Genomic DNA, 144,179 nt, shown 5'->3' with positions numbered 1-144,179 from the left:
ACCCTCAAACAGAGTGGTCATTCATCAGGAGTCCTGTGCAGTGAGTCTTTGCCACAAAATGCATCATGGGACTGGACAGACTCTGGATTTGTCTCAGTCTGAGCTGCAGCTCTCTCTCTATGAGGACAGCTGTCAAGGTCTTAAATAAAGGAGAAGGATGGGATGATAGGGAAGAGAGGAAAGGATGATAAGGAAGGAATGAGGAGAAAGTCAAGGATGAGTGGCCGACGTCCAATTTCTCTCTTGCTGAACCATTTGCCAATCTATATACAGCACCTGAAAAGGGGAGGTAGGAGGAGACGATGAGGAAAAATAAAAATAAAGGAGGTGACAGGGACCATGACAGAGAGGGAGTCGGTTTAATTGCTTCGACTACCTCACCAGCCAGGTTTAAAACAGGAGCTGGGAGAGGAGGAGGAGGAGAAACTGAGAGGCTGATGGGGACAGAACAAGGCCCGGTAATCTTCCAGAGAAGCTCCTATCTGCCATGCTGTCTCAGAGCTGAGAGCCTGATCCCTGGGGTACAGCCTGTGCCTCACTTCAGGCACACACATGCACACGGGTAAACCCACAGCTACACACAGGACAAGAGACAGACAGGTAATCTGACAAGCAGAGAGACACACATGCAATCATGCAGACAGACGGGTAGACGTGCAGACAGCCAGTTAGAGGCGGGCAGGCAGACAGGCAGGAGGGCAGGCCGGCTATGCTCAGGCACCCAATGTCCCCAAGCAGCTAGAGATATTGCTGCTCCACTGAACAGCATAATGACAGTCTCTTCTACTTCACATGGGCCGGCCGATGTGAAAATCTACCCATAGTCGTTCTTTGCTTCAATTTCATCAGGAGAATACACTGTGGCGGTGCACTAACAGAGCAAATATGGGAGTAAATGACTGCAGGGCTTGAGGAGGGGACGGTTTTTTTTGGCTAAGTAAACTGAATTGAGGGCAGGTTACTTCGGATTGTATCTACATGAAAGTAAATGAACAGAAATGTTCAGTGCCTCTGTTTGAGCAGTAATGTCGGCTGCAGTGGAGATAGCCTAAGTTTGCGTGCGAGGGTTTGTACAGTGTGGATCTCTCCTCAGATGAGCTCAGGAGCTCCACTACACGGGGAGCTGAGAAGAGAGAGAGAGGTCCTCTGGTGAGGTCCTAACAGGCACGCAGAAAACACAACCCGTCCTCGATTAAGACAGACGAGCACTTCTCAATAGCCGTTGCTATGGCTACTTTGTCAAAGCAGCTCAAAAGTTTGAATTATAGCTCTGGATTTCTGCTGCAGTCCATCTTACACATGCACATCCACACACACACACACTGACATTAAGTCCCCCGCTCAGTCAGTCACTCTCCTCCTTTCGTTACCCAGATGATTCACAAGGAAATTATATCATCTGGCGCAATGATGCAGACTCCGGAGTGTGATAGCGTGTTTTATTTGGTCTGATAGGATGGCAATTAGCCACGTAATGGATGGGCAGCCTATCATACAAGGCTAATTAAACAAGCATTCACGCTACAGTAATTGGGTTTTTAGTTCAGAGAGCCATCCACCCAGTTTGGCTCAAGGTGCAGAAAACCACCTTTCACTGTAAAGGCGGATTCATGTGTTTCTCGTATTCATTTTTTAAATCGCGTTTTTACTATTTATTTATTGTACCTGGATCCCCACCGCAGCCCCATTTGGTTTGAATTATTTTTGTCAAGCCTCTCCTCCTCATCGTAATCTCCGTGTTTACCTGAATGTATATTTGCTTATATGGTGCATTTCTCGGAGAGGAAGTGTGTACTTGTGAAATAACTGAAGAACTGTGGAATGAATCAATTAGGCTGTAACAACAGATAGGTGAATGTTACTTTCTCTTTGCTTTGTTTGAATAAAAAGAAATTTTGTGCACAGAGCCTGAAGACCTTTATTTTTCATTTTCAAGATTGCATAGTGGCTATTGTGGTTTTTAAATTACAGTAGTTGCAGGATAGCGTTTTTTTTTTTTTTTTGCAGCACAGACTCAAACTTTTAATGCACTATTCATTAATGTGCTTCTTCAGCAGATAGTGTGGTGAAGATAACCCCAGTCACTCACAGCTATGCCTCCTCCTTTTGGGAGGGAACCGAAAAAGACAAGAAAGCAATTATATCTCAACCACCACACTCATTTTCAGGTACTCTCTCTCTCTCTCTCCCTCCCTCTCTCTCTCTCTCTCTGTTCTCCCAAGCTGATGACAAATGGAGGAAGAGGAGCAGGGCTGCAGGTGCTGATGGTGTGTGTGTGTGTGTGTGTGTGTGTGTGTGTGTGTGTGTGTGTGTGATGGTGGGTGGGGGGAGCAAAATCATGCTTCATTTCAGCTCATGTTATGGTGGGGGAGCAGCACTGACCACAGGCACTGACAGTTTTTAGGGCTTTTAGCTTCCACTCTTCACTCCTAAAATCAGACTTAATGGCTACATTTCAGAGCGACGCAGCGAGCGGCCACACTCTGCCCCCTAAGCGAGATCTTTTTTTCTGGTTGAGCTGTGCACCTTTCCTACCCTGCAACTGACCCTGTAAGCATGTTCCTCTGTCCCCACGAATAACCCAGTTAAAGGGTTTGTTCACCCAAAACGTGACAAAACCACCACTGCACATGTGTGGCACTGGAGGTGCCGAAAAGGGGAACACCGTCATTGAAACAGTCGTACTGGTTAAGTTATAACAGCACTGAAACAAGATAAAATAAAATGATAATAATACATTTCAAGGCCAGTGCTTTATTTCTCAGGGGAACTTGTTTCAGTGCCTGCACAACAATATGATTACATGATTCAATGCCAATGTTTCCTTTTTCATTTCATGTTTTGTCTTTAATGCCTAGTTTTATGTTCATTTCCAAAATATAAAGTCACTGTCCTGTTTCCTTTAAAAAAAAAAGGCTACCGTATGATGATATTTTCATACAATGAAAGTTGATAATGTCATGACAGTCAGATATCAATGTTTGCCATGGGAAACACCCACCTAGCTGTTTAAAGCTTAAGGGCTATTAAACTAAATATGCCACTGAACGATTTTATTGTATTTTTTTAAAAGTTGTCAACATGGAAATTAGTTTGAATAAAAAGTGTTCACACTGAGGTCTGTGGATTATATAAATGTAGTTCTCCTTTTCCATTCATCACCTCTGTATTGGAGTTGAGGCACATGTATTTCTCTGAGGCAGGATCAGAAACTGGACAAATTAAAAACTTCAAACTCTCTCAATCTGAATGGCTGAAGTTTGGGTGAATTTAACCAAATACTGCCGTCAACATGTAGGGCTGTGATTTCAGATATAATGTGAAAAAAGTATGAGCAATGTCAAGCTTTCTGCTCTATTTGATTTAATCATTTCTATTCAATCACTTCTGCTATGTGGAAAGCAGCTATGCTTCCATTGATAATGGCAACAGAGTTTGTAATTGTGGTACATGGTAAGAGTGTCTTACAACAGCAATCATAAATATAATGATATTACTTTTCAAGGTCACGTTTCCTGGTTCCTCTATGAGAGTTTGCATAAAGGTTTCTAAGGGCTCTAGTGTGTGCTTATGGTTTGTCATTACGTCTCCACGGCAGCTCGTTGTCGGTGTCCACTAAGGATGTATTGTTATGGACTGAATGCTGCTCTCAGACAGCGGCAGGCTATATGACCGTCATACTGCTGTTCCTCACGACACATTCACAGCCTTGAGAGAGCGTGCCAGACATTCAAAGCAAAGGTGTGGTTGCACAGAGGACCTCAGCCTGGTGGTAAAAACAAAAACACTTCTGGCTTAGTAATAAAAGTAAAAGGGATCCTGGCTGTAAAGGGCCAACAGACAGTACATAAAGCACGAGTGTCAGGTCATTAAAGAAATTCTCATATATGCCTTTCTGTCTCCTTTCATCTACATATGTAGGACATATGTGTTGATGGACTGATGTACAAACCTTGAATAGCAGGAAACGCACACCTGATACTTTATTCAAACTAGTCAATAGTGAAAAATCCAATCAACTAAAATGTCTCCTGAAAGCACCACACTGCTGTAGGTATGATGATTATGAGTAATTGTGATACTTTATTAATTCTTTGTGTCTTCTGATTGTTGTTATAGAGCAGGTTTACAGCAACTCATGCAGGTTCTGTAGCTGCTTAATCAGGTTTGTCGTGATAAAATGCTTTTCCCAACCTCATTCACAGTCTGAAGGATCTGTTCCAAATCGTCTGGTTCCTTACAGATGAGAGAAAAACTGAAAGCTGATGTGTTGACACTTGACAGGAGTAACGTTCGTGCAGCTTTTTCAGTTCACAACAAAAGTTTTTCTCTTTTTCGTTTTTGCACTGATGTGATTTCCCAGAGGAATTTTTTGCAGCTCTCACTAGTGTTTTCTTTGTCTCATCAGAAAAATAAATCATCTTCTTATTTGGAGATTTGGAATTCTGACCTGTTTATCCTACAAAATATTTCAACTTTTATCAAGCTGCGGAAACAGTTCTTAGATCTTTAAACAGAATCAACTGTCAAAAGAGTCAAAGTTTTACTTTATCTGTAAGATGGTCTAGTTAATGAATTCGAGGGTGCAGATGTACGTGTGGTGCAGGACACTGTGACAAATGGCACACGTTCTGATATCACATCCCATCTGGAAACCTGCTAGGATGGTTCCTACATCACTGCAGTGTTTGCTGGGAAAAGTTGTTCTTCTCAGTGTGTCTTTCATGCCTGGTCTTGTCCTTGTTGGACATTTCCCTAATATGCTTGAGAGAGATTGAAGGATCAGGAAACAACACATGGCACCAATAACTCATGGTTAAGAGCATTTCACATCTACGTAACTAAAGGGACGGCTAAAGTGGCCTAATTTCCCTCCTCTTTGCACAAATCTGTCAAAATGTCAAAAAGCACATATGATAATATTGAAAAAATTTGGCAATTGCAATCAAATTGATGTTTATGTTGTTAATGTTAACAGTGAATAAATGTGATTAAAGTGATTTCAGCCTCTTCTTCTAGTTTTGCAGGGCCTTGACGTGAAAGATCTGTCTGTCTGTCAGCAGCAAGGGAAATATATTTGTTGGGTCGCTGTGAAATCTTGTGACAACATTCATGTTGGCATGAGACCTGGCAGTTTTGGTGACCCTATGACCCTCCCTCCGATGGCACCAGCAGGCCCAGCTGGGAATCTGCTCTACAAATAGTCATTTGAAATTTATTTGTGACAAATCAATGAGGAGCTGAACTTTATGTGTAGATCTTGTTTTGATAGAAGTGAGACAACTCTGAGAACAGATCAAATACAGAGCTGAGACCTCAATTTGATCAGTGGATCTTACAATTATCTCAAGAGCTGATTATTTCAGACAAATAACAATCAGCGCAGTGAGAAAAAAAGCAGCATTTGAAGATTTTAAAGGATTGAGCTGAGACAAGAGCAAGGCTCTATTTCCTCTTAATGTGACAAAATGGTCAAAATCTCATACTGATGTTGTCAGGGAGGAATAGGGTGGGCAAACAGGAGATCTTATTCTGAATTTTGTTTTTATCTGAGTTTCCTTGTGACTTTGATTGCAGCAGCAAATTCATGCAATGTTGTACTTGCCAAGCAGGATCCATCACATTCTTTTTTATGAGGAACACTTGGTAAACCCTGAAGTATCATGTTTTTGTGTCTGCTTCCCTCTTTTCACCCAGTGCTATTATGCTTGCGAACAAGAACAAGAAGCCACGTGAACCTGTTAACACAATGTTACAGATTATCCAAAGGAGTGAAGAACAAACAATGTGATACAAGATCTGTCACATCATAAAATATGAATGTGCACTCAGCCTGGGGTTTGTGCAGACGCTGAAACCCAAAAGTGGATTAATAGAATTGTTTGAATGCCACAATTAGTAATTTAAGGTCACTGTACCTAGCATTAATATTTCAAATAACTGCCACAGGCGAGGGACCCATATCCTGATTTTCCCTTTTCTTTTTATTATTTAGTATTTTTCTTGAGTTTTTCCTTGTTTTGATCATCAAGGGATAAACCAGTGATTTTCTGTTATATATAGGCTATATATAATTAACCTTCCCGGACAGGAGTTCTTAAGAGTAAAGATAATTTTAATTGAAAGCTGAAAACCTTTTTGGTCTTTTTATTCATTCTAGACACACAAGTACCTACTATAATAAGCTAACATCATTTCCAAGGGTTAGGGGTATGTCATTAGCCAACTATATTGTTATGCAGGATAACTGGTTATTTTTAATCTCTGTATTTTAGCATTATATCATGTATGTAGCTACCATGCTTTTTGTATTTAAACAAATCAGCTGGAAGCATTGAAAAGTCAACCTAAGATAAAGTTTTCAACCAAGCCCCAGAGTTTTAGCATTGGTTTCTTTCAGCTAGCTCAAAAAAATGTGTTAGCGGCATTTTTCAGTTTAGCTGACAAATTCCACAGTTGTCAGCCAGAAAATGAGGGGAATGCCTTTGATAACTTCGAAAGTGAAATCAAAGACCCATTGTTTAAAAAAGTGACTGTGAATTTTGAGAGGTAAATCTGCCACCATTTGTGTTGTAAATTGGTGATGTTAGTTCATTGGATCTCTCATCATCAAACTATAAAATTCTTGTTCTTGCACACATGTACACAGATTCACAAATGCATCCAACTAGTGAGGCTTTGATCCGCCTCAGTTCAGAAGCTCAATAATGTGACTTTGTTGGTGAGTAATGTTTTCTGGCAGGGCTGCAAACATGAGAAGATGCTCATTGAGCTGCTTTTGGTCCCGTCTGTATCTGAGCTCAGCATCTCCAGAGAAGAATCAGCTCATTAGATGCTGAATTTGCAATTCATCTTCTTTAAACAGATGCTTTACACAAATACTGTAAAGTAAAGCATCTAACCGACAGCAGGCCTGCGTTACTGGGAACACTAAAAAGATACAAGATATCATACACTCGTACATGTAACTGAAGCCGACTGCTTTTCATATCTGCTGTGACAGTGCAATGATTTTCTGGTGCTCTTAGCTCAGAGAGAGGCGGCTGGAAAACTGGCTTGCTTCTCGAAAGGATTTAGGAAAGCTGAAACAATGACTAAATTAAAGCTTTATTGTCTCTTTTCCCCCCTTTCTGGCTCTTCTACTCGCTCCTTCTCTCTCATCTCTCGCTTTCCCTCTATCATCTTTCAATCTCTGTCTCTCTGTTTTTCTGATTGATACACCCATTTCACGAAGATTTCACGCTTGAGGAATCCCAAATGGGTCTCCTCTCATGACAAACAGATCAATTTTTATAGACTTGAAAGTTGCTGGTCTTGAAAATTGTTTGACTATCTCCAAGACACCACAGAGTTTTGTGGCAGCGCTCTCCCCTCTCTCGCGCCCTCTCTCTCTCTCTCTCTCTCTCTCTTTCCGGGTTTCTTCTGAGTCATGGGCTTCATATACTGTTGTTGTGTCGGTGTCATAAACCATTTATGAAATTGCTAATATCCGTCACCGCCCAGATAAATTTCACACAACCTTTCACACTCAAATGAATTTGCAAAGGTGAACTACAAAATATGTCAAAGGCACAGAAATGCAGCACTTTGAGGAGACTGAAACATTGTTAAATATGCTGACACAAAAACCTGCATGATGTGCTTTATGGTCTGAAGGCCTGTAATGTAAACAGCAGGTAGCTGAGCCTCTGGGCACTGTGGCTGCTGCTTCTGCTGCTTCTGCTGCTGCTGCACAAAGATGCTTGTAAGAGATCCACCTGCCTCTTTGAGATACTATTGGCTGCCGGGAGTCACACTTTAGCCTGCTAACTTTTGCACTCAAACACATATAGACGCACTCACAGAGCCAAACCCTCGTGTACTATAGAGAAACACACAAAAATATGCTAGATTATATGAAAAAATACATGCAGAAACACATTCATATGACTTCATGCACACACACACACACACACACACACGCACACAAACAATGTAATTAAAATGCCCTTGTCTCCACCTGCAGTGATATTCTTCTGAGTAAATTTTCACAGTGAGCAGAGCAGTCATTTCTCTAAAAACACTTTGATCACAGCGGGATCCTGCAGGGGAAAGGTGAGCGGCACATTTGCATTTCATTCACAGAGTACACAGCAAGGTAAGCCTGCCTGCACCACTGCTCCTGTCTGGTGTGTGTGTGTGTGTGTGTGTGTGTGTGTGTGTGTGTGTGTGTGTGTGTGTGTGTGTGTGTGTGTGTGTGTGTGTGTGTGTGTGTGTGTGTGTGTGTGTGTGTGTGTGTGCGCGCGCAAATTAATGCTTTTCATTCTCTATGTTACATCAACTCAATCAACTGGTTTGTGTGTGCACAATATGCATTAGTGTCACCACCACCACCATCACCACCACCAAAAGCCAACAGGTTCTACACAGGCATTTTATTTAGAGTTTGATTTAATAAATGTATGCGTTGCCTGTAGGCAGGTAAAAGTTCCTCCCCCTCATAGGATGCGATGGTGTTTGTCTCTGTGTCACCAAGTATCTTCTTTTAGTTTTAGAATCATATTGGGTGGATATTTTTTGCTGGCAGAGTGGTTTGTGTGGAGTTGGCACTTTCTTCTACAGCACTGGTGCCAGAACTTTCTACCACTTCATACTGCACACTCAGTTGTTTTCTGATCAAAAAAGTACTCACCCTGTAGAAAGAGGCCCCCGGATCATATAGGCTCAAATGAATTACCTGATGGAAATACTGACATCTTAATGAATAAAATATGAACGAGATGTGATGGAAGAAAGACTAATATTAACATGGAATTCTCACAGTATCTTTCACTCCACGGAGAAAAAACCCCATCTTATTCAGACTCCCCCTGCTTGCTCTGGTCCAAGCCAACGCAGAAGTGTGTTTCCGTTCGAGTGATTGTTTGCAGAATGTGAGCAAACCACAATTTTCAGGGCTGTAATTCTCCATCTGTCTGACTAACAGGACTTTTTGACACGAGAAATGACACAAGAGGCCTTGAGCGTGTATGTGTGTCTGCTATGGATGACATCATTTACAAGTCTACTAAATCCTGAGCAGGCAGCCACATAAGCAGCTAGAATGGTGGATTGTGCTCTGGAGAGCAATGACTCGTAACACTGATGGGGGGACAGTAGGTGGAAGGACAAGATGAGCTTGATTTACTTCTCAGCCAGCAGCGGAGCCGCTCTGCTGAGATGTTAACATCAGTCTTCAGGCCGTGCTTTGGTCTTGTTTGCATTTAAGAGCCCAAATTTGGATAAAGAAGTGAATTTAAGAATGAAGATTCAAAGAGAGGAAGAAAGACGGAGAGAACAATCAGCTAACTAGCTAAATGAAGGAGCATCAGGGAGTTATGATGCAGTTCTACCTGGCAGAGGAAGCAGGTGCAGAGCCCCGTGGTGGCTGTCTGCAGCCATCCAGGTCTAATCAGACCAGGTAATGACGCGCTGCCCGGTTTGTCCAGTCCCAGACGGGGCTGAAAACAGGTGAGTCTGATTAATCGGGAAGCATCTACACAGCTCTGGTAAACACCAAGCAGACACAATTCATATATCACTGCATGATTGTTCTCAGCTGGACAGGATGGAGCTTATTCACCCTTAATCATTTCTGAAATATGTTCCTGTCAGCATGCAAAGATGAAACTCTCTTTTCAGTGAGAGTTTTGTGGCTGTGTAGAGCGATTTTGTCTTTTGTTTTGAAGTGTTGCTTTTGTAAGCGTAACTCCAGCCACTTTGGAACATTTCAGATAATATTTTCCCATCATGCAAGCTGATTCCGACAAAAATCTCATCAACTGCTTCACAAGCCACTGACATCCAATACTGTCCTTCAAGGCCAATGGCACTGAAAAAGTCACACAAAAAAGTCAGCACATTTCTCCTCATATTGTAATGAAATACTTGCAGAATCAAGCCGAGGTTATTTTTATATTAATCATGTCTCCAAGGGCGACAGCCTACATGGCATACCAACAGTATTTCATTTTTAAAACATTTCTCAGTTTCTCCGTGAGCTGTCAAGAGCCGAGGCAGTGGTCAATGGTCAAAAGCGTATCTCGTTACAGAGCTAACATCAATATGTTTAGGAGATGTTCTTTCTGATTGATTTTGTATTGGAAAGATGTGAAGAAAGGATTAACAGGCTATAGTCAGGCAAATGATAATGTTTGGGCCAGAATCGATTTGTCAGACGGAGAAAGGTGGAAAGATAGGGAACAGGTCGACAATAACTGGAGTTCGCAGTGAGAGATTTTTCTCTTTTTACGACAGTTCACAGGGGTCAGACACGCAAACACAGATCAGAACAATGGTTGGGTCCTTTGTATGCATTTTGTCCAGCTCTGTATCACGATTAAGCAACCTGTCACACATCTCATGTCCTTATGAGGTACTGTGTGTCTGTTCATTTGGGAAAAAGGGTGATGACGTGCACAATTTTATTTTTTTCTGGTACAGGACCGATGGCACATGGCAACGATGAAAAACTAAGTAAAATTTTACAGAAGTAAGTGCCTACAAAAATACAATTCATCACAGGAGGATCACCAGGGCTATTTCTATAATTCTCCATCTCTTTACATATATACTGTATGTATGGACTATTTTGGAAAGACATGTTTGACATTTTAGCTTTTTAAAGGTCACGTGAAATCCACTAGTAACACTATGGAGTAATTTCTTTTACAAGTGGGCCCCCATTTTATTTATATCATGCAAGCACACATCCTTTGGTGGTGGTCAAGAACCACTTTTAGTGGTTTAATACTTCACTGCCAATAAATGCAGTGAAAAGAAGACCAGTAGCATGTAAAAATTAATCTGAACACAGCGCAGTAGAATATATTTAAAAATTCAGCTTAAGGAGGAGGGAAATGCATTCAAAGCATTTGTTAGACCTTAAAGATACATGAGATGCATGCAAAATTACAATCAACCTGAACTTGTGTTAAAGAAACGTTTAACATGCTACAATGCATCCATAACATGTGAGTTCATAAAAACCTGTGTGAGCAAAGATAAATACAGCAGAAGTGCTAAATAATATGTGACAATAACACATTATAACCATCCAGGGATCAAGGCAGTACATTGCCGCAGACAGCATAGTATCTTATAAATATCTTATCTCTCCGAACCTTTTCCTTCGGGTGGTGGTGGGGTCGTGATGACGGGAGGAGAAAGCTTGATGGGGCAAGCAACAGCACCTGAACCTCTCTCTGAATGCAAAGCACATTGTTCTGGTCTGAGTCTGTGCAGACGAGGCCTCCAAAGAAAAGGAAACTGCAGGTTGTGACGCAGGTAAGACAAAGAATATGAATAGTGCTGAACGGTGCTGCTTGTTGTTGTTTTTTTTTTTTTTCACAAGTTGCAGTATACTTCAAAAAAGAAACCATTTTCATAGGTTGCATCATCTGTGCCACCTGTATTCCTGTATCTACAGCAGCAGCGTGTGAGCTCCGAGGAAATGCACTGAAATGCTCTAGTTTTAGATGAAAATGTCAAGCGGGTTGTTCGCATCAAGCCAGGCATAAAGCTGAACACAGATAGGCCGCAGTGACGCACTAGAGCAAACTGAAGTCAAACTGACATGAAAGTAGGATTTCAACATCAATAATGAACATTTCTGATGCACATACTGAAACAGTGCCATAGAAGCTCACAATGAGTCTTCCCTGAATGGGAAGGCATGGATATTATCATTGTGCAGAGATGACTGCTCTCTATTTTCCAATGATTTTCTGTCCTCGTTGGTGCATAACATGCCTTCCATTATCTCCTGAAACTCAAGAGCTCGACCATAAACGGCAATTTCACCAATCAATACGGTAATTTCATACAGGAATATACAAGGAGTTACAAATGGGGTTATGGGGGGGGGGGGGGGGTGTATGTGGGGAGATATGTCACATATTATCCCCAAGACACGGGGGATAAAAGCAGACATCAGTGGATCCGTCTGGCAGCAACGAGTATCAGAAGGAAAAATGGACAACTGGACACTTTTATCTGCTGGCTTTGATGTTGGTGAGGAGGCCGACGGAGGTTCAAGGACGACTGCAGCGCCACAGGAGAGTAGGGACCGACGAAGGGTGGGGACAGTGCATGGGATAGGTGGGGGGGGGAGGGAGAGGAAAGGAAAATGTGCCCATTTGCAAGAGAAGAGAGCGAGGCAGGGACGAGATAAAAGGGAAACATAACAACGAGGGTGAGAAAGGAAGAGACAGGTGCCTCAACAGCGACTGGTCTTTAAACATTTACCTGCGCCTCCCTGTGCTGTGGGGAGAAATGGCTGTTTGATTCCATTACACTTCTATTACAGCTGTAGTTAATGGCTGTGTCACAGTCTATTAACTGCATTCATCTTTGCCTCTGATATATAACAGGACATCAGCGTTGAACAAAGACAGATGACTGTGGCTCCCTGCTTCGCTATTACAACTCATACCTTATTTCCATGCACGGGACGAGGCGGAGGACGCGCACACACAAACACACAGACGCACACCCACACGTATGTAGGACGTTCACCACAAACGCAGAGGGAACACATATAATGGTAGCCTACTTTATAATACACTGTACACTGCACCAGAAAAACATAGTAACACAGACATTAATCTTTCTGTCCTCTCAAGGCTAACACAGCGGTGACAGCCAGCAGTCCGGTGTGATAAAAGAAAACACAGGGAGGTGGGTTTAATCTAAATACGTCCGATCTTGTGGGACCACAACACGTCTGCAAGCATATGCTCACTTTTGACAGCAGGACAGATATCCAGTAGTCCGCGGCACTGATTGCACGTGTTAGCATACATATGTATCAGACTGCTGCTTACAACTGATGGTTTTGAATGAGCACATTTTCATATCTATTCCACAATGAAACCTTCTTTATATTGTGCTGAAAAGAGGTGTGCAGTAGATATTATAAGCTTTTACTTAGTTCAAACACTCAGACCTTTTCTTCTCCTTCCATAGTCAGGCCATTGTCATTTAATAACAAAGACATCCAGCGACATTCTTTGAGAAAAGAACCTACCCACCAGCAGAAGAATACGTTTGAACAAGGAAGCCAAAAGACTGGGGTAAAATGATTTCCTCCACTATCATGAGAAAAACCCGGCATGATAATACTATCAAAATGCTGAGCACTGTTTTGACAACCACTAACCTGACACAGAAAGTTTGAGCTCAGTTACAAATACTCTACAAGTATATCGTGGATGTGCTTTTTCAAATTAGGCACATCGAACGTCTATTTGCAGCGTAGACAAGAGTAAATTTGAAAAAAAAAAAAAGGTTAACATGAAATAAGAGGAGGACAGATGAATCTGGACCAGATTAATACCCAAAATATAATCTCCAGGTTTAAAAATCACTCTGTGAAAATGTGGCACGGCATTTGGATGTTGCTATGGTAACACAGTAGTTTCAGTTAGAGTCATCAAATATACTTTTGTGCACACTAGTGTGCGAAATCAATTTCTACTTACTATATAGTGCACTATACTTACTACCTGCCATTTTAGTGCCCTTAAAAAAAACAAACAGAACGAAAAAATGGATTGATGACGCAAAATGACTATAATCCATTAATGCCCAAAATCTCAATTTACTGCACATCACAGAGTAAATGGTGATAAAAACATCCAATCTGCATTAAATTGGAGTGTCAAGACCTGATAGACTTTCAGCAGCAGTGTGCATATTTCTGTATTTGTATGAGACAAAGGCAGACATGGATAAAGAGGTCCTTGCACGTTTAGTTAATTTCATAAGGGGATTATACATGGTCCCAGCAGTGCCTTCACATGAGCCGCTCTGAGATGAGGCTTTCACTGCTGCTCTGCTCTCCGCTGGCTCTCTCTGGCCAGCATTAGCCTATTTAGGGCAGCTTTTAGGCCTCTCCACCGCCCCTATACTCTTTCACAATTTATGAGGCCTAATCAATACGGAGTGGAGCACCTACATGAAAAATGGTTCAGGGGAAACCGCAGTGGAGAGCACATCAAAGAAAGCCCCCCCGCCCCTGCAAGAGATAGCCCTCTCCAAATTAATATAACCTAATACAGAACGTGAAGAGCCCAGACCCCCCAGAGGCTAATACCCTGTTAGAGCAGTTTTATTTTACCCTTCCTCTTTCCTGCCTCCGTCTACACCCCCTCATAAAGCTTTATCAAAAGCTAATTATGCTCAAAAACAATGAAATAACTCATAGGATAGCGGCCTGCACAGAGCTTATTGTGTGAGCCTCTTGGCAAGAGTACCCCCACAAAAATTATATTGTCACTTACCTATTAATGAAGACAAGTTTGCAGGCACTCTTTGGTTCATTTTAATTTATATTAATTCTCTGTCAGCCCTCGTTATGGGCATTATTAAAATGCATCCGGAAGCAAAACAAGGCTTTTGACCCGAGCAGGAGCTGGAATAAATCTCTCTCTATCATTTAGCGGCTGAGAGCAGGCAAAATACCTTAACAAACAACCTGGCAGAAGGAGCTGTGTGAGGAGAATTTAGAGGAGCTGAGAGAGTTCACAGAGTTTTGAATTTATTTAAAAGTCTCTGTGCTAACTATGCAGATTCAGTACAGGCCCAGAAGAACATGAAGAGAACTTGTGTTACACAAAGCAGCGCCATTGTACCGACGTAGCCCGATATTTTCACAGGAGGCATTTTGACGTGTGCAAATTGCAAAATTAATTATGGATGAATTCTGTTTTGACACACAGTCATGGCTTAATGGGACACCGTTAATGTTATTAGTAACACCTGTCCTGCTATGAAAAGTGAAAATGTGCGCTGTGAAAAAGGCTCAAACTGAATTTTGGTTGATTTCATTCTCCATCAAGCTGTAACACAACGGCCCAAAAATACCAGTTTAGCAGTTTATAATAAACTTAACTGTCAATCCTTTGTAAATCAAAGTAGAACTAATTTACATGCAATCTGTACATGAGGATATATGTCAGAGCTAACAGCATTCATGCTGGAAAGAATGAGCTGGATTATGCTACTGAAACCAGTGCTGCACATAAGGATTTTCATTGTTAAGTGTAGTGCATTGTTTTTGTGAATTTAAAATCGTCCCAGTTTAGATTATACAGAGCTCCTTGAAGGATCAAGTATCAGGTTACATGTGTCCACCATATTTTACCCTTCTCTCGAAATGTCCATATAAACTGACTTTATACGTCTACTCCACTTCCATTCAAGGCAAATATTGTACTTTCTACGCGGCTACATTTATTTGACTCTTATAGTTGCTTTCTACCTAAAATAGATGTTATATGCTTATATGATATGATGCAGTACAACACTAGCACACAGTGTTATATCTAAAGTTGGCTCCACATTGACGAGCTACAACATTAAAATGCTCTGACAGGAATCCATTAGTGATAAAAAACAGAATGATATAATGATAATGATAAATACTGTGAAAGGAGTCATTCTGCCTACTGAGTGCTTTGAGGACATTTTGCTGAGACCACATTTTGAATTCAGGACTTTTATGTGGAATGGAGTATTTTTAGACTGTGCTGTTTTTATATTTACTTCAGTCTAGGATCTGAGTACACACCACGTGTACTGTATCAGTACATGTTTCTGCTATCTAAATGTCAAGCCGAGTTTTGACATCCGTCCCCAAGAATCAAAAAGCAAATCCATCACAGACGAGAAAGAGATATCACTTTGTCACAGTACCCTTACTCCCCCACAATGCACTGCCACCAAAGGTCACATTAGACTTCTGATAAATAATTTGCTGGTTTGCTCGATGCTGTCACAACTTCCCTCTACGTCTGCTGCACTAAAGTAACAAAAGTAATCTTATATAATGGACATATTATAAGAATGCCTGATCACTGGTGTTGTTGAAGAGAAGGTCATGGACAATGTCCACACCAGAAACTCTGCCTCAAAACACTGATCCTAATAGAATTAATGGGCAGCGATTGGCTAATGAGGCTGAAACTGCACCATTCCAGTCAATTTAACCCAAGAACCGGCCCACACTTTGCATTGTGATCACGTAAAGTACAAAATATACCTCACAGCTCTTCTCTAGAGCTCAAGGTTTTCTCTGTGAAGTTTACTGGACACTAGCTACAATTTCATCAATAAGAAAGACAAAACCGTGCCATGTTCAATCCTCCAGTGTTCACAGTTGTCTTTCTGGCAGCCATATAGGTCGGTTTGCCCCCTTTCACCCTAAAAACCTCCACCCATTCCAGGAAAGGGGAGCTATTGTTAAATGATCCATTCATTCTCTGTGGCTCCTTTGGCTCGTCCACAGCTTCTGGTCAATGGAGAGTAGCTAATCTGCCATGCTGTCTGTGTTTGTAGGGCTGTAACAGCACTGACTGAATGTTATTTGTATTCCCCACACAGCAGCCTACCTACCAGTCTAGCTGCCTGTCTGTCTCTCTGAGTGGCATTACATCTGCACTGGCTGACCACCTGTCTGAGCACCTGATTGTGTCTAACTGCCCGTCTGACTACATCAACATCGAATTTCCTGAGTGTCTGCGTTTGTGTCTGAAAATCTGACCATTTGAGTTTCTGCCTGAAGGCTGGACTGCGTGACTTCCTGTCTGTCTGACAGCTCGTCTGCTCAACTCCCCAAATGCCTGAATATTTGACTGCTTGACTGTGCACACCTTCCTGCCTGCTTGTGCCGATATAGCTGCCTGTCTGCATGAGCCAGAGAGGGAATCAGACACTATCACATCAAGGGACGGGAAGATGGAGATAAAAGGAGCATCTACTGTTGACACCGGTTTTATTTTGGCTAATGATTACCACAAGCAGCTACCAAACGGTAAAAATGAAAAAGAACAAAGCAAAGTAAAGTTAGCGTCTGTCGTGCCACATGAATCACCGCAAACCATTTCTTTCTAACTTTTCGTCCTTCAAACCAAAGTCATTAACTACCTGTAGTTTACTGCAGATACGACTGGACTGGCTCAAGGTGAAAAGCTCAGTGCCACTGTGATAAACTGGCCACAGCTAGCTCCGAAATGGATCTCTAGGCGGGGAAAGAATTGCATGTGGTGCATTATTATTATTTTTTTTATTATTAGGTCAAAAATGCTTTGTAAAGCATTTATTGCTGCGAGAGGGAATAGCGGATGAATTTCTCACTGGGATAATGTGCAGCAGAGCCTCTTCCTCTGCATGTTGTCTCTATAAATATTCAGACCCACCGTCCAGGGGTCATGTTGGGTGAAAGGAAAGCAGCAGTTACTCAAACAGTGTTTTCAAAGGGTTCATATAGGCCATATTGGCCCCGCAGCCTCATTCCTTCTGTACATAATATTTAGTATCTTCTGTTTTACGGTTTCTCTCTCCTTTACATCCCTGTATCTATTCTCATCTTGTTGGCTATCTCTCTCAACCTTTACTTTCTCACACACAGTACGCTCCCTACTCGCCTGCGTTTGTCCGTTCCTCCTGTCGTCCTTCCTCACATCCATCCATTCCCGTCACACTCATCCTCTGCCTCTGCTTTCCCTCTACTTCTTCGTCCCTCTCGGAGAGAATCACACAAACCAGAAACACGTGACTGTAACGACAACCCCCGTAACACTACAGCGTGTGCTTTTTTTGACAAACAAGAAGTGATGTGTTTGTTAGTGAGCCTTAGAGATGCTGGTAGATGTTTTTTGTTGGCCTTATTTAGATTTTTACCTAAATGAGAATGAAATCAATCTTCTCTTCGAAGTTTCCTTAAATTTATTCCAATTTTTTGCTTGTATTTTAATAGGTTTGGTCATCATTTCTAATTCAGTTTAACCAGATTATCTACCCCTAAAATATGGCCAAAGATGTTGGAAAAAATCCCTCACTGCATGGTAAAACTGTGTACGGACACAACTACCAATAGCTTGAGGTTTATTAAAAGGAACAGTTATAAGTTCATATTTAAAAAATAAACATTTTGGCAAACACCCTCATTCCCTTTCTTGCCGAGAGTTCAATGAAAAGATTGAGATCACTCTCACATCGGTAAGCACAATGATAAGCTAGAGCCAGGAGATGGTCTACAGGCTCTTACCTACTCCTTTCCCTTTTTACATTTTCTCATCTTCTGTGCTTTAATAATCATTTCCTTTTCCTCTCTGTCCTTCTTGTCCACACAGTCTCATATTAACTTGAAGAGCTTTGGAAAAACTGATGTCAGAAAGCACTTGCAATATATTGTGCAATACAAACATGTATATGTTTTCATATTTGTTACATCCCTTGTTTTTGCATTACTTCTGTTACCGACACTTTATTTCTGCACCTTTTCTGTCTCCTCTGTAGCTGTAAGAAGTGATTTTCACCGGTGTCGGATAAATAAAGTCTCTCTTACAGACTGATTTAAGTACCAGATTCACAACATGATGCCCACTGCAGCTTTGGACAATAAATGATGTCTCAGCTTTCAGTTTGGTGCCATGTTTACGGTTTCTTAAAATCTGCTGCCGACCTTCCTTTCCTCCCTCTCTCAGCTTTGTCTAAATCCCTTCTGAAGGCCCCGGCCTGTACAATTAGCCATCTGCTTGCCTAGCCAACAGCAGCGGTAGTGCTGACACCGGGCCATTTGATGACGCGACCCCGGGGATCAGGACAGGTGAGTGGGCCGCAATCAGCCTCTTAGATTACTCCCTTAACCACTGCAGAGCAACCAATTTACCACGGGGTTACCACTGAACCTATTAACCTGTTAGCCTGCACAGCCACCACAAGGAAATCTGATGCTGGAGGAAGGAAGCAATGTGGCGTATTCTAATGGATATCATGTGATGTGTGCCCTTCAGGTGGAGCCTAAAAAGATCGAGGGGTGATATGGGGGGGGGGGGGGGGGGCTCCAGGGTACTGGATACAAGCTTGTAATCAGGAACATAATCCAAGAGATTACTGCCATTTACTTGCAAAACCACTTTCGTCTTTTTCTTTCTCAGTTCCTCACATTTTATTTTCTATCCTTAACTGATAGTGTTGTTGTTGTTGCTTTTTTTTGCCAAACTCATTAGATCATGGCCCTTTTTCCACTGCAGCATAATGGGAAACACATTTAGTTGCACAGAAATATCTCCAATGTGCATCAGTATCCAGCCAAGTTAAGTGTGTGTGTGTGTGTGTGTGTGTGATACAAGGTCAGTAAGAACAGGCATCAATTAGACAGCTGCTAGCAGGCCCCAATGATTGTGCTGTTAATTGTTTTTTTCCTCTGGACCGGATTCTCATGTTTTTTTATGTCACCATTTGGGGGATTATTTGAATGTTCTGAGCTAATTATAATTTCAAAGATAAGACCAACATTTTCTAATGGTTTTACAGTGATAATGTAGTTATTATTACTGTCATGAAAGCCAAATAGCAAACTTATCCCACAGGACAGATGGCTGTACTTTACATGGTTATAAGGTGAGATGTCATCCACCAGCCCAAGGCTTGTAGTCAGAGAGAGTTTACATCAGGTCAAACCCCCTGTACTGAAAGTCATTTAAAAAGAAGCAGAAATAAAACAAAAAAAGCTCTGCGTGCCATTTTCCAGCTATAATACTGGAAATTGTGGTGCCACTGTGAACAATTTCTGCTCTACTTTGCAGTTGGAGTCAATTACACTAAGCTACACTCAAATGGGATAACTGAGCCCACAGAGGAAAAGGATGTCAGCAGAGGGACAAACGGAAGAGAGGCTGGATCTGTTGGTCACAGCAACACAAACCCTCCTCAGATCAGTGAAGTGTGTGAATATCAGATTAGCTTTGAACGTTGGTGTCGGTGAAAAACAAAATCCTGCCGCCGCACTGTTCTAACAAGGTCCTGGAGTGATGCATGAAATACAGCTGCACAGAGAGTTTCAAATCTGTCAGCGCTCATGGAGCTTTCAAAGCAGCAAAGATGGTTTGTTTGGAGTAATTAGTGGAAGAACTGAAAGGTTTGCACAAGCGGTGATGGCCAGCATGACTGACAAACAGCACCACCCTCAGACACACAAACTTAAGTTATTCAGTTAGTTTCACACACAAAGATCAGTATTCTGTCCTCTATAATGTCCCATTATCAGGCTCGACAGTTAGTAGTACAATAGAGTAACATAGTTGGAAGACTGTTACATTAATACATCCCATATGTGATCCAAACTTCACCAAGGTAAGAGAGGTGATGAACTGTTTGCTACCCTAAATCAAACCAACATAATCAGTTTGCCTGTCATGAGGACTACCGCTCTGAAAACTTCTACTTCAGAGGAGCTTTCAAAGCAAACGGAACGACTCTCATGAGATTTACAGATTTAATTCAGCTTGGGTGAGACTTTTTCTCAACAGAAAGCCTGTTACAAACTGGGGTTAAGGAGTTTGATAGATGTGTGTGATCATCAGGCAGAGATGGTTTAATGAAGTTGGTGTCAGGTTGCATTATGGGAATTGTAGGATCCAGTTTTTTTTTTTGGGTGTGACACTAATCCATCCAAAAATCTTTAAAACCTGACAAAAAAGAGTAAAAATGACATGATGGTTTAATGGACAGCAGAGGTGGGTAGAGTAGGCAAAACTTGTACTCAAGTAAGAGTAAAAAAGTATTCGGTGAAAAGACTACTCAAGTACTGAGTAACTGTTTGATCGTAACGTCTGATTTATTTTTTAGAAATGATGAGATGATAATGTGCAAATTCTGGTATTTCCAAATAATAAAATAAAAAATGAGTAAAAATAAATAACATCTTTACAAAATGACTAATTAAGGCACAAGAAACACAAATTTCCAAATCTCACTTTTTCACAACATAAACAGTGCAAACTACTTCCAGTGACAAGATGTACTGTATACTGTATATTCACTTGCCCTCCAAATGACACAGCAGGCTCAGCAGATAGAAAATAACATTAGAACAAGGCAGCTTGTGCACATACAAGAAGTCTCACTTTACCATAAACTGTCTGTGCATGTTTGGTTAAAAACGTGCTCGTTCTTCACTCAGTCACGTGACGGTTAAGCTTCAGCAGTGAACAGGAGCCCTGCATGACTAAAAAGTCTCTCTGCTTATGCTCTTCGTGTTCTTTGCAGCTTCCTGTATTACTGAGGTTGCAAGGTTTCCATCATAGTCTTGGAGGATGTAGTGTCAAACAACAGAAAATGGTCGGTCTGCCTCACACATACACAAACGTTAAGCACAAGCTTGCCAAAGGTTGCCTGTGTTACCTGCCGACAGCCAGCGAGGGAACCTGAAGCTTTGCTGCATAGGTGGTTCAGTAGAAGAGGAGGACTTTTCTGTGGGAGTTTATTAATTCTGTATATGTTTTCATTTTGCTGGGGGGTGAACCCTCTGTTGACAGAAGAGATATCAGGCTATGAGGCTACAGGGTATTAAGCCATTAAAATACACTCATTGTCACACATTCAGCTCCATTTGCTCAAGTTAACTTGGAGTCGATTTTTTGTCACTTATCAAAACCATCTTGACGCTAATTCATTCCTCCATAGAACCTGTATTGTGGTCTGCTCAGCTTATGGCACCATTTAACGAAATGTTTACTAACAGGGTCTATATCATAGGTGTCAAACTCTGGTAATTATATTTGGCCCGCGAGGCAATACCAAATGACTACTAGAGCTGGCCCGCAGGCATTATACAGCGCATGTATCGCTAATACTACAAATCCCAGAATACTCTGCTCGTGTTTTGGTGCGTCAATCAGTACAGGACCCATAAACACCCTCTCCTCTGTTGACAGTAGTCATAGCGACCTCATGCTGCTACTGGCACTGTGCTACCCATCCCAAAAATGGGTAGCCGGCGAGATAATTTCATATGACTATTAACAAAGGCCCTTCGGTAAACAGCACTCCCACCTCTCGTACTACAAATCCTACAATGCACTGAACAGCCGGCGCGCTAGTTCAGACCCGTGCAGCAGCCCCTCCTCCCTTAGGTATAATGACACACCGATCAGCGGATCAATGCATCATCGTCAGCGCTGTTATAGCGACACTTCAGCTAGCCCCCCCCCAAAAAAAAATAAATGGCTAAACGAAAAGTGGACTTTGAAAACAGAGACTTTCTCAGCAGGTGGGGGGCAAAGTTTACCTGTTTGTCTGTCGGAGGTGAACCTGTGTGTCAGCAGCAACCTGTGTATTAAAGAATATAAATATAAGACGACACTATGAGACAAAACATGAGGATAAGTACAAAAAAGAAAAAAGATATTATTAATATTAGTAAGTTTGGCTGTTTAAATTCATATTTCTGAATAAAATATATATTATTATATCACATCCCAGAATAAAATAGTCACTTTTAGACTCTTCACTAAATGTTGAGCCTGTTTGGCCCGCGACTTAGACCGTGTTTTAAATTTTGGCCCTTTCTTTGATTGAGTTTGACCCCCCTAAGACTCCTTTTTCAGACTAGGACTCTGTAACCTAACAAGACTAACATCCGCCAAACCACAGCAACAAAAGTAAAACGTACCGCGACATGTCTCCTCAGGTTAGACGGTGAGTTGTTGTATAAGCGACACATGTTTTGTAAACGAGGCCGGGGGCGTTCATCCTCTTCACTTTTAGCACCGGACACAGTTGCCTCCGCCATTTTTCATGTGTGTTTTCATTCCCTGTCTGCTGCCTGTGTTGAGTTTGTGCCGCTATGCCGCCACAGTTTGTGTTGTGGTCATGTGACCGCATGGCTACGCCTGATTGGTGAAACACAGTCACGTGGTAGATCCAAATAAAAAATAAAGCATGATATCTAATGTGTAGAATAAATGGTAAAAAAGAAAAAGAAAAAAGTAAGGAGTCGAGTGTAGCGCAATGTACTAAGAGTAGCGTTTCTTCTTCACAAATCTACTCAGGTAAAAGTAAAAAGTATGGTGCAGTAAAACTACTCGTAGAAGTACATTTTTTTCAAAAAAGTTACTCAAGTAAATGTAACTCGTTACTACCCACCTCTGATGGACAGTTATGTGCCACCTTTTGGATAGATCAGGTAATCTCATTTCCCTGTGGTGCCCAGATACCAACAAACCAGTAAGTAAGTAAAAAGTGTTCATGTGGGACAATGTGGGACATGTTACTAATGCTGAAAGGTAGACTGAAACTTTGATATAATGTCTTTAAAAATAAACAAATATATTTTATTTGAATGCGTTTTTTTGTGAGACTCACACGTTCTGTGTCGCTTCATACCATATTCCCCCTGTTGGCAACTAAAAAAATTCAGGCAAATTCTGTAAAAACTCTCTGACAATCATCTTCCCTCGACTTCACCCAGTTGTTAATAGTTTCCCGGTCTTTGTTGTAGCTGCATTTCCTTTCCTTTGGGGTAGTTTCCATCATATTCTGCCAATAAATCTGCATAGCTTGTGACATTGTGGAGTCTCACAATCTGATTGACATCAAATCAGTGACAACAGAGTCGTCCCTGCTTTCTTCACAGTCCGTGCTGTGCTGAGCGGCTGCTGATGGTAGCTTCATATTCATCTTAGAGACATGATCATGGCATCCATCCTCTAACTCTCTGAAATAAGGTGAATAAGTGTATATGCGTGACTGTCTTTTAAAAAATCTGTCTCTCACATGACCCTCAGCATTTTGGAAGTGCAACTCTTGATGACTGGAGTGCCTCTTTAAAATCGGCATGAAAAGTGCAAAATAGCCTGGAGCTCTGAGGTCACACGCGGCCGAACTTCAACACCTCTTGAGCACAACTTAATTCTGCTGATTATAACTCTGGATCTCTAACCTCTAACTTTCCACACAGAGCACAGAAGTAGATCACGCTCGATCATTCTGCTTCCTCTACATGCTCTTATATATATATATGCTATCTTGGCAAGTCTCACCTATTAACTCTGAGTGTCCTAGTTTATATATTGGCATATAATTCAGAGTGACTCTATCCACTGTACGCATGTCATGAATCCATAAGTGTCTCTAATTTGGGATGGAAAAAGGAGAGCTGGAGCAAGGTCACCCCGGCTGTGTTCTTAATCATCAGCTGGTCTGGATGAGGTTAAGAATGGAAATTGGTTTGGCTCTGTAGTGAATCTATTATCATATCTCCTCACCCTCTGCCCCTCCTTCTTTGTTTCTCATCTCTGTTAGACACCATTTTACATCTCGCTCGCTCCCCTTGTCTGTCCGTCTCCTCTTTGTCATTCACTCTCTCTCCTCGCGCTCACTTTTCCTATACATCTTTTTCCCTGTGATGTAAAAACTGCCTCAGCATATTGATAATGGGATTTATTTAAATAGCCCTTCTTAAAGCGAAGGACGTTCTCTATGACATCTGCAGTTATTATATTGAATCACATAGGTGTCTGAATTGTTCGTCCTCTCCCACTGGTCTGGATAACACTTGCTGACCAAAAGTCAGGCACTTTGTCTTTATCTTTATCAGCTTTGTCGTCACCAATTATCAGCCTCTGGCAACATCCTGCGTGTAAGGGAAAACGATTTGCCGTTCAAGACTTCTATCCTCCACAAATTCACACAACTGAGAGAGAGTCCACGCACAGTATGAGGTTCCCTTTTACAACAAACACTTGTTGGTTCATTAGGAGCCTGTCGGAGTGACTGACTGACTGTGCCTTGTTAGGCTGATTAAACCATTGCGTCTAATAAGAAGCTGTATCACGGCTCAGTTCACAGCTGCTGTAGCATCGGAAAGATAGAGGATACACTATAAGCATTCAAATTCCTACACTGTGTCTACCACCTGAATACGGAGCCTTGTAGCAGTGGCCATCACTGAGACAGTAGCTGCCACAAAACTTCCTCCTTCATGTGCAGTAGTGCCTCATAATCACCAATAATCCCCTGATGACAGATTAGGGTTCAGCTCATCCCCCGAGTTTATCGTACTTAGCGATTCATTCCACTTTATATGTTTCCTAAACGCTGAACCAAGACAAAAAAACAATCAATAAACCAATGCAATCAAGCAAATACGGCTAATTATAGCATGTGAGAGAAATCAGAAACTTGCTGCAAGAACCAGATAAAACACATTGATTTCAAAACATTTTTAACCTGTGGGCGTATGTTAATTTGCTCACACTGATTATGACCCAGTGCACACAAAATAAAAAAAGAATGAGGGGAAAATTAACTACAAAGAACGATATCAATCATATCCAATACTCTCTGAAAGCATCTGATATTTTAGCCTGTGGTTCACACTATGCTGATTAGAGGGGAAGGATATGACACAGGGCTCCAACTAATGATTTCCTATAAAGTGTACACCGTATATTAATTGACCAATTAATTAGTCTATAAAATGGCAGGAAATGGTGAATAAATGCCCATCACTGATTTATGACAACGAGAAGCAGAAACTCTCATTTGAGAGGCTGAGGCGGAGAATATTAAGCACTTTTTGTTTGAAAAATGACAGAAGTGGCTGATTATCAAAATAGCTGCGACCATTTTTCCGTTGATCAAGTAATCGTTTCAGCTCTCTGACAACACATTTTTGTTTCCTCTGTGATTCATTGATGCAACATCCAACAGCACACACACACACACACACACACACACACACACACACACACACAGTCATACAAGAACAGAAAGACAGGAGATGAAGATGCAGGATGTTTGTCACAGAAGATGAAGAAAAGAAAACCTTGAGACTCATCACATTCAAGCAGCACTGAAGTGTTTGTGCAGAGCCAGTTGCATCTGGCATGAGTGAACAGAACAGCTCTGTCCAAACTGATGCTGTCACATTAAAACACACATCTCAAACAACAAAGATATTGTCCACCCTCACTCTCCTGAGAAGTTTGTTTTCCCCACAACATCAGAGGAGCGCTCTCTTCCAGGACTTATTTATCGACTTGGCACTTGTGAATGTGATATTCACATGAGAGGACATTTTGGGGGGGTCTGTTCATCTGTCATGCATCAGCAGCGCAGGGTTTGCAAACAGTTTGGTGTAGCAGGGCAGGAAGCGGATGGAGTGCAGGGAAGTGCTCATAATGTCAAGTGGAGGCCAGAGACAACATTCACCTTTCATTGCCCCAGGAAGCAGAGTTCTGCGAGGTGAACGAGGTTACACTACAAACTGTAACCTAAGTGTAGTTGGCACGCACAGTCAAAACTGTGGGTGTTGCATTGCATGTTAAAACCACATTTATTTTTGTTTAATTCAGGGTCATCAGGGCCCGTGGGCTCCTAAAGCTGCTTAAAGTGTTCATATTTCTAGCTATTTATTCAACACGACCGCTGGAAATGTTCCCTTTTCAAATCACAGCTCTTAACCAGGCTGCAGTAGCAGCCGGCTAATCGATTACATGAGCGGATGTTAATTGTTACATTAAAGCTATCGATCTGGTGGAGAGGGAGTCCTTCATCGTCACCCAGCTAATGGTTCTGGTTAAGACTTGACACAAAAGTAAGGAGAGCAGCACTGACACGCTGCCTGAACAACGACAGATGTCGGACATAGAGGAGATAATTGCATGGAAAATGATCCTAACTCTAACTGTCCAATATCCCTGTCAGTCAGTGCATCATTGTGATGTCTGTGTAATTAGAAAACAAACATGGAAACAACAGACAAAACGCAGTGACCTTTGCGAATCTGATTATGTTGACGCAACGTGTTTCTCTCAGTTTTCTAAGACGCTACCATATGTTCCCACTGTGAGCAACGTGATCAGCAAATCACTGGAGGTCCATTCATTTCCTGGAGAGCCCAGTGAGCGGGGAAGCTCAGCCAACATGGTGACAGAGAACAGACTTGTTGGCAGACAAAGGTAGTTGGCCACAATGAGGAAAGCAACTCATGAAAATTAAAGGTGAGAGTTTGCGAAAGTACAACTGCACTGATAAATGTGCTCTTAAAGCTGAAATTGTTTTAAAAAGGCGTGACTGGCTGATTAAAACACGCTGGGTTTAGAAAAGGCAGATACAGTATTTGATTAAAGAAAAAGAAATGGCTTAATTTGAAAAGCATCTCTTCATAGATCTGCTCACTGTCTTTAAATGTTTGTACAAGTGTGAATTTGTGTTCTATTAAAACCAAAAACCTTCAGCAATCTGCTGTATATATCTGCTATACATTGGATAATACAGCATAAAGTAGGAAATCAGTAAGAGGTCAAAAGAAAATAGATGGTCACACAAGTGCATACAAAGAAAAACCAATAGTGAACTGTGAGTTGTGATGAAACATAAAGATGTTTAAAGCTGCATTAATTCGTATTTCTTTATCAAAATAGGGTCAAGTGACTATGAATAGCTAGCAAGCTGTAACCTGTAGCAACAAACCCACAGAGAATTATCAGCCTTCTTACAGATTCGTACAATATATAAGATACAAAAATATTTCCATTGGTGCAAAAGAGTTAAAAGAAAGACAAATACACATATGTACTGATGTACTTATTGACTTTATTTATGTATTATGTCATATACTCACACACACCAGAGTGCACCAGACATAACCGGCCCCCCAAACATCTCCCCTGTTTGGTTTTTGAGAGTTTTGGCATCAATTCGGCTTATTGTTTTGGTTCAGAAACTCCACTTTTTTGATTTAGTCTTGCCGCCTTAATCTGCCATGTTGTTAAACCTGCTGTCCACGACCTGCTCTGCACCAAAAGGCAGACAGACAAAGTTAGTGACTGGCTGGTGAACACGGTGGAAGCATTCAGCAGAGAGCCAGATAGTTCCCTCAAGGGGCTGGTGATGCCAGGACAGCCTGCAAAATGAATGATGGGAGGTTGGTTACAGCCGTTTCTCTACAACAGACAGCACCTAAATAATAGAGTTAAAATGATGGTTGATACACGGTTGCATCACTGGTGGTGGCTTACAATAAAGTTATGAAAGAAAATACAAAAGCAGCAATAAATACATGATATTTTCTAAAGTGTGTGGCTGCAGAGCACACACAGCTTCCTCACACCTCCCATTACCACTATAGCACTATAGCAACACATTAGAGAAGAAGTGTGAATGCCCCATTATCCAAAACACTTGATCCAAAACTGTTTTCTTTGCCTTTTGAGGGGATAATTTCCCATTCTGCTAACATGCCAGGGCTAGCACACCCTGCCAAAATAGCCACAGTTAAAAAAAAAAAAAAAGGAAAACATACGCTCTTATAATACAAACAGATGCTAAAAGAAAGGCATCGCATTCTAAACATCAGTTATACACAATTTACTTGATTTCCTACTCCTTCTGCAATTGAATGAGCTCACGAATGAGTCAGTGAGAAGATATCAATAGCAGGAAATAACATGATTCACTGCACTGTAATTAGAGATTCAGTGAGATGAAAAGAGAAGATTTGCTCTTTGACACGGGTCACCCACAGAGAAACACAAATACTATCTAAATGTCATCAGGCCCACTGTAGCTACAGAGCCTTGTGTGAGAATGTGCACAGTGAATTCATTATTTTCATCTATTTTCATCTCGACGCCATTATAACTCTGTCAAAGGACTGTGACTCACAGAAAAAGAGAAATTGGAAAGCAAAGTTAAAAGTCACAACCAAAGAAAGTGTTTGATTTCTTTTCCTTAAACAAGAAACGCTCTCCGGAAAACAAAATTAATTTGTTTGAGCAGATTTCTGTGATGATCAAATGGGACAATCTCTTTATTATATATGACGAGCTGGTAGACTGAAAACTATCTGCTGCTTTATCTCTCCTCCTCGGACTCGGTGGCTGAAGCTATCAGAGCACAGATCAGTAATTACTGCAAGTTGTCAACAATTTATCACCGAGGTCCTGTGGGCTCCTGCACAGAGGCTGGACGTGATTGCACACATGCACGCTCACACAGACACATATTAACACACACACACACACACACACACAAGAAAGTACACAAAGGCACCCGTTTGGCCTGCAGAGTCACACACATGCATGGTGCCTCAAAGACACACAGGTGTCAGTGTGACAGTACATTACCTCTCTGTCCTTTGTGATGATGCCGAGTGCCTTGAGGAACGTTTCGTATGGCTCTTTTAGAGTCACACACACACACACACACACACACACACACACACACACTCACTGGTGGCAAGAGTCATTCATGTGCTGGATTGTTTGTGGAATGGCCAGCAAATTGGTTTCTATGAATAGCATGTTTTTTTTTTGTTTTTTTTTATTCTATTAGTTCATTTTGCAAGTAAACAAACCTCTCACTTCTTGGCGCTACGCAACATTAACATAAAAACCGATTAAACAAATTACGCTCTGGTCATTGATTAATTTTTACAGACCCATATTTATTGAGTGAGTGTAACATCGAGTCTCGTTTTCACACGCAGCGGAAGAAAACCAGTCGTTCAATTGTCAGCAGCTCTTCCAAATAATTAGGTTACCGATGTTAAACAACATTACAATCCATCATCAGACAGCTGAGGTCACGTTGTAAGTCATTTCCTGTGCAGTTTACACCTCTCAGCGCACACACACAAACATGAAAGTGTACACAGACCCCTCCATCACCGCGCTGTTAAATTTGATTTATGAAAAGTGACAACAGCATCAGTGTTTTTAATTATTAATAGGGAAGAGTCCATGGGAGTCATCTCTCAATCCTCCCACAAAGGTAATGGGGTTATTTGTTGTGGTGGAGGCCTTTAAACTTTGATTCATTTGACAACCGTCCCTTGTGTCAAGTGGAACAGCAACCGACAGGTAGATAAGAAGGCTCTTCCCAGTGATCCGCTGACATTGACCCATCTCTCAGGACGGCACGAGCACGCTCAGCACGCACGCTCGCCTGCACTGGCTGCACGCACACATTCAAACACATCTAATCTTCCAGCCAGTGTTACAAGTCCCCTTATTGAGATACTGACGCTATTACAGGAGATGAAGGTCAAGAGGGGGACCCCTGTTAAATTGCACCACAGTTGGGGTGGAATAAAAAAACGCATTAAGAGGTTAAATGAAAAGGTGATCCCACTCACACTGTTATATCCCTCCATAAAACGTTAACACTCCTCATATTTCATGTTTATTCAGATTGTAGAGTGTAACTGTAAAGGCAGGGGCGCATATTTGCACGCTATGTTTATCATTCAAGGCATCTGTCATGCTGCACAGGGGTAGGTAAGGCACAGCGCTTCAGTCTGTGCTAATTACAACCCTACTGTGAAGGTACACTGTACTCCGAAACCTTTTCACTGCTCCTCTTGCAGGACTGCAGGAGCTCAGAACAAATTAGTCTAATAGCTGGAAAGCGCCTTCTAAGCAGTGGCGGAGGTCAACTAGCTGGAAACACGCTAAGATCTGCTGGACAAGGACAAAGCAGGGCATTGCTCATGTCACTGACTAAGGATGTGCCTGAAAGGTGTTTCTGAACAGCAGGCAGGTGGAGAATGAGACGCTGATCAGCACAATATCAAAGTGACACAAATTCAGCTGCACAGATTTGATTTTGGAGTTCAAATTAATTGATTAAGTGCTGGATTGACTTTGTTCACCCTTGGCTTCCGGTGATACGCCTGTCAAGCTTTACATTTTTATCACTTTTAAAATGAATATGTTGGCAGCTTTACTATAGAAGTATTTATATATATATATATATATATATATATATATATATATTGAAAATAATGGGTCCTTGAGTTCAGACATAGCTAGACAAAAGCAGGCTTCTCATTTCCATTTTGTTGGCTGAAACAACTGTCACTGGCAGATTTGATCAACATTACGAACAGGTGTTTGTGTCAATGGAACAATTTTAGGGCAATATGGGTTTCAGAATAACAGACTATTGGAACAATGACGACGCAGACATAGACGACATGGAGGTTTTTGTTCTTGTATTGCGGCGTAGAGTCATTTGGTCCCATGGATATGGTAAGGCAATGGTATTTTGTTCTACATGACCCTGCTGTTGTTCATATTTTCTGTATATTTTCGCTTTGAACATTACAAAAGGAAAGCATGTGTATGGTAAACAGTATCGTTACCTCAGGGGACATTGTTGGGGTTTCTGGAGTTTAAAGTTCCCCAAATCCAATATTGAGTTGAGCAGGTTCACTGACATTAGATTTCTCCTCCCACCCGAGGGTAAAGGCAACAGTGTGGATGAGCTAATTGCGAACAAGGTTATTTTCATGTAACACCACAAATTAATGTACTGGTGAGTTATTTTGCTCCCTATGGCCTTGGAAGTAACGGTTAATGCTTGGAAACTATTGTCAACAAGCTGGACATGCTAATGGTTGCAGCTTAGGTTAGAGCAGAAAAACTCACTGTTTAATCCATATTTATACTTTTGCTCTTGCGTATTTGGTTTTGGAAGAGAAAAAATAATACGCCAACAGATTGCTAAGCCATTGGACACTCGACCTTCGTAGGACAGACTTAGCCGATGGTCAGTTGATGGTCATTTTTCATCTTCTTCAACATGAACCAACAGAACTGTAACTAACTTCAGTTTATGTATGAATATTCCCTTCACATTAGCTTTCCTTACTCATCTTCATATGTACCAGTATTTGAATGTCATTTCAGCTAAAAAATCTCATTACTAGTGTGTTACTACATGGTACACAAACAAAGTCAAGCGTGAAAAAGTAACCAGGAAATCCATCTGTGCCTGTCTAAGATCACACTGCTATCAGTTTATCCCTCAGAATGCATCAGCAAACCAAATTAAAACTCATATCTTTGTGCTCCAGGCTTCCCAATATTATTTCCAATCAGGAAGGGAATTATTCAGCAGAGTGTGACTAGCGATCTGTTATATATGTAAACGGCGGGGCTACATTACCAGCATGGGCGGGTACAGTAAGAACAAGATTAAATATTAATTGTGTAGTTATTTATACTGCATATTCATATTTATCTCACCTGCTGTATTGCATGCAGGCTGTGCCCGGCAAGAGCCCCTCATTTCTGCTCTGCAACTATCAAGTCGCAGAAATATCAGCACTAAAATATATTTCGGTCAGACCAGATAATCATTTTAAAGTTTATTTATTTAAGTTTTGCACTGGCTTGAAAATAAGCATAGGCAAGTTACTATATGTGAACTGCTGCTCTTCTGGTGTTATCATTCGCACAATGAAACCTGTCGCACCTGCTGGATTTTCATTCAGTCATAGATCAAGGTCAAATCTCACACATTTGATACTAAAATGGGTCTTTATTAGTCTTTAGTCCAAATCAGTCTTTTTTCTCATTTGGCAAATGACCTTTTAGATTTTGCACATGTAGGAGACAGAATTAAGCTTCCACTGAGGATTCAAATGTCTTATCTTTGGTTCCACTTCCAGTAATTTGGCAGTTTAGATTACCCACATATTACACGTTTCTTAAGGATGCTTCTGATATTTATTTTAGACTAAATATAAACTTTTTTTAGACCATCCTGTTGCTATACAGGAAACAGAAAATATAACTTATGTAAAAGTAAATAAGTGGGATTGCACTGGCAGAACTTCCACTCATGATGACCTTGGTACAGTATTTCTAAAATCCTGGTTCCACTGAGTGCTACCATACTTGCACTAACTGGCCACTTGGGGCCAGCACAATGAGCTATAAACCCACCACACATATGGTTAATATGGCAAACATGTCAGAAAACGTATTTACACACTGAGCAGAGCAACATTGGCATTCATCTGGGTTTCTGTGTCTGTCCACCTGATGAATATACGTACAATATTCACTCAACTGTTAGTCAGCAGCCGATCACTGCACTTAACTCACAAACCTTAGGACAGATTCGATTTTTGATTTATTTGTTAAGATTAAGCGTGTGTGGCCGACATAATGATGTGAGGAAGATTTTTGAGGAAGATTTTTCCTCCTGATGTAGCTTAGTGATTCTACTCTATAGAAGGTCATATCTGTATACAAGACCATTGTCAACGACGAACTCTAGTTACCACCCAACCCCTTGGTTTTTGCTATCAATAATAAGTGTCAGTGTCCCCGGTGATCTACCGCCGGTCCATTAATTCTGGCACTTTCTTATTATTTCCTTTTTTTCCCTCCCATCTTTGAGTGCCTTTAAAGCTAGAAGGTCTCTTTTCATCTGCAAATGCCAATGTGAAATGTACTGTCACCAGCTGTTCTTTTTCTCTGCGCTTCTCCTATCACGTCTTTTTCTCTGCCTCTCACGGCGCTGCTTCGACAGGCTGCAGAGGCAGAATTATACACCAGGTCAGGACTAATGAGTGGGTTTGGAACATTTTCTCATATTTATCAAGATGAACCTGCTGATCTCCTGCCTCTCCAACCTACTCTCTTATTCAGCTTGTTGTCTCAAGTCTTAGAGGGAATCGTGGCAGCGCTTGTGCTCACTGGAGCTGCCTCAGACTCAAGCTGACACTTTGCCTTCAGACTTAAACTTCAGACTTTGCTTTTAATGTCACAGGAAATGGAATTTTTGGAGGGCTATATGTAGAGATCATGGCCGTCCTGAAGAGTCATTTGAATAGCGGCAACAGTACATTCGGTTATGAGTCCAGCCAGGGACCTTTTGCGATAAATGTGATAAATAATAAATATAAAGTTCAACCTTTTCAACCCGCTTTAAGACATTTTCCACATTTAACTGTCACTAAATTTCTCTCTTCCCCACTTAAACCTACAACCCCCCCTTTTCCCCCTCAAATGAATCACACAATTGTCTTTCAGCAGTCTCACAGTAGAGACATTTATTGACTGTAAATTCTAAATATGGGATATAACTGGCCTGATATGGAAATCTTGTAAAACGTTTCAGTAGGGGCAGCGAAATGAGATTCGCGCTACAAGTGAACATTGTTCGTTGCAAATGTAAGGTAATGGAGAATATATCCTTCCACATCTCAGGCAGACAATGGGATTTGTTTTCACTGAAAATCTTTCCGACCTTGTTCCAAACCCATTTGGAGGTGTAAATTCACCACGCTTCGCTCTCAGAAGTCAAATTTACCCCAACTCCCTTGATAATTTTCCTTCCAATCCATTACCCAGCATGCTGATGTGTTGTGTTGTTTGCAGCTACCGTGCAGCTGCGTCTGCTGCAAAACATACAATCAACCGGAGGCAGACCTAACAGACACAGAAGAATTTATTTGGTAAACAGGGTTTTATTTGATTTCCTGTTGTGCTGCTCGTACAGTAGTGGGAGACGATATTGTGTTCATTAGTTTATGTGCATTAGCAAAGGAATCTAATGGTTTATGCATACGAGGCCAACAGCGGAGGGCTCGGATGATTTAGGATGATGCTCATTTTATGGAAATCAAAGCAAGAAATAAGAATAGTTCTTGTAATACACAGATGCTTCCCCTCGTGGTTTTCTGTCCTGCAGTTATCTCTGTCAAGACGGTCCTGTGCCTTCGTTCCCCCACCTTCTCCCTCCCTCACCCTCTTTCTCCTTCGATCTCTCTCTTTCACCTTCCCTCCATCCCCTTCTCTTGTTGCTGTCAGAACGCATTAGGACGCTGCTAACAAGTGACTTAAATTAGGATCCCCCGCAGTCCTATCCAGGTGTGGGTAATGAGGTGGGAAGCCAGGAGATAGGAGCTCCTCCTCCACTCTTTCACTCACTAAACAAGAGAGGAAGATCAGTCATTCTGTGCGAACAACACATCAAAACCCCTGTGTACCATAAGGTGCAACCAAGTTATGTGACTGTAATGTGACAGACAAAAATGTGAAAAACACACATTTTCGTGCACATACAGATAAACAGACTGTTGGGTTCATGACAACTGTTATTTGTTATGCATTGCTGTGGATTTATGGAAACTAGCACTGAAATGCGCTAACACAGACAAGCTTAATGATATGGAAATTGAAGTCGTAAGTTCGTGAAATGCAGTCATGAGCTCTCTTCTCAAGGCCATCAGTTAGATCTGAGCTCCGGCGGCTGATGGGCTGTGATCTGTTATCGTCCCTGTGGCCTGGCCTCTCACAGACAGGCTAAATAGGTGGTCTCCCTCCACTGGAGGTGGAAATGAATCTGGCCTCAGATCCCTGCTTCTTTCTGCTCCCTCTAAAACCTTGCTTGTCTCTCTGTCTACCTATCTAGGCCATCTCACTTCGTTTGACGTGACGGTTGTGAGCAGTGGATATTTGTGTGTGTGTGAGCGTGTGTGTGTTTAACTGCAAGCCCAAACCTCAACTTTCCAAAACTCCAGAATGATCAATTGCAGCACGATTTTATTGAATCCAATTACCTTCGATTCTTTCTCTGCCTTATTTGATGCTCCGAAGCAGCAGAGTCAGCTAAACACTCAGGGACTCACACTTTTCCTCCTCTTCATCACTGTCCATCAAGCCGCCATGACTTATCAAGATCAACGGAGGCCTTGACAGAGTGACAAAGTCACAAATGATGGCCACCTGCCTTGCATGAAAGTTTAGAGAAAACTAATCTGATCACCATCTCTCCTCGCTGCCTCAGCATGTTTCTGGTCGACGAGCTTTTACTGTTTAAATTACAGTGGAGAAGCACAGGCACAACCTGGACTTTCCATATATACATGTGAAAAGGTTCAGTGCCTGTCTTGTCTGTCTGCCGGGTTGTTAAGCTGTCGCTCCAGACATATACACGGCTTCTCCTCTCAGCCTCCGCGCTCTTTTATTAAACCCACTTCAGGAGGATTTCTGCGCGAGGATAACATTGTTAAGTCAACTTGGTTGGCACCGCTCACAGCTATTCAGATGTGTGGCAGCAGAATCTGAGAGAATCTGCTGAGAGTGGGCAAAATTAAACTGCCATTCAAACACAAAAACAAATAAAACGTGATTTAATTATTAATTGAACTGTGAAATTCACTGAAGGACTTTGGTTATTTTCACTGTTATTTTCCCTCAAATGGCTGGTTAGTCTGGGATCAAATCCCTTTTGTCAGACTAAAGCAAAAGCCTGACTTGCTATATCTTTTATGCAAATAAATATCCAATGTTTTGATATGATATCACATAATCGCCGTTCAACTACTTGCAAGGTTGTATCTGGACCTAGAAAGCATTTAGTTTAGCATTTCACACAGCTTTGTTGAATACTTGATTCTGATTGGTCAATTACCTCAATCTACGGGGCGTTATTTCTGTATCACAAGTCGTTGCTAAGGACGCAGTTCTGATAGCGAAAGCAATAAAATCATTTAAAAATCAATTCAATTGTTTTCGAGCCGGTATTTTGTGTAATCAGTGGGCTAATGTGCAGCGATTTGGTCACTACTGCAGGATGATTCAGGATGATTTAAGGCCTGCATCATCCTGTCGGGGTTCATTTTGCATTAATGACCAACCCGCTGTACATTATCCCTTACTTAGCATAAAAGACTCAAAGCAGGGGGAAACAGCAAGCCTGGCTTTCTCCAAAGTTCTCCCCAACTCTCTCTCCCTCTGACTAATAGACAACTTAAATCTTGTTTGTTTGATCTGTTTGAGGGTTTGTGCAGTACATCATTCCTATCATCATGTTTTTATTAGAAATAAATGATCAAAATACAGCTTCTTAACCTTTGAGCCTTGGTGGTGTTGGCAGGTATAGTTTTGAAATTTGAGAAGAGAGTCAGGTTACCTGTTTCCCCCCTGATTTCTGTCTTTATGCTAAGCTCTACTAATTAGCTCCTGGCTCCAGCTCCAAGGTGGTATCGATCTTCTCAACTAGCTCAGCAAGTAAAAAGAATAAATGTATTTCTGTGTATGATGAACTTATAATAATAAGTAATAATATTTCCATTGTAATTATTTTATTATTTTCCTTAAAATGCTCATAATTGAGTTTCCTTATTCACAGGAAATGAGGCTTTAACCTTTTAACGTCCTCACCAAGAAAAAAGCAATGAAAAAATGTATTCTTTATATATTTTATTTCCTTGGGGCACTAATTACAAAAATCAATGTTTTTTTATGAACAGACCCCACATTTTTGGAATATTGGCCTCTACCAAACGGTTGAGATGTCGTAAGTAAAGCATGTTTTCAATAAGATATAGTGAGTCAAAATGTGCTCTACCATATGGCTGAGCAGAAGGTTAAAGGGTTAAAAGATACTTGTCTTGCTATTAGAGTACTACAAAGATAGAATCATGAAGAAGTTCTTTTCCTAATAAATGGAAAGTGGATTTTAGAGGAGCTGGAGAAATCTGGACATAAAAAAAAAAAAAAAAGCAGCTCTCTTGTGCACATATCTGTGATCTCCACAATCAAACCCGGAGTTTGATTATCTGCGATGCCAAAACAAATGTGACAAATTTCAACGAGACCCATCACACACGGCAGGATAAGCTGTCTTGCCAGAGTCTCCTTGGAAGCTTATTGGACAGATTGGACCAGCTCCAGCATGTTGTTGTGGAGCAGATTGGTCCCCAGTAGCACCTGGTGCTTTGTCTCCACTTTAAACAGCTTCCGTCTTCATAGCTGGCTCCCTTCCTGACACAAAACTCCCCCGTGGAAAAGAGAGGAGTGAATTGGTGTCTGCCGTCCTCTCAGGTACATCCTTCACCCCCCCTCCACCTTCTCCTCTCCTCCCTCCTCCTCCACTCTCTACTGCAATCCGCTGCCCACTCAAGCAGCTGTCAAGGTGAGGCGGTTTTACATGGTGAGGCTCCAATGCCCTTGTCCAATTTCACTTTGGAGTGAAGCTGGGCTGAACATGCCAATCCTGATATTACCAAACAAATTAAATCACGCGGTTGGGAGCAGAAGAGAGGGAGAGTGCTGAGGATGCTGGGGTGGATAGGCGGAGGGCAAGGGGGGAGCAGGAGGGGGGAGGGAGTTGTCAGCCCGGCTGAGCAGCTCTCTGCCTGGGCTCATCAGGACGTCCTAGGAGGAGAATCATTAATTGGCTCAGGGTGGAGGGGAGCGCTGGTGGGAGACGGCTCTGTAGCTGCTGGCCATGTCCATGACAAAGCCATGATGGGGGGCAATTAAAGGCCTTATTAGAGATGAAGCAGCCACAGGAGCAGCAGGAGAAGCCAGAACCCCACCAGTTACACTGGAAGAAAAACATCTACCTGATGTAACCTTGTATTGTTCTACATGTTTTGCTGGCTTTCCCATCCTTCCTATTCCTGCAGGTTAGGTCAAACATAGGTGATGTGGTTTGTTTTGTCTAAAGCCATGCTAGCATGCTAACAAGCTGACAATGACAATGCTAGCAGATGTATGATTGGTTTTATGTTTACCATGTTCAGCATCTTAGTTTAACACAAAGCACAGTTGAGGTTTTGCAGGTATTTGGTCACAAATCAAGTCTTGACTGAAGTCAGAGTTATATGAATTTCATCCTCTGGGGACAATGAATATCTGTACAACATTTAATGATAGTAAACCTCATAGTTACTGAGACATCCCACGTAAATGTCAACCAACGATGTCAATTGCGGAAGCACTGGATGTAAAAGCAAATCACCAACGTCATTAAGGTTCATCCTCTGGTGACACTAAATGTCTGTGCAAGATTCAATGGCAATTCACTGTAAAAGTTATGGAGAGTGGCTCAACGTTATGATTACATTAAGTTTATCTATGGTACAAGACAACTTTTGGCAGCCTCATGGCCAAATAACGTTTTCTCCTTGCAAACAGTCAACAATCATACAGGGAGAAATCCTTTACACAGAGCTGCCAATTTCCCCCAACTGTTCTCAGTCGACCGGAGCAGAACTTCCTCACCCCAGTCCTGCTGCTTTTCATTTGACAAATCTAATCAGGAATGATTTAGCAACTAGAGGACTTAAGTTTGCAACATCATAATGCGGTGTTAGCCAAAGTCAGGCTGCTGTGTGACTAACAAGTGCAACTTGTGCTTCTGCCATCTCTAGATACATTTATAAAACATAGCTCGATGCAAGTTCAGGTGTGGTGGAGTCCCTGCTGAAAGTGATTCTAGGAAATGTGGAAATCTCTAACTTCAGTAGAAGCAGATAAGGCAGTCTGGGGGAAAATTGGTGCACCAAAAAGTATATTACAACAATTCATCAGAAAATAACTCCTGGAATGGATTGATCATAACAGCAAGTATCTGGGGATGGATTTTTCTTCAAGTTAAGCTGCTTCTCTGACTTATTCCTGCTGGCATACTTGATACAGTATATTCTCTGCATTACTTTGTCACTTTACTCAAAAAGCTATGAAATTTATCTCATCACCTGGGAAAATACCAGATTTTTTTTAAAGCTCATACTGGAGAATCTGTGGGAAACATGCCCACTGAGTGAAGTTAAATTTTATAAGAACACTGATCGGTGCTACAAAAGCTAATGAGAAAAATATAATGTGATTGTGGTCATTAGTCAGATATGATCCTGGCAGACACTATAAATTGATTCTGAATGACTCAGTGCAGAGTTGGTATTTATTGTATTTACAGGAGAGCCCAGAATTAACTGGAAACTCAAGCAAACACACAATTCTGAGTCTCAGTCTGACTTTTTTACGCACTGCTTCCACTCGTCTCTTTTACTCCAAAGCTATCGTGTTTATCCTTATTAATGTATTTAGAGCATTTATGAATTTGTAGCCACGTTAGTTGTGCGCCACATCGGCCCTAACACAAATATCTCAACAACTATTTGATGCTTTTTCATGACATTTTGTACGCATATTCATGGTCCCCAGAGGACGACTGCTACTCAGACTTTTCCTCTAGCACCACCAGGAGGTAAAGATTTTTGGTTTAAAGTTAAGCAGCTTGACAACTATTCAATAGATGACAGTGACATTTTGTAACATTCATGGTCCCCGAAGGATGAACCCCCGGTGATCGTCTTATACTTTGGTTTATGGCCAAATACATGCAAAACCAATCAGCCTCAGCTTTGAGGTTAGTGCTAATTAGCGAATGCTAGCATGCTGTCATTAACTGAGATGGCGAACTTCATATCTGCTAACAGCTGGCATTTTAGCGTTGTTATGTGATCATGCCTGCATGCCAGCCGTAATGTCTACTGTAGCACCTTTACGCCAAAGTACATCCTCACAGAGCCACTAGCATGGCTGAAGACTCTCGTTTCTGCATGACTGCTGCAGTGAGTGCCACAGGAGAGCCAGATTAATATGTTAGAGTTTTAAACTTCACAGTTTCTGAGCTGATTTATTTGTAACTAGACCATTTCTGGGAACACGCGCTCCTTCTGGGATATAACAGCAGCAGTGGCTCAGAAATCAAGCAGTAAGAAAATGTTCTTCTGGTGAACGTCTGCAGCGTCTGAGTTGTGCATGAAAGCCAAGGACTTGTGATTAAGTGCGCTTTGAAGCCCCACCACCTCATCCTGATCCCAGGAGTCATTTCAGACTGAAACTGCAGGTTGGGGAGCCTCCTTGTTCTCTTCATGCAGTAACATTGACATCAGCCAGCACATTTCCAGATACGTAGCACTGAATCAATGCGTGCAGCAGGAGCAGAGAGGTTCAGAGCAAGCCCTACCGCACAGGAATTGATTTCTGAAGCATTGTGATGTGCTGAATACTGTTCGACATCAGGACTCATGAGAACACCACTCAGCCTGCCGCTCGCCTGTGATTACAGCACCGTTTGACTGAAGCAGAAAATAGGTTTAGCCCATCGTTAAGAGAAATTGAAGTGGATAATGCAATATAAAGTACAATCATGAAAAACTTAGCAAGACTTATTTCTAGTGCTGCTACAAGTCAGGCAGTACTAAACAGAGTTCAGGGCATTCGCTTTTCAGTACTGTTAGCTGACTTTAAAGTTGATCTCTCCTAAACAATATGTTACACTGTAGGAGAGGCATAAATCTAATCTAATTAAACAAACTACACTGAACCAAACAAAGTCATTCAGTAGATATGTGTGAGGCTTGTACAGTAATGTGAGCAACCAGAACAAAATGCACACTTTTGTTAGGGGTTCGAGAGGAAAGGCTTGGCTATAAACCAGTGCACTTACACTGAGTATGTGTTTAAAAATGCTGGCCTGAGATACTCTCAACTAACACTTAATGCACACTTACACTAAGACCACTTCAGCATTCGGGGACCAAGAGCACTCCATAATTAATCATTAAGCTCTACCGCTCCCCACAAACTGACAATAAACAACAGTGAAGAAGAATGAAGTCGGTGTTGTCAGTTTCTCCACATGATGGTATCATCATCCCAGGGTGTCCCGGTCCAGCAGATAACGTGGACATACAGGAGTCTATGTGTCTATGTTAAGTAACGGCCGTGTAGGTTTATGGTAGCTTGAACTATTTCAACTCTGTCTCGGAGAAATCATGTTTTGGTGTTCACTGTGTCATGGCGGACGGCTCCAAATACTACAAAACCCATTGGCCTGTGCGGCTGACTGTTTGTTGCATGGATGTACAAAGAGAGCTGGACGCAGCGTTGCAGCCTTCGCATTTCCTTGGTTTGTTGTTGCAGATGAGAGCAAAACGTGGCGCCGTAACTGCTGAATTCATCTGTTCTTAATAAAGAATTTAAAAACACATACATCCACATACATCTGTAGATTGTGTTCAGTTTTCTCAACATTGGAATCTTTGGCTTTCATCCACTATTAGCAGGTCACATTACAGGACTGTAAACTCATTCCTGCGATTGCGATTCTTAGCGAAACGCACTGTGGGACTTGTTTTTAACGCCTTAACTTTTTATGTATACAAGCTGGAAACTTTGACTTTTACTAAAAAAAAGACATTTTAAAACACAGTTGTTAATCTTTAGTCCTGATGACTTGACCTGAGGAGTTTCATGCTGGTACAAGGTGTAAAGTTCATTAGTGAGCCTCAGAGGTGCTAATAGGCAATTTATTACTTCCTGACAGAGCAGGGCTGCCCGTTTCGTGTGTTTCCTGTATGTGTGCTAAACTAAGCTGTTGGACTCTGTCAACATTTACAGATTATTAGTATTTACAGATGTGAGAGTGGTAACTATCTCCTCATCTAACTCCACTAAAAAGCAAATAAGTGTATCACCGGAGAAACTGTTCCGGAAACTTGTCGCTGTCTTGTTCATGGAGGACGCCTTGTTTGATAGTTAAAAATAGGAAATTCTGAATGTTTGATCACACGCCGTTGGTAAAATGATTCTAAAGATCTGTAATTTCTGTAAAAAAAAGTTTGACAGAAAATCAGTTTTGTTCAGTAAGAGAAAGCGCTGTGGTTCTGATTTCTACTGGATATCAAATCATTGAAAGTTTTGAAATGACGACTTTTCAGTCCAAACACCTGCGCTGTCCTTTTTGTGCACAGTGCATCAGCACGGTGAGTTGTTGATGTGCTGCTGCATCACTCTCACCATGAAAAAAAAAAACAAAAAGTGACTTTGATTGCTTCCCCATACTGCTGTGTACAGCTTGGGCAATTAAAATCATAATGGCAGATTTTAGACACCAAACTAATGAGCTCAACTCCTCTGAGTGGAAATGCCATTAGAAGTCCTAATGGGGCTCCTTCACTGAGTAACAAAACAAATCCTAAGCTGCTAGATATGAGATGTGCTGCTTCCCAGACTAGAGATCAACACACAATCGCTATTTGATTAATACTGTTTGTTTACATGAAAATACAAAGAAGCGTTTCCCCCCACTGCGCCACAGCGCCTGATACAATGTGATGTATAATTGGATGCTGGCTGTGAAAACAGGAAAAGAGTTGGTAGCACCCTGGTCTTGAATTATGAATTGTGAAGACAGGCAAGAAGTGGATTAGGGTGCTGCTGAAGTACTTTTTCACCTCTGTTCTCTTTGCACTCGCGGCAGCTTCCTCCGTGTCCCTGTGATTCAGCGCACTCGGTTTTACAACCACTGATCTGTGTACTTGTGTGTCTACTGTAAGTTTTCATTACACTGTATCCAAATGCCTCTCTCGAGAAATATGACAGCTCCGTTGCCACATAAACCAAGCAGACAGTTTCTGAAAAAGTCTCCCTCCTCCACTCCTCCCTTAAGCCTTTCCTCCCTCCCCCTCTCCCCCCGCCCCCAGCCATCCTCCGAGGGGATGAGGATCATTGGAGGGGGGAAGATTTCATCATCTGGCCCTGCCAGGATCTATTCCTGCTTTGGTGTGTCCTCCGAGATCTCTGCTCTGTGCCAGGGCTGATGATGATCCAGGCTCTACACCTCCACTCCCACCGGAGCACATCAATCACCTCCACTCCTCTCACACCACCGGGGAGGGAGGGAGGGAGATGTGGGGGTGGAGGGTGGCGAAGCCTTTGCCTCCACTTCACTTATATCAGGCAGAGGTAAAGGCAAAGAAAAGGAGGAGATGCAGGTGGAGGTCGCTGCAGCAGACACCTCTGCTCCTGTGATATCAGTCCTGTCAGCAGTCACAGGATGGCAAGAAAAGACCCCTGAAGGCAACTGTGACACATCTTTGGGGGAGGGCGTGTGTGTGTGTGTGTGTGTGTGTGTGTGTGTGTTTTCTGTTGTTGTGGATTTCATATTTCACCTAATCTTGCTGAAATCAGAACAGACACCTGGGGCGTGAAATGGATGCCTGTCCCAACAGAGGACACCCAGCGCTTCAAACACAATCACTCTGAAGGACTCTGAACAACACACACTGGATGTGCGTCTGCCTCTGAGAAAGTAAACCTTTCCATCACGCTTTGGCCTCGGACTTAGCGCGACCATCGTTCCTTGTTTCCGGAGAGGCGGTGGTTCCAGGTCACTGGGTCAGGCGGGCTTCTGTTGATACCAGAGTGACTCCGCTGGGGACGTGATGCGTCTGGGAGTCAGTAAACGATACAACTCTGTAAGACACTAGAAAAGAGAAGGATCCAGGATTCATTAATACTTCAAGTAAAACAAGTCCAAGGTTTGTAGATGCAGAAAGGTGTAGGTGTGCACAACCAGTCCTATATGAAGACGAGGTGCAGGATTGTGGACTGAATGAAGTGACGAGTGTAGACACACTGGATTTAAGCTTCCTGAACCTTATTGGACTGAAAAAGGCAGCGTTTTGACCCCAGTGGATCCCATATTACCCCTGCACAAAATGTTGCATAATGAGAGCCAGTGGGGTTGAAACGTTGCCTTTTTTTTCAGTCCAAGTAAGTTTGAGGTTTAATCCAATGTGAGGATGCTCTCCTCTTTCATCCCTCTCACGGCATGCTTTGTACTCATGAAAACAGAGTCTCTCTATGATGATGTCCAAACAAGAAAAAGCCAAAAATCAGTTAGACGCTGTAAACTGACATGACTCACCTTCTCCAGAAACCAGACAGCTTGAATTCATTTCTGTTCAGTGAGGAGAAATATGATGGGGGAAAAAAATCTGTCAAGCATTTGTACAAACTATCACAGGCGCAGTATTTCCTGTACGTGCACAGAAAACCACCTAATGCAAAAAAAAAAAACAAAAAAACATTGTTGAAAACAAAAAACAAATTTTCTTCGCAGGAGAGCAACAACAAAAAAGCAAGCTGAGAGAATGAATAGAAGTAGGAATTTAATCTTATAGACGAACCAGTGTTTCTTTTCTTGTGATAATCAGAGAGGAAGAGGAACCTTAGAGACTGTGCGTAAACATGTTGAGAGGCAGCAGCTTTGTATGTGGATCGTATAGAGGCGAACAGAGATATAACCTTTGTTTATGAGTGCAGGCGGGCTGGCTGACAGTGCGTATAAGTCAAGCGAGGCCAGCCCACTCGGAGATCTAGTGGCACGCATTAATCAAGCACCGGGGGAGGAGAGAAACGCCTCAACACACCTCCGCAGGACTCTCTAACCAGGGGGAGGGAATGACCACAAGGTTATTGTAACTCCACGATACAGAGCAGCGCCTCGATTCAACACCGCTGCGCTGAAACGCCTCTCCATAAACGTCTACTGACTGTGCACCACAAGGATGATGGCAGTAGACTTTTTAACGTCAGAGGACGGTTCGTCTGGAGTCATTTCACAGCACGAGTTATTACCGCAATAATATCCAAGAGTGCGTCCTTCAGGGTGATTATGGCTGTGACAGTGATGTAGGAGATGTGAGGCGCAGATGGGGATTACTGGTTATTATTGCTGTTTCACAACTGGAACAAAAAAAAAAAAAACAACTCAGGAGGAAAACTAATTGTTTTATGGTTTTGTTTTATGGTAATTGTGAGCATAGCTGAAACTGGTTTTTGAGATTCACTGACTGAAATTGTCCTAATTTACAACATAAAAGAGCGACTCTGCAGGAGGTTACCATAAAAGAGCCAACACAGCTTATGTATTTAAAAAAGGAGCATTTTATTAAAACAAAATGCTTATTTACAAGGCAAGAGATAACACTTCTGCTGGAAAAGGCGTTGTACCTTTACAAAAAGGGGGGGGGGGGGGGGGGTATGCATACACAGCCAGCTCGCAAGTGATGTATCCGCATTACAGCTTAGAGCTTATTACACTGTCAAAACGCCCAGTAGTTTGACTTTGTTACATTACAACAGGACTGATGGAGAGACAAAACAAATGGAAGGTGTAAAGTAAAATGGCTTTTGGAACAGTCAGACATGTTAATACAATTCAAGCAGTGTGTGTGTCAAAAAAAAAAAAAGAAAAAAAAATAGAGCATAATCTGTTATTCACACGTCTGAAACATTTCTCATTTGACAGGGAGGGAAAAAAAAAGCTACACGGTTTTTAGTTTAAGTACAAATTTGAGAGGACAAATAGCTTTTTTTAGAAAAATAAAAATCAAAGTGGGAACATAATAAGCTCTTGATGCAGGTGGCGGACAACACGGACACAGCTAAAGCAAACAACAGGTTCACCCATCTCTTAAATAAAAATAAAAAAAACTCCCATAAGCTTGAGTGATTGGCTCCTTGTGATACGTACACAAACATGTGTTATGTGTCCCGGTCACACTGAAGACAGGGCAACTGGCACCATGGATACAGTCCCTGTCGTTTAGTTAGAAAAATAAATAGAAGTTGAAGGAGAAAATGTGTTTTCATAAAAAGTTTCTATCGGTCCAGATTATTAAGAACACTGGCAGGCCCTGTTCGTGCTACCAGTGTGACAGTCAGGGCCTTTGTTTCAACTTGATTCCACTTTGCAAACGATTTCACTGCTTGGATCAAGAGAGAAAGAGTCCAACACGCCCGTCAGGCTTCTGTTATGGACAAGAGCAACATACACTGTGTGTGTTTGTCAGATGGGTAATAAAAGTAAACAGAAACACCCTTTCTTTCTTGCCCCGTGTCTCGTCCCTCTCGCCGCTGTGTCACGTCGTCTTCTGCTCTGTGGTTTCTCAGAGCCAGGGGTGCCACGCAGGGTCCATGCGACACAGATTGTCCAGGCTGTTTGCTGCCGCCACCAGGGTGTTGACCTTACTCTCTCCTCCCTCGAACTGAGCCAGGTTATGGAGGCGGGTCATGATGGCCGTGACAGCCTTCTGGACCAATGAGACCAGCTGCTGGGAGTCCATGTTTTCTGGTTGGCCGGCCGGGGACAGAGGCATGGATGTGTCCTCTTGTGTCTTCTTGTGCCACGCGATGATCTCGTCACGAAGGACTGCCTTCAGGATGCCGTCCACCTATCGCACACAGAGGAGGTGAAGGTGTGAATTTAAAGAACTCAGGGTGTAGAAACTTGTACCAGAAAACATTCCAACGCCTTGGAACTGGATCCTCAGACAACCAGAGTTACTCTGTGCCATCACTTATCACTAGTCTTGATCACGAAAATGGCAAAATTAGCTTTTTTCTGCTCCTGATGACCTGATGAAGGATGCACTCAAGGTCTGGTTATTTGCTTTCAGCCACATCTTATGGTCTTCCTCAGCAGATGGAGATGACCTTTGGCACCAAAGACATGGATTATGATACTTAGATAGAGACAGCTGAGCACACTTCATCTAGCAATGAAGACCAAAAGATGTGGTTGAAAGCCCCAGAAGCATGTAACCCTTTGTAGTATTGTTTTTGGTCAAACGTTCACACCTAAAAAAAACTTTGTATTTCTGTCCATACTTGTACATTTTATGTCCATAGTGTAAATATTTATTTATCATTACAACATATATTTATTTGCTATTGCTTATTTTCCACTGTTGTTTTCTTTACTCTTTTTTTTTTCTATTGTTGCTGCTGTAACGTGAATTTCCCCCTATGAGGGATCAATAAAGAAAAGTCTAAGTGTTGCAACAAATTACGCAAATACTCCAGTGGTGTGTAAACAACAATATACTGTAGGTGTTAGCTAACACATTACAGTCCATTGGTTTCTGAGCTAATTCGATAACTGCTGCATTTATCACAAGGTGTCAAATTATGCGTCAGAGGGTGCTGTTTTAACACGCAAAATACGCCCCTCGTCTGGGTAGTTTCCTGAGCCTTGTGTTGAACGTGTCCGTTATGGGAATGAGTGCAATGAAACATAATAAAACCCTAGTTTATATAAAGTCATTGCCAATTGCCGAGTACACATAAAACAAAGCTGTTAAGTCCAATTAAGGGTGTGTCAATCATCCTCAGGAAATCTCAGTGTTGTTAGTAGCTCATTATGGTGACACAGAACTGAAATACATAACCATTGAAACCATGACGGGGCCACAACACTGGCAATCATCACCTAACTATGTACATACTGTTTCCCACACTCACCTAAAGTGTTTATATGGTTTCAGGCTTCAATATGTTTGAGTGGATGATTGTTATGTGTTTGTTGTGTTTTGCCATTTTCCCTGGAAACGTCCATTTTCTTTGCCCACAAGAAGCGCTGGTCTCTGGCACTCAGCCTCAACTATTTCACAGGGTCCAGTGTTTTGTTTATTTGCATCTCAAGCACTCCAGCTCCCCCCACATCAGTGAGGCTTTAAGTAGGAGCCAGGCCTATACATAGACAACACACGCCTGTCATTACTGCCCTGCTGCAGATGGGACTGCTTGTGCTTTTCATTGCACTGTTTTTGTTTGGTTGTGCCTTAGTGAACTTCCTCTCTGGGTCTATCTTAGTCGAGGCACTAAACAATATCTGGAGAATTCAGCAGGAGCTTAAATTTGACAACAACTGGGTCCTCGTGGCAGAATGAAATATATCCTCGCCGACACTGCCAGCTGACTTGAACCTCACATCTAACAGACACTTCCAAAACCCCTCAGAGACTCATGTCACGGAGCAAGTGTAGTTTTTCCAAGTGCAATACTGTCAATGTGTGAGTCAGCCTCTCTCGACTAAATTAGCACATTTTACAGAATGTTTTAACAAAAGGTCGAAAGATGCGTTCTTTAGTATCAATATCAACTTATTCTTTAGCCACTTGGGGGCAGCGGACACAACACTGCCATATTATTACCTACATGGGATAGGCCTTCATTGGCAACCTGATGAGCATAGATACAGTCATTCTCCTTTTAGCTCAGTTTTGGTCTTCACCATCTGGCTCTTCAGCCATGCATGTTCACCAGCTACGTCCCAACTTCTATAATGTTATATTGCTGCTATATTCAATCCCTGTAATCATCTGTAAAATAAAATACTCTTATTCTGAGCTGTGGTTTATTTAAAAACACAGGAGAACCATAATAACCTAATACTTTTTTTAGAGCAGGCAAGTGCTTGTAGACAAGTTACCTTAAAGTTTGGCTGTGCGAAGCATCGTGCCACAGCAATCATGGAGGCAGTGAGTGGGCCGGAGACACCGATGGTAGTCAGGAACTCGGAGATGTTTGGAGTCAGGCGGAACGGAACAGGACGATTAGCGTCCAGGTCGCCTGTGGCGTCATTGATGTCGAAGCGGAAGTAGGACACATTCAGCTTTCCGGTGTCCTAAAATAAAGAAGAAGAAAAAAAAAAGTCGAGGTTAAAGTATCAGTCTGCAGTCTTAGTAACAAGCATGTATATGTGAGGTATGCTCTATGTATCACAGTCTAAGAGTAAGCACATTTTTAAAAATATCTCTGATCGGGGTACCTGCTCATAACCACTGTAAAATAAAGGAAATATATATGTGAATATTCTTCTCTGTGGTGTTCCACAGTCCTTAGACCACATAAGCCCTGCAAGAAAATAACTCTTCTTCAGAAAGGCTAGAGGAGCTACAAAACAAGCTCACACCAACGAAATGGCTGCAGTTATTGATCTGCGTGCCCCAGACACCGTAGCACGTCAAACTATCAGCAGCTGAACATCTATAATCCTCAATTCACTCCCACTCCCCTTTCCCCCGCTGCTCCCCACTGACTTAAATATATACAGCCAAGTTTTCATCTATAAGCCCGCATTTATGTGCGAGAAGACCGCTACACGAGCAGCCATTCTGGGGAAGATAAGCTCCCTTATATGAAAAGGTGAGTGGCTCTGACAGCTTTATAGTAGAGCATTTCATTCCATTCCTCCTCTGTCTCGCCTCTTTCCCTTCCTCCGTCCTTCTCTTTAATTCCCTCCCCTTCTGTCTCTCTCTCTCTCTCTCGTACGGCCATTTGCTCCTCCAGGCCCCAGAGGAGGGCCTCAAGGCAGTGGGCTGAGACACCAGCAACCCCCAGGAGGCTCAGATAAGCCCGCAGACAGTTGGCTGTAGAGGCAGCTCTCGGAATGTTAAATCGCCACACTGCTGGTCAGCAATGGCTTCATTTCGGGGCTCGTGTGAACGGGACGACACAACATTAGCGTGGCGCATGCAGTGACTTGGGGCTGTGAACTTGACTGTGAGAAATGAAACACACTGGGCTGACTTCAGTTGTGTCAATGATATCGAATGAGATGGAGAGATGGTTGAAAAAGGAAATTCAACAGATTCTCAAGAAATGAAGACAAGTGCTGAAAGAATTAAGTCTATTACTGAATTGAGGCTTGATGAACAACGCAAAGCAGTGCCTTTTTTTTTGGATGCCTTAAAGCATCACTGAGCTCTATAAGTGGCAATTTGCAGGAGCTTCAGGTCTCTATTTAGGCAGGGTGGGGCACAATGCTATGGCACTGATGTCCTGTCCTTGCACACTCTCTCTCTCTCTCTGTTTATGTGTGTGTGTACACTCTCCGTACCGTAATCCTCCTGTGTCTAATGGGATCTGCGGAGTGGAACAGGCAGAGAGGGGGCTTAATACCACTGCTTAGCTGCCCGGAGGAACGCCTGTCAGCAAAGGCCGATTAGGATCAGAGGGGAGGGGTGGCCGACTGACACAATCATCTTTAATAATGACTTTGAGAAAGCTGTCTGCGGACCCCGAGCACCAGACGGATGCGTGTGGACTGAGAGGCAGACACACGCACACACAAACACGGCCTCTTCAAATTGAAACGTCTTTGATAGCTGTAGAGCAGAGGAACTGAATATAACGTTCTGTCAAAACATCCCTCGAATTGACAGCGGCTGGCTGACTGATAGCGTGAATGTCATGGGGGAGAATGGTAATTCATACGGCCAGATATGGAGACTGTAATAGTGATCTCTTAATGCATCTATGAGAGTGTATATGTATTGAATTAGCCCGCGTCACATGGATCCCACTTGCCCTTGACTTGAGTCCAACATGTTTCTACTTGTGTATGTTTGGATGTGTTTCCTACCTGTGCTATCTGCAGCATCTCGGGGTTGAGCCTGTTGAGGTGCAGCATGAATTCGGCCAGACCTATGAGGGCCAGCTGGATGGTGAACATCTTGCGGAAGGTCCAGTAATCTGTGGCGTTGGGGAAAGTGTGGAGTGCCCACTCCTTCAGCATGCTGCGAGGCACCATGTTCCCCTGCACCTCCTTCAGGATGTCCCGCAGGACCTGGTTGTAGACGGGAGAAGGGAGTCGATGTTAGGTTGGAGGCTGTGTTCAACCAATACTGGACCTCACGTCTACTTTATTCTACTTCCATTTTAAAAATGGTGGTACAACCATTTTAGTCTGTTCCATGTAATGATTAAAATTAAACAATGGGCCTGGTAAGCCACTTCATCGCCTAAACTACCCGTCAAAAAGAGACAATCAGTCTCCAGGAAGAGCCAGCAAAACCGAATGACAAAGCTACAAAGCTTGCGATAAATTCTGCCAATCAGGTTCAGGAAAGATTATGTGGATGTTTTTAATCTATTATCATCCATCTATTGACCACATGATATAGCATTTTAAATTAAATTTGACTGACAACCACAGACAAAGCCTGGGATGAGAGCAAATCTTCCCCATCCAGTGAAAACCACCAAATTTGGTCAGTTTTAACATTTCAAATCAGCTTGACTGGTTGAGAATATTCTCCTGTATTTTACACTAAATCAACTGTGCAAAAACAAAATCGGATTATCCGAAGACGCACTGCCACACAGATGGAAACAAGGCTATTATCGTAGTTTGTGAAAAGCCGACTGTTTTGGAGATGCATGGTTTGCACAGGACAGAGACAAAATGCTGTAAAGCTTAAAGATGACTGTGACATGGCTGCACAAAGCTACTGTTAAATAACCATTCAGTCACCTGGGATGCATATCAATGCAGCGCATTAAAGAAGGTCACAGCTGTGTTACGCGCTGTCTATGTAATGTGTGTATATATATCATGGTCCCCATACCTGGTGGCTGGCCTGTGTGCCTCTGGCTTGCACAGTGGCCAGACGATCATAATATCTGGAAATGGGGTTGTCATGTTCGATGCCCTTCTTGGCGCAGCGCTGTTTGTAGATTTCCACCAGTGACAGAGATGAAGGGTTGTCCTCTACCAGCCGCATCTGAGGCGACACTGCCACCACTCGGGGCACTGGAGAGGTAGAGGGAGGGAGAGGAAGATGACAGAATACAGGTGGGAAAGAGATGGGGATGGGTGAGCATAGGGAAGAAATAAGATGCAGAGGAAAAAAAAGAAGAGGAGAGAGCAGCAGTGGGGAAGGAGGAACGGAGAGGGGAGAACAACCAAGTCAGTGACACACAAACTGTCAACATTTGGCAGCATTTCCTAGTAAATGGTCCCTGTTTTACCACAATGTTAACCACAGATCTTAAACCTACAACTAAAATACTCCAGAGTTGGGAAACAGCTGCACTGAAGATGTGCCATGTCTCGACATCAAGCAGGGTCAACGAAGGTAAGAGGCTGTGCATGGGCTGCCCAGTGAAAGCAGTCTAAACATTTATATACAGAGGCACCTCAAATCAAATCAATAGCAGCCATTGCAGTTGGGAGGAAATGGGTTCGAAGGGACTGTTGAATTCCCCGTCCATATTTCCCCTTAAACAAACCAATCAAGTACATAAATGGAGAGTGGGCAAACATCTGGGAGGAGGCAAACCACAGGAGGATGACAGGAGAGGAAATAGCACTTGAAAGTGTATTGAAATTGTGTGTGCGGTGTGTGAGTGAGGCAGAGACAGAAAGAGAAGAAAAATGAAAGGACAGGGTCAGTGCCAAATTTTTCTCAGCAAGACAAACTCAGATTTGCGAAAAAAAAACAACAACATTCCTATTTTCTTGATCACAAACTCATGTGGTGACAGAGGTAATCACAGCTCTTAAAAAAATGAATTACAAAAAACATAATCCTAGCAACATTTCACCCCTACTCCTTAGATGTTTTTGAACCTCATGCATCCAGCGACCCATCTCTCTTATTCTGGGTTTTACCAGTGAAGAAGAGGTGTCTCTTGGTGGTCTCCTTCCTCTTCTCCAGACAGGGGTTGAGGAGGCGGAGAAGCTGCAGGACCCTCTCCTCTCGGCGTGACTCGGTCAGACACGCATCGTTCATCACCAGGTACGGGTAGATCTTGCCGTTGTGGCCGCGGATATAGAGACGACGTGCTGCTGTATTGTGTTTCTGAACAATTTCCACTCTGGGCATGAACCTGGAGAGAGGCGCAGACGAAAAGAGCTGAAGTAACCTCTGGAACTTGCTGTGGATTTGCGGATGGTATTAATACGCATTTTTAGAATACCAAAGGACCTCTAACTAGAGATATGTGAAAGTGCCTGGTAGAGTGGAGTTGGTCAGTCTGAACTTTCTATAATTTCGCTCATGACTGGTGTTAAATATAATATGGATGAGCATTTTAAGCAAAGATACTATTTGATTGTCGCAGTGACCCATTTGACTATTCGAACAATTCACAACCCCCCCACCCCTCACACGCTCTTGCTACCGCTAAGATGCAGCGGTCATGACTCCATCAAACTTCACTACATTGTTGTTTTTATTTCCTATTATATAAGATCATGCTTAGTGGGCCTGGAGCCCTTTACCTTGCGATCTTGATGTAATAGTGCGTCGGTTTGGGCATGAGGAATTCCCCAGGGATCTCCACCTCTGCTGTCTGCGCAGAGAAGTTGCTGAGGAAGCGACACTTCTCCTCAATGAGGAAGAACTTGGGCAGCTGCTTGGTCTTGGCCTCCAGGATCTTGATCCACTTCTTCAGCTTGGAGATCAAATTGTGAAGCTTCATGGAGCCTGGCACACTGAAGTCAAAGTCTGGTAGGGATGAAGAGAGAAGTTATTGTTAAGAATCTCCTTGTAGTGCTGGCCTTTTCACCGCCTTACTATTCAAGTGTTTCCCACCCTTACAGGTGCCTGGTGGACTTCATGATTTAGCATCACTGACTGAAAGCAGAATGTGATATCAAAAACTGGACCAAAACAGAAGAAAAGCAAGGAAGTAGTCTGAGAAAATCCTGAGGCTGGCTGACAAAGCCTGGATGGGGGAGTTGATGTGTTAACCCACCCCCCTCTTAATCAACTATCCTCAAAATGCCCTTCAGCAGGACACTTACCCCCCAACTGCTCCAGAGGAGCTGCGCTCAGACACCCATGTGTTTGTGTGTGACCTGTAGCCTCTCCGGCAGCTATAAGCTCCCACACCTGTTCTATTAATATCTTTATATTTCTAAGTAACCATGTCAAATAAAATACTATACACACAAGGAACTCAAAGTAGAGTGAAATGTGACTTAAGAAAATGGAACAGAAATAAATAGAATCAAAGAGAATAAAGTTTAAAAGGTTACTGGTCAGACGACATTTCTATGCAAACGCTGCGAGGCCTGTTTGAAACCACAAACGGTTAAGATTAATTAAAGTGAGATCTGGGTATTTACTTTACTGTTGTTTACCCAGTAAGATGGACTAAGAACACCTTGTTTTTCACAGGGATGGCTTAGGGGAGGCTAGTGGTTACACAAACTTACATCTGGGAAAAGTCCATTCTAAATATTGTGTTGCACTGTAGCCCACTCCACTCCTGCAGTGTGGTGCCTTGCTTGAGGGAACTTAGTAGATAAGTTATTCATGGCAGGCTGGCAGCACAAGGAGAACTGTTTGCTCTATCAACTTAAAACTCCCTGGTGGAGGCTGGGAGCTGATTAAATTAGAGCTATAAAAATGAGAGTCTTAAAGTATTAAATTCCTGTTTCAAGTCACAACTCATATTGCCCATAACATATTGTGATGAGCTGCAGCAATAACAACGGAAGGAGGGGAAGTGAGCCAGGCAGGTTTTCCATTTTAGAGTAAAGCCCTCAGGACATCTCTGTAACATGAATGCGCATGCACGCGCCGACGCAGACACACACACACACACACACACACACACATACACACACACCTACATCTCCTATTTCAGTACACCCTGTTGTGCCGCCTGTTATAATGAATCTATGAAACTGCAAGGCCTTGCCATTTCAAACCCGTTCAATCTCTCCCGGAGTGAGACCTCCTAATACTTTAAATAAGCCCTTTAAAACAGCCAATGTTCTTTTCGGAGTGGCCCTATTTCGCTATCCGTCTGCCTGCAATTCACCTGCCTCGATAGCAGAGGTAAAATTGAAACAGTCCTGAGGAATTGCAACCCGACAACGATTCAGCACCATAAAAGTGTATAATGCTCACAAATAGAAAAAGCGAGACATGGTCCGCTCCTTCGAAGCCGAGAAACAATATAGTAATATAACTCCATATTTAGCAGATATAAAACATTTTACCTGTTTAGACACAGCTGCCCCTAAGACTAGGGGAGTTTGTTATTACAACTCATAAAAACACCTGAATATTCACAGTGGGCAACATTAAAACAAAGACCTTCTCTTAACTAATATTTCACTGTGCGATGAGATCTAATTATAGTTATTGTGATAGTCAATAAATTTGAATGGTTCATTGCAGCTGAAACACACAACTTAAGTGAAAATTAGATCATTGGAACAAATGCTACATTATTTATTCACAATGCAGCCCTCCAGTGAAAAGTGCTCCAAATATTGCACATGACAGACAGACTGTGGCTACTTCGATCTTAGTGCATATTCACGATGCACTAATATATCATATCATATATTATAAATAGCCTTGCCTAAGCACATTCATTGTGTTTGAACTGTGATCCTTAAAAGACAATATTAAACCTGCAGACAGTATCTCGGAGAAACTACAGAGGTTCTCTGTGGCAAGTGTAATACAACCAGAAAGACCAGAAGAGAGTTATTTTCAGTCTCCCTGAACTCATCTTTGACCCCTGCTCTGTCAGTTTGCTGGGGGAATCGGATGCTGAGAGAAAGAATATGGTGTGGAAAGGAGCCAGGCTGCTCTCTGACCTGTGTGTGGAAACCAGGGCTAGTATTCTGCCCTACCTGGCCTGCATGACAGACCACAGCAGAGGATCTGCACTGCTGTACCAAATTATGGATCCAGACTCAGGAGGTGGGCCACCTCTGTATATAGACCCATCACTCCTCCATGACTCAGTGTGGGATTGTGTGAATGTGTGGTGGGATGCAGCCAACTCAACTTTATCATGTCTCATTGGTGAGCTGAAGTTTTGAGTGTTGTTTCAGAGGTCATCACAGCAGTGTATGGAGGTAGAGCGGTTTCTGGCAGTAAAAGTTCACATTTGAAGCTCATGACTGACAACTAACTGATGGTACATACAAAGGTACTAAGCCAAATTGCTATAGAATAATATTGAGTACATTTAACTATGCTAAATGTCATTTTAGCATGACAAATGACTATTCAATAGGCTCTGAATTAAAAGCAGGGAAACTTATGCATGTTTTTCAGAAAAAAGGTCTTCTGACAAAAGTCTCTGGAACAGATCCACTGCTAAAACAGTAACTCATGCAAATAGCATTCACCGTAATTGGATTTGAATGCCTCCCTGCTGCCAAATGTTATATGTGCACACATAAACCCATATTTTCCGGCCCACAAACCCTGTGAAAGCGAGTGAGCCACTAACGTGGTGCGGGGAATGGGAGCTTGGCTTCTCAGCAGCTCTGTAAACCCTGTTTGTTCCGCTCTGGAAGGTTTGTGTGGTTTCTGTCTCTGTCGGCCCTGCTCCCGTGTCGCCGTGGGGACAGCTGGGTAGTGTTGGTCGGCAGGCACCCTGCGAGGCAGAAGCCCTGGTGACGCCTGGCTGCGTGAGCACAGCTGGCGCCGAAACATCTGGTAAGATTCATCAGAACGGCGCTCGCTCCGACTTTCGCTCACTCTTGTTTGTGTTGTTCATTCAGTCAGACCATGTGCGGTTCCCATGCTTTGCTCGCTAATGCCATCACACCTGTCTTCATGTTTCCTCGCAGACTCTCATTCCTGTTGTTTTCTCTCCGCTAATCTTCTCTCTTCCATCTGTTATGCTACTCTCTGTAATTTTCTATATTCGTCAGCTCTGGCTCACAGTTATTACTGCTTTTTTCTTTCAGAGTCAGGTGATCACTTTTTGCCCTAGCTGCATTTCATTCACTCGCTGTCCTTGTCCTCCTCTATCCCAGGGCCAAACACATTAAGCTCTATTGGCCACTCTGAGGACCAATGGAGGGGAAAAGCACAGGAGAGACTGAAGAGTGGAGAGGGGTAGGGGGACGCGAGGCGGTAGCTGCTGTGTGAAAATGCAATAAAACGAGATGCTGGGCCATTTACTGAGAGTGTAATTCAGCGAACATGTATGTGCAGTCAGTCTGTAGGAGCGAAAAGCAAAGAAGTTTATTTGAACGCTGAAAGCTGGGGGAGATGCAGACGACCCTTGTTTAAACCAAGTCTAGTGAACTGTGGTTCAACTCCCTTATGCAATGTAGGAAAACAGACACGTGGCTTCGAAAAACAGGAGAATGATTGTTTTGAGAAAAATGTCTCAAAGGGGGCCTTGGCTAAACTGGAGCTGCACCTGTCCTGTTGGATTCCACAGCTTGCATATGAATCTGAACATGCAGGCCAAAATGACTGGAGGCTTCAGCAGTGCATTACAAGCATACGCATGAATATCACAGAATTCTTTGCTTTGAAATGTGTTAATCCAAAGCTGGGGATGGATCAGAGAACTGTCTCTCATTGCAATGTCTTCCAACTCGTAATGTTTGCTTTAACATCAGTGTACAACGCCTCTGAGCAAATGTGCCATTAGGGATTTTCAGAGGTTTCAGGATTAAAAAGGTGGTCAATTTGTCGACACAATGTCAATGATGGCATGACATTTGAGTCTAATTTCTAGTCTCACGTTGGTGGAGGAAGTCCACCATCAGGTAAAAATCTGTAAGAACAATCCAATATTAAAAACCTCTCATGAACAAATTCAGTGTACCATTTTTGATACTGTTGTATATCATCCTACCTTGATGACTTGAGAGAGAGAGCAGATATATAAACAAAATATAATAATAATATAATAAAATATAATATAAACAGAGAGCTGTTTATATTATTATATTATTCTACTCTCCATTTAACGATTTAATCTGTAATGAGAACTTAATAGCTACCCTGCAATTGTTCTGCCCCGATATATAAAACGGAAAGTGTTCCATCTGTGCCACAGTAGCTTTACCAGCAGTGTACTCTCAAACTCGCCTACCTGTTCCAATATTTTATGAGCTATATTCTCTTTTGGTACAGCAAACAAACTGTAAACAATGCTTGGTTCCCTGACAAGAAGGATAATACTGTAGGCACAGCTTGCAGCTCCAACCACAATAAAACAACACTTGACCGGTGGTGCTTGGCCTAACTGGGATTACTCTGCATTTACATCTCAATGTAAAATGGTCAAAGTTGCCCAGTGCCAATATGGTGGAAATTATTTTACTTTGCATCTGGTGGATTATAAGTCTATAAAACCTAAATTGAGAATTTAGGTTTTGCCCTGATGGGAAAAGCAAAGAAATAAAATAATTTCATTACAGTTACAGCGTTTACAGAGTTTTAAACACTACTAAGAATAAAGGCTGAACTTTTACAACAGTTTGCTGATTCATAGTTTCATCAAAGGCAAGAGTCTTCTGCTGTATTTCACCAAACGTGGACATCACCACTGTACTGTGCCAGCTTACATTAGAAAGGCAGCTAACTTGAGTACTAATCAAAACCAGCGTAGACGCATGCACTACACACAGTGTAATAAAGACAGAAACAGACACATACACCGGTTTCTGACCAGTCACCACCCCCAACCCGTCCCTGAAATCACATCATCTGGTTGGAAACCTTAATTAAATTGCAAACACAAACGCTCCAGATGCTCCAAGCAACAGTGCAGTCTGTCCTGACAGCGCTGATAAGAGCAGCACAAAGGTATGCGTAGATATAACGTGACCTTTTCAATGTATCGCCACAGAAGCCAGTTGGGCACCTGTCTCATCATTTCATTTAGTGTAACTAAGTAACACGAATGTTGCTCTTGTTTATGTGTGCCAGGCCTAAGGGAGAACAGCCAGGAGGTGTTGCTGTTGTCGCCACTGGGCCAATTGTTGCACCTTGTCAAACAGTCACAAAAAAGGCTTCTTTGGTCGCCTGAAAACATATGCTTCACATTTTATTTCTCTTAGTGTTATGAGGTAGTTGCAACAAGGTAAACCATTGATGCAAAAAGTTAACATGGCTAACGGCCATGAAACCAAAGTGAACAAACTAAGTGAACAAACTAAGAATGACCGCAAAATAAAATGGCTCTTCAGTGCTTGTTTTTCTATCTGTCTGTTCTGTTTGGGTCTAAGTTAATACAGCCAGTCGTGAGTGTAACCAGCCAACTAACCTGTTGTGAACTGCCCCTTCATCTTCTGGAAAACAGGGTCCTGAGCAGTGGCCTGGGCCCGACGGGCCAGCGACTCAGATGCAGCGCTGGAGAACATGGTGGAAACATTGGAGACGTTCTCCAAGCCAACACCAAAGGTGCTAACCAGCTTCTTGACAAAGTTCAGTGTGTGCGGCGTGATCTTGGCGTCAGACACTGCACCACTCTTCTCAAAGGCTACTGAGTAGCATTTAGCCAGGCCCTGTTGAAGCTGCCTCAAGACCTGCAGAGAGAGGAGGAAGATGGAAAAACCGTGAGAAAAAGTTACAGTAATTTTAAATAGAGGTGTCCAAACATTTTTCTCCAATCCCCAATCTGAGACATTTGATTTTAAAGTTTCATAAGGAACAACGGTGCAGTGCTGTGATGTCATACAGTAACCCAAGCAAGGCAGAGAGGGAAGGTGATGATGGTATAAACATGCCTGTGCCCCTGCCTGCCCCGTGGAACGAAGCCTAGAGCCTGCAGCTGCTGCAGAGTGCCCCAAACCATCACAGGTAATCACAGACTCACACACACACCCTAACAAACTTCCGGCACTAAATCCCTTGCCCCATCCTACGCGCTCACTGCACCCATCCATCACCCGTCTCAGTCTTCCCTCCTCCTGCTGCCTCTTTCTCAGAGTTGTTCCCTCCACCCACGGACCAGCTAACTTGCGTAGATGCTGCCGAGCATGGCAAGGAGAAAATACCAGCTAAGACTTATCAAAATTAAGGGGGAAATCTATCTGAAATGCACATGAATCTACTAGCAATTCTGTCTTGAATATAATCTACACACCACTCAGTCAGGGAATGAGAGACAGTGACGAGGCCAGATAACACCGCAGACTAAACGGATGTGAGACAGGATCTGCCAAACTTTGGTCACATGGATGACCAGGTGGCGTGACACACATATACAGAAGGTGTGCACTCCGACTTGCTTTCACACATATGCAAAGATGCGTGAAAGTTCTCACAACCTGCTGTATTATTTCATCACCATCTGATCAACTAACAACACACACGTAGCAACAAAGTCAGACACACACGAAACCACCACCTTTGTTATTCTCACCTCCTCATGCCAGTTCTCCCTGAACCACACCATCTGGTCCACAATGCCCTCCAGGGAGGAGAGCAGGGTGGGGTGTAGCTCCCGCTGCATGTGCATGATCCTGCTGCAGCGCCACATTGGGGCAGTGGCCCGGATAGGTCCCGGGTCGGAGGCCCCCGAGTGAGGCTGGGCCCCCACTGAACTGGGCTGCTGTTGGCCAGATGCATCTGGGGAAGAGGAGTGAGAAAGAAGAGGAAAGGATGAGTGGCGGGGAGGGAGTGACAGTCAAACAAAGTAGAGAGTAAACAGGATCGGAAAAGCAAAGAGGAGGAACCAAAACAAGTAGAGGGAAATTCTACAATTTCTCTACGTACAAACCATTCTGAAGAACAGATACACAGACGCACCATAATTTGTAATAACTAGATGAGCTCTAGCTTTTAATGTTCAGAATGTGGTAATGAAGCAACACATAATAACCAGCCATGTTTACTTACCACTTTTGTAGCGCTCCCTCTGCTCGATCTTGAGTGTCAGGTAAAGGGTGCGGATAGGGAAGTAGACAGCCTGGGGGTACACTCGTCCCACCTAGCAGATAAAAGAGGGTCACAGATTACATTTCAAAGACTCCCCCTCAGGACCGCAAAGGAGAGAGAGCGAGAGAAACAGAGAGAGGGAGGGGGGTGGGGGGGTGGGGGGCAGACAGAGGTGGAGAGGAAGGAGATGGAGAGAGAGAGAGCGCGGGACAGAGAGATACTGTTTGTGTATGTGTGTGTCGGAGAGAGAGAGAGCGAGCGAGAGATCATACTGATACAGCAAGAGACCTCTGCTGTAACAGAGGGAGTGTTTGAAGCTTTGAGTCAGGGGAGTTAGGGAAGTTAAAAACACGTCATGGCTGAATTACAAAACTGAATGTGACTGATGATGAAACTGCCCTCAAGACTTTCAAGAAAAGTCACTGACAACATTGGAAGGCTTAATGGTTGAAGTCAGGACATAAGAGATTTCAAGTTTTGAAACACATCGCAAATTCACCTCAAACTTGGTGGAGTAGGATTCCTTTGATAAGTCATGCAGCAGGTGAATTCAATGTCTGTCTTCGGTGTATAGGCTACATATATGTATCTGGTCACAGCTCATTGAAAAGGTACAATTAAAAATATATATTCATTCATATATTCAAATGCCTGCTACTAAACCAAGAAATTGATTGAAGATCGAATTTCAAATAAAGTTATCATTGTACCTTATTACCATAGATACTTATCCTTTCTGGTTTTATTTTGTTCAGTAAAAGTAAAGTCGCCGGCTGTGGGTTTCTTTCATTCAACATCCATTCACTCTGCAAGCTCAGATGGCAATACACACTGGGCACCTCTGATAAAGTCTTGAACATGCATGATAAGCTCTGAGCAAATGATCAGACTCCCCTTTATGTGGCTACAATACCAATTCCACACTTGCACATCAAATGACATTGGAATACATACAAGGGCAGCCATTGCGGCACATTGCACACAGAAACTCTGAAGGAATCACCCCTTTGAATGAGAGAGGTGTAAACTCAACTTGACACCGATATATTTGTGTGTCTGTGTGTGTGTGTGTGTGTGAGATATTTGGCTATCACTGCGACTGCACAAAGCGAACGCCTAAAGGTAGAACATGAGCTGTGACAAAGCTCCCTAAAATTCTGCCAGATCTGCCATTTTTTAGAACTATTAGCAGAGGTAAAACAAGCTCATTTCCAGTGGTGGTGGTCCTAAAGGAAAGTTCATTTTTAACATTCACACAATCTGTGGGTAGCATATATAAAAAGGAATGAGAGATTATAATCAACATTTCGAATAACTTGCTTCTAGTCTCGTGTCCAAATAGGGGGGTTTAGAAAATATGGCCCACTTAGATGTTGATTTATAATGTGCTGGACTGTCTGACCAATAACATTGCTCTTTGCCATGGTATACACTGCTGTAGTGTTGTAAAATGTTATTAAAACTTACATAACGAGGACTAAAAGTACAAGAACTCTAACCAGGTTGTAAAAGAACAGATTTCTCCTTGAAAGTCTAGGTGGGAGAGATCTGCGAGTCTGGCTTTAGGCCCAGTGGATATTGGTGGAAGACCAAACCACAAGGTTCGCTCAGGTGTCGGAGCAAAATTTCATAGGCTGCAATAACATAGTGACTTGATCACTTCTAGACCCTCTGTGCGCCTGCAAGGCAGAATGCGATACCTCCACATCTAATCAACAAAACTGAGCTCAATATGGCTAAAAGTGAGTTGAGAATAGATGGTGGTCGTGGAGTGGAATTCAGGAGAGAGATGGCAAAAGAAAAAGAAGAAGATTTTTTTTCATTGTTTAGCTAAAGGCTGAAGGGATTTTGGGCCCTACAAGCCGTCTCTGACTCTATCCACATTCCTTTGACATCAAGTCCATTATTTCATAGGGATTCTCAAACTGCACAAATAAAAATTACAAAAAAACTAGCTCAACGTTAAAGCTGCCACAGGTCAGTCTGGGCCGGGCCATGGCCAACTAGAACATACAGTAGTTCTTATTAGACTGGACTACTAAAAGAGCTGTTACAGATCCTGGCAGGTCTCTTAAATTCTTGAAGAGACTCACCTCCCTCAATGCATGTACCTCACAACTCTACATGGTCAGTCGGTCAGCTTTGGTGTGCTGTAAAGGCGGCACCAAGACTGTCAAAGACTGACAGGATTGACTGACGGAGGTAAGAGGCTGCTGCTATTATAGGTCTAAGCCTGGACAGCCTACAAAAGGGGAAAATTGAACTAAGGAAGGAAAACACTTTCCACATCTTCAACGTTGAGGTAGTTTAGCTATGGAGCACCTTCAGATATCACCAAGAAGCTTTAACCTGCTCTTCTGTGGCTAATACAGCTTTCTGTACAATGCTTCCAGTACACAAATCCAAAGCCTCAGTCCAAAACATTAAATAAGATATTGCAGTCTATTCCACCTGGAACTTTGCATAAATGCATAAACTATCTATATCTGTTAACTTAAGTAAATACGCATATGGAAACCACGGACACACCACTGCAGATTTATTAAGCTGAATGTCCCAGAACACCCTACACATATTTAGTATTCTGCAAATGTTTACAATTCACCGTCTCTTAATTTCTCAATTTTATAGATTGCATTTAGAGTTAATGTGTAACTTTCATGAGTACACAGACAGATTTCAAGTGAAAAGTATACTACTGGGATGAGAAGTGAAGGACTCGAGTCAGGAGTAACGGGAAGGGGGAGTGCTAAGTGGCAGCTAACAGCAGCATTAAAGATGAAAGAGGAAGGAAGGCAGAGAGGAAGAGGAGGAACCAGAGATCAGCCTGCTAATGGGAAGATAAGAAATGTCATATTTTAGCGAAGCTGAGGTGGGCCGAGGGGAAGAGAGCGAATGGTAGACAAGGAGGAGGCAGCGAGGTAGAGTGGGAGCGCGGGTGGGGTGAGGTGGTGAGATTTTCTGTTAACTTCTGATTCATCTTCCCGCCTGCCCCCAGGCGCTCTTCTCCTCACCTTCATCAATATTTCAACATACGTTTTTTAAACATCCCGCCGCCGCAGAGAAACTCTAAATAATTCAGGCGAGCGGCACAGACAAAGCCTGCCATGCATTAAAATGGAGCTTTCTCTTTACATAAAAAAGGGGATGAAGAAAAGGCTGTCAACCTTTTACCCTTCAGTCATTACAGGGTGACGAGACGCACCAAAGGGACGGCTGGATCTCCATAGATGGAAAATCTCTGCGGCCGCTGACTGACATCCATATACATGCAAAAGGCTGGTGCTGGTTTAAGAGACTCAACTATAACCAAGAGGTCCCAACTTTGAACCCTGAAACAACCAGAAGTCCTGTTCAAGTGTCCTCCGGACAAAACAGCTAGAGAGATTAACACATTATTGAAAAAAATCCAAGATAAAAGCAAAAATTTTAATTATTCAGTATGATTCTACTTCTGTGGTCTTTTATTTAACAGCTAACTTTCATCAAGCCTGTTAATGATCTTAACAACCAACCATCAGTGTGATGTTTCCTCTTTATCTGCATGCTGAAAAGCAGAGAAGATCCCCTAAATAATTATCACTTCAAACATTTTGTCTTTCCATGATACTACATCTATCCTCTTGCACTACCCACGTGTGTTTTAAAACCCTTCCCTCTCTTCTCTTTATCCTCCTCCACACGTTCTCTCATATCCTCTATACAATATTCCTGCTCAGCTGAGAGGATGGCTGTTTGTTATAGCAGACTACTCTTTGAAGATCACCCTCTTCAAATTGTGCGGAAATAATACTCCATTAAGCAAAGCAAATTAGTCCTCGGTTTAATTACTAGCTCTGTTCCCGCAGTGCGGATGCGTACGATATTAACTTTATAATCATTTCTTGAACAAATAATTTAAAAACCAATTCACCAGGGACTGGTGAAAGCCAATAAATTGATGTAAAAAGGGACAGTGAAAGAATCTGAATGCTTCATTTGGTAAATAGAAAGCAGGGGAGAGGCCACTTTGGCGTGAATGCAGTTAATTTATCTTGATTAGAAAGGACGTGTATGAGGACTAATGTTAACACATGAGCCAGATGTGTTGCCCCAAATAGATGAAAGAAGCCGAGAGCAAAAAATATAAATGATTGATGGGTGGAGCAGGCATGCAGGCATGAAACTGAAGAGGACAGAATGAATCTAAAAACATCTTCTAATGGTGAGATTATATGACAAGGATGTTTCACCGATATTGTCACTGACAAAAAGTTGATAACAGAGAACAAGGGGGCATCGGCTTATACTCGATGGGGATCTAGATCTGGCTGTGGGGTAAGGAGTTTTGTAAAGGCCTCACCTGGCTGATTAGGTTGAGCAGAGGTTTGCCTTCTGAACCAACCAGGCAGGTCAGGAGCTGCGGTATCCATGCCAACCACTGGATGGGCGGGACTCCAATGCAGTACTTGTCCACGGCATCTGCAAGGGTGTTCTTGTCATCGAAACTGAGAAGCCACAACACCTGCAGATTAAAAGAAAGAAATCAAAAACGTGTGGAAGGGAGAGGTGGAGGGTTAAGACAGGAAGAAACAAACAACAAATTAAATGTAACACACTCTGCCAACTGCTGTAAGACACCAAGCAGCAAGAGGTAAGGTCTCTATCATTAATCAGACCATTGCTGCTTCCCTGGCTCTGGTCACAGCAGGAGAGGGCTTACAGAGCAATGAACGAGTGCATCTTGGCAATCCTTACTATGATCAAAGCTGAGCCAATGTGGAGGTGATCTCTCCTCCCCTGGTGTGCTTGTGTGTGCGTCTACATTATGATGAAGACATTAACCCCACTCAAACCCCTCCAGGCTCTCATCAGCGGCCAACCTGGGTACGCAGATTGTGTATAATTACTGATAATGAGTGGTCATCTCATTTCACCCATGTGGACTAACCACTGCCAAGCCTGCTTGGCAGCACCATGGGGGGTGGGGAGTCACCAGAAAAACATGTAATTGGAATGTGAGGCTGGTTAGCAGCCATTATTAGAGCAAATAGTGACAAAGTAATGCCTAATGTGAACACTAGATGTGGCGAGACCATATTTATTATTTATCAAGCCTGACACATAGAGGTGGCTGGTCTTTTAGATGAGTCTCTCTAATCTGACTCTCCTGTGGCTCTTTAAAAGCAGAGACCCAGCGGGCTGTTTAGTTAAGTTTTAACAATGTCTCACCATTCATCCCTCTTCAGATTATTAAAAATGAATAGAAAAAAATTAAGTGTATTTAATCAAGCCAAAACGTGTCCAGTTTGCAACAATTTTGTTGCATTTTGTGCTGATTTGATGTTGCTGGTTCTTCTTATATTTACGTACCATCTGATCTGAGTGCAGTACGGCAGAGCACAGCAGGTATCAGGGTTTTACCTATTATAAGGGCCTATAGAGGTCTTTCTATGCTAACCTCTGGAGGGGCTGTATTGAATGGGTGGGTGTGTGTCTGTCCAAGCAGGTGGGATGATTATAAGCAAGGAGACCACCTCGTCACCTTCCAGACAGAGCTCACTCAACTGGTAGCTATGGTAGCATTGGTCTGACTGTTAAGAAAAGGTCGGTCCATGTGGAGGGTCATGAGAATGGAGTATCAAGGGAGGCCATTAGTCTGTTAACCCTCAATGCCAGAGGGTGGCCTTCATTCCACCATCGATCTGCCGTGGGAACCCATCCACACTGTCTACCACTGGACTATAATCGATCAAATTACTACTCTCTGCTTGTAACTGTGGCAGAGCCTGAGAGGGGGGGGAAAGAATGCCTTTCTTCTCATCAGCACCAATAATGTATGGGCTGGCTGGCTGGGGTCAGGAAACTAGGGTATTAAAAGTTAGCCTGTCTAAAAAAAAAAAAAAAGGTTTTGAGACTACTGGTTTTATAGAAACAGGGGTCCAGTGTTTGTTTAAGAGCCAACAAACATTAAAACATTCCAACTCATAAATCCTCAACAACTAATGCTAATAAGCCCAAGAAGTCTTCACATTTTGCCAAGCTTTCTTATCACCTTTGCTAGGTATTTGCGCGACTTGCTCTCATTTTGGTGGCGGCAGGCGTGGAGGTAGCAGGTAATGGCGGAGACTCCCAAGTGGAGCTGGCGATCCTTGACGAAGATGTTCTCCAGGTAGTCACCCCACATGGCCCAGGCCTTCACCAGGACATCGTGCATCTGTACCGCTGCTGAAAAGGCCTTGTTGGCCTCCTCTGACCTGGAACAAGATAGGAGGGAAGGTGAAAAGCGTTAGAGAGTGAGACTGAGGTTAGCGCAGAGCTGTCAAGGGAAAGTATGATCGAGTGAAAGAGAAGTCAGACGGGAAAAAAAAGAGATACAAAATAGGGAGGGACACTGAGGAGAGGGGGGAGGGTTGAAAAAGATGGATGGAAGTGTGGAGAGCGGACTTGAAGGAGTGAAAGAAAAGAAGAAAGATGGAGTGTGCAAGAAACAGATTATGATGATCATGCTCTGAATTATGTACTACACATCAATAAGCACCATATTTCATTTGCTGTAATCTTCAAGGCCTTTCCCCTCCGCATTACAGAGTAAGCATTTAACCCAGCATGAATTAATGTCACCAAGGGTTCAGGCTTTTTGCTATACTGTAATATGATATATATATAAAAAAAATATACTGGACCCAACCCTATCATACTGTGCAGATCAATCCATTTAATACTGGGTGACATATGAGATTAACACCTTCCTATTTTATCAGAAATGACAGAGCCGCCGCAAAGTAAGAACCTTAGCGCAATGGCTATATTTATCAGTATACTAATACATTGACCGTGAAGAGCATTGCTACAGCTTAGAGAAATCTGCAGGCTGATAAACTTGAGAATCCTTGAGATTTCTTATCCTGGTACTGCAATCTAGCAGTTACAGTTTGAGTATTCGATTTAGAAACTGTTAGCAGGCGAAGAAATAGACAGGTGAAATCTGGCAGAGCCCCCAAATTTTGACTGCACCATTTATGCTGACAGGGAAATATATTCTGAATCATCAGCTGTTTTCACCACGCCAATTTCTACACACCTTTCAGCCTTTGATTAATAAATAGGATGCAAGAGGCACCCGAGACGCACTATCCTGCAGTCAAAACATTGAGACGGGCCTGTCAATGAAAAAGCCTTACTGAGCTACGGTTGGTAAATGTACCTCCATTTTGGGAATGTTTCCAAAACTACACTCCCGCTTAGTTACAGTGAAATGTCTCCCAAGCCAATCAATTAAAATGTGTTATTATAAAAGGCATTTTGGCATGTGATTAAGAAATGGGAGCTTGATTGCTATGGGAGTCAGAGCCGAAGACCCTCCAGTAATACTTAATGGGGTTGCCTCAGTCACTTTGCCAGTGTTAAAGTACATTAACAGTTTCTACTACGCGGCTCAACAGGAGCACAGGCACCCAACAGACTGTCAAATCTCTGACACCCGTTTAATTGAATGATCCCAAAATCCTTAGCACATGTGGTTGCACATACACACGCACACACAAAGCCTCTCTCAACCCCTAACCCCCACTCTGCTGTTAATTCTCCCCCGGTGTGGGGGAAACTTAATGATTGCAATAAACCCTGCTGAGGTGGAGGCAAGTTCTGCTGATCCCAGAGATTCCTGCAAATTGCCTCAAGTTAATTATTGAGCTGCATATACATTTAATAAGCCTCCCTCAATTTGTCTTTCACCCCTCAGGACGCCATGTCACGTCAAAGATGACGGGCGAAAAGGGGTTGCTGCAGGGGTGTTAAAGAGGGTGGCTGTGGGTGTGTACGGCCCTGCAAAGCATGGAGAGAGCTGTTGTATGCACCACAGGCAACCCCTGCAGCCAAAAACACATCACTGACACTGTCACAAACTGATGACACAGATGTACATTTACATCCAAGCCACGTCACGGAGGTAACCTGGTAACATGATCTCAGAGGTGCGTTAGCTTGAGGGAAGGAGCACTGATTAGACTGCCACGTCCTGACAGGGTAAAACACCCACACAGAGTTAAGGGATCACTTACACAGTTTGAGGACAATGTGATAATGAACAAAGGGAATACAGGGGCAAACACAGGATGGATTTGGATTGTAAAAAAAAAAAAAATAGCTAATCTAAAGTTGGCTACAGAATGGAAACTCTTCTCCAAAGCTAGAAAGGTAGTGAAAGAGCAGGCGGCTGGGGCACTGATGGACTTACTTGTTGATCTGAGCCAAGAACATGCCCTTTAGGGCGTAGAACTCAGCCGTCATCTCCTTGGTGAAGTACTTCAGGTTGGTTGACTCTATCACCTCCAAACCCTAAAACACAGGGACGTGAACAGCACAGGTTTAACTTCAAACTAAACTGCAGTGAAAAAAAAACAACCTTTCATCTATGCTGGGGAGAATAGCGAAGAAGATACCACGACATTTGTTACTCGATACCACGTTTTAGACAGGACCATAATCACAGGTGAAAAACAAACAAACTGCTCGGTGTTCATTAAGAAGTAAGAAAAGAGGTTTTAGGGGAACTAAACTTCCATTATGGTGAGCCTCTGATTAGGTGTCCCCTATGCACTGCTGTGACAAACGATGTGTAGCGGGAGAGAGAGACAGAGAGAACCAGAGGAGATGAGATAGAAGAGAGAAAGAAAGAGAGAGAAGAGTGTCTACTGGCACTTTTAATGACTTGTGGTGTGCTGAACTGCTTCTATTAATCAGAGCACTTCATGGGCTTAAGAGGAAGCTCCTGAGTTACACTCTCTTATAAGTCTCCCTGCTATAACTTGTCACCTAGAGCCGTCCCCAACACTTCTCGCTCTTACTACTTTTCCCACTCAAAGTACCACTAACTACGCCTCCAGCTACTACGAACACAAATCAACCCAAGTACTTGAATCACACTAAACACACCAAAATGTGTTGTTCTTCAGCAGAGGCTGGGTTATTTCAAATTGGAGCACGCTTTACCACAGTGAAAATCTCTTGCAGCTGTGCTGCATTATGGTGCAGGTGTTACATGGGCACAGTTATTTATCATGATTTGATCACACAGAATTAGACTGTACAAACTAAATGATTTTTCTTTCTAGAGATTGATTTTGTCAAGAGTTACTTACAAGCTGAAATAAAAATATCAGTTTGTGCCAATAAAACCACGAGTTACTTTTAACAAACTAACTTGTTAATAGAGTGACATTTGTAATGTCACTGTGTGACTATTGTTTATGGTGATTCCACACTTATATTCAGTGCAAGTTCTCATTTTCTGAAAAAAATGTATTAATCAGAAAAGCATTATAGAAATAGGGGCAAAATTAAAGGTAAGGTAAGTTAATGACTACATATGCACCCATATTTGGTGCAATGTTCAAATAAATAAGTATCAGTGATTCTCTCATTTGAAATATATTATAGGAATAGGAACCATATTCCATCCTACCTGCATGCACTCATTCTTGCCCATGACACCAGCCAGCTGCAAATAACATTTGACCTGCTGTCTGATCTTCTGGAAGCAGTCAACAATGGGCACTGTGGGGATGGTATGGATACGACTCAGGATGTCCAGAGCCACATTCACCAAACCCTGAGGAAACAACAGCGTGACGTAGTTGGTTAAAATAATAAAAGGTTGAAGACAAACAAATGTTGAACTTAATGTTGTTTACTGATTCAAAAATGTATCTGATTAAAAAAGGCTGAACCAGTACCTGTTTGCGTCCAATCTTGCCATACTGAATGATAGCAGAAGCTGAGGCATGAACTCCCAACATGGCATTGTTGTTGTTTGGATCGTGCTGTGCGTTTGTCTCATATGCCGTGACTATGGCTGTGGACAGAGACAAAACAGTAATTAACACGGCTTTTCTCTTAATGCAAATGGAATATTTGAAGACGTAAGCAAAAAGAGGAGAGCTTGGAGCAGTATGAACACTGGGGATCTCCTAGCACTCTAAAACTCAAGCTGTCATAATGCAGAGGAGGGCACTGGGGACACTAAACGTATTGAACAGTAAATGGGCCATAGCGATGAATTTCATCTAGAAAATTCCATTTCACTTTAACATAAGTTTGAAGGCTGTCACGTATAAATGAAGTAGATTTTATTGGCGTGGCGCTGCAGAACCAGTGCTATCATTATTTCAGCACCTCACAGTGCGGGTTGGAGCTCAAGTTGCTTGAGACATCACATTTTGCAGTGGCTGCCTCTCTGAATGGTTTCAAAGTCACCGCGGGAGAGAGCTGAGCACTGAGCTAGGTAAATATGTGTGTGTGTCTCTGAGTGTGTGGTGTGTGTTCTGTCCTGCAGTGAGAGAGAGAGTGCTTTAGCATGCTGACATTTGGAAATGTACAGAGACCCTGAGGGGGTTCTGCACATTGTGGTCTTTTAAAGAAGACCCCTTCCTGGAACTACCAGAAACCTAAGCAGCTGCGTGTCTGTATGAGACTGGTACCCTGCAAAAGAAAAATTGTAGCATGTACTATCATGTTTAGAGTGTGTCGTACCCTGGTAGTGGTGCTGGCGCCACATGAAGATGCTGCTCCAGTGGGACAGGTCATCAGAAACAATGGGCAGTCGATTCCTCCAGGTTTTCACCACAGTCTTCATATCGTGGAGGCTGGTGTTTCGGCCAAGGTTAGCCGGCTGAAGCCCTGCATTAATTTGGGCCGCTTCTTGCAGCTCGATGATCTGCTGCGCCGCCTGGGGATAAATTATAAGTAAAAATTCACTCTTGGCCTTTTTCTTTATCTTACTTACAGTATCTTGAGTATTTTGACCAGGCTTACTCAACTCACTGAGTCTAACTTTTAGCATTCATGGAGCATGCAAGGTGGCAGATCTGAAGCAGCAGCCTGATGCTTATCATGCTCGCAATGGCTAATTTTTGTGTTTACAGTTAACATTTTGTGTTCCCAGGCCTGCTCCACAGTCTGTTTCAAAAATGTGGTCCAGACAGTATACCAGCTGCACTTAATCTTGTTAATATTCTGTCTACACATCTCACCAAATTTATGCTGCTAGCCAAATTTCCCTCTTAGTTTGCACTGCATTACACACATGGTGTCCATCTGTCGCCATTCAATGACTGTCACTTTTTTTAAGTTCAAGAAATCTCATATAAATTGTTTGTTTTCTTTTTGTGTTCTAATGATGATCCAGAACCAAACAGTTTTAAGCTTTGCTTGCTTTAGGGTGTTTTGACATGTATACTAAGATTTTTTAGTGCAGCAAGCCATGAAAAATGTGCATTTCTGCTTCATCTCTATTCCATTATTTCTTGTTGTCTTTAGCGTGTGGTGTGCCACACAATGAAGCAGAATATCCCTAAAATATCTAAATGAATTGAGTGAAAAGAAAGGAAGAGGAGGAGGATCGGAAAAAGAGTAAGAAGATAGGGTGAAAACAACAGAGTGGATATGGAGTGTTTGGAGACAATATCTTAGTCGAGAGGTAGAAAAATAGTGTGGGAGAACAAGGATCAGCAGATAAATGGAAGGAACAAGAGGAAAGGTGATGCTAAGGAAGAGAGAGTATGAGACTGCTGCATTAATGGAAATAAAAGCTCTGTGTGAGACTATAAGGCAAAAGCATCAAAAGTAAAAACATATAAAACTCAGTAAAGTGCAGATCTTCGCCAGGCAATCCTCCTGCTAACCATAACCTGCCCTAACGCTATAACCACTGTAAGCTTTACTTGTTTAATCTTTATCATTACAACCTTTGGTCCTCCTGCAGTGTTTGTAATCATAGAGTCAAGCTGTAAACACTGTATCCTATAACCATTTCAATTAAACTGTCAATAAAACAGCAAAAAAAAAAACTTGCAGTGAAGATGGTGGTGAAGATAATGGAAACGGGGATTTATTCATGTTGTTTCTCGCATAACTTCAGTGGATCATAATATATTTGGGCATGGAATCTGTAGATGATCCAGTTAAAAAAAAAAGACCAAACTTTTCTATGGATGTCAGTTTTTGAGCGACTACAAAGGCAAAACTGTGGCCTGCAACAGGCTAGGTAAGGCTTGTTTTTAGCGTAGCCGAATGCCTTTTGCTCTGTGACCTGAAACTGAAGTTGCTGTTGATGACTTGTGGCCCCTCCTAGCTGGTTAAGAGGAGCGTGGAGTCAGCAATCTATGATGGTACAAAACAGTCAACGAAATAGGTTTTTCAAAACTTGTCAGTCACTGCAGCTGTGAGGGGTCATTCAGCATTCTGGCATAGGTGTGCACAAAATATATTTGGCTAATCTGCCCAGTATTTTTTTAGATTAACCGCAATAGACAGCAACGTACTTACACACTCACAATCACACACACAAACGCACGATTCCCTCAAGGCTGAAACCTTGCAGAGATAACGAAGTAGACCGATATTTATAAGAAAAAGAAAACTGTTAGGGTATTGACAGATATGACGACAGAAGAGGGCTGTCCTCCTCTAGGTCACTGGTTTAACAATCCCAGGGGCTGAAAGCCTCCACAAACGAGCTGGATCGAAGTGACCCAACACATTTATCTCTTTGGACAGCTAGACCTAAAGATCTCTAACACAGCTCTGAAAAAAGCAACGTCTTCTCATGGCAAAACATTAACACGCATTACTGTTAATTTTTGACACAATTTGATTTGGATTTCTGGAATAATTGGTTGAAGAAACAAAAATACCTTCTACCAAAAATATATTCTAGCAATATTCATTTTAATAGCGCCAAAATAATTTTGCAGGGAAAAATCATGATGTCTTCCTAAATTGCATCAATAGATAATCTGGTCTGATGTGGCGCAGAAAAAAGGACAAGGAGATGGGAAAATGTGAAAATGATAAGCGAGGGCTTCTATCTCATTCTGTGAAAAAAGCCTCATTGATTGGCCCAAAGCCGCTTTGTGAACATATAATCAATCATTCCATTATAACTACTCATCAATCAATATTAATGCCAAGTCTCGTAATCGATAGTGTGGGTGATAATCCATTGATCGCCAGTCACTGCTAAGAGCTGGGATTTGATGATAACTTGATTCAAATGGTATTTGAACTCTACTGTATTTGCAGAGTCTGGGCTTCTCATTCTCCAAGGCTCATGGAGTCGTGAATATGAGATATAGAGTTTGGAATGGAGATTTACAACAGGCCGCTTGGCTGGGTAGAGGAATAAATAGCTTGTTTTCCCTCGGCTAGGGTAAATAATTGGACCGCACACATGTGAGCACACTCACAACAAAACACACACATGCACCACACACACACACATGCACCACACACACACACACACAATAACAAAGAACATAGTCAACCAATTCAAATACCCATTTTGAAATGATAAATGTAGTGAATCAGAGCTGTGCTGAAGACTTAACCTCCGCGCTCCGAAATCAAATCTCCCAAAACAAAATAAATTAGGCAATACAATATTTTTCACAATTATCTGTTAATATCAGCTGATGGCCCATTTCTAACCTTCATTCAGACCGTCCCATTCATCATGTAAATGTAATTCTGCTGCAGGTATTTAATCAAATGGTATCTGATGGCAGGGAAGTAATTACAGCCATTCTAAACCAACTCTCTTTCTCCCCGTGTCCACCCATTCTGTTCACTCTCTACCTTTTTCAATTTCCATCACCTTAGTCTCCCTTCTTTTCTCCTTTTTCATCTTTGCACCTGTCTGTTGTAATCTCTCATGGCAAAATCAAAGAGGCTTAAAGGTTTTTTGATTACAAAATGGAGTGAGTGTGTGAGATTGGGGCCGTTATCAGCGTTACTCAACAACATACCATCTCAGGGCTTCTGATGATCTCTTGACATGCGTCTCTTTAAGTGCTTATCACAATAAACTGATTTCCCGTCAAAAAAAAAAAGCAAACCTCTTCATGAGTTTTGTATACTGACCTGTAGCAGCGGCGTGTGTACGTGGGAAACGATATGAGGCAGCCTCCTCCACTCGCGGATGGCCAGGCTGGAGGCCATCTCCACCAGCCGCTCTATAAAGTTGAGCTGCTGCTCCTCTGGGTGGCAGATGGCCAGGTAGCCACGGTGCATGTTCACCTTCCACGCCATCTCCTTAGGACAGCTCAGCTCCACCTGGAATTCATACATAATAGTCAATTTCCATATTTAAACACAAAAGACTTGCTGCAATATTGAGTTACCTATGATTATTTTCTAATTAGATTTATTGAAGGGTAATAGGTAGGCAATGATTAGCATTTTTAAGATCATTATTAACACTATCAAAATAATTTACCTTGGTGTAACTACAATAAAAATAATAGTCATGGTCTGGTCTTTGCAATAGTTTTAAAATCAGTAAGAGATGAAGATGTATTCAGGTCCATTACTTAAGCAAATGCACTACTACCTCACTTTGAAAATACTCCACGACAGGTAAAAGTTCTGCATTCTATACTTTACTAGGGTAAAAGTATGTAAGTGTTAAGACAAAATAAACTTTACATACTCATCATGCAGTGAAATGGTTCCCATCAGTGTTTTCCCATTACATCTGATGTTTATGAATTAATATTACTGCTGCATTACTGTGTACTGTTACTTCTGGCGCATCACGATCTATAAAATCATCATACGTTTGTAGCTTCACTGTCCCAAAAGAACCACAGATCTCTAAAAGGTCAATTTTCCGGGTGCTTAAAAAAAAAAAAAAAACGTCCTGTTTACAATTTCTCAAAAAAACAAACAATACGTTTTATTGGTGACCTACTCAGTTTCCCCGAGACCCACAAATATGACCACCTGTGAGTCAATATCACTGAGTAATAATACTGTGTACATATGTTTCCCTTAGTGCACCTGTTGGGAAAAAAAAAAACAAGACCCAACACCTAACAAGTTACTGATGTTAGAATTCAACATCTACAACATGTAGGTTTTTGAAAGCAAAACACCAGTTTGTACAGTCATTTTTCATTTGGGAACAACTGACTGACTCCCTGACAGACAGCAGCTGTTAGCTGAAGCTAAAAAAAAAATACTTAAATAAATTTGGAAATGATGACATTCTCTAGAAACAGATACACAGTGGGTGTATGTGGCATACTGTTTTTCTCTGTGTGTGTGTGTGTGTGTGTGTTTGTCCCTATGATGTCAAGCAGAATAGCGCACACCCTTCACAGCACTGCGAGTGTGGCAGTTTTAATTAAATGTAAACATCCAAGGGGAAAGGGCCTATGACACTTTCCTTGAATAATTTAGTACTTGGACAAATACACAACAATACTGTTCCCAATTCATTTTGTGAATGTTTCAGCAGGACTTTTGCACTAATGACTAATCAACCTGACGAGTCTGACACGGAGGCGGAGGAGAGGAAAAGGCCCTGCTATTGATTAAAATGCTGAGTGCATTAACACTAAAAAAAACAATAGCCCAGGGAAGCCTGCTACGTCAAACCTGTAGTTTTGCCATTGCGTGTTTATGCGGACAGAAAGACAGAATGAGAGAAGACCAAGAAGAGGAAGAGTGAAAAGAGCAAGAGAATGAGAAAAGCTAGGTGTGTATTTGTGTAAGTGTTTCCAATGTTGGAGAAAATTACAGTGATCGGTCAAAGCGCACTTATCAGAGGTGACACTTGATGAATATCCTGGAGACAGGGCCGCCCTTATCAAGAGCCAGCTTTAATTGAAAGCGGGGACATTTGGACTTCGCCTCTGAGGTGGTGAGCGGCGGCCAGGCAGGCAACTGAAAGCCTTGCTCCTCTCCTCCACCATAAAACAAATCACCCTGCAGCAGATGCCGGGGTAATTATTCACACACGCAGCTGTCGTAAATATTAGCCGCTAAAACCAGAGCTGCAGAGCAAGGGATGAAGAGATGGAGGTGGAAGTGGAGAGGGTAGTAATAACTAAAAGAAAACCAACTAAAGAGGAGAAGTTGGATAAGTAAAAGACGAAACAAAGAGAAATGGGTACACGGAGGAAAGAAGGAATCAAACACAGAGGAGGGGATACAGCAGAGTTGGTGCTGCCATCCGGACAATTTAATTAGGTGTCACCTTAGGACAGAGCAGCTCAATGGATTGGTTCCAAGTCTCCTTGAGAGAGCAAAGCAGGAGTATTTGTTATATGTCAGGTGCTATCACACGCTCGCCACCCGTCTACACTTTGTTTTAGGAAACATGAGGCCAATAAATTAACAGTCCAAACAGCTGAACAGCATTTCCACCGCTTTACGGGCAGCTCGCTCATTCTCCCCCGGAGTGTGGGCTTGTGAAGGGGCCGGACAGTCCCTATATCAACTTACTGTGCTTCACACCGACATGAGGCCTGGGCTTAATATACAGCACTGTATCGGAAACCAGGAATAAAATGAAAAAAAGGAGACTTGAGTCTCTGGTTCACTGGGTTCAAACGTAGAGGCTCCACTGCGTCTGTGATCGGGTTAGTGAGAACTTATGGCAATACTTTCTGTTTCTGTCAAACTGTTAGGGCTTTTATTGCAACTTTTTGGAGACAGTGAGAGTGCACACGTGTGTGGATGTGTGTTTATGCGTGTAGAAATCCATACATGAATACATTTTTACATGGTGCCTGCGCAGCCCTCACCTGTACCAAAGCCTCCTTCATGGCAGCCCAATTGGAAACCCTCCAAGCACACTCGAGCATGAGATAAGGGTTTGAATGGCCTTTAGATTGGCCATATTCTGTCAGCGGTTCCCACTGGTTCAATTCCTTGGAACAGCTGGACATGAAGACAAGGCAGATGAAAAGTTTAGGCGACTTTAAACAGTTTATGGTTTTAAATGTGCTACAGCTGTGCTTATAAAGATTTTAGCAATACGATTCATCCTTTTTATTAGTCCAATTCACAGTGCGTCATTTGGAGCCGTCACTGTGGGAGGGTTGCCTGGCTAAAAATTCACTCCTTATCATTTTAGTTCTCTAAAATACCTTCTGGGTTTTTCACATTTGCCTAGGCCCCTTGGGGTTTCTAAGTCTCACTTGTACAGTTGCGAGTTTCCTTTTAATTTAATGAGTGATTTGCATGGTAAAATACCCCCAAAGCGGAGGGTAGAATACACTTAATATTTGATCGTATGCAAAATACCGCCGTTATTTTTTTTTTTTGTTAAACAAGCAGACATACAGCAAGGAAGGCATGTCGGTCAATTCAATTTGTGTGTGTATTATATTCTTCAAATATTGTGGTTTTTAGGTATCCTGCTGTATACTTTGTGTGATCAATAAAATAAAAGTATGAAATATTTGTGAGCCTTAACGGTTGTCCAAGAGGAAATGTGTACAATGTATTAAATTAAGGATTAAATGAATTTAAAATGGCTGAACGCCTGAAATCGGGCCCTAGCCTGAGAACTTCAAGCCCTGGGCATTAAAGTAAAAATCCACTATGGTTTTGTGTTCTGCAGACAGTCATGTGTAAGACAGACTGCCCTCTAGGATAACAGCATCTCTTCTGTTTCAGAAATCTTACCGTATCCAGTGGTCCTCCCAGAGCTGGTACTCCGGGAAGATGGCTGGGGAGACGTTGCTCCTCTCATGCTCTTTTCTAGCCTTCTCCATTGCTTTCTCGTAGCTTTCTTGGGCCTGAACAGACACGTGACATTTTTAGTACAGGGTTTTTGAAAGTAATAAAATGATCATCAGTGCAACATGCTGCTGCAACATTTTGACTGTCCTCACTCATATAAATGAGGTAGGAAAAAATATGACACCTCAGTAAAATGCAACACAATTTCCCCGCACCACAAATTACAGCCTCCAATTTGACCATAAAGGTCAATAACACCTTCATGGAGGTAGGATTTATTTGCAAGACGGTGAACCCAATAACCTGGAGACAGTGTATACTAAGTAAGGTTATACATAAACTTTGCAATGGCCTTTCACGCTTTCTCTCACCTGTTCAAAGAAACCATGCTGCTCATAGGCGATGGCTGTGGCGGTCTCAGGAAACTTGCACCTCTTTTGCCACAGGCCGGCCCACATGTCCTCCTCCTGGAGCAGAGAGTAGAGCTCTGCTAAGGAGTCCAGAATCTCCTACGGAGAAAAAGAACAAAATGTGAATGGCAGCACAACAAATTAGAAAATTAGAATAACTGTAAATTGAATGGGACCAGCTTTACAAATGAGTCCAATAAGTTCAAAAAAGATAAGCAGCATGTTTAGACACTTTAAACATGAGGCTGCAACACACAAAACAAATATATCTCCAGATCCTCCACTGTGGATGAATAAAAAGTAGCAGTGGCAGTTTTACACTAACTCTAACAGATTTCTTTAGTCTGTTGAGGGCCTATTTTGTTTAGAGGCTTTCCTTTCCTGACAAAGTCCTGGAGGACACACTACATTGAAAGATTGTCAATTGTCAAAATTACTAAAGGTCATAAAAGAAATATTGCCAATTCAAAGATAACATATGTTACCTGTTGAGGTGGTGTGATGCTCTCCTGCTCATAGAACTCTGTGCTTTGCTTGGGTTTGCTGTGCAGGCTGAGGCCCTTTTCAAAGGCCTGCTGCTCCAACATTAGAGTGGAGCGTAGCCAGAGGTTGTGCGTCTTGCCCAAGTACTTGAGCACACAAGGACGGATGGGAATAGGAGGCACACACTGGGACATGGCCTCCACAAAGCAGTTTAGGGCACTGGGCTGGCAGTCCCTCTGGGCCTGGTGGCTGCCACTGCACAGGAAGGGACTCATTTCTCCTGACAAAGCCTGTGGAGGGGAAGGAGAGCTCATCAACTACCCAGTTTCACTTAAGCGGCAGTGCACTGATACAGCATATTGATAAAGGCATTCTGTTGCATGTACGTGGTGCAACATGATGCCTTTTCCAGTAAAACAGAGCTGTTAAAAACAGGAAAAGAGAAGTAAAAGAAAACAGGTAAGATGGCCGAGGAGAAAATAATAGACGGTATGCATGCTTCTTGTGTATTCAGACCCCAAGAAACGTGATCAAGAAGTCATCGGAAGTCGGTTCTTTTCCTACAGAAATCAGTGTCATATGTTGTGATTTTATATACACATATGTACAAATAGCCAATATGGAATATAAATAGATTGAATATGAATATCATGAAAGTGAAAACAACCACTTCATATTCAGCCCAGTCATATTCATGTTCATTTTGAATTGATGCAAACTATTTAGGACTTGTACTTTCAAGGTAATGCAAAAACTGTGAAAAAAAAACGTGTTATTTGTTTGTTTGAAGGGCCATTCTGAGTAATCAGAGCCTCTCAGAATAACGTTTGAGCATGACTTCAGAGTTAGTGCACTGATAATCATGACTGACACACACTCAGAAAATGATGTATTGGTAATGAACATCATTTTCACTGCCCACTGACAGCATGGAATAATTAATCCCTTGATGGTCACTTTAATTAGGCTGGTGGTAAAGAAGGCCAATATGTGAACAGAAGTAAATTTCTTCCTAAGAAGATTTTGCTTTTCTGTCATTCCTATGTAATAATCAGCACTGAGCTGATGGTGTAATGGTGGCATGAAAGGCTCAGCTAAGGCAGGCATCAGAATTGACGTGTGACATATCTGTGACTTCATGCCTGTCGCCGAAGAAAATCTTTTTGAGGCAATCTTTCTATTGATTGCATTTTTTTAAGGGCTCAATCACTTCAAATCAGGGCCTTTCAACGAGTCTCCAAATACTCTATATGCATCTGGTTCGTTAAACTCATTACAGCTTTCCTCCCTCAGCTTTCTCGTTTCCATATTTAGCATAAATGACTCTGTCCTCATTAAGTGGAATTGCACGTTTTAAGACAGAAATGGGATGGCCAAGGTCAAAGTTACTGTCTGCTTGCTAACGTCACTGATAAGATAGAGAAAAGCAAGCAGGGAGTGGATGAGAGAGAGAGAGTGTGTGTGTGTGTGTGTGTGTGTGTGTGTGTGTGTGTGTGTGTGTGTGTGTGTGTGTGTGTGTGTGTGTGTGTGTGTGTGTGTGTGTGTGTGTGTGTGCATACTTGCATGTTCGCAAACAAATAGGCAAAGTCAAAAATATTGGGGATGGGAGTAGAGATAAGCGTGTATCTGTGATTACGTTATATATTCTGAAAGAGACGTAACGGTCATTTTGGATTTTTCAACCAAGGGACGCATTATGAATTTTAAGGAGTGGTGGGAAAGATCACCAGGCAGGTGACAAAGAAACATGCATTTATTTCCCTTTCTGAATAAAAAAAAAACAAAAAAAAAAAACACAGGCATACTTCTATCATACTCCTGACAACACTAAATTATACTGCATATACAACTGAAGGTACACAGCTCTGTGCTTCTCTGCTCTGGGTGTGACTAGACAGAGGCCAGAAAGTTCTACTCACATGCTGCTGTCTGTCTGAGAGGATCTTCCAGAGGCGAGGGAACAGCTGGACCCAGGTCCTCTCAGCCAGCGGGGTGGAGATGTGACAAAGCTGGACCAGAGCGTTCAGAAGTGCCCCCGTCTAACGCAGAGAAGAGAAAAATGACAGCTGCTGGCTCAGCAAGGCAGTGGTTGTTAATACTTGTCTTCGGGGCTCATGAGTATTGCTGATTTACTATCCTACTGGGTGCTTAATGGTATTCGACTGATGTCCCAGGACAAAATCAGTTCCTGATTTTATAGCTACAATAAAAATCAGCAGGACTCTGGATCATGAAAAACTTCTGGACAATATAGATGAGGAAATATATGAAGAAGTTCAACATCTCCAACCAGTAGCAGCCCCAGGGTAATTAGGGTAATTTTGAAAATGTTTCAACTCAATGGTTGAATATTTCATTCCTCCCAGCATTGTCAAAATCAACCTCTCCGTACACTGTGAAGACAGTACATGCTGGTTTCAGAAGGATCAGCCTTACCTTGACCTCCCGTAGTGAGTCAAGAAACTTGTCATGGCGATTTGTGAGCATGTGCAGTTGGTTGCCTGCATCTCGCTCAGCCTGGTCCTTGCTCTTGGGGATGGCTGTCTGGTCACCAGGTGCTAACTCGATGTCTATCTCCACATCCTGCCAGAGACCACAAGAGAACAGAAGAAAACAATCATCTGTTTAGAGAGCTTTGACATTTAGTCTTCACGTTGGAAACCATGCTGTTTTTAAAGGGCAATATGTGACATTAACAGCTTCTGCGAAATAGGTGACGAATGAGAGCAGAGACTAATTTTTGAGACAAAGAGTGTATAAGCCAAGAATCAAGGCTTTTATTTTTTCTTTCTAAGGACCACAGTATGTAACACACTCCTAATGGGATAATGTGCTATAATATGTGAGAAAGCATGTCTCTTGGCGCATTGTTGTGTGTGTGTGTGTGTGTGTGTCTGTTCGCATGTCCCACCTCCTCCTTGGTCTCACTGTTCTCTCTCTCACGTGGCTCTTGCTTGACATGCGTTGCCATGGCGAAGGCGGCACGGTCATGGCTGTCAGCCAGGTTGATGACGTTAGTGATAGACGGCAGCATGGATCCCTGGCAGCTGGTGCCGATGATGGTGTTTCGTTCACACACTGCCAGCAGCAGCTAACAAGCACGCACACACAAACACACACACACACACACACACATACGCCAACAGGTGCAAAATACAAACCAATCAGTGACAGTAAATGACATGACAAGTGATGGGCCTGGCTAGCTGAAAAGAATAAAACCTTGCTTTATGAGTCAACAACTGGTTATTTTTAATGCTGGATACAAGACCAGAAAGGCCTAGTGAAAGATCAAAAGCAGCTCTGTGTGTACCTCTATGCACTGCTTGATCCAGAAGTGGCTGCCCATGGCCTCCCAGTTCTGAGAGCAGCAGATGTAGAGCAGCCTCTCATAGACACGCCGCTTCATGGAGGCGTCAAACACCTCAAAGAACTTGGCTCTGATCAGTGGCTGAGTGCAGCGAAGCCCTGAGAGGAAGGCTGGCTCCAACTTGGATGTGATGTCACTTCCTGAAAGGCTCTCATCCCTGAGTAATGAGATGGACAAAACATTTATTTGACACGGCTTGCATGCTGGCTCTTACCCATTTTACTTACATGATTCATAAAGGCTGGATACAGGCATTGTGTTGATGATAAAACATTTAAGTCACTTAGTACATCTACTATAACTGAGAGCTGTCACAGCATTGATGCAAGAGCCAAAACTACATTAAAGCCAACTATGAAAAACAAGCCACTATATCGGACTAAACAATAAAGTGCACAATAAAATTAGAGAAAAATGGGGGCATCCATACCCTGCAATAAATCCTGATTCATTAGGCTTATATTCGATTTTTGTTGTGAGTATATCAGCAATGTCCTGACTCATATCTATGGTCAGTGTGGAGGCGTTCATCTGTGCTGTGGGTGTATTGCATTTAGCTCAATTACTTGTACTCTGAGTAATTTGAGCATTAAAAATCCTTCATCGATCCTTAAAAGCTTCATGTTGTTATGTAACTGCTATACAGCTGCTACTGCGCTGACAATAATCACAGTGACACTAAGGGCTGAGTGGCATGTCATCGGAATAGCAGTGATGTATGCCAATACTCACTGGCATATGCCACAGACACAACACTCAGATGATGTTGCAGCAGTCTGACAAGGCCTGAGACGTATTCTTTTCTATTCTGTACTATGAAAGTAATTGATGGTTACGGCTCAGTGCAACTGTAGACATAAATGCACACACTAATAAAGAGCAGAATACAATTTCACTAATCTTGCTTGGCATTATTTATTTACAAATATGGCAGGCAAGAAAGATTCCAAACATGCTATAGGCACAAACAGAAATCTCATAGCAACATTCAAATGTAAGGTGCCAGCATGTTTTAACAGCCATGTCATGCAATACTGAGGATCACTGAAGTGTGAGGAGGTGGCAGTTAACACTGAATATTGTGTGAAATTAAGTATCTTTGATGTGGAGACCCCAGTGATAGTGAAGCACTAATGGTCATGCATTAGACACTTAAATAACAAATATCATCATTTCAACATCATCCCGCTGCACTGAATGGGCCTCATGGGTATGATTCACATAATGGAAGGAGAGGGGGAAGGTGGGATGGAAGCAGCAACAGGGGTGAGGCTACCACAGCTGCATATTGCCCTTATTTATGCCATTCTCTTAATCACACATTGTTCTGGCACAGCTGCTTTATCATTCCATTATCATTACTTGCTGTCCATCAAGGCTTTTAAGCTCGTTTTAAATCTTTTGACATGGAGTGCAGATGGGGGGGGGTTGCATTTGGCTGATTAAACGTGGATGTGTGTAAGACAGAAAGACAAAGAGAGCTGTGCTTTGATAAATAGTGGGCAGTAAGTCAGTCTCTCCCCTCTGCCCCCCCCCCTGCTGGGTGTCCTGACACAACCGTTGCCTTGTGAAAGATCCTGGCACGTTATCTATCTCTATCACTACCTGCTGTCTTTCTGATCCCCTCTGCACAATGTAGCACTCCTATTCTGCATGTACCACCAACTGATTCTAGCAATTTCCATATATCCATCATGATCCATCTTCCCCTATCCTTACTTCCATCCTTTTCAAAAACAAATGAACGGCGCACTGCTCCTGCTTCAAACCTCCTCCTCTCTTTTTTTTCTATTGCTCCTTGACCCAACCTCCCATGTCTTTCCCCGCCTCAAACTCCCGACCTTCATCCCTCCTGCAAAGATGGATGCAAGGGCGGCGTGGCATCACAGGCACGGCCATTTGGCCATGTGATGAATAGCGGTAATTACCTGTAGACGTAATTAACGAGGTCCAAGAACTGGGCGTTTAACTCAAGTTCATCGGGAAAACGTTTCTCTATGTAGGTCATCATCTTCACCAACAAGATGGACTTCTCACGTAAGTTGGGCATCTGGAAGGAGGAAAAGAAGAATGTCCGTTAGACAGGACAGAAGGAAGGAAAAGGTATCATGAAAATTAAAAAGACAGAGGGCAGGGAGAGGGGAGAAAATAAAAAAGCTGATAATCTATTCAGCTTGTTTCTTGTAACAACATCTCTTTGTCCACCTCAGCCATTTATTGCTTGCTCTCCTTCTACAGCTTAAAAGAAAATGAAGACCAAAGACACCTCTGTGGGTATTATGCTAATGTTAACCTCACCGAGTTTAAAAAATGTGCTTTGCTTGTTGTTTGTCCAAAGGTTTCACACCTTTTAAAATGCACTTTGCTGATTCAGTTCTGATTCACAACTGCTATTATCAAAGAAGTAATGCAACGTTCTGCCAAATCATGTTTTTTATTTGTTTGTACACACTATTTTTGTATAATCTAATATTGTTTCAGAGTCCAACATTCTGAACTTTCTCACTGAGAAAAGCCTCCTCCTTACCTGATTGGCAGCCATGGGGGAATTGTTTTTCACCCACTCTTCAACAATTTTGACAACTGCGCGGAGGATTTTGGGGTCAGGTGACTTCTCAATCAGCGAAGTGAGGATGACCTGGATGAAGTTCTTCCTCATTTCCATGCTCATGACAGACAGCCGAGTCTTCACCAGGTCAAGACTCAGCATTACCAGCTCACTGGTCACTATGAAAGCAGAGAGGTTAACAGTCAGAAGCAGGACTGACAAAATCTAACTACACAGAAATGCAGGCACAATATTAGCAATTTGAGTATCTGTGGAAAGTATTTGCAGATAAATTACAGTTAAAGTGTTTACATAGATAAGCTTCAAAAACACCAGCTGAGTTGTGTTTTTTTTCTTTTTTGATGCTCTAAAATAAAGTCCCTCGTGTTCCATTTTCTCATGAGTCAAGCTGGCCTTGGAACACATTTACACTCACATCACCGATTCAGCATTTTCTATGTGAACTGAGCACGATTTTTTTTTTTTTAAAACAGTAATAGCAGCCAAAATACAATTCAATACAATTTCAATGCAATCAGAATGTAACTACTTCAGTTAAGCTTATTAGGCTACTGAGACATGAACAATCTTTAGAGGCAAAGGCCTCGCTGGTCAGATAGCCTTTGATCTTAGTGCGCCTAGTGGAGGGTAAATGTCTGTGCTTCCCGATATAGTCATTAGGGGCCCATTTAAACCACTGATAGAATCTTACAGCCATTACCTCCCATTTGACTAGTAGCAATGGTAATTATGTACTGCCTGACTTATTTAAACCTGGTGAGGCCAAGCTCAGGAAAGAAAGTGAAGAAGAAATCATGAAGAACCTGCACAGAGTAACTCAAGCAACTCACTCAACAGCAACACTTAAACTTGGGGAACTCTTCTCTTTACCCTTGCTGACTGACATAAGGGGCAAGCTGTCAAGAGGTTTCACGTCAAACAGCATCTATCCTCCGAACAGCACAAGGTGACCATCTGTTTGCTTTATTCGGAGAGAGACTATGAGACAATACAGGGTGGGAACTAGAGCTGAGGGACATTCCCTGTGAAACTGACTATCTGTAGAGTGGATCTCCCCTGTCCACGACAGCTATTGAGAACACAGCTGCGGCCATTGATATGGAACTTTTGATACGGTCTTTGTATGTAGCCAGGCACTGCTGAGATACATTGGATATCTGAGCTCTTACTGAGTCCGAGGAAGGTCACCATGTGAGTGTGCGTGTGTTGTGTGCGACTGACCTCACACACAGTCAACCCCTTGTTGGATCAGGGTTGGGGAAAGTACGCGCGCTAGCGTTCCTGATAATGTGAGACAGCTGTAACTGCAGCCCTGTACAACAAGTTCAGCTGAATGGCAGTTGATGTCTGGTGTACACAGTCTGGTGGATCTCTGAGCTCTAACGGTGACTCAGGTGCTGCGAACTCATGAACTGGGTTACATAGTTGAGCCACAGAACTGGGCATTGTGGGTCAGGCCTGACTGAGGAATCAATGAATTGATTGGCAACATTTTTGACATGTGTTGAGTTTGTTTAAGGTGACTGTGTTTTTATATATTCTATATTGGTAGTGGGCCATAAACGACATGTATGTATCAAAAGCCATATTCAAAGATATACGTGTATACTGCCCTTGCAAGGTAGCTGGATTCATGAAATTACTATCACGCGAGTTGCATCTTTGTGGCCAAACCATAGTGGTTTGATCCAGTCAGCATAAGTTATGGCTGGAGTTTAGGTGTGACGACAGCAAGAAGTAATTGTTCAAAAACAATGGTGGCTCCTAAAAAGGTTAGCGCAGATGATGCTAAAACATTAGTTATGTCTGAAATAGAGAGTATTTCTTCATCAAAAGAAGAGCAAAGAACTGTACTTCTCTCAAGTGGCTTCATTATATGGTTTAGTGATTTGATTGGCTAAACTTAGCCTGTATTAGAAGATGCCTGCCCCTTTACAAACAGTTTCTGTGGACGAGTTCCCAGATGGTTCAGAGTAACAAACCATCTGGTGCGTCAGGTTACATATATACGTGTATATAAGTGTGTTTGAATGTGATCCTTTTTATGTTGTTACACAAAGCATACTGTATATGTGTGTGTCTCATATGGCAGCCTTCCTCATATCTTTTTACTGAATTCATGTCCATGCCTGTACCCGTGCTGGTTTCGGTGACTCCTGGGTTTGCCTGCTGGGGGCTCAGGTGTTCTCGCACCATCTTCTGTAGTGAGCGCATGAACACCGAGATGAGGCGGTCGATGTAGCTGGCATTGTAACTGCAAGCTGACTTCAAGATCATCAATGTTCCTGGAAGACAAATGAAGGGAAGGGGAGGAGGATGGGGGAGGTGTATATAATACAATAATTTAACAAGAACCTTAACAGACACACACACTTGCAGTCGGCTTGTGTTCATTCACACAGCATGACAAGGACTTGACTTTTTCTGGCTTTTGAGGGGATCTAACAAATGTTCCAGATTGTCACAGAGGCAGGGATAGGCCTGAGTAATGTCTGTCTCTGTTGGTGCTCCCCGGAGGGGAGACAAATGTTAAAATGTCGGGCCCCATCATATCCCCTGTACCTCTCTGCGACAGCAGGATACCAAAAGCTTTTTATTGACCACAACTGCCATTTTAGGAGACTGTATCAAATAGTTATCTTTAGAGTGCTTTCCGATAGCCATTTATCACCTTGAGGGCTCTTTATTTGGAAAGCTACTGTATATTTCAAATAAATGAAAGAAAAATCAAATAACTGTCACCTTGGAATAAGCTTTAATGTAAGCTTTTTCCATAAATACTCTATGACATCTGGAGGGATAACAGTAATGTTTGTAAAGGGAGGATGGCCAAAAGCAGCAATCTTTCCGAAACCGCTGGACTGTGGCCTCCGTTTAAACAGACCAGATGTTAGCCTGAGCAGCAGGGCCCATCGCCTTGCATTTTAACGACCCACTCAATGGCTTAATTGCTAAAAGTGACTGAGGTAGCTCGACTTCTATAGGAAGAAGAGTGGGAGTGGGAAAAATATTTTCAAAATAATGAAAGGTTTATGAGCACCAAAGTGAGAGTAACAGAGCACATGGGGCTAGAAAGGGATAAACGGGAGGAAGAAACAGGGAGAGCTGACGATCTTACCGAAGAGCTGTGTCGGGTTAGTGTTGCTTGTGGCCTTTTCATAATTGGTCAGTCCCTCATATATGACCTTGCCCACCGCAGCATACAGACACTCCAATTCCTCATACTTAGATGCCACTGTTGATGTGCCTAAAGGGAGAGAGCGATTTGTGCTTCAAACAAAGAAAACTTTTGGCATGACAAAAGCAAACTTGAGAATTAATGCATCAATCAACAGAGCTATGGTCAAACTATTGTGGTGCATCATTAATGAACACAGACGGGAATTAACAATGACTCAGATATGTACTGCTTTCCTGAGTTTAAATTCAGGCATGAAGCACTGGCAACTTACTGGGCTCTGTGGGGAAATTGCTCATGAGGCGAGAAAGGAGGGAGTGGACAGCCCGCAGGACTTTTGTATTGCCGCAGGTCATGCATGCAGCGATGCCTCGCTGGAGGGGTTTAAAATGGGCCAGGATGGCTGGGGACTGCAGCACTGTCAGAAGGAAGCAGAGAATCTCCAGTCCAGTGCAGATGTTGGAGATGTTGGCCTGCGCTGGCTGCTCCTGAGACGACATGGGGGAAAACAGGGAAACCGGGTCATCAGTGGAGTAAAAGAAGTATAGTCAAGTTAAGTGTCATTTTTACTTTTTTGTTACAAAAGACAGAAATATTTATAATAGACACCTATTATCCTTCTGACACAAATAAATGTGACCCCCCCCCATATCAAGAAAAATATATAGGCTCTCTCAGTGTAAATTTACAACCCTAAACACAGCAATGAAAAACTCATTCATCAGCAGATGCATCAATCATTCAAGTTTTTATTCTATACAAATTCCAGACAAGTCAAAAATCAATTTTCTTTACACAGAGATATTTCTCACACTAAAGAAGCAGGGCACAGTGATCGTTGCTAAGCCAAAGATCAATAGCTAACATCGGGTCCTGATTTTGTCTAAATTGCAATCAAGTTTTACAACGATGGCAGGGCCAAGAGGATAATCTGGGACAGATCCATAGCACTAATCTTGGCTAATGAACAAGGTGACTCTTGTGATAAGGCTCCTGGTAGATATTAAGCAAGTATTGATTTGGCACTGTATTAACAGAATGGGTCCTTGTCTCTGGAGCCATGTAGATACGATTTATGCATGCTTGTGCTTGAGTGAGTGATTTTGGGGTGGATTTGTGTTTCTGTGTGTGTGTGTGTGTGTGTGTGTGTGTGTGTTTGTGTGTGTGTGTGTGTGCGCCCTGCACCTCCTCATTTGCCCTCTCACGCCACTTCTCCTGACTCTTAATCACTGCCATACCAGTACAATGAGATGATAAAAGGTAATCCGATTTAGAGCATTGTTCATTAGTCTGAGTAAGATGGCGGGGCAGGTAGAGCATGGTCCCAGGGGGGGCAGGGCCCGTGTACGTGTATCTGCATAAGACCCACAGAAAGCCTTGTTTGTCAGACCATCCCCATGGGATCTGGAGGGGTTGATTGGGTTTGTGTGTGTGTGTGTGTGTGTATAGTCAGAGAGAAAGGCGCGGCCAATGCAGTGATCCCCAAAAGGGGACAAGGGAAGTACGTGACAATTGCAGGCGCATGGTGATAACCTTGTCTGAACAGTGCCGCTGAATCAGACCAGAGAGATGAGTAGAGAAGGAGAGCAGCAACAGATAAAAGGAGAGAGAAAGAAGAGAGGCTGCGATAAGAGGCTGAAAAGGAAAGAAGAGATGAGAGGAGGTGGCTGTGGCAAGACACAGAGGGAAAGGCGAGGAGAGAAGCACAGTGAGGTAATACAGAAGGCAAGGATGAGGGGTTTAAGAGGGATGGGGGGTTGAATGAGAAGGCACAGGCCAACCCGGATAGACTCTTATTATCTCACCACTGTCATTATTTTGTCATTATGGTGTTTGGCGCCTCACTTCATGTATTACCGATAACAGACAAAGGACTCTGAGACGTTAGAGCAAACACTATGACGGAGCTTAAGCAGGGACAGGGAAACTTCTGCAGACTGTGGCAAGGCGAACAGTAGAGACGCATTAGTTATCCTTTACTGCTGCTTATTGCTTAGAGCTGTAATAACAAGCCTGAACATGTTGAATTCCATTCAAACTTGTTTGCCTAAAACACTGCTGATGGCATACACTTGCATAAGAAACTTCAAATAATGTGTGGCAGCTCACATAAAGCACTACTGTTTTTTTGGACTCTTAAGAAGTAGTAGTAGTAGGTGTCCCCTTGGATGACAACGACGACGACTGCTACTATTACTACTGGAAAAGATAAGCTGGACACTTAGAGAAAGTTAATACTCAACAGAAAAACCATTGCAGGTCTGGACACGGTGATTGACCATGGTTCAACAATAAGCCTCGTCTTACTTAAATAAAGATTAAACATGACATTTAGCTTTAATAACTGCTGATAAATAAAACAATTTCTGTGGGGGCAAGTAAAAATTGGCTACAGGCAAATAGACTTCTACTTGCCTGTAGTCAACAGAGCAGGTGATAAGAACTTTAACAGTAAAGCCTGCAGGCATGTGTCATCTTACCACTGTCATAAGCAGCTTGTCAAACCACTGTAGCTTGAGCTCGGCGCGAGGCCACATGTCAGGCCTGAGGGCAGACTTCATCAGGCTAACACAGCGTCGGGACAGCAGCTCCCCCGGCGACCCAGCCACATTGGTGCTGTCGTTCACCTTGACAGGAGAGGGGGAGGAAGGTTGTTATCATTATCATTATCAGTGACAATGGGTCTTCATCTTCAACATCACAATAGTGTCCTGACGAGGTGTGAAGTCACACAGGGCAGGGGGGGACAAGGACAGTCGCCATATATTGTAATTTCATTCATACACAGCTAGAGTTCAACAACGGCACAGCCAGGGAGGAGGCCATCCTTCAAGCAGGAAGCCCTCCACAGGCACCCACAATGTTGACAAGCACCCACCATGCAGAAATATCCTTGAGCAAGACAATGAATCCCTATCAGCTCTAGGTGTGGTGTTCTCTGCTTGATGGTAATCCCTGGGGCCAGTGAAAAGATTACATTTTTTCTACAGGGATCAATTTAGTATCACAATACACTGCTATCAAGTGGCATACAAAGAAAAGATTATGTTTCTTCAGACAATTCTGTGAGCGGTGAGTGATTCCCAGCAGTTACAGACGAGGTTATATTCAACAGAGATGGTTGGATGAACAGTGAGAATGGAGCTTGGCCCAAAAAATAAACTAGGAAAAGTCAAGGTGAGTGAAATCTCAACAGTCTATTTCAGGCTTGTAACCAAGGTCAGCACTGCTACTAGACCAAGGGACAGCTGTGTGAGGAGACACATAAAGGACTGTCTGTGCGTGTGTGCGTGTCTGTAGAGATGTGTTCAGGACAGCCACCAGGTGTGTCCTACCTTCACTACTGAGGGGTTAGGATAGTGGTGTCCTACCTGGCAGGTGCTATGGATGGCAGAACTGTACCTGGTGTGTGTGTGTGTGTGTGCATGTGAGAGAGAGAGAGAGAGATGGAGTGTTATGTGTGTGGCCGTGGTGGTGGGGGTGTTACCTGGCATGCAATCCTGATGAGGAAGTTGACCACTGTGTCCGTATGCTGTTTCTCGACCGGCTTGGTGAGCATGGTCTCTGTACCTGGCATGGACTGGCTACGGCCGAACACCTAAAAACACACATACAAAAATTATAATTCATACATTCAGTCTTTTTTTTTTTGGATACTGATAAGAGAAAGATTCTATAAACAAAGATTTTAAAGTTTCAGTGGACTTCACAATAAAAAAAAACAACTCTGTAACAGCAATGCAAACGCTGCATAGAGTCCTTCGTTAGGGGGGAATATCAAAGGGCTGGCACAAAGTCAGGTTTGTGCCTGCATTGCTTATAGCAAAAAGTAGGCTACAACTATGATTTCCTGATAATTATTCTGGCAACTTTCTGAGCAATTACCATTTCCACAGCTTAAGCAGAAATAAATACTTCTATTGCATTTTTCTCCTGACAAGTAAAAGAGGTCATTAAGACTGCAACTACTCAACTACTAAGACTTGTGTTAGTGCTTACTGAGAGTGCAACAGCTATTAAGCATTAAAGTGATTTTTTTTGTCTATGGTTTGACTTGTTCAGCAGGATGTTGTGTCTAGATTGAGTCACTGAAAATCTCAAAATGTTATTATTTAGGTTATGTTGCCTTAGATTAAGGAAGGCTAATTCTATAGGCTTTGGATCATGTGTACTGTGGTGAATAATTTTTCATATTTGTATTTTCAAACAACCAAGGCAAATAAATCCCTGCCCAATGAGGGCTGTCCAGCCTACAACACTCAACTCCATTAGCTTGCAATTACAGCTCGCCCAGTTTTGGAACACAGGAACAGCAATTGTTAATTTTGGCGGGGGTAACCGATAACACAGATAATAACTTCACTTTTGCCAGTCAATTCCTGGCAAAAGTGACTGGGTCACTGTCACTCACAGCCACATTCTACTGGCAACTGAGGGATGATGAACTGAGCTCACCGTGGAGGCAGCTCCGGTTGCTGTGCGGAACCTCTTGACGTCTTGTCCTGCAGCAGCAGCAGCAGCAGCAGCTTCCAGAGACAGCCCTCTTTTCACAGCACCCCCACTAGTCCCTTCACCGCCAGTCCCTAGCTCAGCATCGGACTCCGGCTGCCACACCAAAGAGAGGAGGACAGGAGAAGAGAGAGGAAGAAAGGGGTGAAGATGGGTCCATCGGTTCACACTCTTACTGTTTACAGAATGAAACGTGTGTTTCTAGGTTTCTGACCAGCTCCAACAGGGTTATGAGTCAGTATTTATGGAATATGATGAAGAAAATGTTTTGATTTCCATGATAAATAGCCTTTTCTTGTGAAATAATGACCATCTCCAACATTTAAAATAACATACTGTGCAAGGTCAAGGATATCATTTGGTGACAAGATTATGTGAACAGTTTTTTTTGTTACTTTTTATGAACTTAAAATGGTATCAACCGAATCAGTTTGGGACTGTGTGTAGCTCAGATAGCCTCTCTGCCTGGATTTTGTTGTGATTGTGTGTGTCTGAGCATTCATGCAAATCCATAAACGTACCTGCTGGTCTTTGATCCTCTGTAACTCCCACTTGATGACCACCTCGGCCAGGTCCACAGCCAGTTTTCTTTGCTCTATGGTCACACTGGGAGTGAAACCTAGACGCTGCATTGCACTGATCATGTGCTGCACCAGGTGGTGGCGCACAGGGTAGTACACCTGGAAAGGTATATAGAATATATATTATATATAGCTAATATCTAATACAATACAATACAATATATTTCACCAAAGCTTCCATATTTGGTATTTTAAACACAAAATGTCAGGTAGGACTTTGCTGCATTTTTACCAGTGGCAGATGGTCACTGATGCCAATGGCAGAGTTTAAAAGAAACAAGAGAAGGACGCAGGCAATGATAGCTAGCAAGGCTGAACAGATGACAGAGCAGTTTGTAAAATGTCATTGTAGCTTGGGGCTTCAGCTTGGGACTCTTTGCAAAAACCAGATGCAAAATGCAGTATGGAAGAGTGGGAAAACAGTTAAACAGTGTTTAAGTTAGAACCTTACAAACAATCCTGTTTTGCAATAGAGGAAACACCCACACTCAAAAACATTCTTCAGACAGAAAGAAACTCTCCTTTTTGTCCATGGTGAACCCAAAGACACTCTGCTCCATGAAGTTCACTCAAAACCGATGAAAATGATAGAATTATTACAGTAAATATGTCGATTCTGTATATGCACTCGTTTTGATATTTACATCTACTTCTGGTTTGACAAACTTTGTTATCAGAGCATTCAATGAGGAGACCCTGTTAAATTTTAAATGGACTGTTTAACCAGTATAATAACATATAAAAGAGACTTCCATTGCCTTTGCAAATATTTAGAACAGACTGAGACCTGTTGCTGGTCAGGTCTTCTGCATCCATGTTATTGTGTGATTCTTCCTCTGGAACCAGACAAAAAAAAAAAAAAAACCCTGCCTCGCCCTGCCAACGGACCAGGTGACAAAAATAAAAACCATGTTACGTTATTTTTTTTCTACACTACAGTGGCTTTCCTCTAGATTTTGGGGTGATGAAACATGCAAAGTTAAACTGGGTGTTCAATCACTTTGAGACACTGAGTCAGAAGAGGCAAACTCTGAAGCCGTATTCCCACTTAGTCTCAAGGACATGATAACACACACTTAGCCCGAAGAATTCGCACTATCAAGCGTCACACTCAACTCAAGAGTCACTTGGCTTCATCGCAAACTGAACTGGGACTCTCAAACACACAGACAACGCGGACAAATGAGCAAGAGATGTGATGTCTATCTGAAGGCTGTTGCCAGTGTCAAAGAATATTAACGCTTCTCACTTTGAGGGTAATTATAGTCGATAGAGCAGGGCTTCAGAGCACCTTAATGACAGAGTGGCTAAGCCCTGTCCATCACGTGTGCACACAGACAAACACACACACACACAATCTCTCCATTTCTTTATCAAACACACGCGCACAAAGTCTCTCATCTGTCTGTCATTATCTTCTCCCCAGTGTAATTATGCTGATGTGATTACATTAGATTAGTCATCTGGCCCAGTGAGAGCAGTCTGTCAGAGAGATAGAGAGGGGAGCTGAGGAAAATGTCAGTCTTCTGCTAAGAGACTGTCACTCCCTGACCGGCAAGGCGGCGAACATCAGCTGAAGGAGCGAGAGGGCAGAAAATGTCTTCGAAGTTTAAGGAGGACAGCGAACATAAAGGCCAATGATCCTTTGCTGGTGTTGACTTGTGAACAGAGTGGGCGTGCTTCGGCCCTACTGATCATCACCCGGAAGGGTGTGTGTGGGAAAGTATCTGCATTAAGGCGTTTAAAAGGCAGCAGGCGGATACCATTAGCCTCACTGCCAAGTGATGATTGATCCAGCTTTTGTCATGGCTACTGTCAATATGAAACTTGATTTAACTAAATAATGTTATCAAAACTATTAGTTGGGCCATACACAATGATCAACTCTTTAATGATGATGCTCCATTCCCATTACAACTGGTTAACAGGAATCATACAATTCAGGAAACTTAGGTAATGTGTAAAAATAGCTCCTAACCCCCACCACACCATGTGGCTCTGTGCTTACCCCAGTTTACGATAAAAAAAACAAAAGTATAAGATGTTGATATTCAAAAGCAATCTTTGTTTTTTACTGTTCCGTCTGCCTCAGCCAGCTTATATTAACACGCTGAGAATCAATACATTCAATAGCGGCTGACAGAAGGAAGTGTGCTATTGATCAGCTTCTATCTGTGTGTTCTTTTATATCTGCTCACCCTGAAGTGCTGCACAATGAGATGCAGTATGTGGACCAGCTGAGGTACAGTGTGCCCCTCCTCCACAATGATTTTGCGAGTCCAGTGGGTCAACATCTGGTGGCCATCTTCCATGCGGGCAGGTACCGCTGGGGTCAGAATGGCCATGGCCTGTCGTACGATAGCCCGGGCCTCCATGGTGTGGGCCTTCAGTAGGCTGTGGAAGACCTGTACAAAGGAGAGGTAACACACTTTTTAATATACTTGTATTGGTTAACTGTGAACGGTACCCAACCCCATCCTCAAATGAGCTTCTCTTCTCTCTCTGCATTCCAACTCACCTGCAGGACAATCTTCTTGTGAATGGCAAACTTTGCAATGATGTGGGCCAGAAGTAAGTGACCACTGTATTTACAAGCAGGGTCCACACAGGCTTTGGGCAGTAGGCATGGCCAGGCGAAGGTCATGAGGCGCCGCAGCTTGCTGTTGCGTGACTTGTTGTTGTCATGAATGTGGTGGGGCGCGTGTTCCACCAGAAGGGTGGAGAACTGCAGCAGGCAGATTCGCAGCGAGTCCAGCAGGTCAGCCTGCTTCTCCGGGTCCAGAACCTTGGAGAGGCAACACGTGTCAGGTTAAAGATTTCTACGTGAAGGGGAAATAGGTAGTTTTGGCTGGCAGTGGTACAGTATATCTGCAGAGTTGCAGATCAATAACAGTGATTGAATAATTATTTTTCAAGGTGGTGAGATGTTCCGTGAATAAAACAAATACAAATTCTTTGTGTGTAGAATAAAAATTCTGTTGGTGCAGCTGTAATTCTTAGCAGGTGCCGATAGAGGTCAATAGAAGTCTTAGATTACTTATGCACCTTATGTAAATAATAAATTACACTTTCACGGCAAAATACTTTTTCACATATTGAAAACCTCTTACAAAAAAAACAGCTCCCCACTCAAAATACCCATCACCATCTGAATTCCCTGGAGAGAGGTAAAAAGGAAAGGAGAGCACACAGAGGGGAGGAAATGAGTTTTAACCAGAGCGTAGAGGAGCCATTAGCAGCCATTAGGACTGGTGTTAGTCAGTGATGAGATCAGCCACAGCACAAACAAACATGCTGACCTTTACCATGGTCACACCATGACATTTACACCAGGAATTATAGTCTGGCCTGATGAATGAAACGTGATGGAAAGTGGGACCGGTGGGAGGGAGAGAGAGGGAGAAAAGCAAAGACAGATGGAAGAGACGAAAAGGAAGAAGAGAAAAATGGAATGACTGCAATTAATTGATCGAGTAATGTGTGGACATGAGAGAGGAAGAATCAGACTAAATGGGATGATGATGGCTGAGAGTATGAAGATGTGCTGGACTGATAAGACATTATGAGAGGAAATGCAGCATGTAATGAAATCAGAGAGATGGATGGAGAGACGAAGCTGTTGAGTGATGTACAAAGGTACAAACGAGGGAGAAGTGAACAGGCTGAACGTGGTGCAAGATGTTGAGAGGACTAGCTGCAAGCATAAGTGTGTACCTTGGTGATGAAGACACTGGTAATGCTTTCAGGATTGTCTCCTTCAGGGTTGGGCGGTCCAAGCAGCTGCTCACCTTCGCCCTTTTCAAAGCTGTACAGGAAGGCTGGATTCAGGATGTGCTGCAGCACCTATGAAACAGAAAAAACAGAACAATATAACCATATCCATTTATTTAAGTGAATGTACAACCTTCACTCCTTTGGGTTTTCTAATGGCGCGTTTCCACTAGTACCTACTCGGCTCAACTCGACTCGGTTTGGTTGCGTTTCCACTACCTGGTACCAGGTACTATTTTAGTACCTCCTCTGCCGGGGTTCCAAGCGAGCTGAGTCGAGCTGATAATGTGACGTCACCAGACTGCAGGCCACCGATTGGTCAGGGAGCGGCGTCACTTGATGAGTCACGAGAGCGACTCGTTCACAGGAATCAAACCCACCGTTTTTAAAACCCTGGAAACAGTTTTTATTATTTCTGTGAACGAGGTAAACGGATACACGCAAACCAAACGCTCCAGGTCCTTAGTTGTGTTTGTTTGTGCCGTATACAAATTACGCCACTGGAGTTTCGGGCCGCCTTGCTATGACGACCCCCCCCACTTTGAGGTGGTAGGCTACTGTAATGGAAATGCAACCAAACCGAGTCGAGTCGAGCCGAGCAGAGCCAAGTAAGTACTAGTGGAAACGCGCCAAAAGACTACTATTGATATTTTCACTTGACAGCACACCTTCAAGAAAGCAGAAACTAATCGGTGAAATCACCTGGTGTGATGTTTCAAAAGAAGAAAATGAAATATTTGCACAGGCTCAGCTCTTCATGCCACATAATTAACTGATGAAAAGGCAATCTACTCTAAAATCTATTGCAAAAATCAGGACACAGGTACTTTTCAGATTGATAAAAACAGGGGAAGGAAAAAAATATGACTTTGAAAATGACTTTGAGCACAACAATATCAAATGTCCAAAATTTGGTAATGACAGATGAAAACAATTTCTATTAATACTAAAGAACCATAACACGGCCTTTTAATTATTCCACAAGTTCTGAAAACAAAAACGTATATAAATTATCACTAAGGCAAAGCGCAAACGTTATTTAATTAATCACCCCGAGACCTGCAGGGATTGTTACCAGGGAATGAAGACAAAGGCTTGATCAGCTAGTAAAATGCAGAATAACCCAACCACAATATAGCTAACGACTGCATTTATTAAAGAAGCTGCTATCTGTTAATGAACCTCTCTATTCAATCCATCATTGGGGAGGACAGGGCACCGCTTGGTGGAGAACGAGCTGTGGCAGCATATGTTCAAACTCTTCCATTAGCGCATTATTCACACCAGCTCGGCACTATGTCCATGCATGGTTGATAGACTCGCACACGCACCACTAAATGAAGACACGAAGAGAATGCATGGAGCACCAGTCTGTTCTTCGGTCTCATCTGTTCCTATTAATTCTGAGCTTCTCTGACATCAATCACTGTAAGATCACAGCGTATTTCTGTAATGCCATTAGATGTTGTGCTCCTGCAGACCATGTGTGTGCACAGCCTACACACAATACATCTGGGCAAGGACCTAGATCTCTTTCTAGTGGTGTTTTAATTTTCTTAGACCCCATTGCCATACCCTAAAACAAATACGTGTGTGTGTTACAGTCCCTCTTGGGTTCCTCTACAACCACAATAGAAGCAAATAGTGGCATTTCAGTAAAATGTATGCATTATGCAGGCATTAAGCCCCCATAGACCGAAGGAATGTACAAATGCCATGTGGCTGTTACTTAGGGTTTGGCCTTGGCTTTTTTTTTTATTTTTAAACTTGGTTACATGGGGAGGGACAGGACCTTATTTCACTTTGGGCAAATCATAAACTAATTACTAATGATAAAGATTTCAGCTTCAGTAATGTGATTTTATTCAACTCATTTTGTTATTCCTCTAAATCTGACTGCTTAAACAAGCTACCTAAATGGCATTTCTATAATTATAGTTAGATATTTGTTATCAGGTATCCATTTTTTTACCTGCTGCACCTTATTATTAAAGCTCTTCTGTTACCGTTTCATTTGTCAATATGAAATAAACTATAGCAACTGACAATAATTAAAGGTGTTAAAAAAACTCTGATACATTTTTGGTTCTTCACCATTACCTAACACACCAAGCTGTTGCTTTTTTTGCAGGGAAATGTCTTGTAAAAACCATCTGATGTTGTGGAAAAACTCACTGTATGTCACGTTGGGAACAAAATTTCATACATTGCTCGTCTGCTTGAAATCGATCCCATGAATAGTTAATAAACGCATCTGAACAAAACAGCAGTACAAAAGCAGTTTTCTGAAACAACTGTTTGCATTAAACAAAAGAAGCGATACAGGAGCAGCATGAGGTCAGTCTGCGCCATCATAGATGATTCATTGCTGCTGTCTCACACAGTCTCTCTCTTCCACACGCTTCTGTGTGTCTCTCGCTCAAAGTGAAATATTCTCCTGGACCCCTGTGACACTACACAAGAACCTCTGCATCTATCTAACTCCCAGGCATACGGAGAACGTACGCGCGCACACATACACTCTTCCCTGTGATATTATGCTTCCAGGAAAACGCTCAAGGCAATTATTTAAATGTCAGTGGAAGCAGCATCTACACTCATTGTCTTGCTCACGACTCAACAATAATCACACACATATTCACACAGAAACACGTCGTCTATCTGTCCGTCTGTCTCACAGCTAGCATCTGCTGCACACCAGAGGAGGACAATTAAGGGAAAAACAACAATATGAGCAAAATTCTGATGGGGGTTGGGGGTGTTGTGGCTCTGCAGGCTGCGTGACTAAACTCTGCTCTGCTAAAAATTCAAACGCAGCATTTCGGCCTGGAAACACACAGCACACTGAGTTGGCTGAACTCTTTCCCCTATCTTTTTTATGTTTGTTTTTTTCCCCCCAGTCCATATGTCACAGAAGCAATACAAACTGAACATGAAAAAAAGAAAGCGCAGGGTGGAGTGAGTAGCACCAAAAACACATGAGTGTGTCCTTGGATGTGGGGGTCTGGGCGCATTTGCCAGCTTCTTGTGTTGTGTGTGCGCCTGTGTGTGCACAGTTGTGTGCTCTTGCCACACAGCCATTTGGTTATGTGCTACAGTGTGCCAGGGCAGACCTTCCCCACTGACCCATTTGTACTTAACAGCAGTGCTGCTGCTCCTCTGTGCCAGGTTGTGTGCCTGTTACAGCTGTGCAAAGTGTGTGCGTGTGCATGTGGGTGTGTGTGTGTGAGCATGCATGCGGGAGAGTGAGCTTAATTAAAAAGCAGCCCAATGATTGTAATGCTTGCAGCAGCAGGTCAGGTAGAGAGGACAGACGCATTCATCTGTGAGCCTCTGAGGGTCTAGAGCCAGACAAAATGACCTTCCTGACTCTATCAAAGAACTTCTGGTACAAAACACGCCAACCATAAAAGTCACATAGATCGGGTCCCGCACTGAAGGAACAAAGTAAGCAAGCTGAGGTCAGGCTCAAAAAAATTTGAACATGTTTCATAATGCATCATTCGGTCTAGGGCTGGACAAAAAGGGGGGAAAAAATCCAGCATGACGCAGAAAGTGCAAAATATATTTTCTTCCCCAATTAAGGCCTAGATGTACGGTAAATGAGTCCTTAATTCTTCCCTTAAAATGTTTTACTAAAATTAACCAGTTGGCATATGTTTGTTTTTACATTATATGTAAAATGTATACATTTAGAAAAATTATCCATCAGTTCTATCTTATTCTCTCCTCAGTTCAAATGGTGGACATGTGAATGGCTGGCTGGTTAAATACTGGTCATTTTTTCACGCGTGGTTGGCAAGACCGTGTATTATACCTTAGACCACCATTTGAAAGTTAATTCCACAAGATGGTTTGCAAAATTGTAAGAGTCATTGGGAATTTCAGGTCCCTGTGGCATTTGTCATAAAACGGCTTATTGCTGTAACTGCCTTTGTACGTACCTTTGCTTTAAGCTCATCATTGAAGTGTGGGTCATTGAACTCAACGAAGCGGAAGAACAGGGCACGTTTCTGTGCAATGGAGTAGTTCCTGGGAATCTCCTCCTCCATATACTCCTTAAGGAATGTCATGTTGCATAAGAAGCGACCTGTGAAGGCCCGCAGCAGCTGGAACAGCAGCTCAATCTCTGAGTAGTTACGCCTATTGTGGAGACGGGGATAAGTTCAGTGCACAGATAGAGAGATGACTAATGTCATCAACAGTGATATTGTACAATGGCACTTTCAAATAATCATAAATACCAATGTGACCGAGGAAATAAATAAAAGGAAGGTCGATGAAATACATACTTGCAGGGTTGTTGCAATAGTTGTTAAGAGGGCATATTATTTCTCATCACTTCATATCCAAGATATTCATGTCAAATGTCCATTTTCAGGTGTTACAACAACTTTGTCAAACACTTATAATTTCAATATGTGTACATACTTGCAGTAGCTCAGCAGGCAGAATGCCAGCAGCTTGGGCTCCTTCCAGTTGGTGGCAGCCATGTTGTCTTTGCGATGTCTCTCCTGGAAGGCCTCACTGACCCAGACGCGCCTCAGCTGGCTGACCAGGGAGTGCTGCCCTGCCAGCCAACCCTCATCATTCTTCACTATGATGCTGATAATCTGGGCAGAAAAGGTTAGAGGTGATATGAGAGTTAAGTATTCAGATCTCGTCATCTTTCCACATATATACACATCTGACCTCACAAGACGTGGATGTGTGTGAAACAGGTGTGTGCTCAGGACGTATAAGCTGATGGAACTGTAATGCCAACATGCATACCTTGATGGCCTGAAACTGTAGGTCCAATCTGGCTGTGGTGGTGGAGGGAGATCCAGGGCGAACAGTTGCTGCAGTGCCAGCGGGAACCAGCAGAGGGACGAAGCGGTTGGGATTAGAGGCCAGCACATCTCTTAGTGGCTTGGCATCTTTGTGTTTCAAAAAACTCTGTATATGAACATACATACACATACTGTAAGAACAAGATACATATAGCAAGACTAGAGAGAATCATGTTTACTGCACTGGATCAACAACTGTTACTATGCATTTAACATGATGAAATTCTGGATTTCATTTAATTAAGGATTTTTACTAGAAGTGATTCACATCAATTTGCTGTTCACAGGACCACTGAGCCTCAAAACATCCTGTATATCCCGGATTATAGCCCATTACAGAGGCAGCAAAGCGCTATTTTAATGCCAAATGTGTCAGTAAAAAGACTAAAGGGACTGCTGCTTAGAGATGCCAGAGTCTGACCATGAACATGCGGCTCCACTGGGGATCATTCAGCGTAGCCTCCATCATGAACAGCTCCACTGTCTGAGATGGGTGACGCGTCAGGAACTTGATCAAAGGCTCCCTGAATGGACTGCCGGCCTGGCACAGGAGAGACAAGTGAGAGAGGGGAAGAGAAAAAGCAAAACATGCAGGAAAAGGAAAGATGGGAATGATTTCATTAAAGCAAATTCAGATTTAGATACTATCACTTTCTTGTGAAGATCTGTGCTGAATAGCAGAGTTGAATGCGCCATTAACACTGTACATCAGATATAGATCAAATAGGATTAGGAAGCTTACGCAAGGATAGAAAATTACTATCACAAGACTATCAAAAGAGTTTTCAATCATTTATTGTAAAATTATCATACATTACTTACCTCACCTGCAAAACATTTTAAGCTATGTCAAAAATCCTTTTTCAAAACGTGACATCATTAAATTTTTTATGCATAACTATGGTCATTTTCCTCATTCCTCACAACTGTTTTTGTAAAGCCAAGAAATGCTTATTTTCCTTGCTAAGCCTCCGACAGACTTCATTGTTTGCGTGTTTGTGATGTGTTTTTACGCTACTTCTGTAGCAGAACTGGACAATCCCTAGAAGCCCTTCTAAAGGGTCGAGCTGGGGTCCTACCTCTATGAGCATGGCTCTCTCTGTCTTCATGACCACCTCGAGCAGAGGTTTGACCAGAGTCTGAGGTGCAGCTGGGATCAGGTGGAAAAGGTTAATGATGGCTGAACAGATCTTCATCTCCTAGACACAGAGTTGGAGAAAAACAGCAAAGGAAAGACGGGAGTGAATTTTTGGACAGACAATGAAAGCAGACACGGACATAATTTCTGACAAAGTCTTGATGGACAGCCACTGTGGAAAGACAAGGATGAATCTTTGTCAAACGACTGAAAATGCAATTTGTGTTCATTAGATAGTTAACTTCGCTCAGGAAAGGTGCAAGGCACCACACTCGCATGAGTTCTTGGATTACATTTGCACAGGATGCAAACAAATAAAGGAAAAAATGCATGATAAATTTCACGATCCTTGTATTATTGACACTGACTAGTACAAAAGTCAAAGGGAAAAAAGGAGAATCGGACAATTCTAAAATAGAGGTTAAAGTGAGGCTGAGATGACAATAACATTTCTGAAGACAACCACAGACACACGGACATAGAAATACAGGATAACTCCACCAGCACCACTGCCACAACATTGGTTCAATTCACCAGCACGACATTGGTTCAACTAAGTTTATATCACTGACAGAGAGGTACCAACAGGGGGCGCAACACCAGGTCACATCTCACCTCAACACCCTCCAACGCAGGCTGTACCGGAACGGGAGACAATGATCAGAGTCAGCAGAGCAGTATGTGTGCATTTTGTGTGTGGCTGTGTGTTGTCTGTCTTCATTCCATATGGAAGGTGAGCAGATAAGACAGGGTGATAATGAAATGAAAGGGGAGACAGCAGCAACCTTTACAAGTGACCTCGGGAACAACTTTTCTCAGCACTAGGTGAGTAACAGAGCAGGGGAATACAGCAATGTCAGTCGAGCGGCACATAATCCGTGGCATTTGGAGGAAAAACATTCTTCTGGCATATTCATACAGAAACTGACATTTTGTTTTGGCTAAATCATTTCAGTAAAAGAAATAGTTTTCTTCTTCTTTCATACAAGCTTTTTACTCCTCCTTACACCTTGTTGCTCCACTCCATATTCTCCTCCTCTCTGATAACCCTCTTTCACGCCTACATGTCTTCAGACCATCCTCTGCAGTCCTGCTCTGCCCGCCCACTCTCTCCAGTTTTTGTCTTTATCGGGCTAAGCTAATTGACCCCCTGATCCTGGCTTTATTGTCACTGCCAGCCGTGCTGTCAACATGCACAAAGACCACCAGTTGGAGAGAGGGAAAGACAAAGGGCCAATTTGCATCTAATTAAACAAACCGTTTTGAGATGTAGCAGGGTGAACTCACATAAAGGGAAGGGAGGTAAAAACAGGCATTATTTCTATGAGGGAGAGGCAGCTGTTTTTTCCCCTCCTTCTGTCTCACCTTTTCTCTGCCTTTACAAGGTTATCTGTCGGGGAGATAATGAGCAGACGCAGCGCTGGGCCCACCACCGCCTGCCTGGCGCCTAATTAATCATTGATTGTAATATGGCCACTCACAACTCATCTGGGAGGAGGCCACATAGAGGAGGTGTTGACAACATGTGACTATGGCTTTGTGTATATAAGGGGCAATTTCTCTGCCCCTTCGGTGAGTGCTGTTTGATTAAGGAAAGACGGACCAACTGATCAAAAAAGGCGCCAGTAGACAGCTGCATTGGCCTGTTCCTACAGGATGTGACTTACAGCTGGGCAATCGTTTTTATTTTCATAGCATCCAATCGTGGTTAGGAGATCGCAAATAGACAATCTAATTGCCAGGGAGCAGTGGGACTAGGGGGGGTGGGGGGTTATGTCACATGTCAGCATGGCTCAGCATCTGACAAAGCTGTGAAATAATCCAACCTTTGAGATGAACAGATGAAGTTACATGAATTTGTAAGAGTGTTGTATTTAAAATAATTAAACTTATCTCATCACCTGAACGATCAGGCACAGGAGGACACAAATGGGACAAATTTAACATTAACGTGCCAACGCAATAACCCCTTTATTAAAGGCCCCTGGTCATCACACAGCAGCAGGGAGGATGCAGGCATCTCCACATTTGTATACGATCCAATGGCCGATCAGCACGAGCCTACTATGTCTATCTCTGTATTGCATTCCCACAATGCCTACATATTGTGAGTGATGAAAGCCTCACATTCCAATTAAATTTTTCAGGGCTGTAAGGTGTGTGTGAGGAACTGTCTGGTTTGCATGAACTGTGTATACTTACACTGCCATCACTGCGCTGGCCTCCCTTGTGTGTAATTACAACCACCTCCATCCACTTCCTCAGGTGTTGCTGAAACAGACAAGAGTGGGATATGATTGAGACTGTGTTGGTGAAGTGCGTGTGTTTGTGCACGTCTGTCTAGCTCAATGGGTAGAATGTGGCACAAATAAGGACTGAATATTTACTCAAGAGATTCAGGTAGTAAAAAATGTTCACCTAATAAACAAAATCTTTGCTGCAAAGCTTTGTTTAATCATGAGAGTTGTATGAGCCCTGGTGGCTTTGGTACCCCAAAATCATTAACCTGAGGTCAAGCTGTCAACAAGAATCATATCTGCATGTGGCATACCAGCTGAAATACTAAGAGCATAATATTAGAGAAAAAAGGGGTATGTAGCAGCAATGAAAATCTCTGGCCAAATTAGTTTCTTTTAAATTATGGAATTATCACTTTTACTATTTGCTACCATTTCTTTTGTGTATTGCAAAATATATTTCAGTTTAAGAAACTAGTTAATTGTCATTTTTTAAAGAGAAACAGCACGTTATTTCTCTCATATTTACAGTTGGTCTTTGTTAAAAATATTTGAAAATAACCTTATTTGATCAAACCTGCTGAATATTCATCAGAATATTCAAACTTTAGAAATAATAAAATATCTAGATACTGCAGGTAATCTATAGTTTAAAACCTCACACTGACACTGGCAGTACAGTTAAAAGGTTTGGCTCATGTTGATGCCGTCATAAACCGTGATGTCAGATGTTCTGAGTTAAAGATGTGGTGAGATGAGGAGCACATGGAGGGGGACGATGACGGTGGCAGAGTTTCTCACCATCATCTGATCACAGAACTTGTCATTGAAGGAGTTGGGGAAGAGTCGTGTGACAGAGGTTAGGCGGTTCACCACGTTGAGCGTCAGGCTGCGGTAGTCACCCAGCATCATCAGTAGGGGGCGCATGTGAGTGTGGATCTGGTCAACCTCAATGGTTGCACCCTCCAGGAACTAGAGGAAAAAATAATTTACAATTTCAAAAAGTTTAAATAAATTTTTTACAACCCTTAGAATGAATATTGTAAAAGAAACAGGATAGAGTTTGTTGTATGCCTCTACAGAATTTTCTGACGTTATACTCTTAAATCATAATCCAGTTTATGTTGCTCTGACGTTGTCAAAACTCATATAAAAATCTGTGTTATTCATATTTGTGAACACATATTTTTTCACCTCAGTGCGTCAATCTAAATCATCTATTTTCCCTTGTGCAAAAATAACTTTCTCTACATTAGACGTCACCTTGTCAGTTTTTCTAGCTTCGTGAACTACTCACTACCCCGTGTGTCTCTATTAAGAAACTAAGGCCACTCAAAAGAGGGCATGACCAGCCATAACAAGCGCGCACGCAACACCAAACATTGATGACGCACACCCACACCCTCACACAGGCGGGAGGGAATGATGCATGGCAGCCACATTCATTTTCCTCTCAGTGCTGAGAACAAACACTCCATCCTGTATCGATCGGGCCATGGCAACGCTCATTAGTGCTAGCAGGGCAGAGATGAAAGAATGGAGAGAGCAGTGAATAGCTAGGCAAAAAAAAAGAAAGAAAAAAATATCACAGGATAGTGAAAAGGAGTGACGGTGGATTAGAAAGAAAATGAAGGACACAGAATGGAAGGAAAACGGGACAAAGAGCTTAGGGTAGATGGATAGAGGCTAAGATGGTATGGATACTTTGATGAATAAAGGCAGGGTTGGTTCAGGAAGCGTGTGCTAAAGCAGAGGGAGGTGCATATGAAGATAACCGAGAGGGGAAATGGTATGAGGGGAGGATTAACAAAGGACTTCTAAGACAGTAAGACAGCAAATGACATGAAAAATGCATTAATGAAGCAGGAAGGAAGACCAAAATTGAAAAAAAAAAAAGAGAATAAAATACTATACATAAAATAAACATATTGTGCAGAAAACCAAACATATAAAATAAAATATAGCAAAATATACAAATAGATTAATTATAATCACAAGGTTCTTACAGTAGAAGGCCGTTTCAAAAAGAGCAGAAAATGTGACTTTAGAAGGGATTTAAAAAGGTGCCACCAAATTAACTAGTCTGATCTTTGGTCGACCGCTTCGTAGTTTAAGGGCACGGTCTTTAATCCAGATTTAGAAAGGTCATGTCTGTGGGTCTCGGGCTGCGTTTTGGCTCAAAGGGAATTGCAGCTGAAGTGAGCGATATAACACAGATCTGAGCTTTCTAAATCAATAAAGCCTTGAGACTAATTAAAAAAAACAAACCGAGTACCAGTGTAAAGATGCAAAGACAGGAGGGATAGAAGTGTTGCCAGATTACAACAAGTGGTAGAGATTGTGGATTACGAAGATGTGCAACTTTCAAAATGCAGCCTCCCTTAAAATTTCCATAGCATTGGGACCATAAAAAGCAAACAGTAACATTTTTTGATGATGTAGGATGAGTATTTTGCAACTCTGCACTTGTAAAAGAAGCATCCATTCTAGAGCAAAGATGGGCTGAATATGATGGTTGATGTGTTTGAGGGGAAAAAATAATTTCGAGTTTAAGTCATGATGAGCAACAAGAAAAGGATGAGAGAGGATGCACCGACCTTCCTCATGCATGCCTCGCCCGCTTCCTGCAGTTCATTGTTGGTGGAGTTCAGGGCTTTAAACAGGGCAGCAATGATCTTCTCTCTGGACTGTGGCAAGTAATTACAGGCTGCTAGGGCATCTAAACAGGAAAGAAAGAACATCAATGACATTCAACTCTTCCTTTTTGGCAATAAAAAAAGATGATCAAATCAATAAGTGAAATTATCAAATGCTTCTAAAATGTTTGCTCAATATTCACAGAGATAAAATAAAGGAAATTGACAAAATATGGTCAAATATAATTATCAAACCAGTGTCTATTAACATGACAGTGGTTAAACCATTCAACTATGAGTTATGAATAGTCTGAAGTGTTTAGCTTCATCCAGGACAACTTGTAATCAACACAAAAGACAAAGAAAATCAAAAGGACAAATATCCTTTCAGCAGTGCCTACTCACTGAGAGCAGCAATGCGGAGGGGAACCAGGGAGGGGAGGCTCTTGTAACAGGGCAGCTTCATCAGAGCAGCATCCTCTGCCTCACACAGGTTCAGCAGCTAGGAAAGGTCAGAGGTCAATAAGCAGAGTGCTAAAAGTGGTGATTTAAGATATTTTTGGCCTATGTAAAATGTTGGGTGAATGCACACACATTTCTCTGCTGTCATTTGTCTAAAGATCTAACATTTAAGCCTAAAATGCCTTTACATCATATAAATGTAATTTAATCATATTATTAATATATAAAAAAAAAAAAAAGAGTTCACAATGTGCTTCAATGTGTTTGTGCGAGTAGCCAACAATTAGAGGAAATTTACGAAATCATTTATGAAAAGTAGATGTGATTAACATCATTGATCAGTCATCCACATCTTCCATACCTCTGTGTAAAAGACCTTGTGTTCCATGACATTGAGGTCCATTGTGAAGAGGCGGGGCTGCAGGGTGGTGCAGAAAGTGTTGCCCTCCATCAGGCCGATCTGGGCGTTGGCAGGCTGGTGGCGGAGCAGGTGTTTCTTGGGGGGAACCATATCTTGCAACACCTGAAGAGAAGGAAACCCCAAGAAAACAATCAATTCATGCAGATTAAAAGACATTCAATAAAAAACATTAAAAAAAGAGACTCGAAAGGGTGATCAGATTTCGTAATTTACGCTGAAAAGACAGGTGAATTTTGCATAAAGGTTCTGTCTAGCACAGCCTTAAATCTAGATATGCTGGTATAGACAACGTCACAGTCCTTGGTTTCACCTCTTTGTGTGGTTCCATGATGACAGTAACACTTTTGCCGGTGACCTGGGCTAGCACCTGCAGGGAGTGCATGGCCTGCTTTCTGACGGTTGAGTTGGGGGAGGTGACCTCTCGGACGAGGTCATGCGTGACCATGTGGAATGACTTGTCCTGGGCAACCAGCAGCTCCTCAGTCTTTTCCTCATCCTTAAGTGGAGTGGCACAGCGCACGAGCAGCTGCTCCAAGGTGGTCTTAGCCATGGCTACTGCTCCATTTGACACCTTAGTGTGAAAATCAATATGTTAGTAAGTACAATGCCACTGCAGTGAAAAACAATGGCGTGATAAAACACCTTCTACAAGTCTTTGTAAAACATCATGTGAAGACAAAAGTCAACAGCAAAAGGAAGCAAGTAATTCTTCTATTCCTTTTGACGTCATCTGCTAAATAATAGATTATTCAGTAATCTTCTCTCACCTCTCCTGTGAGGTCCATCATGACAAAGAGCAGGGCCTTGAGAAAGGTGAGCTGGTTCTGTAGCACCCAGATCAGAGGCAGTCTCTCCATTAGAAACTTAATGGACACCACACCACCAAGTTTGGCATACCAGGCCTGCTCATAGCAGCAGGCGCACAGACGCTCCACAATGTAGGAGAACAAGGGCAGCTGGCATGCCTGAAGATGTGGACAAAAAGGCAGGATGATTAACTTCAATTTCCATTTAAAAACTAAACACATATGAAAGAATATATGAGAATAATCATGAAATCAAAATTTTTTTTGAATTTGATTAAAGTTGTTAATAGAGGTTTATTTCTAACTTCAATATGTCAATGCTAGAATGTCAGAACACTTCAGAGGGTTACACAAGACTTAAAAGTGACATCAATTCTTAAGTCACAGTAATGGGCAGCACAGTTAACCACAGCTACAAAACAATTGGCACAATGAGCAGAAGTTCCAATGTCTCTATAACATTTACAACTAACTGAACCCTGCAAAACCCTGCTCCCAATGACTTACCCTCTCCTTGGAGCCGAGGATGATGCTGGCCACATCGAAGATGACAGCCAGGGCCACTTCTCCAATCTTACACAGCTCCTTCTCCTCGTAGGCCATGCAGATAGCTATGGCATCAATCAGAACCAGCGGATCCATTCCCTTTGAGCCATTCTCCTCGCTGTGGAACATGGCTGTGCTTGGCTGGCTGCCCAGCTGATAGCTCGGCAGCAGGAATGGACCTAGGATTAATGGGGGAGGACAGTAACAAAGGAATTATGTTTAATGAGATAAGTACATTTTTTAGATTCAAATTTTTTAAATTTAAATATGTTACAATTACACCTATGTATCAGTGTAAAACTTTCCTTATTTTTTAATGTTGTGTCAAATGAAATATCAGGAAGCCACAATGTTAAATGCAACCAGAGAGGACAAAATTGGAAAGTGACTGATATTCTTGTGCAGCTGGGAATAAATGCCAATCCAGGGCAACAGAGAAAGCTAATATTAGATGTAGAGAGTACTGAGAGCAACAGTCCCTCACCACACTGCTGAGCCACAGCAACCATGGTGTAATGGCGAATCAGACTGGCTACGAAGGGCAGCGCACTGGGCCTCAGGTCCTTTATCACAGCAGACATGAATGCCCCAGTCAGGGCCTGTTCAAAAGTTCTGCGGGCAGGCGTGTCTTGTGCTTTGTAGCGGTGAGAGATGATGACATTGGGGATCCACTTCTCAGTGAAGCTAATGGAGAAGAAAACCACTATGAATTAGATGATTACATATTAACAAGGACAACATATTAACATGACACTTCCTTTAAGCTGAAAGACCAAAAATCATTGAATGGTTTGTGTTCAGTTCATTCCAGCCCAATATTTCAAAATAAAGATCCATGTCCATTTCCCGTCTGCTGTCTCCAACTTATTTGATTCTCATTGTCTTTAAATTGCATTTCTCCTCTTAGGTCCTCCTGCCTTTCCATTCCTCTGCCTCTCTCTTTGTCCCCTGTTGGTATTTTTGTTATTTACTGCAGTTGAAGGCAACTGGGCCGTGGTGTGATTGAGCAGCTGTTTTCTCCATGCTTGAGCTTGAGTTTTATAATGCCACACGCCAGGGGCAGACCTGATGGATCGCTTCATTTCATTATTGCCATTTAAAAGACTACTCTTTGGAGGAGAAGAAATAGAGGAAAGGGAGGGGGGGTTGAAAGGAGAGGAAAGGAAAGAGGCAAGTGAGGAATGTGACGGCTGGAAAAAGTGGGGGGGGTGGCATGATTGACAGAATGTCAGATCAATTTCCCTTCACTCATTCAGGGTCCATTCACCCCAGTTGGCATTTCATGACTTGCTTCATGTATTTTTTTTTTTTCTTTTAAAACTGAAAAGCTGTACTTGCAGTGACCAAATACTGGGGCAAAGAGAGATAGTATGAAGAAGATGAAGGGAGGAAAAGAGGGAGAAAAAAAAAGGGGCCAAAATCTTTCACAAGAGAGAATATTGCAAATCAAGACGTCTGACAAGAGGAGGCAGCAGGTGCAGGCCCCCTGATCATAACTGACACACTTCATTATGCCCACAGAAATGTGCACACAGACGTATTTGTGTGCATGTGTGTGTTGTGTGTAATGACAGAAGAGTGTAAGGGGCACGTTGTAGCGTAAACAGACAGAGGAAAGTCAATTAGCCCCTGCCCGGGGATCAATGATGGTAATGTGACCAACCCACCCGACAACCAACCCCCCTTCCTGTTGTCTGTTCATGTATGTGTCTCAGGCTCACGCTGAAGCCAGCCAGCGGGCGGGGGGCCTGCGAGTGTATAATTAGCAACTCCCGCTCTTAAGATGGAATTGATGAGGCGGTGTGTGGTGGGGAGAGAGGTGAAGACGTGACGTGAGAGACGGAAAGCAGTGCATGTCAGCAGGTGGCAGGACAGGGGTGGATGTAATGGGGAGGTGGGCCAATATACACTGAGCTGGTGTGGAGGGTGGGGAGAGGGTGGACAGGAATGGTGGGGTAAGAAGGAAGTCAAGGTCAAGTTGAGTCAAGTCAAGGTTAACGAGGGGGAATACTGATCGGACACTGTGTGTGTCTATGGTGGCAGTACTGATACAGCAACACAAAACACAAATATACTGAATATGTCCAAAATAACTGGTGATCAAAATATAGCAGATTATAGTAGCAACATTTATCTTGGATAAAACTGCCTCTTTGCTACAGAAAAATAGTCAGACACAGCAACAATTTAGTACTGGATACTGCAGTACAAGTGAAATAACCTATTAAAGTGTAAATACATGCCACAGCAGAATCAAACCCAGCATGTTTACTTACTTGGGATGCGACAGAAGCTGGTAGAGAGCGTGCTTGTTGTCATCCAGACTGGTCATGGCCACCAGGAAACACTTAATGACCTCCCAAGCTTGTCGTCTGTAGTAGGGCTCTGTGTTGGCACTCTTCAGACAGTCTAGAGCCGTCTCTATCGCCTTGGAGGGAACACACCAGACACATCACGCTTCAAAATCGTCAAATTTATACTGAGATGACGAGCTTGTTTCTATGTTGCAAAATGCCAACATTCCTGAATAATTCATATGGAAAATTCAATTGTGATATACAAGTATATATGTGATTAATTTGGAGGAAGAAACGCAGGGCGCCATCTGGCCGAGCAAAGGTCATTATGATTTCTACATTATGGGCTGACAAGCCACAGCAGCCAGGCACTTAAAAGGGAGAAAATGAACTAATTAATGCCACTCAGAACAGAGAGGAGAGATGATGAGGTGGATGCGAGAATAGAGGTTGAGATGAGAAATGAGGGCAAAGCAGAACTGAATTGTAGAGCTGTAAGTGTATTAGAACATCCAGATATTACAGTCAGGACTGAGACTCTGAGAAGTACTCTATTACTAGTACTTAGATATGAAATTGAAGGAGGAAAGGAGACTTGATGACAAACTTAAAAAAAAAAACCACAGCTTTCTACTTGTGCCTTTTAAGAGTAGACTTAGCTACTTTCGATTTTACCTCTTGAATATCTCTAAAGGCATCTGTAAAAAGGTAGAAATCGAAATGGGAAAACAGCTTTAAAGGTAAAAGAAGCAGAAAAAATACAGAGATGTGCAGCTCAAATGCCATGAAAGTGTTTTTGCATGTTGTAGTACCTTGAAGACATTAAAGACATTCAGATCACTGTTGTTTGTTTTCTCATTTACCTTACGGCCCTTTCTCCCCCTTAACGTGCCACCTAACTAGGGGTGTCACGATTTCAATTCTAAAATCCCAAATCGATGGGCACGAGCTTTTTATTTTGACTTTCTAAATCAAAAGCAGTACTGGCGATTCTCCCACTATTTTTTTTTTGGCTTTACCTGCCCTGCATTTCAAACATCCAAAAGGAAGAAAAAAAAACAAGACAAAGCTGTGAACGCTTACAGGCAAAAGCGTAGCTTACTGGCAAAGAGCCGCCAGGATCTTGTGGCTTTTTGCAGCTGAGGAAACTCAAGCAGTTGACCTCTTCCATTTTGTGAATCTTCCTTTTTGTATTCAAGATTTTGGTTCAAGCTGACTGGTGAAATAAGTTACTGTTATTATATTTCAAATACATTATCCTAATTTGACCATATGGCCATATTGTGGCACATTCTAAAAAAAAAAAAAAAGATACAGCCATTATAATCACACCTGATACCATGAAAAAGTAAATGACAGTTGTTAGGGATTTGATAGTCTAAATGGCATAGCTGTTAGTGCTGGAACAAAATAATTAAATCCAAAAATAAACTGTGACCTTAAAATGCAGAGTCAAATCATATTGTGGATTTGGAGAATCGTGACACTCCTACAACGAACCGTATGGCTGTATCTTGAGCTCACTAGAGATGTATGCCTCCAGTGGGTGTGTGCAGCATTTGAGAGTGTGTATGTGCTGTTTTGCGCCCATGATGATGGCAAACACAGACGGATAGCCAGAAAGAAGGAGCAGCCATTAGTGAGAGTAAATAATGCCGTCATGGTGGCCCACACTAGATTGATGATTACTGACTGGGGATGAGGAGGAGAAACAGGAGATGAATTTAATCACCTGGAGGACACACACATCTCTTCACTCACAGGCTCTATACCACACAAACCCCTGACAGGGATATATTGCTCTCAGTCGGGCACAATAATGAGGAATATCAAGCTCTTTTAGGTTTAATTCTTTCATTCTAAAACTGAAATACAAAAAGGTAAAAAAAAAAAAAGGAGTGGAAAAAGTCTTCAACACTGCTTTCAGCAACACGATCCAAAACTTTTCTCCTCAGAGGAAAGTCATGCCATCATATAAAGCAAGCGTTCACTACCTATAACAGCAGCGTGGTCTTACCTTCTCCATAGGTAGCTGTATGGATGCTTTACAGTCAGTGAATTCAGCCTTGATGCTAGGTCCCTGGACCTCAGTAACCACATAATGCAGCCTCTGAGACTCCTTCAGCATCTTCCTGTTGCTGCCACCAAACTTTCCCAACACCCGGTAGGCCACATGAGAGATGCTTTCAGCTGGGTTACGGAGGGTACGCCATAAGGCCTGCAGCACAAAAAGAGAGGGAGAGAACCTATCAGCTTGTTTATGGGACAAGAGAAGCAGTGAGTTAAACTGCATCACTAAAAACTGATCAATGTCAAAAACAGTGATAACAGATGTCAGGTGTTCAGCTGTACTGCAGTGAAGGTGTGTGTGAGGGATCCTGGCTACGTGTATAGTCTGCAGATAATCCCATGTCAACTATTAACCACTAGAGTGAGCGAATGAACCACCTGCATGAGCTCTGCCCGGACAGGCTGTATATGGTCATAGAGGAAGTCAGGCTGCAGGTTATCCACACACAGCTCCAGGGTGCGAAGGCCTTGGCTGACCAGAGTCTGAGAGCCATTAAGGGCAGACACCAGCGGGTCCATCAACATGGGTAAGTAGGGCAGCAAGGAGCTCAGACGCACTGGCACTGTCAAACACAACTCCACAAATAGATCCTTCATGTGCTGCTTGTGAAGCCCACTCTGGAGCATGTTCAGACCTAACAGCATGAAAAGAGAAGATTGGGAATTAGGCGAGAAAAGAGTATTACAGAGGGATATACTTTTTCACACCAATTTTCAAGTCTGAGTCATGGTGTGTGAGGATCTACCTTGCAGCAGGTTAGGTAGAAGGGGTAGGAATTCCTGGTAGAGAAGGTCATGGCTGCCTCCACCAATAGAGCGAAATAGAGCCCTGAGCAGCAGGAAGTAGTTGTAGGGTTCTTTAGCCGATTGGGCCAGCTCCATGGAGCTGTTCACTATCTTGTGGAGATGTGGCTGGAGAAACGGGACAGTCATATTGTCAACGAATGGTCGAAGACAGAGGAAAAAACTAGCCACACAAAATATACACAATAACACCCACTGACCTTGAGCATCTGCTCATTCTCAGCAGCAAATAGTGACACTGAGCCAAAGACTAGTTTGAAGAGCTTGAGGTAAAGGTTTGAGAGCTCAACATTGGAGCCCATCTCTGGCAGTCTTTCAAGAAGGTATTCCACTAGGATGGTGGCAAACAGAGCAGATGTTGACAAGTTGGCCAGGAAAGAATTTGCCACAATCTGGGAAACAACAGAAAACAAACATCAGAATTTGAGCACAAGAGATGAGACCTTGTTGTCTGAACTGTTACTCAACTACAATTCTGAGTAAAGCATATCAGCCCTGATACAAAATTAATGACACATTTCTTGTTTATGTGTGGGATGATGAGCATGTACCTGCAGTGCGTAGTTCTTAGAGATCCTCTCCACCATGTAAGGTACAGTTGTCTGAAAGATCTCCTTGAAAGTGAGGGGGTTCATCATGGTGAAGACCCCGGCAAAGTGCTCCAGAACCTCTTTCTCCTCCTTCATGCGTACAGTCTGACAGTTTGCCACCCTGATGTACGTCTGCTGGTTATTGGCAACCTGTACCTGCTCGGGGAAAACATGAGCTGTTACACTGGCCTGTTTTTGTCTATTCATCAGAGTTTGTTTTTGTTTTTGTTTTTTTACACATGCTTGCCCCTGCACAAACACAAAATGAAAATACTGGTATAGCAAAAGTCTTTCGCTGTACCTGGTAGATGTCCAATGCCTGCATGGCGTACTTCACCAGCTTAATGTAGATTTGTGTCTCCTTTGGCTGAAGCTGCTTGTTAGGAATGAATTGAGCTTCTGGATAAAGTAATAAAGGCAGGTAGGTTAGGCAGTGTATTTAGGGAAGTCCAAACTAAACCAAGCAATCATTAATATGTGATTTTATGCTGGACACCTAGCTAGCTGCTTTTAAAACAAAGTGTTTTCATGGTTGAGCATGAATCTGTTTCCTCTCACCTCCTGGGGCTTTGCAAGAGGTGATGCCCCATGTAATTGTCTTCACTCCGCACACCAGAGTCTTGACTAAGCTGCGGCAGTCAGACACCTGAAACGTTTGCTTGTCTTCCTTCTCACCAGGTCGGTCAAAGGGTGTTGCCGGGGGCGGAGGCGCCGTGGCAACAGGTGTGGGAGGAGCGGGAGGTGGAATGGCAGGAGTGGTGGATGGAGTGGGTGTAGCTGGTACCCCGGGTAACACCCCTGGGTCGACCACACCCATCTCTGACTGGGGCTTGCACTTCTTGAAGATGGAGACGAGCTGGTAGCGTGCAATGGTGTGAAACTTCAGCACAAACACCTGATTCAAAGGAGAAAGCGAGGGAGCAGTTCAGTCAACATTTCGTTCTCAAGATTTCTGAAATATATATCCGTATCTTTTTTTTATTTTTATTGACCCAATCTCTGTGCTGCCTACCTCCAGCATTCTCATCAGGATGTCCCGTCCATTGCCATTCTCTTGCTCTGACTTTGAGCGGATGCAGTCTACCAGGTTGAGCAGCAGCTTGCAGGACATGGTCTGGATATTACTGGGAAGTGACTCATCATCAATGTTCTTGGCAAAGAGTTGCACAGCTAGGGATAAATCTGTTAGGGGCAAGTTCTGGCGAACATGGTGCACCAGGTCTGCTAGTGTGCTGTAGGCCAAGGGTCTGGAAAGAAAGAGAAACGTGTAACGATGACATTTTAGAGCAGAGTTCTAATCATATTTCAGGATTTCAGAGTTATGAAAACTGAAAAGGCTGTGCTGAAGTAAAGTGATATTTTCTAAAAGGCAAAAAAGTAGCAATCAGGAAAGCAGAAGTGCGGAAAAAAAACTTGACAGATGTGGAAAGTAGCTTTGGAGTGCTACTGAAAGTGCGAGGGTGACGTGAGGGAGAAAGAGAAAGAGATGGCGAGTTAATGAGTGACTCTGATAGTCCTGCCAGGTCTCTGCGAACTGCCTTGTTTCCTATGTTGCACTAATGTGAAATGACAGCTATTTTGTTGATGAGGTGAGCTAGTTGGCATCTGAGGAGGGTCAATGTGGTTTTGTATTCAATCTACGAGAGGATTGCGGGCAGCCTGCCCTCTGGAGATGCAAGTGTACATGACAACTTGACAGTGCGATCTGTGCTGCAGTGTTGGGAGTCAGCTACCTGGAGAATTTCAGTATCTTTGAGAAGTGCCTGATTAATATGCCAGGACACTTAACATGCACCTGGCTGAGCAATCAACCTCAAGAGAAAGAGGGTACTGACTCCAAGGAGATCAAATGATCGTGAACACACACACACACACACACACACAGACAACTCACCTAAGAGTCTCCCGGGCGGTGTAACCAGAGCCAATCAGGATGGATTCATCAAAAAGTTTATCCATGCAAGGTATAAACTCTGAAACACAAGATGATTTTCATCACGATTCAAATACTCCACTACAAATTGTGTTGAGTAGCACATTTTTAGAGGACAAGAGAAGAATAAAGGTACTAATAAAATAGTGCTAATGTTTGTTTTATCTAATATCAACTGTATTACTGCCTCTTTTCCTGCTTTGGCAAAAAGAGAACAACTGTCACTCAAACACCTAATTATGGTTAGTTTTCTCAGTCTTCTGCAACTCCACAATGTCAAATCTCTTACTGAAAATGACACTATTCAGTGAATATGGTTGCAGGCACAGAGGCAGAAGTAACTCACAGTGTAGTGCAGAAAATCATCCCAAATGTGTATGTGTTGTCTCAAGATTTCACTGATGGGTGGCTGAGCTTTTATTCCATTTCATCCAGCCTCACTTTTCACCGCTCAATCCCCAAATCAAAATGAGGTCCAACAGCCACAGTTTGACAGCTAATAAAATGTCATTTCAAAAGTGTGAAATGTGAAAAATGAAGTGTGACTTGGCAAGAATCTAGGGTGCTAATGTTTTGACCAGGATGAACAGGTTAAATTAAAATTAGCTCTGAAGTTTATTCAAGTTTCACTGAGGAAAAAAAGCTGTCATTTTTCTGTCTAAGCCTCGTCAGTTTCCTGCTTCACACTAGTTTGTATGCATTCGTGTGTGCGTGTGTGTGTACACATACGGCTACGTAAATCAGTTGTGAGGATGTGCTTGGCTGCGATGAGGAGTTCCTTGCGGAGGTGAGCAGTCTCAGAGGGGCAGTTGGACAGCAGCTGCAGCATGCCTTTTACCATCTGCTGAGAGTACTTCCCTACCAGGTCCTGATAGGACAGATACAAAACACATACAACCCATAATTAAAGGCAGAAATTGTATACTGACGCAAGACATGTTCCACAAAAATAATTAACATACAAGTTAGTACCAATACATGCCAAATGTTTGGGCCACTCTGTAATGCCTTTAAATTCAATTTGGACAGGCAGGGTTTCTGTAACAGCACAAACAACAGAACACTATATTCCATACTAATAGAATTCTTCTATGTGGGTTAGAAGCTCTTTTTATGGTATTATCAGTGTTTTTGATGTTTGTGCCAATTGTCTGAGTTTTTGTTGTCTTTCACACTCTTCCTGATAATGTCTGCACACAGTCAGTGTAGCAGGAGATAGCTCCCGAGGAAGTTATTCCTCTGCCATTTATTCTTACTCAGTGTGAAAAACTTCAGTAAATATGAAGTCTTAATTTAATTTTTCAAAGTGTCCGCTTTTATCTTTATTCTCCCCAGCTTCTGTGTCTTCACATCAGTGGGCACACTATGTTACACTCTGCTTCCTGCCAATCACCGGACACCCAAAAGGAAGAAACGATATCCAGGAAACCAAAACATGTTTGCCTGATATCCTACATCTTGATATTCTATTGATATTTAGCAAAGTTTGACAAGAGGATGCAATTAAAAGACAAAAAAATGAGCATTTTGAAGTCCAACATACACTACTCACAAAAAGTTAGGGATATTCGACTTTCAGGTGAAATATATGGAAAATGTAAAAAGTGAATGCTACAGTGATATTATATCATGAAAGTAGGACATTTAAGTAGAAGCATGCAATGGTAATTTCTTCATTTTAAACAATGTATTTGAAGAAAATCTAACAACAGTGGTAGGTATACCACAACAAAAAAATTTCGGTGTCTCAATAAATTGGGATGTGGCCAAAGGACGTCCACTCCTCTCCTTTCTGTGACTCTTCCAGTCTCTGTATCACTGTTACAACCTCCTGATGACACTCTGTGACCCTCTAAGCTCAGTGAACACCTCCGTCTGAGGACTTCCTGTTTGAAGCCTCCAGTGTTGAGGTGCTGCTGATCAACTGTTAGGTGTCGTCTTGGTCTCATGATGTCAGAATGTGAACAGCAGGATGAGGAGGACTGTTTAAATACCAATTCTAACTGAAGCAGGAAATGTATTGGTGGATTCATGGATCAAACCTGTTGTGAGTGTTGCTGTTAAGCTTCTTGTTAGAGAACAGCAGCTGGTGCAAAAAGTACTGAAACACTGAACAGTTGGACATGTGCATTCAAAGGTTTAGAGAAGGTCACATTAAGTTCACCTGGAAAGGTTAGAATGCATTTTAGGTTCATCCTGAAATTTCACCTGAAAGCCGAATATCCCTAACTTTTTGTGAGTAGTGTATACACAGTATCCTGTAAAAATACTGGTGAGATAAAACTATACTAGCAAGCAGGGATAAAGCAAGAAATATTTGTGAGCCTGAGAAGCTAGTAAGAAAAGGGTAACGTGTTAAATTAAGTATCAGATGACTCTAAAATTGCTCTATGCTTAAGATTAGGCGTGGCGCCTGAGAACTTTAAGCCCTGAGCCAGTCAAAAGTATAAATGAAGAAGGCAGGATGACTCATTGACAGTGGAAATGGGTGTAACACACAGCCATCAAACAGGTGTACCTGGTAGATTCTGATGATGTAGGCTAGAAATGACAGCGTCTTGATCTGTGCAGCGATGAAGTCTGCGTACAACTCCTTGTTATAAAGTTTGTGTTGCCTGCAAAGGAAAGAGCACGATATACATACAAAAGTCATTTAGTCCCATCGCACACATTAATGATGTATACTCGCAGTAGGTGGCAGTTACATGGGTTGAAACTGTGAGTCTACATATGGCCCTCCATTCTACATGGATGACTTGTTTGCTCGTGTCACAGCTGTTACTGCGCGTCAGGAAGAAACTCTCTATACCTGCCAGAGAGTACCGAGGTATTTCTTCTAAATTAACTCTGCTCCATTTCCTTCTTCTTCAGAATGCTCAACACAACCCTCTTCCTACCCTGAGAGGTTTCACCTCCTGCTAAGCCAATTTCTACAATTTTAAAGTCCCAAAATGGATTTTAACTCCAGCTTTGGCAGCCAAAGTGCTGGGCAATATCATCAACAACATATCATCAGCAAACTTAGCGCAAGGGAGGAAGAAAAAAAAAAAAAAAAAATCAATCCTTTTTAAACGTGCCCAAACGCATTTCAAAGGCTGTAAAGTGAAAATGTAATGTGTTAAAGGCAAGCTCAAATTCCTATCGAAGATGCACACAGAGAAACTGAGATGTGTCTTACCTGGCCTGTGGAGACACCTGGAGCATGATGGTGTTCATGATGAGAGGTACAAACTCTGACACCACATTGTGAATGTTCAGCTTATATAGCTGCGGGGACAGAACAAACACATCAGATGATAAAAAAGTAACCTCATTTTAATACACATGCATTGTTACAGTCAGCTGAAGTGATTCATTCCAAAACTCAGTCGTTATCGGCATCTTTAGGGGAAAATGTGCTAAAACATCCATGATTCCCAATTATCTAAAACTACAGATGAGTCAATTCAGTAAGGAGGTGTCAAATTATTTGAAATGAATTGCAATTTCATTTCCACGCCTAGAAGCACATATTACCTTAAACCTTGTAATGCACAGTTATTTTCATGTTTTTCTTTCGTGTGCAAGAATCAGATAGCACATTTTGCTTCACCTCGTCTCGCTTACTCCTTTTGTACTGTTATCAAACCATGATACCAGAGGTCATTGTGTAATGGGTATATTTACAGAAGTTCAGCCACTAACCTGGTACATCAGAACCACTATGATAGGCAGCTCCGCCAGCACCTTGAGAGACAAGGACCCCCGTGGGATGATGGTGTGCTAGAGGCAGAAACAAAGTGGGAAATATAATGAGAATGACTGAAATAAGTGAATGAGGTAAACGCTGGACACCCGCGACACCCATTTGCAGCTGAAAACACATCAAATAAAGTGATTCAGACCAACAGACCATTGCCTCTGTAGACAAAAGGCAAACAAAGTCAAGTTTGGAGAGGTAGACTTGTGACCACGAGGGTTAAATTCTCATTAATTAATGTAAATTTTCCATTAAAAAGAGTCACACTTTCTTTTTCTTCTCTCAGATTAGGTTTTCAGTAAAATGGAGACCAAAACTCATGTTGAAGAAAATAATCTTCAAGAAACTGGCTGGCAGTGAAGGACCACATTCCTAAACGAGACAAACTCAGTGCAGCGCCATGCTTATTGGACAAAAGTGGACATGTTGTAAAATGTAATTTGATTTTTTTTTTTTTTTTTGCTGGAAGAAAGCATAATGTACTTTTTATGTATTTTCTATTTCAGGGGAACTCAGAGGGCAGTTTTGTGGTCTGTCCTGTTAGTTTGCCAACATGGTGCACTACTGCCATCCAGTGGTTACACACAGTACTGCAAAAGCACGGAGGTGAACGTGAAGATATGAACTCCTACAAATTGTTGGTTAGCTTACTGTTCGTGTTTCGCTGTCTTCCCTCTCAGGTGCAGTCTTAACCAACACCGATGTGATCATCCCAACCATTTCTGGGGAGGGAACTGTGTTCTCTGCTATCACCTGCGGGTTCTCAAAGTACCTAGTCTGTTGGGAACACACACACACACACACACACAGAGAGAGAGAGAGAGGAGAGGACAACAGCAAGTTTACTCAGTGCTTCCACTAAAAATCTAATCAGAAACAAACACTTCTTCACTGCTGTGGAATTGTACTTACCACAACTTTTGGAAGGTCTTTGTAAATCTGCTTCACAAAGTCCAGAAAGTGATGAATCTGAGATGAGAGGATTATGGAAAACATGTTAATCCAAGACTTCAAGAAAATATTCAAAATGTTCCCTTTCTTTTTCATAAAGCATGAGAGGAAACCAATTATTCTTTCATGTCTTAGTTCTATTTGGCCTGCTTAATCCGAAGAGAAAAATTCCATCTTCAGAAGTATTACATATGTAGCGCTGCCCCTATTGTTTGTCTTTCAGGTCTCAGACAAAAAACAAACAAATAATGAGGTATTAGTCTTTTGTTATGACTGTTTGATAATCGCATCTCTGGCATTACAGGAATATCAACAAACGTGTTTTTGTCATCGGCACAGTCATCAACCCCACAGTTAGTCAGCTTTTTTTCCCAAGCATATTATTGCTTGGGGAAAAAAAAAAAATTAAGCTGTGAAAGAATTTCAGAACGTGATTAATAGGGTTGTCCTCACTGTAAGAAGGTCTTAGCTGACTAACTGTGGGGTTGATTCTCACCTCCTGAGAGATTCTCACCTCCTGAGAGATTGGAGGCCGGAACTGTTTGTGCAGCTCAATAATGATGCGAAGGCATATCAGCACATTTTCCTCACTTTCAATCTGTGAAGAAAAACAAGGGAAAACCTGAATGTGAAATGGAGATGAAAACATAGCTCCTGTGTGTGTGGTATACGGGAATTTTGGCCACTAACCACAGTGATTTTTAAATTCCAAACAGAAAATAATGCAAAATCAACTACTGGCTGTACTCTAAAAACAATATAGTTTTAACGTGACTGAGGGATGCAAAATAACAAAATGCCAAATATTTTGTTGTAATAGAAAGGACTCATACCTCCAGGAAGCGGAACATCACAGAGAGGATGTTCTTGGTATGTGGGCGAAGGTGTTCATTTGTTGGGATGCGGTGGATGATTTCCAGCACCAGCTTCCTCAGTTGCTGAAAGAATGCATAATGTTTTTAAGCGAAGAATCCAGCTTTGCGCACACTTGTGCCATTTGATTTGGTCTATGCTGCTCAGTCATTTCAGTGAATGTTGGATCATGTTTGCAAATGTTCATGCTACTTAATCTGACATGTCATTTGGACTCATTATTAAGACTAGTGTCAGTAACCAAATCAGTATTTCTGCTACATGGATTTCTGTCAGCACAATTGTTGGACACTGATGAATAGATATAAAATTGTTGAGTGTAGGGAAAAGCCTAAACCTTTTAGCTACATACCTGTGTAGGTTTTTCTTGAAGGAATTGTACTTCTCCATCCTGAAGAAATGTGAGGAAGCGAGGGATGATGTGTTCTAAGAAAGTGGAGTACTGAGGCGAAGATGTCACATTCTGAAAAAGACAAATCCAAGACATTTTTAATCATGTAGTAACTCGGTATGAACTGCAGTCAAGTTTTGACATACTGACATACAGTGTTTTTCCAACAACTCAAAAAAAAAATCCTTACAGAAGAACACTTTTGTGGAATCCATAAAACTTCCATCAAAATCCATCAGCAGAGACAAAGCAAATTACTCCACTCCATTACACACTGAGAGCATTCATCAAACTTACCTCAAAGTTCTCGCTGACCTCCTGCATCATCTTCAACTTAGTTTCATCAGCTGGAAATTGAAGGACAGAATGTCGCCATTAATCAATCTTGCTAATGATACAGTTCCACATTTGATGGCCATTTCCATGTGCTTAGCAGGGACTCTCAGATCTTATCAGTTTTACTTTCAGCGTCCAGGTTGATCAAATGGTACAGCAAGAAACACACTCACACTGCAACACACTCACACAGACATGCACTCTTCCATACATGCGTACCTTTGACTGGACTAAAGCATATCGCTCTCATCACATTGCCCATGCTATGCACATCGAAACCATAATTTACTTAGCGGACACTAAGCAGAAAAAAAGTTCAATGCAATTAATTAATATGTATGAGAAATGTGTCCATTGAATGAATCAAATCCAAACGAGAAAAACTACAGGACCCTATTTTCATGGGAATAATTACATTAATTCTTACATGAACCCTTTTTGTACAAACATCTTCTTACAACTCTTAATAACTGCAACATATGTAAACAGCTGATTCAAAGTAACTGACATCCAAATTGGATTAGTTGCATTTAAACTAATCCATAGTGCATCTGATCACCTGCTCATTCTCTTAAGAAGTGCAGCTTTAAATCATTTGCTGACTTATATACATATATAATAACAAGTAATCTATTAAACCTCTGCTTGGTATTAGAAATGTGATTAAATACATTAGTTTTCTGATAATGTATCATTTTGAGGGGCCTCAGGTGTTTTCAGACGTCTAACATCTCTAATCTAGCAATGTACTTTGAGGTCTATGAACTTACGTGTGTTGGCATCTGTGAGAGCTGCCACAAACTGTAGGTACTTCTTCATTAGTGTAGTCTGGTCGACCACAGTGGGACTGGGCGCGGGCACAAAAGCCATGGTGGCAGCTGGGACAGACTGGGCTGCAGTGGGAAAGGGGGCAGACTGCAGTCTGCACAGAGCTCAGTGTGATTTCATGAACACTGCGGAAACGACAGGAAATAAGAGATCCGCGCTCGTTAAAAGAAATGAAGAAGATTAAGTTAAATTTGCTTAACATTTTGGCAAAAACAAACTGGTGAAATCTCAGAGTTTGACAAAAAAAACCAAACCGGCTACAGACACAAACATGCCTTTTAACAGGCGCACAGTGATGACATCACAAGCATCAGCTAGCACAATTTTTGTACACTCAGAAGAGTATTTGTGAATTAAAAAACTGGGTTTTCGGGTTCAAAACTGCAGCAATGCTTTTATTAAGACGCCATACACCTGTATTCATCCGCTCAATAAACCCACAAAATAGATTTTGAACAGCACTTTAGCAAACGTTAGCTAACATGCTAGCTTCCCCAAAGAAAGAAAGCGTCCGTGCAGCCCTTAACGTTAAACTCAGTTAAAGCACAAGCTGGAGGGAAAGTACATATTTTCCGAGACGAGAACCCGTCCAAAAGTACTTACACGCAGGAGGCAGTGGCAGTACCTCATATTTAACCAAGATTGATAAGAAAAAGCGAAGCATTTGCACTTACCGACCACCACAGACAGGTAGGAAACTGTCGCTCCGTATCCTCCGCGCTCGCGCTACTGCTCTGAGCAAATTTGTGTGATATCCCTCCGCGTATTATGTATCACATTGTCCCCGAGATCGTACAAACACAGTGTAATCGTGTTTAATTAACATATATGTATGAAGAAAAGCGCCAAAATCGACGTCCAGCTGTGTGAACATCGGTTTTATTTGTCAAAACGTTGTATTCTAGTACCAGCGGAACGATACACAGAGAAAACCAGTGGATGTAAGACCATCGTTTTCGATGGTCTTCTGGCTCCGGGGTTGTTGGCAGAGACGGTAAACCTGCGGGTAACTGCGCTGGCGGTAACATCCACAGACAGCACCCTGTGGGAGAGCTGAAGTGAGTGTTTTCGAAGCGCAATGCAGCATGTAAAGCATTTCAACACACATTGCATTACTGTGTTAGCTATGCATATATTATATATAACAGATTGTCTCTATTCGCCTATAATCTCGCAGCAGTTGAGGCAAGAGGTTTACTTGGGCCACTCTGATTTGCCAAAATCACGGTGGAAGTATTCTGTGTGGCTTGAAGTTGCATTGTTATAATTTTAGTTTAGTTTATGGATGTAAGTCCAAAGTAATGTCAAACATTTAGTAATTGGTTCTACTTTTGAGGTTGAGTGTTTGAGGTTGTGGAAAAAAAAGTCATTAATTCTGCAGTTGTATTAAACTAAAAAGTTTTGCACTTTAAAATAAGCCAATACATCTGCAGTTATAAATGTTGGTAAGTCATTAATGAGATATTTCTACAAAACTCCTGGCTTAAAAACAAAATGTTTTTTAAGTTGTTAAATTAACTTGTTGTTCTTTTGCAGAAGGTCAGAGGTCACTTGGTTTAGTGGAGGGGTCTTCCTAATGAATCAAAGAGCTTAAAATGCAAAGCAAGTGATATGCTGGAGGAGAATAACACCAGCGACAGCATTATTTCACACCATGGCAACCTGAAAGCTCTTAATAATGGAATGATAATGGATATCGACTCATGTATAGAGAATTATGAGGAATGGGCCATGATACAGAATGACACCGGAACAGAGTTAAATGAATTTATTCATTGTGTTCGTTAATTTCTTCATGTAGTTGCATTAGTTAACGTGGTTTGTTTTTACCACAAGATGGCAGCCCACTGAAGGAGACATTGGCTCTATAACCTCTCCATATTCTGAAATTGTCAGTGCTCAAAATAAAACAAACGTAATGACAACGGCATGAAACAGGAACTGCGCTCATTTCCTGAAATGAGCCCAACATTGGCTGCAGGAGCCCTTCAACCAGAACAGGTAATGAAGTTCTCATCACTTATCTGATGCCTGGTGGTGTTTTTTTTTTTTTAGAGGAATAAAAACAGGAAATTGGAAATTGATTTTGATCTTTACAGCGGATGTTTTTTTTTAGTAAGCCAGGCATTCGTATGACTGGAACAGTATACAGGGTAAGCATGCAACATTAAGACAGGTGAGCCAGGGGCCTGGAGTAGGAAGTAAGGGGAAAGTTGTGCTCTTTCAATATTTTTGTGCAAATAATTGGCTCAAGAATCTATAAGTTCATGAGATAATTAGAAAAAGTGGTCAAATATTAATCATATTAGACTTTACTTTACAGTTTTTATTTTCTATGTGCACCTTTTTATTGATGTTAGAAAACATTTGAGAGGATCGGTGCCAAACAAATGTAGATTTTTCAATGGCTATTGAATTGATTGGTTTATTTATTTATTTCTTGCGTTGAGTCGGCCAGTCTTATGGAAAAATCAGTCATATTTAAAATCAAAATTTTATGATCATCTTAAAGATTGCACTTAAGTTTCATTGCCACCACATTAAGTTGCTGTCATGCACACGTCTGTGGTTCATAAATGAAAGTGTACGTATATGATTCTTTTTTTTCATGGTGCTTGTTTTAATAGCTTTTGAAATAATAAAGTCTGGTTAAATGATGATCATTAATTGTCTTGCCTGATCTATCAAGCCTCTGTCTTGCTTTGCTAATGGGTTTTAATTCATAATTCTCTCCTTCACGGCCTCCTCCCTCCACAGAGTGCACCCCCTGGCAAAATACTGCAGAATGAGATATTCCTCTCGCTGAATGCCGTATATACTATAAGAGGTAATTTGACTTATAATGTGACATTCTCATTCTCTTTCTGGTTCTCTGTTCCCTAAGTAATGATGATCTGCTAAAAGATGTTTGTCTCAGGCTTATTGCACTGTCCTGTTCATTTCATTAGTGGGTTTTTTGTCATGACAGGGGCTTTATCCTGAGAGGAGAGAGTGGGTGACACACTGGTTCTCCCGCTTTCCGAAACCACTCATCTGTCCATTAGATTTGTCTTTTCTCTGTGCTCTGCTGCAGCTGCTGATGCCCTCATCATGAAGCCGGATCACCCCTGCATTAATCCTCATATAGAAAGAAGTGCACTTTCCTTGAGACCGAGTCTGGATCATCAACAATAGCCAGCAAAATCTATTCATGCATCTATAAAGCTCCTTTCACATTCTCTCTTTGTATCCTGACACACTCCCGATGCCTGCGATATGAGAGGACGAGTTCTCTGTGAACCAGGCTGATAAACAGTTAAGGACAGTCAGTCCTTGGCTTCCTGAATAAGATTGTTATTGGAAATCTTAATATCATAATGGCTGTTAAACCTCTAATCAAACTTGTATTTTCAGTTGAGTTTCCGGGTTTATGTCAGACAGGCAGGTACCCTTTGTCATTGTCACCTGCTAAAGAGAAAGCAGGTGAGATGGCAGAGTAAAATGTTCTGTGTTTAACCGAGGGAGGCAGAGTCTGTCATCAGTGATGGTAATTAGTTTGCAGAGCTACCGGACCCTGTGTACGGCAAACTGAGGGTGTTGATAGTCACTCACTGCCATTTTTGTATCGTTTATTCATTATTTTCTGTTCCTACTACTATTTTCATATATTATCGATGCACAAGTGTGTAGCATTGTATGAATTGTTAGGAGCTCAACCAAAGAGACATTTACTCTAAAATTCTGATTTCAAGCCCCAAAGAGGTGAAATTAATTAATAAAAACAATTTTTTAACAAACTTTTTTCTTTTCCTCTTCCCTGCTCCAATAATCAGGACCCCACAGATTTATTTCATGACCCTTTGGATGGGGCCTGACCCCTAGCCGAGGAACCAGTGCACTAAACTACCTTATGCACAGTAGCTCCACCAGCAAAATCTTTCTTGCGCACTGATGCATCAGCACTATTTACCAGTGTTGCTGTATAAGTAGTGGCTTATTTATCTTTACTTATTTATGTGTAGCCACCGCTCCTTTAGTCATTTAAAATGGTACAAACTGGCCTAAATGGTCAGATTGTGGAAATATTTTATCTTGGCAGTCTGCTAATGTGGAGCATTGACATTAATCTGAAATCGCCTATAAACACTGGAATACCAGTGTTTTTATTGATGCCTTTATTTGGCCATTTATTTAAAGCCAAATGAGAATTCCCCCAGCTGAGCTCCTTCTTGTTTTGAAGCCCCACACTGAACAATGTGTACTCGGCGAATGAGACCAAACTGCATCTGCTTTCTTACCCGAGTGTCATAACAAAATCCCTGATTGACTGCATGATTTGGAGCATGGTTGGACACCATGTTCAAAGCACAGTGGTATGTCTTCCAGTGTGCACACCAGGCTTTATTGACCTTTCACAGCCAGGCAGGCAGCTCTTGCTAATTGTTTACCACCACATCCTGTTTCTTCATGCATTGGTTTATTGAAGAGACTCACCTGCATTTAGAATGACTTATCACGTTTCTGACAGCTAGGAAAACATGCAATTCTGTCCTTAAATGACCGAGAGGCTTCTGTGGCTTTTTCTTTTCTTTTTCTTTTTCTTTCTTTTTTAAAAAAAAAATAATAATTTACTCATAGAAGAATAGATAGTATATTAATGACATGATGATTTTTTTATGCGTTGTGGTGTGGGACCATGAGGTGTGTCACTGGTGGAGTCTGGCATCTCTCTGAAAACACATAAGAGTAATTATTCAAGATAAAATGACTTTTAATATGCAAAAATGACTTTTCAATCAGACATATCTCATGTTTTAGCTGCGAATATGATGACATTACAGCAGTTAATTTACTAACATAAGACAACCCGCAGAGACAGGCAAGATAATGACACTTCTTCAGATGTTTGCTATAAAAAAGCAGACTGTTAGGATATTACCAAGGAGGTTGACATTTTCAGTCTGCTTACATGGATTAGTTTCTTTCTTTACTAAGTATTTACTAAGCAATCTGGCCTGTTGTTTCCTTGCTCTCTATCACATCTCCTATTACCGCCAGTGGAGCTTTTAGTTGATTTACACGATGCCTTTCCTAATTACATATGAATTATTTCATTTTCTTTGTCATCTATAATCTGAAAAAGAACTTGAAAGCATCGCTGTGAGGAAGTGCTTTTTTTTTTGATAAATGAGTCACACACACCCTAAAATGATTCCTCCAAAGTCCTCTTTCAATTTGAAATACTTTGGTTTGAAAGTTGGAAGTAGACACGTTCAGATAATGTGGACTTCATCTTATTACCCTTAAAAAAAATGTTGCTGCAAAAATGTTGATTTAAAGAGGAATTTTCAACCCTACCACAGTCTCTCTGACCAGAAGTAACAGGGCAGAAATGAGAAGGGAGGAATAACTGAATTGGGGGGACCAGAAAAGAGCATTATGATAAACAGAAATGAGAATAAATATGGAGACATGAAATGATACTGAGAGGCAGCAAAAATGATCTCACCTTTCCTTCCCTTAACTGTTGTCAGAGAATTCACCCCATCACAGTCTTCAATGCTTAATTAACTTTATTAATAAATAGATAAACAAATGTTGCCCCAGCTGGTCGGTGACGTCAACCTACTACAACCAATCCAGGAGCTTCTGCAGACACCTTTTTTTGGTAATCCTCTTTCCTGGGAGAAGCTGGCCGATCAGCGCCACACTATGCGCCTCCGTCTGTGCCAGGAATAGTCCCCTTAACACCAGCCACGTTACCTGGGCTTACAGTGACCGACTCACCCCTGATCGGATTTTCTGCTCAGAATTTTCTTGATTCGGTATGGCGCTGCTTTGTAAAGGTAGTTATACGTGATGGTTTTTGGGTCGACCTATTTGGGGTACACTTTTACGCACTGAACTTCAGACTGGATTTCATTAGAGGCTTTTCATTTTCCCCTTGACTTTCCTTAACGGTAAGATGCTTTCACTCTTGTACGGATTGCTGTGTGTTTGTGCGCTTTACTGCGGCCATCCAGCGAGCGGCCAGCCGGACGATGGGAAGCGGTATATCTGCCGGGCAGTACCCCTCAGCGGCGATGCCAGTTGCCCCGTGACCCTGCTGCCCGAGCTAAACCCCGGGAGCCAGGAAGAGGAGCTCAGAAATACTGTCATGCAGCTACGAGAGACAATTTTACTGCAGAAAGAAAATATTTCCAAGCAGCTAGGCACCATCAACGAGCTAACCACCAAGCTGTCCCTCTGCGCCTCAGCCTCGGACGATAGGAAGTACGACAAAGGGGGAACATGGGGCAAAGAAAAGCAAAATACAATGGGGGATGTTCCCAGAGATCCAAATGACACCATCGACAGTCTTGGAAAAACCATGCAGGGGCTCAAGGACCGGCTGGAGAACTTGGAGGTAAGTCAGCACCAATTGCGCAAGGCATACCCCATGCGCCAAAGCCGTGCGTAACAGCACGGTTTGATTCTCGGTACGGATTTATGGGATTAGGGCACATTGTCGATTCACTGCTCAGAAGTAGACCAGCGCCTCTGAGAATCAACAGAGTATTTATCAAAGATTAATTGTCTAATTGGCCTGAAACTTCCCATCACGCAGAACCGATTACCTGACTTGTTTATTATGCCACTAATTATGCTTGTCTGCTAACTACTTTAAAAAGCACGACTAATGTCTTCCCCCAGTCTAAAATGAATTGCAAAGTGTCAGTAAATATGTTTATTTCTAGGCACAGATTGTGTTACTCGTGCATTACTGTTACACGAAATGCAATGCAGGGGTTTGTTTATGGTTATTTTTGTTGAGGCCCATCAGTCAGTCATACAGAAGAACAACAACTTATAGAGCAGTGATGTGAAGCATCACTTTCAGCTCTCAGGTGGCTCATTCTCCCTGACTGTCTCTTCACACATCCTGCTCATGTTATCCTGTCCATCCTTCCCTAGCAACAGCAGCTGAGGGCCAACGCGTCCGGCACCTCCTTCCCCAGCGAGCTCCACAACCTACTGCAGCGTCGGCTCGGGGAGCTGGAGAAGCAGCTCCTGAAGAAAGTCAGCAACCTGGAGGAGGAGAAGAGCATGCTGTCCAATGCCACAGCCGCCTACAGGCTGAAGACAGAGAGCACGCTGAACGCACTGGTGGAGAGGATCAGTGAGCTCGAGAAAGGTAAGGAAAATAGTGTGCAATCCACAATCCTCACTCTACGGATAAAGGTCAGATGAAATGTTGTTTCGAGGGGATTGGGTAACTCACCTTGAATTGGAGAAATGTATGAGTCTAGGTGAAGAGCCAGCACATGAGTGGAGAGGAAATAGTACATGTTGCTGCATAGATGGAAAACTAATGAAGGTGAAGCACAAGAAGGCACTCAGGGGAATAAAAGAGGTCTGATGAATCAGCCGGTGAAACAAGATTGACAAACATAACAGTTTTTACACTAAAGTCACCTTTGCTGAGGCTGTACTGAGGGAGGTGATGTTTTAGCTGTTCCTCACTTTCATTACCTAACAACTAATAAGTTTAAGAAAAGACATAACCTCCTGGTATACCTCTCACCCCTCTCGCTCTGCCCCGTTCTTCTCTATCTCTTTCTGTCCGTTTCATTACAGGAGGAGGAGACTTCAAGTCTCCTGAGCAGTTTAAGCTGTCCCTCCCCCAGCGGACCAACTACCTGTACGGCCGCATCACCAAGACCCTGCCAGAGATGTATGCCTTCACTCTCTGTATGTGGATCAAGTCCAGCGCCAGTCCTGGCATAGGGACACCTTTCTCTTACGGTGTCCCAGGGCAAGCGAATGAGATTGTGCTGATCGAATGGGGAAATAACCCAATAGAGCTGCTAATCAATGACAAGGCAAGGAGTCTCCGGTTTCCAAAATCTACTAAACTTTTATGGTTTTATGATTAAAAAAAAAACACAACATGCACATTATTCATTCAGCACCTGTACTTAACATGTGTTTTTATATATGCCAATCATAACTACAAGTACATTGTATTTTGACCACAGGTTGCTCAGTTGCCTCTGGAGGTACGCGATGGAAGGTGGCACCACATCTGCATTTCCTGGACCACACGGGACGGCCAGTGGGAGGCTTACCAAAATGGAGTGAAGCTGGGAAGTGGTGACAACTTGGCGGCCTGGCACCCCATCAAACCCGGGGGAGTCATAATCCTGGGGCAGGAGCAGGTAAGGAAGAAATTAAGGAAATGAGTGATCAGACATCTCTTCCATATCAGGTGACATCGTATTGATTTGAAGAGCACTAACAATGTGCCAACAACTGTTCAGGGAGGCATGTTCTCATTATTACAAGCCCTCAAAGAGCAATGTCAAATAGTTCTACTAATGAACAGTGTTGTTTACGGAGCACCTTGGCAAAGTGCACATGGAAATGAGAAAATCAGCCATACCTGAAAAAAGCAATTGTGGCAAAACAATACAACAGTAAACCTCCTTCTGGACCAATCTGTGCACGATTACCTGTGTCAGAATGGAGGAATCAGATCAGTCAGTTAAGTTTGTTAAGGCTGTTCTTATTTGACGTTTTCAAATAGCAAAGTCATTTTAATGTATTGAGGTGGTGGTGGTGGGGGTGACAGTTACATAATAAGATGTGTTTTAGCCATGGGACATGGCTTTAGGAATAGCGGCGTCAATCTGTTAGTCCACAACTTTGATTCAGACTGAGACATCTCAACAACCATTGGATGGATTGCCATTAAACTCTGTACTGACATTCATGGTCCCCAGATGGTGAATCTGAAAGACTTTGGCAATGTCCTGACTCTTATTCTGGTGCCAACAGCTGGTCAAGTTTATCAAGTATTCAGTGAAAGGTCTTCACACCTACTAGATTGATTGCCAGCAAATTTTGTACAGACATTCATGTCTCCCCACAGGGTGAATGGCTGCTTACTGTTATTGTCCATCATCAGGTCAAAGTATGACCAAGTACCTGTACTCTGTTTGTTCAGTTCTAACCCTTTAATGCCTGAACCATGAAAAACTTGCCAGAAAATTCAAATTTCTTTGAAACTGGTTTATTGTTTAAGTTTATTGAACCTTCTGACAAATTACAAAAAAAAAAATTAAGTTTAAAAAGTCTTAATTTGTATTGTTTTTGCTACATCCTGCTTTTTTGTGCAATTTATTGCTCACAGTTTGGTCATCTTAAACAAACCAAAACATATAAAACACAGATAAGATACAAAAAACCAAAAAATATCACACTGATGATGTAGAGGTCTCAAAAACTCATGTATCAAATATGATACACTTGGCGTTAAAGGGCTAATTACCAAATGTTTCTAAGCTAACACGCTAAGCTAACATGATGAGCATGTTTTTGTGTACTTGTTAGCATGCTGATGTTTGCATTTAGCCCAAGTACAACCTCCAGCTGCCATATTACACACTGTATAATGTAACCTTGATATTATGCATTAATAGTGTGTACTGCGGTATTCAGCTCATACTGTGTGGAATATGATCACCACTCAGACAGATCAATGTGCGTGACATACGGACAATTAAACAAGCATGTCAGTGCCCTCTATAGTCTTTTTAATGTAGTTTTGAAAATGATAAAACAACTTTCATCTCCAGAGCTTGATCAAAATCCAATCAGTGGCATCTCTGATGTTAACAGACATTCCCACAAATGTAACGCCATTTTAGGTGCTTCAACATTTGAAGCATTGAACAAAACAAAACACGCAGTAAACTCATAAACCCAATATTTAGTTTATCCGTAGTCCCACAGACAGCCTCTACTACCACAGAAAGATAATCACCTTTCATTATTATATTGTTGTTGTTGATGCTGTTTAAACTCACATCCTGCTCTTTATGGACCTCACAGGACGTGGTGGGTGGGCGCTTTGATGCGGGACAGGCTTTCGTGGGCGAGCTGAGTCAGGTGAACATTTGGGACCGCATTCTGAAGCCGGCGGAGGTCCTGTCTATGGCTAACTGCAGTTCATATATTCCCGGAAATGTGATTTCCTGGCTAGCAAGCAATGTTGAAGTGTTTGGGAGGGGAGCATTCAAGCGGCCCTTGGAGCTGTGCCAGGAGCGACTGCCCAATGCTTAAAATGCTCATCCGTCCACCTCCCTTTAGATCAGTCTCTGTTTCCATCTATTCAGCATATTTTTCATCGTCTGCTCTTACTCTGAGGCAGTTTATGACTTTACGTTATACATTGCCGTGCAACAATTTTGTTTTATCTGCTTTGCACATAGAGATTTTGAGATTTGCGTCCCAGGTGGGATCTCTTAAAGTTGAATATGTGACAGTTGTAACATTCTGACAATCAGATTTATAGTAATGAACGTGAAAATGCACCAAAGTTCAGAAATGTTATGTGGAGGCTGAAGATCATCAGTGACTGGGGGCTGTTTCATTTCTAGTGGCAATCAGAGAGCTACGTACCAACATTTCTTTCCTTACCATGATTAAGGTACTTCAGTTCATCCACCGCGCTAAAAGGTCGCCTCAGGTGTAGGCGCTAAGACATAATATACATCCTCATCATCCCCACACAGTCTCCCCCACACCCCTCCCTCCACACTCAAAAGCTCTGAAGCAATGAAAATCTACTCTTGTCCGGCGCAGACGCACTCAGGTGCTGCTGCTACTACAAATACACTCATGTCCAGACTAGCCGACAGTGTGGCGTTGGCGTGTGATGGGTGTTGCGTGCTGTGTGGGAGTGAGTGGCAGGAAAGATTAAAGGTCTGGCTAATGTTATGTCTATTCCTTAACTAGGGAATGGGCTTGGAGCCAACATCAATTGAGACTCTGATCCTGACATGTTCAGTCATTTTTACGGTGGTTATAACTGGAAAAGTACTGTTTGGCACTTTATCTGATAATGGCTGGTAGCATGTGTGCAACAACCTTATTTCCCTGACATTGATTTAGATTTCCGGCTGACGCGTGAGTTAGTGAAAACTTCACTGTGTTGGGAAGCTTTGTTCTTGGCATGCATAACTGATAAGATAAGATAAGATAAGATAAGAGAAATGCACTTGTTACAGCAACAGAGGAGACATAAAAGTTGCTGAAAAAACTTGTCAGTAACAGATATAGTGCAAAAACATGGTATATAATAAATATAAATATAAAATAAATACAAATATAAAAATATGAGAAAAAAAATATATATATACATGCGTGTATTGCACATGATATTGCAAGTACCAGTGATACCAGTGATACTAGTAAGTCTGTCACAGTGCTTTTTCCCCTTGCCTTTTCCATATGAACAAAACCTGTTTAAGTGGTTGAATCATGTTGAAAATATATTCATAGCATCAATGTTGTGAAATATTTGTATTCCTGATTTGTAATATTGCTGCAGTGGATTGTCTAACCAAGCTTTCAGCAGAAAATATAACAAATTAGACTTGTCAAAACTCTCAAAATGTATTTTGAATGTACTTGTACATTAATCATTTGTACGTGTGTCACTGTCTAGAAAGAAAATTGCATTTAAAAAAAAGTTCACCTTTGTTTTTAGCACATATATATAAGGCATCCATCTTGTCTTGTGGCCTTCTTATGAAAACTTCAGTGCCATAAAGGTTTTCTAAGTGTTGAAAATATTTACTTTGCCAATAAATGAAAAATAAAGAAAATAACGGCTGCACATTGAATATATAAATGTCTGTCTTTTATTTGACAGGTATTTCATTTGAGTCCTGTGAATTAAATCAGGGTCATCTGAGATCTTTCAGTGAATCAGTGGTAGTCTGTGTTTAAGCATGTGGCAGATCTACACCAGTTTAAAATCACCTTCACCGATCTGTCAGGCTGCTGAGGTGACACTCGGCTGACATGAGCGGTTAATTACACAGGCTGAACAGGAACTTTGGACTCAGGCAGGCGGCTTGAGTCAGATCAACAACAGGTGTCCTGGGTGGCATTAGCAACGCTTAACAGATGAGAGAGGCCAAAAGGTCAGGGGTGGCGTCACAGACACACTCCCTCAGACAAAGCAGCTCCTTCTGACCACATACTGATCTGAAAACCTCTTGAGTGGGGCTAAAACTACATATTTATTGAAGGTCAAATTTTACCAGCTCTTAAAGAGCAAGACGAGCTGCTGAAACTGAGGAAGCTGAACAATCAATTCGATAAAATGATAAAATTCGAGTGTTTTATGGACTGTTTCTGATGCAAAATGCATCAGTTTTGTAATTGAGATGATAAAAGAAAAGAAAAGAAAAGGTGACGCTGGCCTGGCATATTAAATGAAAAAAACATTGTCTGTTTGCTTTGTATAATTCACACAGGCTGTTTTTCATGTGGCCTCATCTTGGGCTTGAATGTTCATGTTATAGTGTGAGGCACATCTTTGTTCCTGTCTTCACGACACGTCATTTTCTGATGACACAGGATGCTCTGTGTGTTACAGCTTTCTTTCATCTGGGCTGAAAACATTTAGCTATTCAGAGCATAATTCAATCAATGATGATTATGGAAATGGAAAAAGGAACAGGTCAAAAGACCAGTTTGAATGTGTTCATACTTTATTAAGCCAGTGTTTTATGTCTAATTTTACAAGCTGGACACGTTGGTTTGGGGTTTGTTAGTTGATAATCTGAAATGATATGAGAAACAAACAAACACTCACCTTGACAAAAACAAGTTCTTACATAGAAATAACTGTGTGGAGAGGGGTTTCATCACAGATGGAAATAGGCAGGATTCACAGTGTTTTTCACTGTTACTTAAAGCTGCACTAATCAATATTTTCATGGATCAAAAGACTGGGTGTAATGTGAAAGGAGGTCGCTCATAGTAACAAACTCTCAGGGAATTATCCTCCAACTCTGCAGGTCTTCTCAGCTCCACATCATTGCTCTGATTTTGTGGCTCGCAACTTTACTGTTTTGGTTCCCTCCAGCAGCTCTCATAGTATCGTTTTCAATGTTATTCCAGCCATAGTGATGACAAGCCTGATAAATCACCACCTGGTCAGTGTTTATTACAGAAGCAGGAATGCCCACAAGCTGTTGTGAATGTGGAGAGTGTAGAGGGGAGCTGGTAACACCATTCACATAGAGACTTATTCAAGATTGTCCTGCTTTTGCACCAAAGAACATGCTTTTAGCCAAACAGCAACCTGGAGAAACAGCCTGACACATCAAAGACTTTACAAATCTTAATTTAGGATTGTCTCAATTGAGCATGTCAGCGTTTCTACAGCATGTCTGAATTTAACCTGAACAAATATGCACCAGTGATGGGAAATGTAGCGTATATATTTTTAACTTCATTTCCCCCCCAACCCTAATTTTCACACACGAGACATATATATATATAAAAAAGAAGAATTTCCTTTAAAAACTGTGGATGGTTGCAGACTTTAACCACAGCAGTGTTTTAGCTCAAGGTCGATCCTGTGAGGAATATGAGGCATTCATTTAGCACCTGCAGCTCCACACAGTGTCTCTGACTGCTGGCATTCATCAGAGGACTCACAATTAATAATCCTATGACATCTCTAACAGAGGACAAGCGGTCATTTACCACCATCAAGGTACTAAACGGTATAAAAATAATCTAACTGACGTCAGCGCAGTAGGAAAACTCTCAAGGATTTGGGTGTGTCTTTAGTGTGCAACATCTATTAATCTATCTATGTAATGTGCTTCTCTATTTTTTTTTGCTTCAATGAGGCTCAGTTTTCATCATTTTGACAAAGTTTTGGTAGAAGAGTGGCAATATCAGTCCAGAATGAAACATTTCCACTAATGATGGATGGATTGTCAGTATTTCTGGTTTGAGGTCCCCAGAGGATGAAGCCTAATGACTTTGGTAATCCCTTTACTTTTACTTTATTGCCACTAGCAGGTAACAATTTTCACTTAACTTTAACTTTATTTACAAGTTTATGTAGGACAGTACTTGTCATTGTGACCATACTGGCATGCTGACATTAGCTTTCATCTCAAAGCACTGCTGTGCTTAAGTGTAGCCTCACAGGGCCATGCATGCTGATTCTATGTTTTTAGTATATATTGTATTCACACTGAAAAACTGAATAAATAAAGTATCCTCAAAGCAAGATGTGCACATTAAATACTGACAATTTTTGCATGTGCTGTTAATGCACACTCTTCTCCTTTTCACTCTCCCTGTTTATATTGTTGCTGCTGTAACAAGAAAATTTCCCCCTATGGGGGATCAAATAAAGAAGTCTAAGTCTAAGTCTAAGTCTAAGTCTCCCACAATGCAATGCACATACAATCCAAATAAACTGAAACAGCTCCAAAGAAATCATGGAAAACGAAAAAGTATTAAATCACTGGAAAAACATTTTGCTTTGTCTGTGTGGACTTTAATTGGCAGTAGCTAAGAATAAACACATAAAACACATAAATGCAAAACAAATAAAACAGAAAATAAGACAATTTGGTGTTAAGAATAAATAAGATACAGTAGATTTAAAAAGAAAAAAAAAAGAAACTCCTATCATAGCAGCATATAAAACATGTATTTGGGCCTCAAACTATTCAGCACTTAGTATCTCACTAACAGTATTCTGAAACCATGTCTTTAATGCATAGAGAGACAATGTGAGGCTTTGAGAAATAGACTATGTTTTCAGTTTTGATGGTTTTAATGAGGACACCAGCAGCAGCGGACTGAACAAGCTGCAGATGTCTGATTGATTTTTTACAGAGATCTGTAAAAACACTGTTATAACAATGAAGTCTTGTTGAGACATGAGATTTTAAAGTCTCATAAAATAACCTAAAGTCAGTCACTTTCTTACTCTGCAAGAAATAAAGGTTCTAAAACGGAAAACATATGTTTTTATTTTTTTCTGGAAAGTAAGGCAAAGCAGATTTATACATCAATATAAAAAAAGAACATAACTGAATGGTCTGAGGCATTCACAGCATGCTTAAATTAAACACTCATTGTTTAAACATGACCTTCACTTGTGCTATTAATTTATTATGAGTTCATGTGAATGTCAGCCGAAGCTCTGTGACTCATTAATTGATCACCATTACTCAGTAGGCGGAAAACACAGAAGGCATCTGACCCACTAGCTTACCGAACTTTAGTGACTAAGCCATTCATTAACACAGTTTAGACACATACAGGTGTTACTTATGCTACTTGATGTATCAAAAATGCCATATCTGGCAATTCATCGTGCACCAATTTAGCTTTATATTTCTATTACAGTGATAGTCACTGTGATATGCAAGATGAGAACTGTTATCATTTCATTTTTTTTTCCCTCTGTGAAATAACAAACTACATGTAAATCTCGACACAGTTTGCTGGAACACAGATGGTTAAGAGGAGTATTGAGTCCCATACTGGCAGATGAGGGGCTCTTTCTCTCCTCTCTCTGCGTTGGAGAAGTTAAAAACAATCTTGCTTTGACTTTCAGAGTCTTGGTTCTTCAGGAATACAGCGTTACTGGAGGCAGCCATCTGCAAAAAAATCCAAATGTCCAAACAAGATGTAAAAAATATATTTGTTTCAAAGTTGCTTTTAGATTAAAACAAACTACGAGGAATGAATAGTCAGTTCAATGACAATTTATATTTGGATTTCTGGGAGTTCCTGTGCCACACACAATCTAGTGCTCAGCTGTAATATATTTCTGGGCATACAGAGCCTCCTTGTGGTTATAAAATGCATTGAAGTGGAATAACTGATGCTTTTTATGAGGATTTGGATGCTTTTCATAAACGTTTTGCCAAACCAAAAAAAGTCATGTAAACTGTGACTCTAAGGTGCTGCAACACGTTTAGCTCTGTACCTGTGATCTGTTGTGGTGACGAGGGCGGCAGGCGATGACTGCGATGAAGGAGAAGGTTGCTACAAGAACGGCAGCACATGTCAGCATGAAGAACATGTGGGCGTTGTCTGCGATAAAAAGAGAAAAAACATGTTAACTTGTGGTCCTTTTAGAATCCGAGTCGCTGTCTTGTTTTGATCCCATTTGTTTCTTAACTGCCATTTGAAACTGTATATCTCAGCAGCTGTTTAGTGGCCTGAATGTTTTGAGTTAAGGCAGCAATCATGTTTAGAGGGAAACATCTGAACTGAATTGAATAACCATGTTAAAGTATATGAGTGGCATAAATAAAGAGCTTTGACCTGATCCTATAAGACACACAGTAGGAGCTCTGTTGAGGCAACAACTTGTACAAATGCAGTTCACGGATGGGAAGTGAAAGCCGATGAGGGTATTAGCCATCCTTTCAATTTGCTGTATGGATTTGTTAGTAATCAATCATAGTACTCTATTAAAATGCCCTCAACGGCACCACATGGGCCACCACAGAGGGCAGATTATCAGCATGTTTCACCTGCCATTCGGGCATCCATGATTGGACGTTTTGTGGACAGAAGTCAAAGACTCTGACACTAAAGGTTGTTTTTCTGTTTACTGTTACTCGCGAATCAATTGAACACAGGAGTCATGCGTTAAGGTTCCTCCATTTTCTCTGTTCCCTCTCCGTCTCTGGAACTAACGCAGCTAAATGGCACATGGTAGGCTTTATCTGATGAACCTCATGACATGGGAGAGCCTCTCTTAGTTTCAAGAACCTTTTTGATGTTTTTAGCGTAAAACTAGAAAATGAAATAAGCAATTAATTGTATGCATGCACTGAATCAGTCAACCGTGATTCATTATAGAGTTTCACTGATTTTAAGGCAGATTATTTGCACTAAAACATATGAAGAGTTAAGAGAGCCTTGCAAATGGCCATAAAGTTGTTAATGGATTTAATGTAATAATTTGTCATATTTGTCATAATAATGTCATAATTATTCCCAGTCCACTGGATGATAACAAGAAGGAAATAAAACATTTTCATCTTACTAATATACCAGCTGGTTTCCTATTTACTTTTCCATTTTTATCCCTTAATCCCTCTTTTAATATTTTGATTAATCAGCAACTGTCACTTTCAGTGAGTCACTTTGGCAACTTCCTGTGACAGCCATGAAACTTTGGAGCCATCAAACTTAAATCAGACTGTATCACAGTCTGACAGTCTCTGAGGAGTTGAAGACCTCTTGACCAGTGGGAAGTCTCAGAACCTTAAAACCTCTTAAATGTGTCACGGTCCTCCCCAGCATGACGTCACATGAGAGTGGTCGAGGCTTTGTTATGGTCACACAGCACACATACAGTATGGATGACTATACTGTCAACTATACTATAAATAACTGCAAAACAACCTGATGCAGGGGGGGTGGGGGGTCACAATGGGCTTTTAAGTAACTGAAAGTCTGTAAGGTTTGGCTCCATATTTGTTGCCATGCATCCTCTCTGAATCCCTGAATCCTGAACTTTGTTGTGTTATTTCTGTGGAGGGAGTTTGGTTTTGCCAGTGACTCCCCACTCTCGCCTACAGTGGGTGAATAAGAGGAATCTTAAAAAACATAAAGGCTTGGACTTCATTTAATAACCATGATCGAGCAAAGAATTTCCTAAACCCTCACAGAAACCATGTTCAGTTATGATAATCAGCAAAACTGGAGTTTCAAGGTTTTCGCATGTGTAATATAGCATGAAGCATGCAACTCAGCAAGCAGTCCTCTGCCTTTTAACTCTTTCTCTGCCTGGTTCTTTTCTGGCCCTCCTCAGTTTCTGTCTCCCTCCCTAATTCCATCCATCTTTTTGTTATGGAAAGTAGTCAATTAGCCTGTAGGTATTTGTGTGTGTGTGTGTGTGTGTGTGTGTGTGGCTGCTCACTGCTGTTCTTGACGTAGAGGCTGAAGGAGGTCTCTAGCTTGCTGATGTCATTGCGGATGCTGATGTCCAAGCAGTGGATGCCGGGAGAGGTAAAGGTGTGGTTCAGTCGCAGGGTGTTTTCATACAGCATGGTCAGCGTGCAGCCCCCCGTTTTGTCGGGCACGCAGTTGGTCAGGAAACGCCAACAGACCCACATGGGAGGACTAAACACACACAAACACACACACATATACATGTTTTTTCCAGCACAGGTCAAGCATCTTTTTTTTTTTATGGCAATAGAAAAAGAAAATAAAAACACAAATTGCAGCTTACCTTCCATCGACATGAAAAGCCAAACTGGTGTTCTGGGACACTGCATAATCTGAAGGCCCCTTCAGCTCGATGCTTTTAATGGCATCTACAAATTAATTTCAGTTATTAGTCACTTTCTAGAATTAGTTCGGCATGTACGTCTCTATAAATCCACTTCCCTCATTATTTTCTTCTGTTTCAAGGAAATTAAGTTGCTGAAACTTTGGTACACTATCCATAAAAACACTGAAGTATTTCATTGTATCTAGTTACAACTGGTCACGTATGTATTAATGTAAAACTACAAACCGAGCACTTGGACTTCCATGGAGTAGACGTCAGTGAGCAGAGGTGTGTATTTAGTCACATCCACTCCTACTTTCAGCTTCAGCGTGTAGTTCCCAGATTCTGGGTAATGATATCGGACCACTGGCTCAGTCCCTTGGATCACCTCTCTGCATCAGAGATTTAAAAAAAAAAAAAGATGTAAGAAAGATAAAGAAAAGCAACCCAAACCTTCATTTGTATTTCAAATATGAGAAAGTCCTCATACCCGTTCCCTAAGTCCCACGTATAGGTGAACTTGGCTTCGCTGAAGTTCTTTTGGGGGTCGAAGAGTTCAAACATGGTCTCAGTGGGAACATCTGAGGCCAATTCTCCTGTGTCCCTCACATAGGTGGCATTCCCCTCCATCTGGTAGAACACCAGCTTGCCAGCAATATTTTCTGTTCAAAAGAATAGTAGTTATGAAGCCACAATGTCCGTAAGAAAAGTGTGAATGAGAAATGCTGGATGACCTACCTAAATCTGTCAAAGGGTCTGAGGTCTCTGCCGCATCCAGGACCCCCAGGAGGAAGAGCATCAACATCCACACAGCATTTTTTCTGTAAGCATACATCCCACTGTTCAAAAAGGGATACAAAAACATATCAAGTATCTTACATGTGATAGATGTTAGATTTACCTGTTCATATCTGCTGGTCTGCTGGAGGACCTCAAGTAGAAATAATCCTGAGAGCAGAGTGATTGGACATGGGGAGGTGATGTGGTGGTGATCCTTGTGACTGCCTGTGAGATCTGAGCATGCAGATGAGACCTGTCATGGCTTGAAATTGCCCCCATGTGTTTCAGTCATGTGGCTCTGGAATGACCATTAGCATCTGAGTAGGAGGACCCGGTCAGAGATGTGGGACATCTTTCCAAGACGTGGCAAGTTTTATCTGCATTTTCCTCTGGACAGGAATGACACTTAAGTCCTAAATTTGATTTGACAAGACTCTCTACATATAATGTCCACATGGTGGTGCTGACAACTCAGGAATTACCAAAAAAAAAACAGGTCCTTCAAAGTGACAGGCTGTTGGTGCTGTTCCTGAATCATGTTGAAGTGACCACACTGAAATACTAACAAGGTTACTGACAAAAGCATCACCAACAGGCTGC

The 144,179-nt window shown here is 42.1% G+C and overlaps 3 protein-coding genes across 3 annotated transcripts; 1 reads left to right on the top strand and 2 right to left on the bottom strand.

The window, feature by feature from the left end:
* Positions 1 to 45,169: 45,169 nt before the first annotated feature.
* trrap (transformation/transcription domain-associated protein) lies at positions 45,170 to 125,417 on the bottom strand. Its single transcript, XM_070851539.1, has 72 exons — positions 125,383 to 125,417; positions 124,651 to 124,833; positions 123,842 to 123,891; positions 123,506 to 123,616; positions 123,114 to 123,218; positions 122,795 to 122,878; positions 122,242 to 122,298; positions 121,981 to 122,106; positions 121,275 to 121,352; positions 120,769 to 120,857; positions 120,109 to 120,205; positions 118,320 to 118,458; positions 117,552 to 117,630; positions 116,670 to 116,904; positions 116,216 to 116,552; positions 115,959 to 116,056; positions 115,619 to 115,813; positions 115,268 to 115,459; positions 115,010 to 115,175; positions 114,642 to 114,898; positions 114,211 to 114,411; positions 112,173 to 112,324; positions 110,381 to 110,580; positions 109,858 to 110,075; positions 109,312 to 109,509; positions 108,855 to 109,115; positions 108,485 to 108,646; positions 108,067 to 108,163; positions 107,623 to 107,744; positions 105,827 to 105,997; positions 104,991 to 105,059; positions 102,730 to 102,849; positions 102,072 to 102,191; positions 101,592 to 101,756; positions 101,250 to 101,431; positions 100,763 to 100,961; positions 96,762 to 96,890; positions 95,566 to 95,832; positions 95,246 to 95,452; positions 92,988 to 93,146; positions 92,413 to 92,562; positions 91,445 to 91,555; positions 90,438 to 90,584; positions 88,232 to 88,445; positions 87,898 to 88,026; positions 86,915 to 87,064; positions 84,738 to 84,937; positions 84,139 to 84,260; positions 82,154 to 82,367; positions 81,752 to 81,931; positions 81,277 to 81,423; positions 80,760 to 80,879; positions 78,843 to 79,130; positions 78,319 to 78,456; positions 77,891 to 78,003; positions 77,005 to 77,140; positions 74,336 to 74,527; positions 70,949 to 71,144; positions 70,153 to 70,271; positions 69,882 to 70,028; positions 68,655 to 68,755; positions 66,471 to 66,672; positions 64,779 to 64,940; positions 60,398 to 60,488; positions 59,922 to 60,127; positions 58,821 to 59,082; positions 53,053 to 53,278; positions 52,441 to 52,658; positions 51,395 to 51,579; positions 50,410 to 50,613; positions 48,475 to 48,669; positions 45,170 to 46,435 (listed from the first exon to the last, which is right to left on the bottom strand). The coding sequence occupies exons 2-72, from the start codon at positions 124,748 to 124,750 to the stop codon at positions 46,151 to 46,153; spliced, it is 11,544 nt and encodes a 3,847-aa protein (XP_070707640.1). The 5' UTR covers positions 124,751 to 124,833; positions 125,383 to 125,417; the 3' UTR covers positions 45,170 to 46,150.
* Positions 125,418 to 130,380: 4,963 nt separating this feature from the next.
* On the top strand, positions 130,381 to 135,779 carry nptx2b (neuronal pentraxin IIb). Its single transcript, XM_070851637.1, has 5 exons — positions 130,381 to 131,093; positions 131,642 to 131,861; positions 132,305 to 132,549; positions 132,706 to 132,885; positions 134,561 to 135,779. The coding sequence occupies exons 1-5, from the start codon at positions 130,653 to 130,655 to the stop codon at positions 134,789 to 134,791; spliced, it is 1,317 nt and encodes a 438-aa protein (XP_070707738.1). The 5' UTR covers positions 130,381 to 130,652; the 3' UTR covers positions 134,792 to 135,779.
* Positions 135,780 to 139,956: 4,177 nt separating this feature from the next.
* Positions 139,957 to 143,781, bottom strand: tmem130 (transmembrane protein 130). The gene is made up of 8 exons (XM_070851636.1): positions 143,701 to 143,781; positions 143,538 to 143,620; positions 143,290 to 143,461; positions 143,046 to 143,191; positions 142,758 to 142,842; positions 142,443 to 142,645; positions 140,493 to 140,599; positions 139,957 to 140,160 (listed from the first exon to the last, which is right to left on the bottom strand). The coding sequence occupies exons 1-8, from the start codon at positions 143,706 to 143,708 to the stop codon at positions 140,020 to 140,022; spliced, it is 945 nt and encodes a 314-aa protein (XP_070707737.1). The 5' UTR covers positions 143,709 to 143,781; the 3' UTR covers positions 139,957 to 140,019.
* Positions 143,782 to 144,179: the final 398 nt, after the last annotated feature.

This window comes from Pempheris klunzingeri, chromosome 20 (assembly GCF_042242105.1).
Source record: "Pempheris klunzingeri isolate RE-2024b chromosome 20, fPemKlu1.hap1, whole genome shotgun sequence".
Lineage (NCBI taxonomy): Eukaryota > Metazoa > Chordata > Actinopteri > Acropomatiformes > Pempheridae > Pempheris > Pempheris klunzingeri.
This window is presented reverse-complemented; position numbering and strand designations above follow the sequence as displayed.

Bases quoted from the DNA above. Each gene is read 5' to 3' on its own strand.
- trrap (XM_070851539.1), bottom strand. From the start codon at position 124,750: ATGGCTTTTGTGCCCGCGCCCAGTCCCACTGTGGTCGACCAGACTACA. The intron at 123,617-123,841 runs GTAAGTTTGATG...TGTCTTTTTCAG, and splicing joins AGGTCAGCGAGAACTTTGAG to AATGTGACATCTTCGCCTCA. The intron at 46,436-48,474 runs GTAACTTGTCTA...TGTGTGCGATAG, and splicing joins TCGCACAGCCAAACTTTAAG to GTGGACGGCATCCTGAAGGC.
- nptx2b (XM_070851637.1), top strand. From the start codon at position 130,653: ATGCTTTCACTCTTGTACGGATTGCTGTGTGTTTGTGCGCTTTACTGC. The intron at 132,550-132,705 runs GCAAGGAGTCTC...TTTTGACCACAG, and splicing joins AGCTGCTAATCAATGACAAG to GTTGCTCAGTTGCCTCTGGA. The intron at 132,886-134,560 runs GTAAGGAAGAAA...TGGACCTCACAG, and splicing joins TAATCCTGGGGCAGGAGCAG to GACGTGGTGGGTGGGCGCTT.
- tmem130 (XM_070851636.1), bottom strand. The intron at 143,462-143,537 runs GTAGGTCATCCA...TCTTTTGAACAG, and splicing joins AGACCCTTTGACAGATTTAG to AAAATATTGCTGGCAAGCTG. The intron at 143,192-143,289 runs GTATGAGGACTT...TCTCTGATGCAG, and splicing joins ACGTGGGACTTAGGGAACGG to AGAGGTGATCCAAGGGACTG.